Genomic DNA, 144,179 nt, shown 5'->3' with positions numbered 1-144,179 from the left:
CATTAAACATCACCGTTCTATTTGCCAACTTCAAACCCAAGACAGCCTAAACAACTATCAATCGGAAACAACTCCAGTAATGATATGTTTTTCTTTTCTGCTACCCATCTGGCTGGCCATTGCTCTGGGCACCGTTTTCCTTACCAAAAAGGCCGAAACCATTAGCACCAGAAACATCGGAGAATAACTACATCTGCAAAGCAAAGTCCTCATTCAACGACCAGATTGTGACACTCTTAAAATCTTTCAAGAACCATAACCACACCTCAAAATTGGCCCGCCTGCTGGCAGTTATCCTGATTCTATGATGTGGTAATTTAATACCTGACATGGAAAAAACCCAGACGCCTACAAAAAAGGTTCTGCCTGCCCGTGTGACTCTGCAGGCAAAGTTCAAATGGCCTAGTAAAACATTGAACTTCAGGCCATGTCAATTTGTCCGCTTGTCTTGCATATTCTAAGAAAACTGGTCGGTTCAATTATTTTATTCTCAGGGAGCCTGGCTTCCATTCTACGCGTATCTATTTTAATGCCGAGATGATACACAGCAACTAGGGCCTTCTGTTGTGTCTTCCGCTAGAGAAAAACCCCCAAGTCTTGCGCAAACACTTTAAAATCTCTCAATGCCTTTCCACACTGCTGGGAACCCGCACCTCCCATGAATAAAATTTTACAAAATAGTGCATCATAACACTGTGTCCTGTTCGAAAAGATAAACTGCACTGTAAAAATCTGAACGCTGACTTGATGCCGCATCTCGCTAATTCAGAGTCCTCCCCTATGATTCTTATCGTTTCTAATTGCATATCTACAGAAGCGAATTTGACCATGGAGACTTCCTGTGCTATAAAGTCGTTCGTAGAGGAACCTTGAGGCCATGACAGATGTTGGATCTTCCTGAATTCCCCTTTTGTTTTCTTAGGTACCACGCCTAGTAGAGAAACTATGATTGTCCAAACGCCATGAATCGAAAAGGACCTGCCATCCTCCCTTCTCTCCCTCTGTCAACAACTTCTTTCTTCTGATATGTGGAAAGTCATCAGCAGACCCTAAATTTCTTGCAATCTGTGACATCTAGGCCCCTGTTATCCCAGTTTTAAAAACCCTTCCCTGAAAACCCATTCCAGTAATGTTGCTTCATGTGTGTCAGGATAAACTTTGAACCATCTAAATAAATTGTCAGCCTTAACTGGAGTAGAAAAGTTTTGTTTCCAGATTGAAAGGACAAAAACCCCTTCCCCTGTTTGGGACCCCTCCTCCCCAATTGGATTGCTCTCCAAAACCTTGCATAATGGCGTGGTTACCACCACACCTTGAGCACTCGTGCTTATATTTACAAGAGGATTTTTGATTTATTTTTTGCGCCGAATCCCTTATTGAAAAATCCAGCAGGTGCCAGATACGAAGGTTTGTGGTCAATTCCAACTACCGCCCCCCCCCCAGGGTGGGTCTGCTCTGAAAAGGCCGATTAGGAACCACTAAGCCACTTGCCGTATGCATAGATGGAGGAGGCAGTTAAGGGTACGTCCATTGAAAACCAGAGTTCATTATCTACTTCCCCCCATGGCTTATCTGGGATTAAAAAATAGTCTGGCGCGGAACTCCTCGTCGTAGTGCAACCAGGCATACCCCCAAAATTCTGTGGAAACTTTCTTTATTGTGTCTGAGTATGTAAAATTGGCAACTGACCTATCGGTGCACTTCCGCAGTATATGCTCGCGAAAATAAGGATAGCTGATGTCCATGTATCTATATTGGTTGGCCCCCTTGGTCTTTTCGCCAAATCCCACGCTTGCTCCCATGAACTTCTTTTGCTTGTATTTCCCTATGCAGAAGTTTAAAAACACATCAATAAAATCCCCCTTCCAGATCTTTTCCTTTGTAGCCTTAGTTAAATGAGCACCCAGTAGCATCGACAAACCCATATAAGGTAAGCGCCTCAAATTTCCTGTGTTTAATACCTCACCTTCAGCTTTGTTACTCTTATCCGAGCTTACCGTAACTTACACCGTGTCATCTGACATCTCACCATCTTTAACAACTGGTCAAACCGTATTTTGTAATGTGACTTTATTATGTTCACTGTCCAATCCTACACTCTTATCTGCACGTCACAGTTTGTGAGAAAATTGTGTGTGCGCCTCACCTGGGTTTGTAGATGTATTTTCTTCCATCAAAGGTCTTTTCTTCATCCCCTTATTCGATGTCCTGTACTGATTCTGCTCTGAGCACCTTCGCTTTCTTTGTCCTGTGAAAATGAGTTCTAGAGACATGTTTAGCAAACCCCCCCTCTTTGGTAAAGATTCCTGAAAGGCTTGTAATAGCACGCCTTCTTCAATAATTTCTTCCTCTTCCAAAGATTCATTATCGTCGTCCACTATAAAAACTACCTACCACCCCAATACTCCCTACTCTACTCTACTCTAAAACTACCACCCCTCCTACTGGATGCTCCCCGTCTCCCACACCCCCATTATACACTTTCCAAGTAATAGCCTGTGCGTAGTGAGCCACGTTCCGTGCATCCAACGGCGTGGGAAATTTCGCTTGAAAATTCCCTTCATCTCCGCTTCTTACGTTGCAGGACGCTAGACGCCTGACCGAGCTGTCCCTACTGCCCCTTCTTGCGCTTGGCAGTATCTCGTCCTCGTTGGCTGCAAAAACGCTTGACTCTGCAGCAGCCGAATATCTGTTTTCCTTTAATTTTAATAATTTATTTAATCTATTTTATAATCTAGCTTCATATGAATCTCTTCCGGTATCCACACGCCTTGTCCATCCTGTGCTGATTTTATTGAGCGATTCTTTTGACTGACCTCTGTCCTGCTGTGTATGTCAAGGGGAAGATCTTATCGCTATCTGCAACTGCGTGCTTGAATATGTATCTGCGTCATTCATAAACTGCTTAGACAATGTACTTTTATATCTAAAACCATTGGTTTAGTTTTAGACGTTACGATAAAAAACACACCCCTCATTAGATCTTATGGGAGACAAACATCTAACCGTGGACAGCCCGACTATCAACTACTTATTTTTAAAATGTTGTTTGCCAAATATAAATATATCCTATTTTCTCTCCACACCCTTTCTGTTTTGAAAGGTAGGGCTATGCAGTTGCTCTGAATATCCACTAGATGGAGTATTCAACATTTATTTATTTTTTGGTTGCATGTTTATATAGCGCGAACTCGACCCGAAGGTATTGGAGCGCTTTACATAGCACCGTATTTACATTACACGTTTCAGCACATGGAAATTATCAAAATTTTCGTACCCTACCTTACCGCCGTCATAAACAAGTGCGCAATGGGGATTTCGCGCTCTTGGTGCTCGCGCTACTAGCGCCAGCCAATTGCAATTTGCCTCCTGTCCTGGGCCATACTAAATGCCCGAAGCTGCCCGGGGGTGGACAATCTGCGAATGCCACCCCCGGGAGCCCTCATTTGTAAAGTTGGGGGGGGGGGGGGCACCAAAAATGCAGAGTATCCAGTGGGAGTGGATATGCCTAACTGTACCTAAAAAGCTAGCTCTATTCTGGGGAAGGGCGGTCAGTATGTTCTTGAGGAGACGTTTTCAACACAAGATACGCATGTGTTTCTGGGAGAGGGTCACAGACGCCTCTTTAGACAATTATGACCCTCCGTTTAGAGGGGATGAGTGAATCTCTGCGGCGAAGGGTGCTTTTTGTCTTTACTTCCTCTACAAAGGCTACTAATGGAGAGGACGAGGCTTTCTCACAAACAACCAGCTGTAATCTATCCCACACGAGGGAAGATCTGTGGCAGTGCTGTAAAAAAAAAAAGCCTATTTCTCAAGCCAGCAGGCCTCGGCGAAGCACCGGTCTCGAGTAGCGCTCTTACCCATGACCTGCACCTGGCAGATGGCGCAGGTGTCGCACTCCACGTCCCAGCTCCACATAGCCACTGCATTCCATTTATTCAGTGAGAACATCTTGTCAGTGGTGCCAGCGCTGGAGCTGAAGAACGCGGGATATGGAGGGGGGGGTCGTCTGTCATCCATGCTGCCATGGCGTCGGGAGGGAAGCAGGGGCGGGGGGGGGGAGAACCTTAGGGTGGAAGGCCGCAACTGCAAGTGGTGAGGATGTGGAGGTGGCCCTGAGCCCAGATTTAGAGCTGCGGTGCCAACAGCTGGCCATCACCCCAAAAACAAACCCAGCAAGAGAGGGCCGGTTCCCACCCCCGCGAGGAGTACAAGGACGGCATGAAAGTGGAGTCCCCAACCATGCATTCACTGTTTAAGACACCCCCCCCCCTGCAATCTGTGCTCTTACGAGAATATAGCAGTAGCGCCGAGTCTGACGTCATGCAGCATCTCATTGGATTGTATTTTATCTATCGCTTACTACCCTTCTCTCTCCTGGTATTTACAGAGTTACTGTGCAGCCTCACTGCGCACGACAGTGGAAGTGTAGAGCTATAAGACTATCGACTGCATAGCCTGGTCTTCCTGGATCTGAATGTTTGACCTGCATATCTTGGCAGGTGTCAGCTGGGAGTGTTCAACTCCCTCAACCATCTCGCCAGCGAATGTTATTCTTTAATTCTACACCCAGCACTGGGAGTGGGTGCCTTTCCACTGGCTGAGTGGAAACGAGACTAGGAAATCACCCCATATCAGAGTGGCTTTCTGTAACCAGTGATCCGGGTTGTTCTAAATCTGGGATGACCATTGGCCTCAACGTCACCAGGACTCAAACCCCCGCCCTCCGGAAGTGAATAATGTGATTTCTGTGTTCCTGTCCTTTGGTGATGCGTGGTTTCCTTCAACACTACAATCAAGTCAGCCTAGAGTTAATTGCATTGCACTGTCAGTATGGCCCACATAGATCTGAGCAGTCCACTCCGGAGCTAATAGAGGGGGATGGATAACCCATCCACAGTCGGGTCCGAGCCCAGCACAGCCAGGAGACAGGGACTATTTTAAATCACAGGTATGTCACTCCCAACGTCATGCTTTAAACCAGCCCACACATGCACAGCTCCAGTGACCTGCAAGAGGCAAACACGGCAGGCTAAAAAATAAAAAACTTTAAAAAAAAACAAAACAGTGGTGTGCGCGCACCACAGAGGAGCGGGGCGAGAGAGCCTGTTCTCTGCGGGGCTAATGCGCGTGCTAGACACCAACGGGAATGGGCGGATCAAAGGCAGGACATGCGCCCGCCTTTGCCCAATTGCGTGCTGCCTTTTTATATATAAAAAAAATTACAAAAAAAAACGCGCACAAACGCAAAAGCCAATCACAGCTGACGAAAGCCTGCGAGCGTGGTCAGCTTCCAAAACCCTCTACATGAGGTCTCGCACTGCAACGCTAGGCACGAGACCTAAAAAAAAAAAAATTAAGAAACAAGCATACGTAATGCAATCCGTCTCGCCATTTGGACCTTATATGTGTATTTAGCTATGCAGCACATCACCTCTACTGGTCATTTCCTATCAAGGCATTTTAAAATCGAGGCAGTTTAACAGAAAATGTCCCTAAGCGGAAGCAGACAAGTCCTAGGGCTGATCTCCAGAGCCCACAAAGTACATGCACAAGTAAGTATATACAAGAGGTCTCCAATGCTAGACCCAAAAAGTAAAATTGCACGTTGGAGAAAATGATCTTAAACATTAAATAAGTCAGTGGCTACAGTGTCACCCTGGACATTAGAAAAGCAACGGTAAAGAAAAGATTGAATATGAAAAAAAATTAAAAAAAATCGCCCTAATAGGTCCATGCCTACAGTGTCAAAGTGTCTCAATCGCAGCACGAGCAGCGGATGGACACTAATAAAGACATTAATCCGTATTTGTTCCATGCTTTATGGAAGAGAAACACACGAAGACAGACGTGAAACTGGCATGCGCTGACCAATGAGAAGTGAGGAAATGAGGGTGACAACGAAGTCAACCAACGGTAAGTAATGGGCGGGCTCTAAGCCCCCTCTATGTTAAAGAGAACAAAAGATCTCTCGAGGGACAGGAAACACCTATAAAGGGAACAAGGAAATCAGAAAAAGGGCCAATTACGGAGAGACCTTTTCTCTGGAAATTGGGTAGGTAGTGGTCATTTACCATAGGAGTCCCCAGGCTTCAGATACTATGTTATTCCAACTGAATATCCAAGTCACCACCTGTTTTAACTGAACTCTCAAAGAATAATAGGTTTATGCAGTCAACGTTTACTCCAGCAGGCTGTAGTAGGTTTAATACTAATTTACGGTTTGGCATAGTACCCACACTTGAACTCAATCCCCCCTCCCCTGTCAGAGCTAAACCTCTTAAAAAGGATGTATGACGTTACAACGCATGCTATTACAACGCCTACCATTACAACGCATTTTTTACAACGCAAACACTACTACAACGCACTACTTTACAACGAATACTTTTACAACGCAATACCTATTAAAATACTTAAAAGTGCAGTTACAACGAAAACCATTACAACGCATACCATTACAACGCATAAATTTTTTTTTTTTAATAAAAAGTACAATAAAATCTGGCACGGGATGCAGGGAAAATAGGGGTTTTAGGGTGGGGAAGTGTATTAAAATGTGGAGAACAACTGTACGTAAATTTACTGAAATGCATGACAAAATCAATGCGCAAGTATTAAAATTAATACTCGAGTATTAAAATTAATACTCGGGTATTAAAATTAATACTCCCATTACCCCCAAAAATCCGTTTCCACACATTTCACAGTTTAAAACACATAACGAAAAATTAAACAACAGTTCATACACATTTTTATCATGAATATATCGCAAAATAAGCAAACAGAGTAAAACAGAAGACACAAACATAGGCGCCATTTTTTTATCCATCTCACTGGTAAATCTTGTCCTACAACACTTTCTATGAAAACAATAGTAAAAGACATGTTCCAAAATGGATGCCAAAACGGAGCAAATGAATAAAAACAATACATTTTTAAATGCTTTTTAAATTATCATTTTCCACAGAATATTAAAGTATACTAAAAACCACAACGAACGCAGTTTTTAAAAAAATTAATAGTGACACTGACTAAAACTTATAAATACCAGGAAGACACCATTTTGCAATCAGTTGATTATCAACTACCAGAGAGACCAGACGTTAAATCCTGACCCTCTGAGACCTCCACTGCGACCTCCAACGTCAGAGCACTGAAATCGTTTGGAAAAGCATTGATAGTTTGCAACTACTAGTAAGTCACTAATATATTTAAACACCTTGCTTTAGCGTAATTCATGTTTTCTTTCCATACAAACAATGTTTTAATAAATTTTATATTAACTTATAAAATCAACTATTTCTAATTTTTTAATCACTAAAAATATATCACAACTTAAATCATCTACTTTCTTTTCCAAAAACAGAAACTTGATATTTTTCCAAATTCAAGAACTCTTCTACCTAATTGTCCATCACCTCAACCTAATCGACTCACCTTTTATATTGAGAAGGTAAATGTTGTTAAATTGCAATTGTTTTTTTATTAAAATAAATTTTATCCATTAGCAAAAATGTTGTATGGTAAAGGAGATTATATTAATTATTCACACATTCACACTGCATCGTAAACGAAATTATGATGTAGGGGTATCCCTTATTACTCTTATTTAATAATGCCTTGAAAGTGTATTATGTTTAGCATTACCAATTGTTATTCATACTCATTTGTTATGCAGCACCATCAAAAGTATGTTATATGATATAGAGTAAAATAAAGTATAAGAATTACAACCCATTTTTTTTTTTTTTTTTTAAGCAACGTAGCCCAAGTAATTTTTTTTTTTTTAATTTATATTTCCACAGTAATACCGTTGCATCTTTTTGCATTAAATCCATAAAAAAATAACTTAATCCAGCAGCCAGCAGTACCAAGAACCAAGAAAACAATCCGCCACAGAAAAAAGGTATTTTAAATTTTCAATGTAATAAATTCCACAATGGAATAGTCATTCCTTTTGTTATTGTTACTCCAGGAAGGTGCAGCAGTAGGGAAAGTGTTGGATAGTGTAGGGGTACAATTTACTATTCTAACTCCAGTAAGGTGCTGCAGTAGGCAAAGTGTTGGATGGTGTAGGGGTCCAATTTAGTAGTCAAACTCCATGCAGGTGCAGCATTAGGGAAAGTGTTATGTACTACTAATTATATTCAATGTCTTAATTTTCAAAAGTTAATCAAACTTTGCATTTATCAACAACGTTCAGTTATTTCATTTTCAGTCTCTGTATTTTTCCAGACAATTATTTGTTACTTTGTTCAACGATTCTGTCCATCACATAAGTGACAACTCCAGCCAGCAGGCCAATTCCACTTTAGAAGCCTCCACAAGGAAACCAATTTCCAAAAAACAAGGTATTTTTAAGCAGCATTGTTTTTAAACCATCAATAAGTTAAACAAACCATTTTCTTCTTTTTGTTAATATAACACCAAAAGATATAAAATTAGAGTTGCAGTTAGACGAAGTTTTTTTTCTTACTACAGGAAGCTGCAGCTATATGGAAAGTGTTGGATGGTCTAGGGGTGCAATTTACTATTCTAACTCCAGGAAGGTGCTGCAGTAGGGAAAGTGTTGGATGGTGTAGGGGTACAATTTACTATTCTTACTCCAGGAAGGTGCAGCAGTAGGGAAAGTGTTGGATGGTGTAGGGGTGCAATTTACTATTCTAACTCCAGGAAGGTGCTGCAGTAGGGAAAGTATTGGATGGTGTAGGGGTGCAATTTACTATTCTAACTCCAGGAAGGTGCTGCAGTAGGGAAAGTGTTAAGTACTAGTAGTTATATTCAATGTCATAATTTTCATAAGTCAATCAAAATTTGCATCTGTCAACAACGTTCAGTTATTTCATTTTCTGTCTTTTTATTTTTCCAGACAATTATTTGTTACTCTGTACAACGATTCTGTCCATCACATAAGTGACAACTCCAGCCACCAGGCCAAATCCACTTTAGAAGCCTCCACAAGGAAACCAATTTCCAAAAAACAAGGTATTTTTAACCAGCATTGTATTTAAACCATCAATATGTTACACAAACCATTTTCTTCTTTTTGTTAATATAACACCAAAAGATATAAAATAAGAGTTGCAGCAGGAAGAAGTTTTTTTTCTTACTCCAGGAAGCTGCAGCAATATGGAAAGTGTTGGATAGTGTAGGGGTGCAATTTACTATTCTAACTCCAGGAAAGTGCTGCAGTAGGGAAATTGTTGGATAGTGTAGGGGTGCAATTTACTATTCCAACTCCAGGAAGGTGCAGCAGTAGGGAAAGTGTTGGATGGTGTAGGGGTGCAATTTACTATTCTAACTCCAGGAAGGTGCTGCAGTAGGGAAAGTGTTGGATGGATTAGGGGTGCAATTTACTATTCCAACTCCAGGAAGGTGCTGCAGTAGGGAAAGTGTTGGATGGATTAGGGGTGCAATTTACTATTCCAACTCCAGGAAGGTGCTGCAGTTGGGAAAGTGTTGGATGGTGTAGGGGTGCAATTTACTATTCCAACTCCAGGAAGGTGCTGCAGTAGGGAAAGTGTTGGATGGTCTAGGGGTGCAATTTAATATTCCAACTCCAGGAAGGTGCTGCAGTAGGGAAAGTGTTGGATGGTCTAGGGGTGCAATTTACTATTCTAACTCCAGGAAGGTGCTGCAGTAGGGAAAGTGTTGGATGGTGTAGGGGTACAATTTACTATTCTAACTCCAGGAAGGTGCAGCAGTAGGGAAAGTGTTGGATGGTGTAGGGGTGCAATTTACTATTCTAACTCCAGGAAGGTGCTGCAGTAGGGAAAGTGTTGGATGGTCTAGGGGTGCAATTTATTATTCCAACTCCAGGAAGGTGCTGCAGTAGGGAAAGTGTTGGATGGTGTAGGGGTGCAATTTACTATTCTTACTCCAGGAAGGTGCAGCAGTAGGGAAAGTATTGGATGGTGTAGGGGTGCCATTTACTATTCCAACTCCAGGAAGGTGCTGCAGTAGAGAAAGTGTTGGATGGTGTAGGGGTGCAATTTACTATTCCAACTTCAGGAAGGTGCTGCAGTAGGGAAAGTGTTGGATGGTCTAGGGGTGCAATTTACTATTCCAACTCCAGGAAGGTGCTGCAGTAGGGAAAGTATTGGATGGTGTAGGGGTGCAATTTACTATTCTTACTCCAGGAAGGTGCAGAAGTAGGGAAAGTATTGGATGGTGTAGGGGTGCAATTTACTATTCTTACTCCAGGAAGGTGCTGCAGTAGGGAAAGTTTTGGATGGTGTAGGGGTGCAATTTACTATTCCAACTCCAGGAAGGTGCTGCAGTAGGGAAAGTGTTGGACGGTGTAGGGGTGCAATTTACTATTCCAACTTCAGGAAGGTGCTGCAGTAGGGAAAGTGTTGGATGGTCTAGGGGTGCAATTTACTATTCCAACTCCAGGAAGGTGCAGAAGTAGGGAAAGTATTGGATGGTGTAGGGGTGCAATTTACTATTCTAACTCCAGGAAGGTGCTGCAGTAGGGAAAGTTTTGGATGGTGTAGGGGTGCAATTTACTATTCCAACTCCAGGAAGGTGCAGCAGTAGGGAAAGTGTTTGAAGGTGTAAGTGAACATTAGAGGTATAGCACTTACTTTTTCATCCTAATTTGTTTTTCTTCTTTTTTCTTTTCAGATAATGTCTAGTCTTGAGACTGCGAAGTACATTAAGTCCAGAAAGGGAAAAAATGTATTAAACCATGGAGGATACATATATAGTAAGGAAAGAGTAAGTTTTCCAAGAAATCATTGGAGGTGTGTGCAATACTACACTACCCATTGCAGTGGCAGAGCGGTTACTCTTGATAATTTAGTTGTTAAAACAACTGAGCATAACCACTCTGCCTCTGCAATGGAGGTAGAAATTAGAGAAACTGTAAACGAAATGAAAGCTATTGCAAGCACCTCCAATGATTCCACAGGATCTATTTTAAGAGAGGTTGCACAGCATGTCCCCAGTCATGTTGCTAGTAACATGCCTATAATTCCTAATCTGAGAAGAATTATTCAAAGACAAAAGCAGGCAAGTAACATTCAATTAACTACACCACATTCTTTCTCAGACATTAGAATTCCACATGACCTTGCTATTTCTTTTTCTGATGAACCTTTCCTTCTGCATGACAACGAAAACCCTCAGAAACGAATTCTAATTTTTAGTACCCCACGTAACCTTGCAAAGTTAGAAAATAGTGAAATTTGGATGATGGATGGGACGTTTAAAAGTACACCCCATCCTTTCACTCAAATTTACACTATACATGCCAAAATTAACAATAGTGTAATCCCCTTAGTATATAGTTTGCTACCGGATAAGACTTCTGCAACATACACTGAACTTTTATCAGTTATTAAAAGTAAAACATCTTCAAGTCCTAGGAAAATAATTATTGATTTTGAATTGAGCATGATCAATGTGATCAATAAAACGTACACGGATACCCAAATTCAGGGATGTTTTTTCCATTTTTCCCAGGCATTTTGGCGTAAATTACAGAAAACATCCCTAGTTGCAGAATATTCTTGTGATAGCAAACTACAATTTGAACTAAAAAAATTAACAGCACTTTGTTTTGTTGCTCCCGATAGTGTGGACGAGTACTACACTGCAATTATAGAATCTGCTTATTATACTAGTAACGAAGAGAAATTGGCACCCATTCTAAATTATTTTGAAGACACATGGATTGGGCACCTAAGCAGATCGGGTCGCAGGAGGAAGCCACGATTCCATGTGGAGTGGTGGAACTGCTACACGAGTTGTTTAGAGGGAGAAGCAAAAACAAACAATGCCATTGAGGGATGGCATAACTCCTTCAACCACACAATTGGCAAACCTCATCCAAACTTCTACTCTTTCTTGGAAACTTTGAAGAAGGAGCAAAGTTTTCAAGAAATGAGAATAGCCCAAACACTTGCAGATAGACTAAACCCACGAGTAACTGTCAAAACTAAGGAGATGTCTGAGAGACTATTGGCTATTGTACAACAATTTTCGTTGTGTGTGGCTATAGACTACCCGGAAAATCTTTCTAACATTCTTTCTTTCTAAAATTTGTTTTGTACTTACTTTCTTGCTTTGCTTCAAATTAAAATATTTTTCAATTACAATTGGCATACAATGTTTTTCCAATTTTTTTTCCAAAATTACAAGTCGGGTCATTTATTTATTTTTTCTTCAAATCTTCATTTAAAGCAAAACTACCAATGTGAAAAAATCTACTATTCCATAGTATTGGACTAAACTTTCAACAACCAAACGCCAGTTGATTAATTTAAGAAAACTTCTTTATTAATTACCGACCTAAAAATTCACCAAAATTCAAAATACTCCTCTTTGTAAAAGTTAAGCCACTATCCAAAATGCACATTGCTGCATAAACACCAATTTGTAAACATTCCTTTTTTTTCAAAATTTAACGCAAACGCAATTAATTTTCACATTGAAATGAAGATCTAAATCATTTTTTTTTGTTCCGAAGTTAAGAAATAAACTTTGTGAGCAGTAACTTTAAATATTTTTACAGTTACATACATTTTTTTAATGAACCAATTTCTTTGCGCGACCCGACATAGGCATACATTAATAACATAAATGTGGACATGACTTAAAACAGTTACAACATCAATTAGTTTTTCCGCAACCTCTTCTTACTCCTTTCTTACTATATATGTATCACTTTTAAAGGTTTAATCTATAGTTTAAAGTGAAAACTGGTTCCTACCTGGGCGCAGATCAGCTTCCTGCTGCTTCCTCCAGCGATGGTCTTCAAAATGGCGAATTACGTCGACGCTCACGTCATGACGTCATCGTGCGCATTGATGTTTATCGCGGACTACTTTATGTATATAATGTATTAATAAATGTTTATAAATATAAATAAATTATTTCTAAGTTTTCTAAATATTTTGCATTATTTTCAAAAATCAATAAAAATTAATTTATATTTTTAAAGTTTGTTGCAATAAAAAATAAATCTTTAAAAATTATTTGTTCACTGTTATTATTTTTTAAAAATGTAATTTTATCATGAAAAAAGTTTATTTCTAAATGTAAATTTACTAAATATGTTCCTTACCTCGACTCTATATTCTTTTTCCATGCAAACTTGCGCTTTCTTCTCTTTCTGCTCCTTCTTTTCATGTTCCGCGGGTTGTATATTCTGAAGCTGCCAACATAAATGAAGGACAAATATGCTCATAGACTTCAATGCAAAAGCGTGGGATTTTTTTTAAAAGTAAGTTTTATTTTCTTTGCACTATTTTTTTTTGGTGTATTTTTTTTTTCAAAAAACTTTTTTAATTACTCTATTAATGTAATAAATATATTTTAGTTTTTATCTTAAGTTTTTTTTTTAAATTTCTCTTTTTTTAAATTATATATTATTATTATATATATTATAATACTCCAAAAGTTCTCTAACTTTATTATTATTTTTTTTTTCATTCTTTACACTTAAAAAAATAAGATTAAAAATTATTCTAGTATTAATCATTTTAAGAAATAATTCTTATATAAATTTTTAAATTACATTACACTTTACATAAGAAGTTTAAAAAGTACTCAAGTATTAATCTTTCTTAATACTAATTTATAAATTAATTTTTTTTTAAAGTATCTACTATTATATGCTCTATAATTATTAAATTATAATAATTTAAATTTTTATATTTTTAACATATAGAAATTAAATTAAAAATACTCAAGTATTAATTTCTCATAATACAAATCATTTTTTTTAAAATTAATATTTATTTAATTTAAAGAAAAAAATACTCTTTCATATCTTAAAAATACTCAAGTATTAATTTCTCACAATACACTTCATTTTTTAATAATTTAATTTATTTTTAAATTAAATCAAAAAATACTCTTTGATATCTTAAAAATACTCAAGTATTAATTTCTCATAATACAATTAATTTATTTTTAAATTAATTTTTATTTTAAATAAAATAAAAAAATACTGTTTGATTTCTTAAAAATACTCAAGTATTAATATTTTGTCAAACTGTTCACATTTTTTAAATATTCTTAATTAATAAATAATTTATACACATTAATTACTCTTTCATATGATCAAATATAGTATTTTTTTAAATTAATACCATATTAATTAATTTTTTAAAGAAACAAAATTTTCTTTTTTTTAAAAAATGCGTTGTAATAGTATATGCGTTGTAAAAGTACTTACCATATAACAGCATGCGTTGTAAATGCATGCGTTGTAAAAGCTTTTGCATAGTATACGTTGTAATGTTATATGCGTTGTAAAAGTACTTACCATATAACAGCATGCGTTGTAAATGCATGCGTTGTAAAAGCTTTTGCGTTGTAAAAAATGCGTTGTAATAGCATAGCGTTGTAAAAGTTGCGTTGTAAAGGTTGTTTCCCCTTAAAAACAATGGTTATTTATTTTACAGGCAGGTAAAGTGGATCAGTTAAAATACTGAACAGCACAAAACAGAGCATTCTAGTATATTCTGGGCCAGATAACTAACCCCAGGTTTAAGGCACATAATTGATAAGGCACAATAAAAGAACAAGGGAGTCCGTCAAACAATGGCACCCTCAAAGGTTCCATAGAATGTGAAGAAGATGCGAAACAGGACACAACAGAGGTGCCGATCACGATCCGGTAAAAAATATCCCCGTGCGACTCGTATCCGGTCTTTTTACCGTACGAATCGTACAAGTGCCGTACGAACTGGCAATCACGATTCGCATGGTAAAAAGTCCATACGAACCGCATTGGGAATCATTCCCCACACGTCCTTGGGTCGGAAAATGTGTCCGACACGTCCTCGTACGATTCACCGTACAAACGTGAAAGGTGAAGTCCGACCGAGGAATCATGATCCATCCCGGGCGTCCGAATGTACAACCGTATGGTGAAAAGACCGTCTGCACCGAACTCCCATAACAACCATGGAGACGTCCAAACAGGTGCCCGGTACGTGCCGTACCCCCCCCAGCCCCCGTAGGTACGCGCCGACCCCCCCCCAGCCCCCGTAGGTACGCGCCGACCCACCCCCCAGCCCCCGTAGGTACGCGCCGACCCCCCCCCGCCCCCGTAGGTACGCGCCGACCCCCCCTGTGTGTACACCCGTGTACGTGTCGAACCCCCCGTGTACGTTCGAGTCGAACCCCCCCGTGTACGTTCGAGTCGAACCCCCCCGTGTACGTTCGAGTCGAACCCCCCCGTGTACGTTCGAGTCGAACCCCCCCATGTACATTCGAGTCGAACCCCCCGTGTACGTTCGAGTCGAACCCCCCCGTGTACGTTCGAGTCGTACCCCCACCCGTGTATGTGCGGTGCGTACCCCCGTGTACGTTCGAGTCGAACCCCCCGTGTACGTTCGAGTCGAACCCCCCGTGTACGTTCGAGTCGAACCCCCCGTGTACGTTCGAGTCGTACCCCCACCCGTGTATGTACGGTGCGTACCCCCCGTGTACGTTCGAGTCGAACCCCCCGTGTACGTTCGAGTCGAACCCCCCGTGTATGTTCGAGTCGAACCCCCCCGTGTACGTTCGAGTCGAACCCCCCGTGTACGTTCGACTGGGGGTACGCACCGTACATACACGGGTGGGGGTACGACTCGAACGTACACGTGGGGGTTCGACTCGAACGTACACAGGGGGTTCGACTCGAACGTACACGGGGGGGTTCGACTCGAACGTACACGGGGGGGTTCGACTCGAATGTACACGGGGGGGTACGCACCGTACATACACGGGTGGGGGTACGACTCGAACGTACACGGGGGGGTTCGACTCGAACGTACACGGGGGGTTCGACTCGAACGTAGACGGGGGTTCGACTCGAACGTACAGGGGGGGTTCGACACGTACACGGGTGTACACACAGGGGGGGTCGGCGCGTACCTACGGGGGCTGGGGGGGGTCGGCGCGTACCTACGGGGGCTGGGGGGGGGTCGGTGCGTACCTACGGGGGCTGGGGGGGTACGGTGCGTACCTACGGGGGCTGGGGGGGGGGTCGGCGCGTACCTACGGGGGCTGGGGGGGTACGGTGCGTACCGGGCCACCTACTCTGGTCGATTCGCGCCGTACTTCGCTTTTGCGGCACTTTTTGGGTGCTGTGAAAATATTGCCGTCCGGACTGCTGTCGGTTAGAATCGTAATTCCTGGGTCGTGAAACGCTGCCTGAAAGCGTCCCGACGTCACGTCGCAGCATTCCCGGATCACATTCGTATGTATATTTTCGTCGGTCGGTGTTTTTTACGATTCGTACGGAAATGGTGTTTCCGTGCGAATCGTAATTCCATGTTTGTAAAGTTTTACGACCGGGTACGAGTCGGACGGGGAATTCGCTCCGACCGACGGTTCGTACACGGTTTTTACCAGATCGTAATCGGCACCAGAATGTTACACATGTACTAAATGTTTTATGATCTATTTGCCCACGATCCTAGTTTCTCAACAGTCCTGTGATCAATGGAGATGTAGTGAGTTTGCACCAATGCAGTCGAGCTGAAAATCTGCCAAAAACGTTTTAAACACACAACCCACAAATGTAGATATGGTAAGGTGGTAAGTTATCTCTAGGTGGATCAGGGAACAAAGTTGAACATACAGCTGAATCAGTTTAGCCGGATCTTTGTTCTTTCTATGGCACAATTCAGCCGGAGTGAGCCTATAAGGAAAAAATAAATCCTTGCTTCAAGGCAAATGGCCCCAGTTACAAGTTTGTCATAATTATACTGTTATTTATTCCAGGCAATAAATAATACCATGGGGCTTGTGATTTATCAGAGGCAATAAATAGGGATTATGGTTTGGGAAATGGGGCATAACAAAGAGTATTCTAGTGCTTGGTTTGACCTAGCACAATTTACTGCATGAAAAAAAAAAACTTTAATCCTCAATTCCAACACTGTTGCAAACAGTGGTTTTGTTGGAACATTACAAGGCACGCATAACTTGGCCCTAGAGGGTTTGAACTAAACATTCAGAAAAGAAAAATGGCAGTGAAACACCACCTTGAGATGCAATACTTCAAGAAGACACCAACTTCTCAGCACATGCAACCACATGGTACAAACACCACATCCTCTCCTACAACTAGGATGAAAAGTGGGCGATTAAAGGCCCTTAAATTTGGTCCTGCACAGGGCTCGGAGCAAAGGCTGGTCCGGAGTGTATATTTGTTCATGTGAAAAACTGCTGAGGGATTGCAAATTTACTTTGCTTTTTTCCCCCCACCCTAGACAACGTTTTACTCATGTACTTGGCAGCAGTAAATTTACTATATTTTCCACTGTAGGAAGAGACTGGAGAGGAGCTAGCTAATACCCTCAAACAAGTTGGTTTGTGGGTGGCTCATAGGGCATGTCAAACCTGGAACTACCCCTTTTTGCTACTTCACGCCCTTGTGGCTGTATTTTATTTGTGAAAAGGTGGCAAAACCGTGCTAGCAATCAAAGCCAGATATAATATAAACCATAACATAATCTGAGAGACTATCACCAAAGTACTGCCATAATAAGAATAATGCCATAACTAGGCATATCACTGCATGTCACCAAAACAAATAAATGGATTATTTTTATATGACAAGTAGACTTCTGCAGCACCCCTCCCTATGACAAGTAGATATTTTATAAAATTCCACGGAATTGATAATACAGGTGTGACTCTAGCAAGAGTATCTCAGGCTTCAATCACTCCGAAGTCAGTAACCTGAATACCTATAACTTGCGAAATATTAACATGTTATTTTACGGAGCTTACTAAATTGCAAACATGCAGAAGCGCAATAAAAAACAAGTTATCATTAGAATCACAAACAGCGAAGGTAATTGGATAAACAAACATGTATGAGTGCTTTCATAAACTGGCTTATCTCCAGAATTCGGCCTCGCGTTCAGATTTGGATACCAGGCTTCGCTTTTAAAATCGAATCAAAGGGATCAGCCTAGAATTGTGCTGAGCGCGAGACGAATAACGAAGACTTCCTCTGGTATTGTATGGGAAAACAGATCAGCGTTTTCTGGTGTATATGGAACTCCTAAGGCGTACTACACCAGAGGAATAAAAAAAAAAAAAATAAGTGCACCTAATTTTAAGAATGAGGGCTCCTGGGGGTGCCACTCGCAGAGTGTGCACCCCCGGGTAGCTTCGGGCATATGGTATGGCCCTGCGGACGGTTAGGCAATCTCGATTGGTCCGTTTTTCCCGGCGCGAGCCGCGCGTCGCGAACGTTCTACGTGGTGCGCCTAGCTGGTATCGTGAGGAAGGACGGCAAATTTTGTGGTCTCGCTGGGTCGTGTGAGGCGCTTGTGAGTTAACTAACTTTAAGCGTTTGACAATGGAGTCCGCTGCTTCCGTTAAGGAGGCACTGCGGGTATTATATGAGGCGGGCAGGGAGGATTTACTAATTCCCGGTGTGCTCAGTGAGCCGTGGGTCGGGCTAGAGCAGCGGGGGCGGCAGGCTTCAAAAGGCGTTTCCGCCGCTGTCGCCGCATGCATTTCGAGTGATGGTTCTCCCGAGCTGGTGGGCAGCGCTATGAGCGCGTTGAAGGAGAACTCACCCCTGCTTTTTCAGCCGCCTCCCAGGTCATCGTCTGCTCCTGCCACCGCCGTGGGATTGAGGAAGGGGAGGGGCCGCGCGCGCACACGCGCTCTGTCTTCACAGGCTACTGTGGGAAGAAGTATTGTAAAAAGACGAGCCGGAGTAAGAGCGAAGGGCTCGCTGGTCGCAGAGAGTGTTACAAGGGCTCCACCAAGTGGCCAAAATGAGAATAGGCCCGTTTTAAGGGAGTCCATTAATAAACAAATAAAGGCATTGATATAGTTGCAAAAAATACCAGGCAGCAAGATAAAATGTCAGAATTGAGCTTGCAGGACAGGGATTTATTGCCAGTTATTGCCAGTAATCAAGGTGACACCATCCCGGGAGGGCGCAAGTCTCCTATAGAGCAAGTTTTTTGTCCTCCAGATTTTCACGGAGTGAGCGATACCACACGATTTGCGAACGCTCCACAGTCTGAACAACTGGGGCAATGGGTATGGATTCCTCAAGAAATAAAGGATAAAGATAGGTTGTTGAAACTCAGTCACAGGGGATCCTCACTAACTGCGAGTTCAAGCGGCTCGCAGTCCAACGTGGGCAAATCTCGGCCAGGTGCAAGAAAGGGCAGTAGAAACGCTACTATCAGGCTTCCAACGTCCTGCAACGTCAGAAATATGGAGGAGGGAGATTTTTCAACGAAATTTCCCACGCCGCTGGATGACACAAGAGCTGCATATTTTAAAAAAGCTGTAAATTGGAGGGAGTTTGATGGGGGTATAGGCGATGGGGCGCAGCCGAGTTGCAGTGGTAGGGGCGGAAATATAAGTGGAAAAGGGGTGGTAGTTTCTGAACAAATTATGGATGACAACGATTCTTTGGAGGAAGGGGAAATATTGGAAGGGGAAAATTTACGGGAAGGTCATAAATATGTCTGGAAAAAAACAGGGGGGGGTTGTACTAAAGATTTGTCCAGATTTTATTTTTCGCAGAATACACTAAATGAGGGCACCCTTGGGTGCCGATCACGATCCGGTAAAAAATATCCCCGTGCGACTCGTATCCGGTCTTTTTACCGTACAAATCGTACAAGTGCCGTACGAACTGGCAATCACGATTCGCATGGTAAAAAGTCCATACGAACCGCATTGGGAATATTCCCCACACGTCCTCGGGTCGGAAAATGTGTCCGACACGTCCTCGTACGATTCACCGTACAAACGTGAAAGGTGAAGTCCGACCGGGGAATCACGATCCATCCCGGGCGTCCGAATGTACAACCGTATGGTGAAAAGACCGTCCGCACCGAACTCCCATAACAACCATGGAGTCGTCCAAACAGGTGCCCGGTACGTGCCGTACCCCCCCAGCCCCCGTAGGTACGCGCCGACCCCCCCCCCCCAGCCCCCGTAGGTACGCGCCGACCCCCCCCCAGCCCCCGTAGGTACGCGCCTACCCCCCCAGCCCCCGTAGGTACGCGCCGACCCCCCCCCAGCCCCCGTAGGTACGCGCTGACCCCCCCCAGCCCCCATAGGTACGCGCTGACCCCCCCCAGCCCCCGTAGGTACGCGCCGACCCCCCCCCAGCCCCCGTAGGTACGCGCCGACCCCCCCCAGCCCCCGTAGGTACGCGCCGACCCCCCCTGTGTGTACACCCGTGTACGTGTCGAACCCCCCCGTGTACGTTCGAGTCGTACCCCCCCCGTGTACGTTCGAGTCGTACCCCCCCGTGTACGTTCGAGTCGTACCCCCCCGTGTACGTTCGAGTCGTACCCCCCCCGTGTACGTTGGAGTCGAACCCCCCCGTGTACGTTCGAGTCGTACCCCCCCGTGTACGTTCGAGTCGAACCCCCCCGTGTACGTTCGAGTCGTACCCCCCCCCCGTGTACGGAGAACACGCAAATTGGGGAAATAGTTTTCAAAACAGGGGCAGAGGCTTCACGTTTCAGTCTGGAAACAAGGGCTTCTACGCCAATCAAAGTGGACATCCTATGTAAATGGTTACGTTTTTACCCCAATTCTCAAGAGGGGGCTCTGTTAACATGGGGCTTTAAGGAGGGCTTCAAATTAGGTTATCAGTGCCCACGCTGTCGCCGATTTACTCTGAATTTAAAATCTGTCAATGCTTTCCCACAGGTAGTAAGGGAGAAACTGATGATTGAAGTCCGGGAAGGAAGGATGGCAGGGCCTTTCGACTCATGGCCCTTGGATAATCTCATTGTGTCACCTCTGGGCGTGGTTCCAAAAAAGGCCGCTGGAGAGTTCAGAATGATTCAGCATCTTTCGTGGCCTTTAGGTGGCTCTATTAATGATTTTATATCCAGGGATGATGCTATGGTGCAATTTTCAACAATGGATGCAGCTTTCAGGATGATCAGGAAGTCAGGGGAGTATTCTGAGTTAGCAAAATGCAACATCAAATCGGCTTTTAGATTACTGCCAGTACATCCCTCTGATTTTTCCTGGCTGGGAATCTTTTTTGAAGGAAGGTTCTTTGTTGATAAATCCCTTCCTATGGGTTGTGCCATATCATGCAGATTATTTGAAGCTTTTAGCTCTTTTCTTCAGTGGTGTTTTTCATTTACCACAGGACATACCGGGGTAACACATTACCTAGACGATTTTTTGTTCATAGGCTCAGCCAATTCTCAGCAGTGCAAAAAAGCTATACAGGATTTTGAAGGGCTGGCTCAAGATTTGGGGGTACCTCTAGCGGAGGATAAGACAGAAGGTCCCGCTTGTTGCCTTACGTACTTAGGCATTGAAATTGATACTTCTAAAATGCAGGCCAGATTACCACAGAAAAAGATTCATGAAATAACTAAACTTTTGGAGCACGCTCGCTCGGCAGTGAAGCTAACATTGTTGGAAGCCCAATGCTTATTAGGCCATCTAAATTTTGCATGCAAGGTCATTCGTGCAGGTAGATCTTTTTGCAGGCGTTTGGGTTTCTCCATGTCAGGTCTAAAGCTTCCTCACCACAGAGTTAGAATAATGGCTCAGATGCGAGCAGATTCCGAGGTTTGGTCGACTTTCTTGTCAGAATTCAATGGCATAACACTCTGGTCTCTAGATGAAGATTTTACCTGGGAAATGCAACTCTTTTCCGATGCTTCTGGGGCCAATGGTTTTGGCCTTTTCTGGGAAGGGAAGTGGTGTGCGGAACGATGGCCGGCCAGTTGGGCCGCAGAAAAGAAAAGCATAGCTTTCCTGGAATTCTTTCCTTTAATAGTGGCTCTAGCTGTTTGGGGAACGAAGTTGGCCAACAGGACAGTCTTATTCAACGTAGACAACAAAACAGTGGTTGATTTGATCAACGGTCAAAAGCCTAAAGATTAGCAGTTGTTGAAATTGTTACAGATTTTCATGTTAGGCTGTCTTAAACTTAACATTATTTTCAAGGTAAGGCACATTTCTGGTATTTCAAATAACATCGCGGATGCCTTATCTCGATTTCAGTGGGAGAGATTCCGTGGCTTGGCGCCAGGAGCAGACATGCGGAAGACTCCGATACCCAGCGAGATATGGAATCTGGTGATGTGAATATGTACCATCTCATCGAGCTCTCTTTAGCAAAGAGTACAAAGCTGGCTTACAGGAGAGCTTGGCTGGAGTTTCTAGACTCAGGTGCTGCATTTAGAAGTTTCAATGGGGTGGGTTTAGAACAACGACAAAGGGATGTGGCGCAGTTCATTATGCTTAACATCAATAAAGGCATTTCTTCCACCACTATAGCCGGTAAGTTAGCCGGTATATCATTCTATGGAAAAAATTTCTGGGGCTACGAACCGTCCGCAGGCGAGATGGGAAGAAGAATTCTTCAGGGATGGGCTAAGACAAAAAAGAGAGGCTCATACAAGAGAGATCCTATATCCCTACAATTGTTACATAGAATAGTCACCGTACTGCAAGAAGTTTGTTTTTCTGTATTTGATTTTCGATTATTTAAATTGTGCATGGTTTGGCTCTTCTTCGGGGCTTTTAGAGTCTCTGAGTTGTTGGGAAACGTAGCGAACAGTGACATACCAAAAGAAAACATATCCTTGATACATTCTAGCATAGAGATTTTTCTTCAGCACTCCAAAACAGATCAAATAGGTAAAGGTGCTAAAATAATATTACAGGCTGTTGGTGGCTTATTATGCCCCGTCCAAGCATGGCTAGAATTTTTGTCAGTCGGTGGGGCAATTTCAAAATTTATTTTTAGACATCAGAATGGGTCACAGCTAACTGCCTTTCAGTTGTTGTCTGTTTTACGAAAAGCCTTATTGAGATTGGGTAAGGATCCAACTAGGTTTGGTACCCATTCCTTTCGTATTGGGGCAGCATCGGAAGCAGTTCGATGGGGATTTGCTATTAATGATGTTAAAAAATTGGGACGTTGGTCATCGGATTGTTGCCTACGGTATATTAGACAGTTGGATCAGGACAGTTAATGTCGCGGAATATTAATTGTCTTTTCTTTTAGGTTGGGCAACAAACTCGGAAAAACGTCATCAAAGAGTCTGGATGGTCGGTCATTCGTTCATCAAATGGGCAGCTAAACAAGCAGAAAACGGCATTTTGGGAAGAATTTAGGTTTTTCTTCCGAAGAAGTGCTTTTGTCCTGGTGGGGAAAAAGTGGCATGAGATGGGGGCAGTTTTTACCTTTGATGAGCGAGTTATCTGCAAACAACAAACCAGATGTGGTCATTTTGCACCTAGGGAAAAACGATTTGGTACAGTTGTCAGGTTTGGGACTTTTAATTGAAATGAAAACTGACTTGGAACTCTTTTTGAACACCTGGCCTAATGCACAGTTTGTGTTAACTGCCTTAATGCCTCGCAGAATATGGAGAGGGGCGGACAGATTTACTGCCATGGAACGAGCAAGGAAGAAAGTCAACCGCGACATGCAGCGTTTCTGTACCCTTAATAGTATACATTGGCTTGTACATAATGAAATAACCAAAGATGACTATCAATTTTTCAGGCATGATGGTACATCTATCTTTTATCGGCAATGAGATTTATATTTTAAATATACGAGAAATGATTTTGAAGATTTTGAATATACAAACATGGTGTTGATTCATGCTGTTGAAGCGACAGTGTCTGTTTTTCAGTTTATGCAATACATAACTGGTTCAATTTTCTGGTTCCAATATAGTCGCTTAGCGTTCCTCCCTTTTTTCTTCTCGCCCCTACCCCCCCCACCCCCTTTCCCCTCCCATTCTCATTTTGTTTCACGAATTTTCGTAATTATTGCATGTTTTCTTTGCATTTACGCTGCCCGGCTTTAGTGGACGGTGGTAGTTTTCTTGTTAGGTAATGTTACTATTGTCATTCACTGTTTGGCGACAGTATACTTTTCTGTGTTCTCAGGTACTACTGGTTTTTTATATTTTTTTCGTAATAAATATTTTCCCAGCTACAGCGGCTGTGGTGCTCAGGAATCCTTTGGACTGTTTTTAAATCCGGTTGCCAATTCAAATTACGTCAAAGTGAAAAAGTTTTGGGGGGGACAGGAAAAACGCCTGAGTAAGGGCTTTTCCTGGTGGCAGAGTTGGCGGAGATCAAGCCAGGCAGGAAAGTTTGGGGGGGCATTAGGAATAGCTTCGGACAGAGGAAAGCAAGGGAGAGAAATTGGAGGCAAGAGTTAGGCAGGAGATGGAGTTAGGGGTTTGGGGAGGGGGATTAGGCCGAACAAGGTGGGGTGGTAGTTGTACGGGGATATTGCTTAGGGGTGGGGGGTGTTAGTTCGGAATATGTTTGATTATGAGCTGATGCAATTGGATATCGTTTTTGCCTACCTGTCCAATAAAGCGGCCTTTTACCCCAATTGTGAGTCTTGGACATGATTATTGCCCGAGGATTAAACATACTTGACAGTGGGGGTCCTCACTTAATTAAAAAAATAACCATTTGGTCTTTAAAATAACTTGGAGCTCGACTAACCTGGTAAATAAGATTATAGAAGGAGAAGGTTTGGCTTATTGAAAACATCACTTGCTGAATTCAAAAACACAAGCCACCCTGACTGGGCCATGTAAAGTTACCCGAGCACTTGCATGTGGTTCAGCTGTCAGCATATGATGGGACATAGTCCGGGATCGGTGGCGAGGGAAGGAAAGCACAAACACCACATATCTAACCCCAGCGGGTTAATAGGGGAATGGTCCATGTTGAGTGTAAGGGAAGGCAGATATACAAAGACATGAATAACTTGGGGGACTGGGGCTATACACCTTTGTGAGTCATGCCCCCCCCCCATTCCGTGTCGGTGGGGAGAAGTAAAGGCACAAATGATCACGCTTAGTGCCTCGGTGATACCCGCTGTAGCGTCCCTTAAGTGCCCTTACAAATATATGCATTCTCGCGGAACAGGAAAGAGCCAGCAGAGACCTGGCCTCTGTGTACTCAAAGGCGCTCTGCCCGCACATCCCAGTGACCGCTGGACTCTCCGAAAGAGAGTATGAATATTCCCGGCACACCCCTCCATCCCAAGAGTGATTGAATACTCCCGGCACACCCCTCCATCCCAAGAGGGATTGAATACTCCAGGCACACCCCTCCATCCCAAGAGTGATTGAATACTCCCGGCACACCCCTCCATCCCAAGAGTGATTGAATACTCCAGGCACACCCCTCCGTTCCAGGCACACCCCTCCATCCCTAGAGTGAATGAATACTCCAGGCACACCCCTCCATCCCAAGAGTGATTGAATACTCCAGGCACACCCCTCCGTTCCAGGCACACCCCTCCATCCCAAGACTGATTGAATACTCCAGGCACACCCCTCTGTTCCAGGCACACCCCTCCATCCCAAGAGTGATTGAATAGTCCCGGCGCACCCCTCCATCCCAAGAGGGATTGAATACTCCAGGCACACCCCTCCATTCCAGGCACACCCCTCCGTTTCAAGAGGAAATGAATACTCCCGGCACACCCCTCCGTCCCAAGAGTGATTGAATACTCCAGGCACACCCCTCCGTTCCAGGCGCACCCCTCCGTTCCAAGAGGAAATGAATACTTCCGGCACACCCCTCTGTTCCAAGAGTGATTGGATACTCCAGGCACACCCCTCCACCAGCCCGGAAGAGCGGCTTGATGCACTTCTGGTGCAGAAAGAAATGAAAGTAACTAACAATAGAGGATCTTCTTCTAAAGTCAGAGTTCGAAATTCATTATTTAAAACGTCACCAGGACGTTCATGGCAACATTGGGGGAAGCACAGTGTAATGAAGTGTCTGCGTCTGTACCAGCTGCAAGAACCACGCTGACGCTGTATTAGTGGTGCACTGCGTTTATTATATGCATGCGGCAGCGCCGGAGCGGAGCTCTCTCTGCCTTGAATTCGGCGCTTCTAATGCGCCGGGAAATGGCCGCCGCCGGATGTCCGGTGACGTCACGCGGCGCGCGTTGCGAACGCTAGACCGCTACACCACATCTCCCCTTCTTATAACAACACAAAACCTAACAACCCCTTGGAACATATACAGTCTTACTTGTTGTCCATGCTGAATTCCCCGAACCTCCGGTGCAGTATGATTCTTCTTCCTCGCCGTGTCCACTTACTGCCTTCCCCAACTTTCGGAGTGGTGACAACACCTCCTGGGCTGGGTGCCCCTTCACTGCTCTCCAGTCCTGCTTCTTCCCACTCATCTCTCTCAGTCCCCTCTTGGGTGTCTGCCTCCTGACCACTCCTTTCCTCACAGATTCCGTGTCCTGTTCCCACCTGGGGACTTCTTTCTTCTCCTCCATGGGGGCTCTCCCGATCTGCCACGGGCTCCTCCTCACGTTGGGTGTCCCTGTGTGGTTCGACACTTCCTGTGTCTTCCTCCCATCCGTGGGCATGCATCTCGCCATGCGATCTTGCGACAATATCTTCCCATCGCTGAGAAGGGCTGATCTTGAATACGGTTCCAACACTTGGAAAGGGGGGGTGAACTTGCTGTCTCCTTTCTTCCTCTGGATAGGTAGCTTGACTCTTACCCATTCCCCCTTCTCCAGTGCGACTTCTTTAGTGTTGTGCTTCATATCATAGTGTTCCGTGTATACTGACTGTGCTTTCTCCAGGTTCTTGCGCACTACGGCTGGGGACCAATGGCTTTGGACTGTGAGGCGTTTCCAGGCCACGTTATCCTTCGTGAAGGGCTCTCTTCCTCTCAGTACTCGGAACGGACTGTACCCCGTTGTAGTGGGCGTTATCCGATAGGCCCACATCAGCCGCTTCAACTCCTTTTCCCAATTGCTTCCTTGGCTGATCGCTGCTTGCACCGACCCCATAATCACTCGGTTAAATCTTTCCGCCGCACCATTCCCGGCGGGGTGGTATATTGGGGTGTGCCGAACTGTGATGCCATTCCTGTCCATGAAGGTTTCCCACTTGCTAGATGTAAATTGCGGGCCATTGTCACTCAGGATCCCTTTGGGAATTCCTTCTCTTATGAAGACTTCCGTCAGGAATTCTAGGATTGTCTCTGTTTCCGCGTTATCCGCTACGTGGACTTCCGGCCACTTGGAGTAGCGATCTACCGCTACTGTGATATATTTCTGGATGTCATTTGTGTCCGTTATGGGTCCCAGGACGTCAATGGAAATCTCTTCCCATGGGTTTTCCGAACATTCATATCGGCCCAGGGGTGGCCTCAACACTTTCTGAGTCTTGTCCGCGTTGCTACATTGCTCGCATTCTCTTACGTGGCGTTCTACTGCCATGTCCATCCCCGGCCACCAGTAGTCCTCCTTAGCCCTCCATTTGGTCTTCACTATACCCAGATGACCCTCATGTGTGATGGCTACAATGCGTTGTCTCAACGAGGACGGTGGGACCACTTTGTTGCCGCGTAGCAGGAACCATGGCTTGTCTCCTACGGACAGTTCTTCCCTTACTTCCCAATACTGTTTCAACTCTTCTTCCAGCAATCTCTTTTCCGGCCAGCCGTTCGTTACGTACGCTTTTATGGCACTCAACTTCTCGTCCTTTCCGTATTCCATCTCCCATTCTTGGGCGCTTATTGCTCTTTCATGATCACCGGTGAATGCTACCGCATAGTCTTACCATCCGCCTTCGTCCTGAACTTCCGAGACTTCCTTGGATGCTGCTCTACTCAGGAAGTCCGCCACTTTATTCCTATGCCCTGGTAGGTACTCTACGTCGTAAACGTAGTCCAGAAGCCTGAGCGTCATCTTCGCAATTCGTGGAGTGGCATGCTCATGCCCGCATGACGTGAGGACCTTCACCAACGGCTTGTGGTCTGTGCGTAGCAGGAACCGTCCGCCCCATAGGAATTGCCGGAATCTCTCCATCGCCCACACTGCCGCCAGCATTTCCTTTTCAATGACACTAAACTTACTCTCGTTCGGGGCTAGCGCTCGGGACGCAAAACTAATCGTGGCTATCGCCCCATCTGAGGTCCTTTGCGTTAACACCGCCCCTAGTCCTCGGTCGCTGGCGTCCGTGGTTAACATGGTTGGAGCGTTTGGGTCGAATCCGTGAATGGGCACTGCCTCGCTGATGTTTCTTTTCACCTCCTCGAATTCTCGTTGGTGCTCCCCCGTCCATAGGAACGTGGATTTGTCTTTGAGGAGCAATCTCAATTGATGGGTCTTGGAAGCGAAGTGTGGTACAAACTTGCTATAAAACTCCGCCATCCCCAGGAAGGTTCAGACATCTTCTTTGTTCGATGGGGTGGGGGCTTCCTTAATTGCTGCGACGTTGGACGCTTTGGGTTCTATGCCGTGCCGACTTATCTCGTGCCCTAGGTACGTGACTGTGTTCATACCGAACTTGCATTTGTCCCATTGGGCCGTGAGCCCTTTCTGCTTCAGCACAGTCAAGACTTCCACTAGTTTCCTGTTATGATCCGCTCTGGAGGTTCCCATCACCAAGATGTCGTCCTGGAAGTACTGGATGCCTGTTTTCTTATGGAACAACCTGTGCATCAACTTCTGAAAGACTGCTGCCGCCGAGGCAAGTCAGAACGGCATCCTTAGGAACTTGTAGCACCCGAACGGCGTAATGAACGACGTCAGGTGGTTGCACGATCGGTGTAGGGCGATCTGGTGATAGGCGGACGTCAAGTCTATAGTGGAGAACCACTGCGCCCCTTGGGTTGTTGCTAACATTTCGTTGATCCTGGGAAGTGGGAACTTGTCCACCACGATGTTCTTGTTCAGTTCCCTTAGATCGACACATAGCCTCACCTTCCCGTTGGGTTTCTGCGCTACCACTAAGGGGGCCAACCATTCCGTGTTGTCGATCGCTTCTATCACGCCATTGTCTTCCAACCTCTGTAGCTCTTCTTGCACTGCAGCCCTTGTTCGGAACGGAATGTTGCGCACTTTGTGGGACACCGGTTGAGCTCCCACTCTGAGCTGTATCTTATGCGTAAACTTCGCCATGCGGCCAATGGAGTCTTTGAACACCTCCGGGAATTCTTCCTTCCATCGCTGGGCGTCATGATCGGGTCCGTCTTCGGTCATGAGGACTTGCATGTGCCCTCCTGGGTTAAGCTTCATTCCCAAAGCTCCCTGGTCTCTCCAGCCCAATACCGATGGTCCCTTCTCTGCCACATACAGTTTTCCCTCACATGTTCGACCTCTGAACTCGAAGGACAGCGGACAATATCCCACCATGGGTATAGGCTCACCCGTGAACGTTACCGGATGAATGTCAGTGGGTCTCAAGTGATACGCCGTGCTTGCTGCGAAATCTTCCTCCCATATCTTCCGTTGTATGATTGTGTAGGGTGATCCAAAGTCCGCTACCATGGTGACTCTTATGCCGCCTATCGTCATTTTGCACTTTGGCTTCTTGTCCGCTGAGCTCTCTATACCCAGTACTTGTTCCTCTACTATCAGGATCTCGTCGTCCTCTTCTTTGTCCTCTTCTTCGTCTTCTTCGCGTGCCCCTTGCGCTACGTACTTCACCTCTTGCCTCGGGGTCTTCCTTCTGCACACCTTTTTGTAGTGGCCTATGAGTCCACAATAAGAGCATTTGGCGCCAAATGCCGGGCATCCCTTGTCGCTGGCAGCGTGGGTGCCGCTGCCGCACCTGTAGCAGGCCATCCTGCTCCACTGCCTTTGCCCTTGTGGTCTTGTTGTCCTGGCATTGAACTTTTTATAGGTCCGTGTGCCCTGCTGCCATGCCGGTTGTTTGCTGTCTGGTGTTTTCCGGTCTTCCACCTTACATACCGCTTGCTCCGGGTGGCTTTCGCGTTTGGCCGCTTCTGCGCACCTCCTGGTCAGTTCTGCTTTCTTTACTAAGGCCACGGCGGTCTTCAGCGGTGCGTCGCCGTTCGTCCACAGCTTTTCTTGGATTGCGGTATTCACCGTGTGCATGATGATCTGATCCCTTATTAGGTCTTCTTGTAGGGTACCAAACTTACACGTTAGGGCCAGTTTCTGTAAGGCCGCCACGTATTTTTCGACGGATTCCCCTTTATTTTGTTTCCTATGGTAGAAGTTATACTGATCTATTGCTGTGCATACCACCGGGCGGTAATGGGCGTCCAGGTCTTCTATCGCATGTTGAAACACGTCATCGCCTGCTGCTGTTCTATCTTCCTTGACCAGGTCTTGGTACACTCTTTGCCCTGCTGGGCCCAGATGATGGAGGAGAATTTTCTTCCGCCGCGAGCTCATGAACGGGGCTTCGCCCTCTTCTTCCAGGGCTGCGAGGTGGTTTAAGAAATACCTTTTCCAGTCCTCCCACGACATCTCAGGCTCCCCTGTTTTAGCCAAGAAGGGCACTGGATTTGTTAAAGAGAATGTCTGAGAGGTCATTTTCTCCCTACCGCCGGCGCGCCTTCCTCTCGGTGTGGAATTGTCCGGCGTCCCCTCTTCTTGGACGTCTCTGCCCCTCTCGTCCACCTCCTGGCTGGATTCTCCACTCGCCGTGGGACTGCCGCTGACTTTCTCCAGAGTGCTGGCCACTTCCCTGCCTGGTGATCACCCCGTACCTTCTTCCCCCCTCCTGGGGTGTGGTAACTGTTGCTACGGGCCCTCCCCGCCTGTTGCAGGAGCCTGGTGCACCTGGCACGCAAAATTTCTCGCCCGTGGCAGTTGGCGCCTTCTCCGCGTCTCTGCCGCGCTCCCGCGTCGTGCACGTGGTGATCTCTGCTGGGTTATCCCGCTTCTACCGTGGCTCGGGTCCAAAGTGCATGTGTGGCACCCCTTCACCACCTCGTCGCCATTGTAATGAAGTGTCTGCGTCTGTACCAGCTGCAAGAACCACGCTGACGCTGTATTAGTGGTGCACTGCGTTTATTATATGCATGCGGGAGCGCCGGAGCGGAGCTCTCTCTGCCTTGAATTCGGCACTTCTAATGCGCCGGGAAATGGCCGCCGCCGGACGTCCGGTGACGTCACGCGGCGCGCGTTGCGAACGCTAGACCGCTACACCACACACAGAATGGAAATTAATGAAAGCGATCATTTCATTTATAACGGGGAAGTTTTACATAGCTGCCAAGGTTTGATTGATTATGTGTAACATTTTCATAATTTCAGTCAAATTAAGAGAGACTGACATTCAATGACTGAGTGAAACTTTCTCGAAAGCAAAATCCAGCAATGAAGACGAGGAAGACAAATATCAGAAATTACGACCATCTGAGCAACGAGAAACTCCAAGGAGATCTTGCTGCATGGCTCCAGAAATACAAGGGCACTCACTAACCTAGTAAAAAGCAGTACTCACAGCTAATCCTAATAAAATACTGTTTTGCGAATATGCGCACTTCATGTTCTCTTGTGAAAACTGCCACAATACAAAACACTGATCTTGCTGCAGCACTCCAACATTCACCAGAATTATCTTGACATTTTCACCCAACTGCTGGCACTATTCACAAGTGCTTTGGGAGTGTATTGCCAGGTCAGCGCTTCAACGCCTTGCTTTGTCTTGATTTGCGTGGTCTCTGGCAAGGCTGGCATGGGCTGTAACAGCAGCGGGCTGCAGGTCAAGGGCATGCCAGAGAGGATGGACAGTCAGAGGGCTGCACCTCCTCTCCGTCTCATTCTGGCTGACTGCACGGAAGCTTAGGCACTTTTATTATTGTGTGCACAACTGAAGAGCATTATACAAGTGATGCAGCAGTTGGTGACTTCGAGCTGAGGAAGGGCAGAAACGTGCCTTTGTCACTGGCTCAAACTGCCTGCTATGGGAGCAAGCAGTTATGGCATTAGGAAATCTTAGACAAAAGGAAGGGCTAGCAGCCAACCTGCCTGCTAGACTCCGGTGCGCACAACTATAATTGATATACAATCTCTTGCATTTTAAAACCGCATCCAAAAATGTTCTAACAAGCAAAATGTAATCTTGTTGTATGCAACTTTACACCATGGAGTATTAACCATGTGAAAACTCAATCATAGAAAATACAAACAAATGAAAATTTCTCTTGTTACAAAAACAAATGGAATTAACATTGCTACAACAATCTCATAGCATCAAAGCATTTTGCAAAAACAGATGACATAAGCCCAATGCATTTCGGGACCAAATGGTCCCTTCTTCAGGGGCATCTCTGCAAAACAAAAGGGTTAACAATGTATCATAGTAAATGTACATAAATACAGATCAGTACCCAACAGTACTCATACACAGTATGTGACCCTTTTCCAAAACATATCACTCACTACTGCATTACCACAAAACACCTCCTACGGTTAAACTGCAGTGTACAGAATAAAAAAAGCTGACCTAAAGAGGGAAACTACCCTTAAGAAAACAGTGAAAAGATAAAGCAAGAGAAACAAACAAACAAAGTAAAACACAGGAAAATCCTTACTCTCAGGAGGGCCAGAGAATCGTATTAGAATTATACTCACTTAATAAAATTCAAAGAATCCAGATTAGCCCATTAGACTAGTTCGCGCTGTAAAGTAATCAAAAAAACTTTTGAAAACTATTGGCACAAAGCAAGGAAAATATGCCATATCATAAAAATGACCAAAGACCCATACCGCTAAAGATGAAGCGATTAATGACAACAAAAAAAAGTCATTTGCTCAACGCACGCTGATATTCTGTAAAACAAGAGACCGAGAAATAATGAACAACGAGATCTTTCTAGATGTAACATTGCCGATATGCAATGAAACACCCAAGCGTACACATGACTGCCAGGAGAACCTTACCCTCAGTCGTCTTCTACTCCAAAGATTGTGTCCCTAAATCAAAGGAAGCCACAATCAACAACTTTCAGAGCATATATGTGGACTCTCATAGATTTGTTTGAGTCGCCGATATGTTAACATGCTGGCTGCTTCGACGTACACTCCGACACGTGACAAGGTCTATTTCCATATTAGAGGTAGGACGGCGCTCTTGTTTTGAACGCGTCATCCTTTGGAGGTCTCCGGTTCACCATACATAGGTATGCTTCGGTTGATGGGGGGTATTTTGTTAAGTGAGGGCAATCCGTCTTGTGATGCTACTAGTGATGTGTTCCAACGTTCTACCGTAGTGGAGTCTCATCAGTTCTTCTCAGTCAGTGGTGATATGTACCCCCAAGTATTTAACGTCAGTGGCGCACCATTCTATGGGAAAGTTCGTACTAAATTTCATCACTCAGGTAGTGAGTGGGAATAGATGGGATTTTGCCCAGTTAATGAGGATACCTGGGAGGTCTCCGAATCAGACGAACTCGCGGTGCAACGGATTGAGATGTGGGTCTCGGACATAGAGGGTGACATCATCTGCATAGAGGGAGAGGAGTATGGGGCAGAGGAAGCAGCAAAAGGACTGGTCTTGGTGGGGATGCCTGATTTTGGCTGCCAGGGGTTCTATTGCTAGTGCAAAAAGAAGTGGAGGGAGAGGGTAGCCCTGTCGGGTGCCCCGGGTGATAGGAAAGGAAGAGGATGTATGCCCATTGATCAGGACCTTAGTTTCTGGAGCAATATATAGGAGACGGATCCATGCTAAAAAACCTTTGGGCAGCCCCATACATTGGAGGACAACAAACGGGTAGTCCCATTCCACTGAAACAAAAGCTTTTGTGGCATCTAGAAAGACTGCCACTAGTGGCAGTTGCGGATCTACCGTTTGTAGAATGGAAAAGAGGGTGCAGAGGTTTTAGGGATTAAACCAGCCTGATCTGGCAGAACTAGTTTCTCCATCAGGAGACTGAGGCGGTTAGCAAGTATTTTAGCGAGAATTTTAGCATCATTATTCATGAGAGAAAGGGGCCGGTAGGAGTCGTGGAGGTTTGTGGGTTTACCAGGTTTCATAAGGGAGGTAATAAGCGCCTCCCTCAAGCCTAGAAGAATCCCCAATTCCCGAGCCTCCATGTAGACCTGCTTGAGCACGGGAAGCAAGTGATCCAAGTAGACTTTGTAGAAGTCGATGGGGAGCCCATCCGAGCCCGGGGCCTTCCCTGATTTCATTTGCATAACTACAGCATGCATCTCATAGTCCTCGAAGGGCGCCGCCAGAAACTGAGTACCACCAAGCCATCCTAGCGCTACATCTTTCAAGTAAGGTCTGGGGGCACGAGCCTGCAAGTGCTATATAAGTCGGCGTAAACTCAGCGAACGTTTGTAAGATTTCTAGACTATCTCTGGCACACACCAGCACTATCAGCTATTTCTCGGATGTAATTGGAGAAGCAGGGCAGTCTAATTACATCGCAAGTGCCATGCCTGGTCTCTCCTCCTCCCCATATTTACGCGCTATAAAATATTTTCCTCGAAAGATAGTCTCCCGTTCAGCAGTGTCCTTGTATTCAGAAAGTTGGTTTATAAATGTAACCTTCTGAGGCCCCGAAGAATCCGGCCAGATATCTTTTTCAAATTGTTTCAGTTCCCCTTCGAGTTGTTGCAAGCTGCATCGGATGTCTGAGGACTCCAAAGCTTTTAGCTATGCAGGAACCCCTCATTGTCTCTTTAAAAGCCTCCCAGACTGTACTCATGTGTGTAACAGAGCCTGCATTGCGCTGAAGAAAAAAATATGCAATTTCGCCCGAGCTCTGCCCTGAATGCGGTGTCCAGCAGTGCCTCTGGGAGGAGACTCCAACACCTTGGAGAAGCAATCGAATTAGGGGGTAAGATCGTCATCCGTACTGGGGCATGATCGGAATATACTCTGGCTAAATGGTCAACATTAAGGATCCAAGGAACAACACCTCGGGGAAACAACCCAGTAATCGAGCCTTGACCAGGAAGAATGTGCTGCAGTAAAGTAGGTGCCTTCTCTCCTATCCGGGTATACACGTCTCCATGAGCCCATGATCAGTGAACAGGTCCGCTAGTGCGCCCTGTGTTTTGTTGTAGTGATGCGGGAGCGGGTTAGACTTATCAGCTACAGGGCAAAGAGCAGTGTTGAAGTCCACCCCCGAAGTGTGGACCCTACTTTCAGGATTTGTCCCCAGAGGGTGGTGTTCCAAGTGAGGAGGTTGACCTTTAACATTTCAGTTTGCGGTATCATGACAGTACGGCATGATTATAACCGGATACATTCCAGACTTAAAACTGTAAGTGTCTCTTAATGTGCGCACACATGTCTACCAGCTGGTGAATAGAAGGGTGAAAGGGGGAGAAGGGAGGGTGCTTGGCATAGTCCAGAGTACTATCCCAAACTTACAGTAAGCCCACCGCCCATCCGTGTGCATTATAGTTAACACTTATCTGTCTGACAGAAGACCAAATTAGCCAGATCTAGGAGGCATGAAGTGTTTCTCTTGACTGGTGTAAGCCAGGGACCTCCTGCCCTAGTCAGGTCTCATTCAGTTCGAGATAATGCAAAGACAGACAAGCTGTAGGGGATTACCTCTGGAGCTGTAGCTATCTTCCTTCAGAATCAATCAGCTGTAGGGGAAGGAGATCTGCAGAGGCGGTCGCTGGAAGTGTGCTATGGCAAATTCTTGATGGTTTTGAGAAGGTCCTCCACCTGCTGTGGATTCCTGAAGGACTGCCTACCCAAATATGTAACCCGCAAGCGTGCCGGCACATTAGGGCGTAGATTTCATTTGCACTTTCGGGAGTTTGTTTAACTAGCAGAAATGTGTCTCACCTCCTGCACCGCAACTGTGAGGTCCAGCTAGATGGTGAATTCATTGCCCTCATATTGCAGTGGTTTTTGCTCCCGGCCAGCTTAGGCGTCATGTCGCTGTCCCGGTAGTTGAGGAGGCGAGCCACTATGGGGCGTGGAGCACTCCCTGGATGAGGTCTAGGGCCTAATGAGCGGCGTGCCCTTTCCACGATAAGTTGAGGGGAGCAGGCCTCCGTGCCGAAGGTGTTCCGCAGCAGGAGTTCGATGAAATCCTCTATACGCCCCGTATTTGTGCTCTCCGGGATTCCAATGACACGGATGTTGCGGCGGCTGCGTGCCTCGAGATACTAGTTGTTGGCAGCAATGATTGAGGAGCTTGTCCATTTGTGTCATGGGATGTTGTATCTGGGAGGTGGTGCCTTCATTATCGGAGATTCGTCGTTCCGCTTCTTTTATCTGCTCGTCATGTTTGTCAACCTCCTGGTCTATGAAATCCATGTGACTATTCGTGGAGTCCATTTTACTGGAGATATCAGTGATGCTATGTTGCATGGCCACTAGCAGATTGACTTTTTCTTCCGGGGCTGGCGATTGGGACTGTTCTACAGTGGGTAGGCTCGTGTTGTCTGAGCTGAAGCGTGTGGAAGTTGTTTTCGTATCAGAGGAGCTTGGGCTGTCGGCCGTCTGCCTTCTCCATTACCACAGGAGAGTAATGCGCTGTAGATACAGCAACCTGCAAGACTGCCGCTGACCGCGGCCCCCGCAGGGGGCCACTCGGCGGTCGGCGCCTTAGTGGCCCCGGGGCCCCGGTCACCCCTCCCCACTCCCTCCTTCGGGGGGGGGGCGGGGGCAGGGATCCTGATTGTTGCCCCCCTTCGTGTCGGGGGCCGGAAGTGACGCGCAATGCGCGTCACTTCCGGGCCCAGGTGTGAGGGGAAGGCTATTTAGCCTTCCCCCACCCTCACTGGCGACCTCTTTGTCGCCCACCTCGCCTTGTCTCGCCTCGTCTCACGTAGCAGCTTGATCGTCGACCGTCCAGCTGCCCGGAATATTCGGCGGTGAGTTTGCCGGTTTGACCCCCTCGCCCCGGCCCTGTCCCTGGGCAGTACCAGGAGACGGGGCCCTGTGGTCGGAGTACCACGGGCGGTGGGGGGGACCGTGCTCGAAGCTGGGATCGAGGTGTTGGCCTTGCGGTTGCGTGGGTTGTGGGGGGCGCAAGGTTTCAATCTTGGGGACCCGCTCTTGCTTGCCCTACTGGGTATGCTGGGCGCCACCCTGTCCCCCTCCCTCCCCCGGCAGCGGGTACATCCGCTGAATAGGATGCGTTCTCGGGTTCGTGTCCCGGCCCAACCACAAACCCCCCGTGATGCTGGTGACTTCATCAGGTGGGGGGGCAGGACAGCGCCCCCCCTTGCGTTCTAGGCGCCAGCCACGGCATTACGGCTACACTGGGTAGGGGGGGGCTAGGTGCTTCACAGAGGCCCGCGCCACGCGGGGTGTTGTCGGGCAGTTAGCCTCCCCTCGCTGCGGTTTAATTAACATATGAAAAGACATGGCCTAGCTGTGAGATGGCAATTTACAAGGCACTATCGTATTCAGGGTATAGACAAATGAAGTGTTCATAAAACATTCTTCAATTTTGTCCGAAGTAGAGGTGTCTGGTTCCCCCTGGCGCAGCTGGAGTGCGTGCAGTTACAGCGCACTTCCTTCTGACTTGCAGTGATCCCTGTGTAATATTTTAGTGATAACATGCGGAGTCATTTCTCGTTTATGCCATAAAGTAGTGGTGGCATGGTTCCCTGGACTCGGGGTGTCTTGTTCACTCCTCGGCGAAGCACGAGAAGGCTGACGCACTTGTGCTAGGGACCCTTCGCTGTGCGCTAGCGGCCGTGGAGCAGATACAATGCTGCGCAGGTCACGGAAGAACATCAAACTTAGGCTGTCGAGCAGCGCCTCCTTGTCACGCAGCGCTGCAGAACAGAATCCTGTCGGGCCGTGAACAGAAAGCGAGCGACTCGCAGCACAGAAAACAAAATATACTCTGACCATGGACATACGGTCTGGATCCGAATAAAACACTTCCTTTGACTCTGCTATTTGAGCTGTAGCTCCGTAGACCCACCCTATGCCGGACTCTGGGGACTCAAGCCTGCCACCGGAATGTGTTGTAGCGTCCCAGGCCTTCCTGTACACCGCACCGCGTGTTCCCATGCATGCCCCCTACTACCTGCTGTTATGTGGACTCGGAAAGAGCCCTGAACGGTAAGCCTCTGTGACATTTATGTCCTCCGGCTTCTAGGCGCCTTTTCCTGCCCCCGGGCCTAAAGGCGCTCTTGCTCTGATTTCAGACGCCGCTCTTGCTCTCTTCGCAAACCTGAAGGCGCTCTCGCCCGTCTCTCAGCCTCCAAGCGCTCTTGTGCGAGCCTTTTCATTAAAGCGTGTTTCACGCAGGTGTCGTGTCAGGTGCAAGTAACTGATCTATTGATATTAGGGTCATCGGGGAATGATGTTACAACAGATCTTAAAATCCAAGTGGATGACAACCAAGAAACGAACATTCTAGAATGCCGTGCCCCAGGGTCGCCGATATCATGTAGTCCCCCCCGCCCGATTGGGTATGTACACTGGTGCTCATGTACTGCGCTCCTGGGCCTCGGGTCGCGCTGCGCGGCGACTGCGGGCGGGTCGCTCGATCCACCCCCCGCGCCCGTTTGGGGTGTAATCTGATAACATTGGTCACTGAGCAACTCCAATCGTGTAACTTCAGTCTACCGACTACCTATGTGTATATGGGAGCGGCCGGCCAATAAGCCGCACTCCCGGCGCAAGGTTACGATCGATTTCATGCAACGTCACGCAGCGGGTCAGCTTCCCCCTGTATGAATATCATAGCACTCCTCTTCAGAACTGCAATTCTTAAGCTGTTTCGGTAGACAGCTCGAGGTGCTTCTCTGGAGCTGACCAGACGGGCACCTGTTCGCAATGAGGGGAGAGGTGGTGTTCCGTCGGCTGCGCTGCCGCCTCGGTTGCCGGCAACCAGGGTTTGAGTCTTGAGGTTGCGTACACATTACGTGATTCTGGGCTAATTACTTAATCTCCCCGTGCCTGAATGTGATGCAAATACGGTGCTAGGTAGAGCGCTACAATACCTTCGGGTCGATTTCGCGCTATATAAACACGTGCAATAAGAACCCTTCTGTTATCTTGTCAAAGAAAAGGGCAGGATTTGAACTATGTGTCTTCGTGGGTTTGGTGCTAGGCGTGAACCCTAGGCGCGCTCTCCCTAATTTGCCTGTGCTATACATGTGTTCGCAATGAAGGGAGAGGATGTGGTCCGTCGGCTGCGCTGCCGCCTCCGATGCAGGAAACCAGGGTTCGAGTCTCGAGGTCGCGTCCACAGTATGTGATTCTGGGCAAATTACTTAACCTCCCGGTGCTTCAATCTAAATGCAAATACGGTACTATGAAAGGGGTTTTAGAACTAACTTTCAGCCGTGCAAACACTTTCCTGCGACATAAAACAACATGTCACAGGATGCAAGGTGTTCGCGGCTTTAAAAGAATGACGCGCATAGTGCATAGCGACGGCAACCGGCCACTCGGCGGGGTGAAACATGTGACGGGGTGAATCGGTGTAGTTGGCCTACGGGCTCAGGCGGTCTTTATAGAATGGGGGGACCCGGTTGCAAGCCTCGGCAATGGCGCTGTACAACCCAGTGATCATGGGCAAATCACTTAATCTCCCTGTGCCGGATATAAAAGGAATGGTGTCCGCAACTGTGCTCCGCCTCGCTATGATACCCGATGTTCCTCCAAGCGCCTGAGCCCACCCCCACTCACTGCCTTATAAGATCTCATCTCACGTGGCGATAAAAGATGTAGTTAATAAATAGTGATTATTTGGCATATATCCTTTGTAAAGACCTAACTAAAACGTCAAACCTGGTAGCTAGAGGGCGTAGTGTTCAAACACTAGTACCATCAAACATATAAGGCGCTGAAAGGGCTGTGCAAAGGGGGTGACCAAGGATTGCCTGCATAGAAGGTGACATCGCTGTAATCTTTCTTGTCAACTCGGAACCCAATACACTTTAAATTGCATCTGCACATGCATAATATTCAACTTTTTACGATGTGATGGTTGGACGCTAAGATGTACAATTTTGGGTCGTGGGTGAAATCAACAGTCTCCACTTTGTGATTTAATGCAGACTGTTGACGAGTCAGCCTGCAAAGGGACTAGTAGAAGTAGTAGGTATCGTTTATTCGATCATTTTTTTTGACCATTCCATAAAAGAAAATGAATCAGGGTGGTCCGCATGGGGGCCATGCCCATCCTTTTATGCCCATCTGCATTCGTGGTGCGCCCCATCCTTGGTGATTTCGGCCAGTATGACACCCCCTGCTCCGGAATGGGCGGTGCTAGTGCCCGGCGTTTTAGGGTTTTCGCGCACAGTACAGGTTTGAAGGAATTTCGGTATTCCACGCGGCTGGGGCGAGCGGGGGCAAGGGGTAGGCGCTGTAACCTGTGAGTTGGCTGTTGGTTTAGGGTAACCAGCCCGGCCCGCGGGGTTGCGTCCGCATTCGGCCATTACTATACCCCCCCGCACCTCACTGGATAATCGGGTGCGGTGCTCGTGTTATCTGTTACACTCGATCACGTAATATTGTATTTTGAATTAAGCGCCCAGTGCCTGGATGTGTAACGTAAATAGGGCACTCATGTAAAGCGCTCCAATACCTTCAGGTCGATCTCGCGCTATATAAATATGCAACATGTAATTGCGGGCTGCCTATATAGGCAGATCCATGATACCAGTACATGCATGGCTCGCAAGATTTTGCTCCATATACTCGAGCACGTAGGAGACTAGCGTGGTTTCACGGCCCCAAAACACCAGCACTGCACGGCTGGGAGCTGCCTGGGTCCCCGCTGATCGCGGGAGGTGCAACACATGTGGCGCTCCTGGTTAAGGTTATCGCCCCCCCTCCCGTCGGCTACGCTGCCGTTGAGGGTGGGGGGGCATGCAGTGGGCTGCGTGCGGCAGGCGCAATGGACCTGGCACGGGGATCGTTTAGTATGATACGAATCTTGTAAGCTCCCCGTGCTTGAATGTGTAATGTAAATAGGGTGCTCAGGTAAGGCGCTCCAACACCTTCAGCTTGCGCTATATAATTATGCAACATGTATTGCTGGCTTCCTATAAGGCAGATAAATAATACAAGTGCATGCAATTTTCACATACGCGATTACTGGCATTAATAAACCCCCCCGCACCTCAATGGAGAATCTGGTGCGGGACTCGCGCGGTTCGGTCGGGGAGCGGGTAATATGGTATGAATGTCGTAAACACCCCCTGCCTGAAGAGGTAATATAAATACGGTGCTCATGTTAAAGTGCTCCAATGCCTTCCGGTCGAGTTCGCGCGATATAACTATTCATCATGTAATTGCAGGCTTCCTATAAGGCGGACACATGATACCAAGACATGCACTGTCCACATCACGCGATTACGGGTATTACTAATCCCCCCCGCTCCTCAAGGGTTAATCTGGTGCGGTGCTCGTGTGGCCGGGCACGGCGATCGTGTTATATGGTACGAATCCCCTATTCTCCCCGTGTCGGCTTGTGTAAGTACGGTGCTCATATACAGCGCTTAATGCCTTTGGCGTCGATTTTGCGCGACACAAATATGCAACATGTATGTGCTGGCTTCCTATAAGGCAGATACTTGATACAAGTGCAGGCATTGTTCACAAAATTTGCACCAATACCTTTCGGTCGAGCGCGCGCTAGATAAATAGGCAACATGTGGTGGCTGGCTTCCTATGATGCAGACACATGATACAGGTACATGTATTACTCACAAGAAGTTGCTCGTGCCCACATTCGCGCGCATTAGGCGATCCCGGGCATTACGACTCCTCCTGCACCGGAACGGGTTATTTGGTCGGTGCTTGTGTCCGGCGCTCTAATTATTTGGTGCGCAGTACGGTTTGAGCTAATCACTAATCGACCGTGCCCGAATAAGGTATGTAAATACGGGGCTCATGTTCTGCACTCCCAACACCTTCGGGCGGGTCACGCGGTGACTCTGGCCAGATAATTATTATCCACGTGCCTGATGATGTATGTATATACGGTGCTCATGAACGGCGCGCCATTACCTTCGGGTCGAGTTCGCGCGACATATAAGGGCTAATTACAGTAAGGGTCGCGCAGTCCGATCCTGACCACACGTGACCACGTGTCGCTCGTCTCCAACCTTTTGCTGAAAGGGGGCTTGGGTCGCTTGTCATTGTTGTTGTCTCGTTACCCACCCCCATTGCTTACGGCCTCGCCCTCCCAGGTGCATCAGTCCTTGGGCAGGGCGGACCAGTGTGGGGATAGTCCTAACGTAGAACTGTCATTGCCATGTTAGTAACAGTTAAACACGGGTCGCTGCCGACAGTCTAAAAGAGGTATGCTTAAGCCCGCAACTTGGCCCCGCCAACATGCTTATGTGGGCCGCCTTCAACGGTCACTGACATGGGGAACTCACACATATCTAACTGTAAACTTGACACCCGGGTGGGTGCCTAGTCGGGCAGGGCAACGCAACCGAGATAGAATGGTAGTTATTATCTAATGCTAAAGGAAGTCTGGATTGAGCCACTAGATGGGTTAGATATGGGTGCAGCGCAGCGCCCCAATCGCATTGAATTCGGGGACGCACTGACATAGCGGCAAAAGAATAAGTGGTCACCACATAGCGCATCACTAGGGCCTAAATCACGGCACAAGGTTACCGGCGTGATTGTCCAAGTGGTTGCGGGTGCGCCGCTCGCGAGCGGTTTGCAACCCGTGGTTTACCTCTGTCTCAAATCGACCGATAGTTCATGGTTAAGCCGATTGGCCTGCAGAACACTGAGCTGGGCACCATAACCAAGAGTTAGGCCTGCAGGAGGAGTAGCTGAAGGAACCATATAGGAATAGGTCCAGATGTACTTTGGGGGGCATTCCCCTGCAACCAAAGACAGATTTCGGGTTGCTTCAATGAAGACCTTCCACCCGGCTGGTGGGTGGTATGGTTGTTTTATAGCAAGTGTGCGGTCGTTCAAAGCTTGGTAAAGACCACGTAGAGCCCCAGGGCATCAGGGCAGTATTGACCGTGCAGCACTCGCTACGCTCAGAATAGGGCCGGTATTTGCACCAAAGTTTCCGGTTGGTTCCCACAGACTTGTCTGCTCCCAAGGTTATCGTCTAGGGGTAGAACTTGAGACTAAGGGGGCATGGCCTGCTTCGGCGGCACAAATAAGCGATAGCTACGCCGGGATGGAGTTACCATGCAGGTCCTGCCACCACTGGGTTCCCCCCAGGTGATGGGATCAAGTTAGGTGGGACCGCGAAGTCTACGGTTCTTGGGAAACTCCCTGCAGCAGGGCATTTAGCAACAGATAAGGTATCAGCGTGTGAGTACCAGATATCTGCTTTCCAGCAGCACCGTGCCCTGGGAGCACACGCGTTGCCCTAATTCTGTGGCCCTCCCACAAGGGAGCCGGGTAGCAAAACAAGTGAATAGGCTCCTTAGGCGGGCCTCTGACCTTCAGCTGGGTGTAATCACCATCAATTGGAGAGAGGCCCAGGTAAAAATGGGCTTTCCGTAATGCTTGGAGGACCATTGCGGTTGGTGGCACTCCCCACCGGAATCACTGGTCGCGTACGGCAGCTGCAGGAGACTGGTGCTGCTGTCCCAATATCTGGGGTGTCAGCGGGGCAAACACAAGGGGACATTATGACCGCGCGCAACGCTTAAGCCAAACAGATTCCCGTAGCTGGTATGCCTAAGGGATCATCACTGAGGGATCCGTAGTGGCATAATTCCTATAAGGTATAAGGGATGGTGGGCAGGGGCAAGAGTCGCCCCTTGCCCATGGTCACGCGCTGGCAGTGAGGTGCACTCCCGTGCCCCAGGTTAACTATCTGAGGGGACTGTACAAATGTTAAGTAACCCGTCTCGTCATAATAGTCAAAGCGGGCAGGCCCAGGATTGTGAATAGGTGTAACCTTCCCGCTGGGGGGCGAATAGTTATCGCACATCTTCACAGGCCCCTCTATTTCAACAGACCCTATCCGATTGGGATGGCGTCTAGGGATTGGGGACATAGATGGGGCCATCTACAATCCAGGAGCTATAGCTCACTGGTATGTGGGCCTGTGGTTATAAGGGATCTCACAGGGTTTGAGTCCCGCGAGCACTGTCAAACTGTCTTGAGGTGGCAGAATGTCAAACCCTTCTGTCTGCAGGGATGGTTCCCTTCCAGCTAGTTGCAGGAAGCCCCTGATAGGAGAGGTGCTGGTAAGACTATAGCGGGTTGGTGGGGGGCCCTGGCTGCGACGGTTAGCCGCCTCCAGGGCTGTGGCGGAGTTACAGGGCGATCTGGAAGCAGGCCGGTACAAAGGGTACCTCTGCGCGGCACCACGTGGTGCCTGAGCCAAAACGAGGAGCCTCCAGAGAGGTCCCGGAAGCCGGTCGGCGCCCCGCTAGGCCTGCGGGCGGTTGTGGGCCTGAACAACCGGGGGCTTGCTATGCGACGCTCCGCCCCGAGAGGGGGGGTGTGAGTAGAATCTCAACGGCACGTGATCGAAAAAGAATCACTTGGGGGGCAGCACTTGCGGGTCGTTCCCGTGCTGCCCGGCTCATCAGGCGGGGCAGGTGAAGTAGATGGCCGCCTGCCCTTGGATCGCCCGTAAGATAACCCACCTATTACATATCCTGGAATTATGTAATAAAACCTGCAGCATTTGTTACCCACTTACAACTGTTTCTTGTGTCTTCTTTGGGTAACCTAATTTGGGGGAGGGGGGAAAGCGGGGTGCCCCTGGGGGTACTATGCCGCTGACCGCGGCCCCCGCAGGGGGCCACTCGGCGGTCGGCGCCTTAGTGGCCCCGGGGCCCCGGTCACCCCTCCCCACTCCCTCCTTCGGGGGGGGGCGGGGGCAGGGATCCTGATTGTTGCCCCCCTTCGTGTCGGGGGCCGGAAGTGACGCGCAATGCGCGTCACTTCCGGGCCCAGGTGTGAGGGGAAGGCTATTTAGCCTTCCCCCACCCTCACTGGCGACCTCTTTGTCGCCCACCTCGCCTTTTACCCTCCCTACCGCTTACCCGGCGTGGTGTGGTGGGGTGGGGTTTTTTGCTGAACGTTTTAATGTTTTCCTTTTCGTTGCAGGCGGAGTTACAGGGCGATCTGGAAGCAGGCCGGTACAAAGGGTACCTCTGCGCAGCACCACGTGGTGCCTGAGCCAAAACGAGGAGCCTCCAGAGAGGTCCCGGAAGCCGGTCGGCGCCCCGCTAGGCCTGCGGGCGGTTGTGGGCCTGAACAACCGGGGGCTTGCTATGCGACGCTCCGCCCCGAGAGGGGGGGTGTGAGTAGAATCTCAACGGCACGTGATCGAAAAAGAATCACTTGGGGGGCAGCACTTGCGGGTCGTTCCCGTGCTGCCCGGCTCATCAGGCGGGGCAGGTGAAGTAGATGGCCGCCTGCCCTTGGATCGCCCGTAAGATAACCCACCTATTACATATCCTGGAATTATGTAATAAAACCTGCAGCATTTGTTACCCACTTACAACTGTTTCTTGTGTCTTCTTTGGGTAACCTAATTTGGGGGAGGGGGGAAAGCGGGGTGCCCCTGGGGGTACTATGGGGAGCCCACCGGTGATGTCCTTGCCTCTGAAGTGTGTAGTAGCGTCCGACTGCCAGTAGCGATAGTGTCTTTCACACAAGGGGCTGTTAAGGAGTACTGAGTTTGGCATGTTGCAGCACAAGGAACAGCGGGGCCCTCCCGCCATACAACATCAGATTGAGGGCTGATTACGCAGTGGCAAGGTGCGCTTCTCACTGTCCGTTTCAAGCCAGCGGCGTAACCACCTCAAACAACTGCCCCAGCGAACGTAGAATCACCCGGTACATGCGTATTGAAGAGAGCACTCTTGTCCGGTTCAGTGGGACCAGGGGCGTCATGGTCGCATTAAGGTCTGCATTGCACGATGAGTCAGCAGCAGTCTGAATCGCGGTAGGTGCAGCGCCCAGAAGCAAGGAGCGAAGCAGACAGCTAGGCTATGTCTGGACCACAATAAGCTGAGAGAGCGTCGTGCTGAGGGTAAAGTTGTGTGATGCCCAGGTGACTCTCGTATCTTGCTGTGGGAGCCAGAGAGGTTACAGAGAGCACCAGGACAGTGTTGACGTGGTCGTGCCGTAATGCCTTGGGAAATAAAATATATATTTCGCTTATTGCCGTTTACCGCTAGGTGAGGTATTAAGGGCCAATGAGAAGCAACCGTGGGGCAGCGGCAGAGTCACTCCGAGGCCGTTAAGGTCCGCCCGCAGCAGGAGGCGGTCTTGAGCACGAGTCTACCTGGGCCCATCACCATGTGGGATCCCCGGGACTCAAGCAGCGGAGCTGGCCAAGCAAGTCAGCAGACGAGCATCTACTCTCACCTCCAGCTCTGATGAGCGCTGCCTGGGATCCTCTGCAGCGTCCGCGGGTGTAGACGTGGCAAAACCAGAGCCAGGAATTTTCCGCCGGAATCTGCAGAACGAGTCCGCCGCACAAAGGGAAGCCAATATGAACGGGCAAGGTGAGTGGGTCTGCTGCGCAAATCCATCAGGGCTTCCAACTACGTGCGACCTTGTGGGCTCGCGTAGCGCAACCAGCCGGGCAGGTCCCCAGGCAAGCTCCAACGCTCAAAGCGTGCCCAGGGTAACCCGGTCCCAGGGAACTCTGGCAATGTCAGCAGGCGTAGATTCTGGCTCCGGAGTAAGAAAGGATGAGCAGGCACGAGCAGCAGGCATAGTACCCCCAGGGGCACCCCGCTTACCCCCCTCCCCCAAATTAGGTTACCCAAAGAAGACACAAGAAACAGTTGTAGATGGGTAACAAATGCTGCAGGATTTATTACATAATTCCAGGATATGTAATAGGTGGGTTATCTTACGGGCGATCCAAGGGCAGGCGGCCATCTACTTCACCTGCCCCGCCTGATGAGCCGGGCAGCACGGGAACGACCCGCAAGTGCTGCCCCCCAAGTGATTCTTTTTTCGATCACGTGCCGTTGACATTCTACTCACGCCCCCCCTCTCGGGGCGGAGCGTCGCATAGCAAGCCCCCGGTTGTTCAGGCCCACAACCGCCCGCAGGCCTAGCGGGGCGCCGACCGGCTTCCGGGACCTCTCTGCAGGGCCGTTTCTAGGTGTTTTGCCGCTCTAGGCGAGTATTGAAAAATGCCGCCTCCTCCCTTTTTCTCCTAATTTGCTAAATTGTTTCTCCGTTTGATTTCAAATTTTAAAAAATCCCCCCTTTTGCCGCCCTAGGCGGCCGCCTAGTCTTGCCTAATGGTAGAAACGGCCCTGCCTCTCTGGAGGCTCCTCGTTTGGCTCAGGCACCACGTGGTGCCGCGCAGAGGTACCCTTTGTACCGGCCTGCTTCCAGATCGCCCTGTAACTCCGCCTGCAACGAAAAGAAAACATTAAAACGTTCAGCCAAAAACCCCACCCCACCACACCACGCCGGGTAAGCGGTAGGGAGGGAAAAGGCGAGGTGAGCGACAAAGAGGTCGCCAGAGAGGGTGGGGGAAGGCTAAATAGCCTTCCCCTCACACCTGGGCCCGGAAGTGACGCGCCTTTCGCGTCACTTCCGGCCCCCGACACGGAGGGGGGCACAATCAGGATTCCTGCCCCCGCCCCCCCCCCCGAAGTAGGGAGTGGGGAGGGGTGACCGGGGCCCCGGGGCCACTAAGGCGCCGACCGCCGAGTGGCCCCCTGCGGGGGCCGCGGTCAGCGGCATAGTACCCCCAGGGGCACCCCGCTTACCCCCCTCCCCCAAATTAGGTTACCCAAAGAAGACACAAGAAACAGTTGTAGATGGGTAACAAATGCTGCAGGATTTATTACATAATTCCAGGATATGTAATAGGTGGGTTATCTTACGGGCGATCCAAGGGCAGGCGGCCATCTACTTCACCTGCCCCGCCTGATGAGCCGGGCAGCACGGGAACGACCCGCAAGTGCTGCCCCCCAAGTGATTCTTTTTTCGATCACGTGCCGTTGACATTCTACTCACGCCCCCCCTCTCGGGGCGGAGCGTCGCATAGCAAGCCCCCGGTTGTTCAGGCCCACAACCGCCCGCAGGCCTAGCGGGGCGCCGACCGGCTTCCGGGACCTCTCTGGAGGCTCCTCGTTTGGCTCAGGCACCACGTGGTGCCGCGCAGAGGTACCCTTTGTACCGGCCTGCTTCCAGATCGCCCTGTAACTCCGCCACAGCCCTGGAGGCGGCTAACCGTCGCAACCAGGGCCCCCCACCAACCTAGCTCTTTACCTGCACCCGCTATTCACCAATGCTTCGCTTAAATCCAATAAAAACAGGTCCATGCCTATTTGGGAGAGGTGTACTCCATCCAAGTCGAAGTACCCCTTTACATTCCCCCGAATCATTTCATGGCGAATAAAGCCCAAACCCCTTTGGGCTGTGAACTTACGCATTGCTCCATTAATGCGCCTCCTGGAGTGCTCTACCGCTTCTAAGGATTTAGCTCCCCGCCAGGACCTGCGGGGGATGATCTCTGACCACACGATCTCACACTCGCCCAGACGTTTGCAGATTTCCCCTAAGTCTCTTTTCATGGCTAATAACAGCAATCGTCTCCCCAGGGTAACAAGGTCGTTACCGCCCAGGTGTATCACCAACAGGTGGGGCAAGGTGGACCCGTGTGCTCTTAGTCTCTGCTCGATCTTATTCCTGAGTTCGAACCATCTCATCCCCGGCACCCCCATCCATTCCACTTTGGTCTGAGGGAAGTGTCGCATCCACTTTCGGTGCAATGCCCATTGGGCCGCCCGGGCGACAAATGAATGCCCGATCACCCACACCACTCGTCCTAATAAAAGAGGAGACATGGTGTACACACAAGTTATTTAATCAGAAAGGGTGATTTCCACGATACACACCATAAATCACAAACACTTTACTCAAAGCTGCCTCACGGGCGAACATATACCTTATAGCAATCAGATTCCCAACGCCCCAGTTTCTTCACCTGAGCGGCCTCTAATCCTGCCAGGTGAGCGGCGGTGGCAGCGCCAATGCGGAAGGAGTGGCTGGAATACCTTCTGTCCGGCCGTGCGAGCCCCGCCCTGGCTAAACTAGCCCTGATTACCTGCTCGAACTGGTATCTAGTTACAGGGGTACCATTTGAATGCAACAGGAGATAACCCGGGCCAGGCGGTCTGTGCTCCAAAAATGCCTTTACCCATTGTACTGGGCAGAACCTGGGGTCACCTAGAGGCTGGAGAACCACCCTGATCCCCCGCCCCGCCTGATCAGTCTTGGACTTGCGTAAAAGAATGGTCAGTGACCCGGAGATAGACACATCTGAAATTCCCAGCGCATCCCCTGAACAGTCGGCCTTGGACCTAGCCACTAACTCACTGACTCGGAAAGCCCCGAAGAACGCTAAGCAGAATGTGGCTGAAAACAGCGTGGCTTCGTAATGAGAGTAGGTGACTAACTCGAGAGCCCCTAGCATGCCTTTCAGGATTTCAAAATCAATGGGCGCTCGATTATCAGGGACCCTGGGCTCCTCCCTAGCCCAACCCTTCAAGGCGGCCCGGATGGGATAGGAGTTAGTGGGATCCGCCCCGCCAGACAACCTAGTGTCGTGGCTTACGGCTGCCAAGTGACTGCCCACCCATGAACGGCTCTTCCCTTGTCCCCTAGCCCACACCAGAAATGCTCGGACCTGGGACACCATCGCAGCCCCTGAAGTACCCAGTGCTACAGAAGTTGCTCTGAATGTTGCCATGTGGGCGCTGTAACGCCTCCTGGTACCTGGGGCCAGAGCTCTTTCTCCCATCGCTTTCAGGCTCAGTCCCACTGCAGGATCCTCCATAGATGGTCCGGGAATGGGGTCATCTGCGCTCTCGCCCGCGGCCAGGCCTCCCTGAATCGGAGCCACTGAAAACGAGAAAGAGCGTCAGCTGCCACATTTTGAATCCCCTCAATGTGCCTGGCTTTAAACTCCACATTGATGCGCAGGCAAGCCCGGACCAACTCCCTTAGTAAGCACAGCACCAGCCGGCACCTGGCGGACTGGTTGTTAATTGCCTGAACGACCGCCATGTTGTCAGACCAGAACACCACCTTTCTGTCTGACAATGCCGCCGGCCAGAGGTGTAATGCAACAACAATCGGGAAAAGCTCCAACACAGTAATATTTTTGGTGATCCTACGCCTGCGCCAAACATTGGGCCATCCCTGCGCGCACCACTCTTCGCCCAGGATAGCCCCAAAACCTTCCCTGCCTGAGGCATCTGTGAAAAGACAAAGTTCCTGACTATCAATCCAGGGCTGCTTCCAAATAACCGTCCCGTTAAAGCAGGCGAGGAATTCGCTCCATACCACCAGATCCTGCTTCAGCCCTGTCCCCAGCTTGACCCAGTGATGTTTCTTTTTTACACCAGCAGTCGCCCTAGCTAGCCTGCGTGCAAAGACCCTCCCCATGGGTATGACCTTTAGCGCAAAATTCAGGGTCCCTAGCAGGCATTGGATTTCACCTAGAGTAGCCTTGTCCCTACCCAGTAGATCGCAGATCTCCTGACGCAGGGCCTGTACCTTATCCGCAGGGAGTCGGGACACGCCATTTACCGTGTCCAACTCGATGCCCAAGAATACCAAAACCTGCGCCGGACCCTCGGTCCTACCAGGAGCTAAAGGTACGCCCAAGTGTCCTGCCAATTCCTTGAAACATTGCAGCGCCCGTGCACAATCTTGCGAGTCAGCTCCCCCGATGAACAGGAAATCATCCAGGTAGTGGGTCACTCCCTCAATGCCATACCTGTTTGTTAAGGCCCACTGTAGGAAGGAGCTGAACGCCTCAAAGTACGCACAAGACACCGAGCATCCCATGGGCATACACCTATCATAAAAGACCTGGTCCCCCCACCTGAAGCCCAGAAGGTGTTGGCTGTCCGGGTGTACTGGCAGGAGCCTGAAGGCTGATTCGATATCAGACTTAGCCAACCAGGCTCCCTTCCCTGCCCTCCTGATCATGTCGACTGCCAGGTCTAGGGAGCAGTAAGACACTGAGCATTTACCTTCGTCCAACCAGGAATTCACGGAGTCCCCTTCTGGGTGTGATAGGTTGTGGATAAGTCGGAAAGCCCCCGGCTCCTTTTTTGGTACCACCCCCAGGGGAGAAATCACAAAGTGGGGCATAGGGGGTGAGGAAAATGGGCCCGCCACCCTGCCCAAAGACACCTCCTTTGCTATTTTATCCCGCACTACCTCCGGGTGTTCCCTAGCTGATTTCTGATTTTCCGCATCCCTGCTCACTAAGGGGCCTTGATAAGGAATGCGGAAACCGTCTAAGAAACCCTCAGAAATGAGGGACCCTTCCTTGCTAGTGTAACCGCGGAGTGCGCTGAGGAGGTTCTTTACGCAGATGGGAGAGGGCCCTTTCACATGATCGTGAGGGGCTAGGTCATGCGCGCTGGCAGCTGTGTACGCAGGGGGCCAAAGCGCAGGAGGGGGGGAACCCCCCGGGCTACTTGCTCGATGAAGGCTTGTCGGGGGTGTCGCGCTTGGAGCATGCGGTAGCGGCATGGGGTGCCCCGCACACGCTGCAGTTGTGGGCGAAACGGCATGATTTGTCCCAGGAGCAGAACCCTGCATTGAAGAGCCTGCAAGTTCCAGAAGACCGTGCCCGAAAGCCAGGCCTGCGACCCCCCCCCCACGCCCGCCCCGAAAGGACTTCCTGCTCTCCCATTTCTTCTCCTTTTTATCCTCTTTCTCTTTGCTCTTTACACCGCTCTCTGTACCTGACTTCGTCGTAGACCCCTCAGTATGCTTGCCCATGTGTTTTACCCATAAACGGACCTCCAACTGGTCCCATTCAAGATCTGGGCAGATTGCTCTCTGTCTGCGGAAGTCACAATCGTAGTGGTACCATCCCATGCCCCCACCCTTAGCAGCCTCTTCAGTAATCACGCTTGCATAGTGGAAGAGGCCAGGCCCTTCATCTGGGAATTTCTCCACTATCACTGCTGCAAAAATGGCAAAGGCCTGACCCCAAGTCACAATATTTTTGGTGGGGTATACATGGTACCGCACCCGCTTGTCCTCTTCCTTGTTGCCCATCCTCCTGGTATCTACCCCCTCCGCCCCATGCATCAGAAGGGTGAAGATATCAATAAATTCCCTGCGCCAAATCCCTTCTTTGGCCACAAGAGGGACCATCCAAGCGAGAGAACAGCGGCCCGATACTAGCGGGGCCGTGGTAACTAGAGGCTTAGGTGCTACTGCTAGCGTTGGTGCCGGCGTCGGTACCACTGGGGGAACCACTACTGCAGTATCGACCGCACTTGCCGCGCTCTCGGCCACAGCAGCAGCTGGGGGTGTGGGCCGCGGAGGAGGTTCCAACGCAGCCTGCGGCTGAGACCACACCTGCGTGAAGCCGCCCGGCGCCGGGAGGACAGTCGGCGGCGGTGGGGCGGGCGGACCAACCCCTAGGGGTGACCTGGCAAGCAGCAGACCGGATCTGACCTCAGCCATGAAGTCTTTTAGAGTGTCTGAAAGCTTACCCAAATCCTCTGCCGAGGCAAATGTCGCCTGGGGCGGGCCAGGCAGTCCGTTGTGCGCCCCCGTCCCCAAGCCAGCCGCCGCCTGGGAGGGGGCTGAGGCCCTGTGAGGAGGGGCCGCTCTATTCCGAGCCGGTGGTTGTTCAACCGGAAAATCTTTGCTCGTGGGGCGGCGGATTCTTTTTGACCGTGACGGGCCCGCAACCTCCCCTACATCCTTATCCGTAGCCGGACCGTCCATCGCTATCCCAGAATCTGGGGGGGTACTGGCTTTCAATAGTTCCGTCGCCCAAGCTAAACCCTTGGACCTCGTCAGCTCCAAGAAAGCGGCAATCCGAGATTCCTCCGAAGTGTCCGGCACGGACTCCTCAACCTGTGTCCCTGGTGTGAAAAGGGGGGGGGATAATCCTTGGCTGTCCATCACTTAGCAGTTGTTCTCTCTTATCTGCAATTGGGAAAGAGAGAAAGTTAACCGCCTATTCACCCCCTTTGAGGTTAGTTCTTCGCTCCTGAGTGGCACATGCTACTCCGAGAGGTACCCCCATCCCCCAACAGCCCGTACTTACTCCCGTCTGAGCACCGAATGCGGATGGTGTTTGTCTCGCGTCTCTCTGTCGCCAATTAACAAGCCTCCGGTCAGTGAAAGCAGACGAATGTACTGCAAGAGAAACCAGCATAAGCGCAAGAAAAGCATATACGAAAAAGGCGTGGCTGTACCGCCAGAAAAAAGGGGGGGGGGGAGAGGGGGGGGGGGGGTGGAGAGGACACAGGTGCTCATACACATCACGTTTAACCATGTACAACCTGTTCGCGTCTGCCCTCATCCCCACCTTGAACCTGGCAAGCATCCCACCCCCATACTCCCTTCCTTGGGGCCATTTCCCCCAAAATCACAGTCTCACATGAACGAACACAACCAACTCTCCGTTCATTTGCCTTTATTGTAGCGTGCTCGCCAAATTATTGGCACACTTTACATTACATATTCAGGCACGGGCCAACTCACTGTCCTCACGCTAAAAATGTACAGTACCCGCGCTGCCCAAAAAGGGGGGGACGCGACCACAAAGCGCCGGCCGCGATCCCCCTTCGCTGCTCAAGGCCACTCTCGGACGCCATGCATTGGCCCCCTGGATCTGCCCCTTGCTACTAACTACCCGCTCACTCGCGGGCAAAGCGGAAGGAGGGCGGCTCCCCGCTCCCTGCTGGGACACCCGAACCGGCCTACTGTGGGACCGGGCCTTCGCTATGCTTGCTGGGTGCCGTCCCCCCACCGCGACCCCACCAAACAAACCAAACAGGGCAGAGCCAGGCCACAAAGGAATACATTGCCCATTTTATGTGGCGCGAATTCGCCCGTGTATATTCCGCGCTTACATGTGGGCACCGTATTTACATTGCACAGTCAGGCACGGGGGTAGTAGCTGATTAGACAGGAAACCCGGGAGCACATGCCACGCCCTGCACAGTTAGGCCCGGGGAGATAATTGATTCAGCCCGACACCCCCGGAGCGGGCGCCACACCTTGTACGTTCTGGCCCCGCTAGATAAACCTCGTTTAGCCCCAAAATCACCGGGGCCGGCGCGACCCCTCGCACAATCAAACCCGGGGAGATAAAACGTTTGCCCAGAGTCGCCGGTGCAGACGCGACCCAGAGGATCACAGGTAATGATGTCCTGCCCCTAGACGGCAAACCTGCCTGCACAAAAACCCCCACCTCTCCCCTGACTCACCGCGTTACGACGCCCGCTGCTCCGCGATCGGAGCGGCGACAGAGACACAGAAGTACAGTCGGAATGGCGCCCCCACGCCCCCGGGCCGGGGGTCATGAAGGCTTCTACTCATGAAACCATGGACGGATCTCAAGCCCGGCCCCCCCTGCCTAAACCCGGGGAGGACCGCAAGCCCCTGTGGCACAGTGACACTCTGCAAGGCTAGGCTCAATAACGGCTTACACATATTCACTGCGGATTTCTCTAGCGAAGGTATTAGAGCGCTTTAAATTCATACCGGTGACATGTGTTACATATTTATAAGGCGCGAAATCGACCCGAAGGTATAGGCGCGCGTAGCACCGCATTTACCTACATACATCATCCCGGGGAGATTAAGTGATTTACCCCGAATGATTAAGTGCTATACCCCGCGACACAAAAGCGACCGCGGCCCCGAGACTCGCTGACGGACCACCCAGGAGACACCCAAACCCTTTGGGGGTGAGGACCTGAGACTCGATCCAATATACTTTGCTCTTACGCATAATCAAAAACGCTTCATTTCGAACTCGATCCGAAGGTAATGGAGGCTTTACATGACGCACCAGTTACATTACATTAGGACACATTCATGTTTATTTAGCACGGGGAGTCAGATTAAATAATTGCCCAGAATCACAGTATGCTGAGACCGTGCCCAGATTCAAACCCGGTCCCCCTGCACTAAAGTCAGCAGCTCTGGACTTGTACTACCGAGAGACCTTTCTCTAGCGCGAGACTCGACCCGAAAGTATCGGATTGCATCACAACGTATTCATAAACCTATAAGCACGGGGAGATTCAGTGAACAGGACGGGACCGGACAGGGGCTCTCACTGACCCCTGCGCCGAAGGAGAAACGCTAAGCCCCACACCCAAGATGGTGGCCAGTATGACCGATGGACGCCGGGTAGCTGGCGCGGTTGCGTCCCCACCTGCACTAGCAAACAGTGGCAGCGGGTAACGCGCCAAATACAGCATTTCCTCAACGATCGCACGCTCATAAAACGAAATCAACACGAGCCTTGCTCTGTGCACGGTCCCCCCCCGCCCGTGGCGCTCCGACCACAGGGGCCCCGTCTCCTGGTACTGCCCAGGGACAGGGCCGGGGCGAGGGGGCCATCCGGCAACTCACCCAAGTATTCAGGAGTTCCACAGCAAGGCGAGCGGCGACGACGACCCCCGCGAAACGACCCGGTAAAAGGCGAGGTGAGCGACAAAGAGGTCGCCAGAGAGGGTGGGGGAAGGCTAAATAGCCTTCCCCTCACACCTGGGCCCGGAAGTGACGCGCCTTTCGCGTCACTTCCGGCCCCCGACACGGAGGGGGGCACAATCAGGATTCCTGCCCCCGCCCCCCCCCCGAAGTAGGGAGTGGGGAGGGGTGACCGAGGCCCCGGGGCCACTAAGGCGCCGACCGCCGAGTGGCCCCCTGCGGGGGCCGCGGTCAGCGGCATTTGTTTCAGCGTCTGCTAGGGAAATATCAGGATCATTGTAAGATAATGCCACCAAGCTTCCAGAGCCTCACAGGCGTGCGGCCATCTTGGTCGTGTGCCACCTAGCGCCCCCATCAATTGTTTTTGCACCTTCCATATCCAGCAGCACCGCCTCCCTCGGGCCCCTGCCTCATTCTCCCACGGGCCCCAGTGTCCCCTGCACCCCGGGAGCTGCTGCTGGGGTGCTTGTTGCACCCCTCACTGCACATGGACAGAGACGGTTTTATAGGGACAGGAGCAGATGCACCAGGGAGCTCCTAAGACCCGAGCAGGCAGAGAAATCATTTCAATACACACAATTGGGCTTCAAATGCATTGTGGTTTACATTTCTATAGTTCACCTCAGTGGAGTAAAAGACTACCAATTTGAATGTGTGTTTTCATTTTGTTAATGCATTTAATTTTGGTAACTGAGTTTTAACTAGTCAAAATGCATCAAAAAAGTATGGGAACTCCGATCCGCGTGCAATGACGTGGTCAGTCAATCAATCAATCAAAGCATTTATATAGCGCACTACTCACCCAGAGGGTCTCAAGGCGCTAGGGGGGGGCATCCGCTACTGCTCGAACAGCCAGGTCTTGAGTTGCTTCCTGAAGGCGAGGTGGTCCTCGGTCAGGCGGAGTCGGGAGGGAGTTCCAAGTCTTGGCGGCGAGGTAGGAGAAGGACTGTCCCCCTGTGGTGGCTCTTCGGATGCGGGGGACGGCGGCGAGGGCGTGGCCGGTCGATCGAAGCTAGCGTTTGGGAGCGTAGAAGTTGAGGCGGCTGTTGAGGTATCCTGGGCCTTGGTTGTGTAGGGCTTTGTGTGCGTGGGTGAGGAGACGGAAGGTGATTCTCTTGTTGACCGGGAGCCAGTGCAGGTCTCTCAGGTGTCCGGAGATGTGGCTGCGACGGGGGATGTCCAGGATGAGTCGTGCTGAGGCGTTCTTGATCCGCTGGAGTCTCTTCTGGAGTTTGGCGGAGGTTCCGGCATAGAGGGAGTTGCTGTAGTCCAGACGGCTGGTGACGAGGGCCTGGGTGACCGTCTTCCTGGTCTCGGTGGGGATCCACCGGAAGATCTTACGTAGCATGCGCAGGATGTTGAAGCACGACGAGGAGACGGCGTTGACTTGTCTGGTCATGGAGAGGGAGGAGTCCAGGATGAAGCCCAGGTTGCGTGCGTGGTCTGTTGGTTTAGGTGCGCTGCCTAGGGCGGGGGGCCACCAGGAGTCGTCCCAGGCGGAGGGTGAAGATCCCAGGATGAGGACTTCCGTCTTGTCCGAGTTCAGTTTCAGGGGGCTGTTCTTCATCCATTCGGCTACCTCTTTCATCCCTTCGTGAAGGTTGGCTCTGGCGGTGGCGGGGTCGTTGGTGAGGGAGAGGATCAGCTGGGTGTCGTCGGCATAGGAGATGATATTGAGGTTGTGCTGGCGTGCGATGTCTGTGAGGGGGCTCATGTAGACGTTGAAGAGGGTTGGACTAAGCGAGGAGCCTTGAGGGACGCCGCAGATGACTTCGGTGGCTTCTGATCTGAACGGGGGGAGACGGACTCTCTGTGTCCTTCCGGCGAGAAAGGAGATGATCCACTCCAGTGCCTTCTCCTGGATTCCGAAGTTGCTGAGGCGCTGCACTAGTGTACGGTGGCAGACAGTGTCGAAGGCCGCGGAGAGGTCTAGGAGGATGAGGGCTGCTGTTTCTCCGTTGTCAAGCAGGGCTCGGATGTCATCGGTGGCTGCGATCAGGGCGGTCTCGGTGCTGTGGTTGGCCCGGAAGCCAGACTGCGAGAGGTCGAGGGATCCGTTCGTCTCGAGGAAGGCGGCCAGCTGCTTGTTGACGGTCTTCTCGATGACTTTGGCAGGGAACGGGAGCAGCGAGATGGGGCGGTAGTTCTTGAGGTCGGTGGGGTCGGCTGATGGCTTCTTTAGTAGAGCACTGAGTTTGGCGTACTTCCAGCTCTCCGGGAAGGTAGCGGTGTCGAAGGAGGCGTTGATGATGTCCAGCAGGTGGGGTTCGATGACAGCATCGGCCTTGTTGAAGACGTGGTGAGGGCAGGGGTCGGTCGGAGATCCGGAGTGGATGGAGTTCATCGTGCGGACGGTCTCTTCGGTGCCGATCGGGGTCCAGGCGCGGAGGGTGGTGGTGGGGGGCGGTGGTTCGGTCGTGGCGTGCGTCGGTTGAGTGCCGAAGCTGTTGTGTATGTCCGCGATCTTGCTGTGGAAGTAGGAGGCGAGGGAGTTGCAGAGGTCTTGCGAAGGGGTGATGTCATTGTTTCCGGCGTTGGGGTTGGAGAGCTCTTTAACGATGTTGAATTGTTCCTTGCTGTTGTGTGCGTTGTTGTCCAGTCGTTCCTTGAATGCAGTTTTCTTGGTGGCGTGGATCCGTTGGTGGTGTTTTCGGGTGGCGAGCTTGAGGGCAGTCATGTTGTCCGGTGTTGGGTCTCTGCGCCAGGCTCTCTCGAGGGCTCGGCAGTTCTTCTTGGAGCTCTTGAGTTCGTCGGTGAACCATGGGGCTTTCTTGCTGCCGGGTCTGCTAGGCGGGGTCCTCAAGGGGGCGAGGTCGTCTGCGCAGTCGCTGATCCACTTCGTGAGGTTGGTGGCCGCTTGGCTGGGGTTCGTTGTGCTGGTGGGGGGGTTCTTGCTCAGGGAAGTCGCGAGCTGGTCGGCTGTGATCTTGTTCCAGCTTCTGCGTGCAGCCTGTTGCTGGTGGTGGTGGATCGTGGTCCTTCTGAAGCTGAAGTGGACGCAGCTGTGGTCAGTCCAGTGGAGTCCGGTGGCGTGGCTGAAGGTGATGTCTTTGCTGGATGAGAAGACGGGGTCGAGTGTGTGTCCGGCGTAGTGGGTGGGGGTGGTCACCAGCTGCTTGAGTCCGAGGTTTGCGAGGTTGTCCAGCAGGGTGGTGGTGTTGCGGTCGTTGTTGTTCTCCGGGTGGAAGTTGAGGTCCCCGAGGAGGATGTAGTCAGCGGAGGGGAGGGCGTGCGGGCTGACGAAGTCGGCAATGTCCTCGCTGAATTGTGTGCGTGGTCCCGGGGGTCTGTAGATGAGAGTGCCTCTGAGGGTGGTCTTGGGGTTGATGTGGACCTGGAAGTGCAGGTGCTCGGCGGGTGCGAGGGTGTCGTCGGTGTTGGTCATGATGCGGATGGTGTTCTTGTGGATGATGGCGATGCCTCCTCCAGTCTGGTTGATGCGGTCCCTCCGGATGATCTTGTAGCCGTCTGGGATGGCGATGGCGATGTCGGGCGCTGAGGAGGCGTTCATCCAGGTTTCCGTGAGGAAGGCGACGTCTGGGGCTGTGGTGTCGAGCAGGTTCCAGAGCTCGACGGCGTGTCTGTGGATGGAGCGGGTGTTGAGCAGGATGCATTTCAGGTGGTTGCTGCTGTTGCTTGTCTTGGTCGGTGCTGGAGTAGTGCAGGTCCGGATGCAGGTGAACTTGCAGGTGTGGCAGCAGAAGGGTCCATGGGTGCGTCTCGGGGTGGCTTGGTAGCAGCCCGGGAATCGTCCGGCGTTGAGTTCAGTAGCGTCGTAGGTCCGGCGGGGGGGCTGGTGTCTGCGGGGGCCAGGGGTCCTGGCACTGGGCGCGGTCCAGGCGCGGGCGGGCGCAGACGGGCTTACCTTTGGTGCACCTTCGGCGCGCGTAGGGCGCGCCCGCTGCGCGTGGCCGCTGCGCGTTATCCACTCTGCCATAAGTGGAGAGGGGGGGGCGGAGCGAGGGAGGGGCAGCTGGGAGGCGGGAGCGGGGAGGGCACAGAAAGGAAGAGGGCGTGGCCGCGAGAACGGCGGCGGGAAGCGGGGAGCGGGGCGGGGAGGGCACAGGGGGTACAGGCACGAGAAAAACAATAAACTACAACAGTAAAGTACAGCAGTCACAAAACAAAACAACAGTGCAAAATACGAAACCGGGCAACAGAGTGCTACCTGGTCCGGCGGAGCCGAGACAGGGGGGAGAGCGCTCACAGTGTGCGAGCGTTGCCTAGCAGCAGATCAGGCCGCAGAGGAAGGCGGGCCTGCGGGGCAGAGGGCTGAGCGAGGCTGCGAGCAGCAGCGAGGGGAGAGGGCACCGGCACAGCTGGTGGCCGTGCGGCGCTGGAGTGTCCTTCGAGCAGGTCAGTGAGCATGAGGGTGAGATCAAAGGCGTGGCTAAAAAAAATCAAATATTCTGAAACTATTTTGTTGGTGTTCACCATCAGGGCAGTGCATATAAAATAACATCTTAAATGAAAAATAAATGCATGCCAAGTAATCAGTGAGAGATGCACTCTTGTTAATGCGATCTCTGCAGATATCTGTGTGTGCACACAGAGAGCCACATAACTGAATTCTGGGTGGTGAAGTGGGGCGTAGTGATGTGTGTTTATATCTTACGAGCTCCCAGCCAGTAAAAGAAAGCATTATGACTATCACGTTGTTATAGGTTGCTACAAAGTTATCAAAAAATATTAAGTTTTAAGATATAGTGCTTCCAAAATACCGATCAGATTTACATGCAGACTGTACCCAGTGCAAACATTTTTTTTTAAAATAACAGTCTACTAAAAGCACAGACTTCACAGCTCATCAGGTCACCTTACACTACTATCAAAAAGAAAGCTATAAGTAACCCCATCAATTAAAACAAATACAGGCTTCTAAGCAGCCTTTACATTACCCTAATGCGCACATTTACATTTCTTTCAGGCAGCAGACACCCTGGCAAGAATGCTGGTTTCTTGTCCACCTGCCTGTCCATCCCTAGGCTTCATGGCACAGGAGACTCTCCCCATCCACTTCAGCCATCCCAAGTCGGTTGCCTTTTAATATAAAGTAGGAGAACTGCTTTTGCAAATTATTAAATTATGGGCACATTGTGCTCATCAGATCCTGAAATGGTTACTTCCAGTTTACTGTGATGCCCTTTGGACTAAAGAATGCCCCTGCCACCTTCCAACTGTTGGTGAACAAATTCCTTGCTGGGCTGAAATCCTTTAGTGGAGCTTGTCTTGATATTGAAGTCTACAGCTCCACCTGGCAGGATCACCTGCTCCACCTTGGCAAGGTCCTTGAGGCTCTGAGAAGTGCAGGCCACACTATCAAGGCAAGTAAGTGCCAGATAGGACAGGGAAAGGTTGTGTACTTTGGTCACCTGGCAGGTGAAGGCCAAGTTCAGCCACTCCAAACCAAGATCCAGAAAATTCCGGAATTGGCAACTCCAACAACCCAGACCCAAGTCAGGGCATTCCTTGGCGTGACTGGGTACTATAGGAGATTTGTGAAGCACTATGGGTCCATAGTGACTCCCCTCACAGAACGTACCTCTACAAGAAAGTAAATTGGACAGTGAGCTGTCAAAAGGCTTTTGACACCCTGAAGGATGCAATGTGCTCTGCCCCAGTCCTCAAAGCTCATGACTATATTAAGCAGTTCATTGTGCAGACAGATGCCTCTGAGCATGGAATGAGTGCAGTCCTACCCCAAACAAATGAGGGACATGACCAACCGGTTGCTTTTATAAGTGGAAGACTACTCCCTAGAGAACAGTGTCTGGGCCCTGAAAAAGTTGAGGCTATACCCAATTGGCACTCACTTCTTAGTTCAGACAGACCACAGCCTCTCTGTGGTTACAACTAACCCTGGGCAGACAACTACGCTACGCTCACGAAGCGTGCGTAGTTTGTGCTACGTAGCACAGTGCAAAATCGCATAGCGTAGTTGGCATTTTTTGCTTGCGGTCCTCAACGTCAAGTTGGCGACCGCTAGCGAGCAAAATGACATCCCGGCGAGACTTTTTCCTCGTTCGTGATCAGCAACATCAAGTTACCGATCACGAGCGTGGAAAATAAACCTCCCGGTGAGATTCTCAACGCGGGGAGGTCAGGTTTCTCATTGCGAGTGGTCGCGTATGCTCGTGCAGTCCGCTTTGAGAAATCTGCTGCACGAGTAAAAATCTACTTGAGCGGCAGAAAACGATAGCTCACACTGTGCAAGATGCCGTTTTCAACGATTGCACAGTGCGGACAAGCATCCGGCAATGTGCAATTGTCGCAAAGAGCGCACTACGCAGTTCGCGTAGTGCTACGCGTATTTTGTGTAGTCTGAAGTGCACTTCGCGTAGCGCTACTACGCGAACTACGCCCAGGGTTAGTTACAACAGATGAAAGGTGAGAATACCAAACTGCTAAAGTGGTTCATATCCCTACAGGGAATGGACTGCACAGTGGAACGCATACCTTGGACTGCCCATGCCAATGCAGCTGGCTTTTCCACTTAGAAGATGAAGACTCCAGGGGAAGGTTAGTTCATCCTCCTTTCATTTGGGGGAGGGAGGGTCATGTGAGATAGTGCTGCCTTTGCATGGTTAGCCCCAAAACATTTTGCCTGGTTTTGATGTGGTTTCAAATATAGTGCACAGGGTCCCTGCCAACTAGGCCCCCTGTGCCAGTGCTCCTTCCCTAAAAAAAATTACCGATTTGCATTTCTGCCCTCTGTAAGTCCCTAGTAAATGGTACTCTGAGTACCTAGGGCCTGGGAGCTGAAGAGGGTCCCCTGAGACCCCCCCTTTCTGGGACCATATCACTGCCTTTACAACTTGTATGCCCTTGTGAGGGTGAAAATGACAAAGCCAACATGGCACCCTGCCTGTGTGCCATGCCAACTAGCACTTCCTGAAGATATAGGCATGTCACCCCTATAGCAGGCCTCACAGCCCTAAAGCAGGGTGCACTGTACCACAGATGGGGGCATATCTGCCTGAGCAGATATGACCCTACAATATTGGTGTCCATTTTCCTAATATTGTAAGCACCAGTGAAGCCATAGAGTACATGGACTGGAAACTCGACAACTTGAGTTCAACAGCACTATGATGGCTTCACTGAACACAGGAGTGCTTGTATCCAAACTACTGCTTTCCATAAATCTACACTGATACCAGTGTGGGATTTGTTTTACCATATACCCAGAGGGGTCCCCTGAAAACCTGCCAAGCCTGGTGTGGTCTCCAACTGGCTATAGGCAGCCAGCCACCTCCAGACATGTTTCTGGACCCCTGGGTATAGAGCCCCTGCTCTCTGGAAATCAGAAACAATGCACATCCTGGGCAGAGGCGTCATGCCTCCTCCCCCAGGATGGGCCATTGCTCAAAGCAGGGAACTTCAAAAAGGCCCGACGCCTTTGTAATGAGTCCTCCAGCCACGAATGCTAGCAGCAGATGGCAGCCCCTGGTTTACACCCACACTTTGGGTGGAAAAAGCAGCAGGAAATATTCAGAAGAATAGGACGTGTGCCCACCTCTGCCAACCTAGGTCTTAGTCCCCCTCCCACAGGAGGGTGACTTAATCGATTTTATCCACACTCAGTGTGGGAGGGTATGCTCAGACGTGAGTCCCTTGCTCATTGCACCATCAGGATTCAGGCAAGCCGGGCCGACGAAGGCTGTGATGCCAGAAACCGGTCCCCGGAAGCTTGTTTCCTTCCCAGTATAAGAATTGGCTTGGTAGTTTGGTTTGCCCTGTTCCCATCATGCACTGGGACAGGTACAGACTAATTTGCATGTAGCCAGGTTCTGAGCTGGGATGGTGCAGTGAGCTAAAAAACGGTGATGGATTAAAACCATGATCTCTTGACTTGGTAAGAGTATTCTGCATCATTCAGAAACTCTGTCCATCACCACCCCCTTTTTCCCAAATCGATTTTATCCACACTCAGTGTGGGAGGGTATGCTCAGACGTGAGTCCCTTGCTCATTGCACCATCAGGATTCAGGCAAGCCGGGCCGACGAACGCTGTGATGCCAGAAACCGGTCCCCGGAAGCTTGTTTCCTTCCCAGTATAAGAATTGGCTTGGTAGTTTGGTTTGCCCTGTTCCCATCATGCACTGGGACAGGTACAGACTAATTTGCATGTAGCCAGGTTCTGAGCTGGGATGGTGCAGTGAGCTAAAAAACGGTGATGGATTAAAACCATGATCTCTTGACTTGGTAAGAGTATTCTGCATCATTCAGAAACTCTGTCCATCACCACCCCCTTTTTCCCAAATTAATAGAGGGTATAGTCACCCATTTAAGGTGCCCATTGGCCCTACCTGCTAATCCCCCAAAACACCTCCTTAATTTAGTATTAAGTGGCTGCCCCAGACCTAGAACTCAGATCTGCGATGACCTAAGAAAGAAGATGTATGGAGGGTTTGGAACTCCTGACAACGACAGTCCACACACACGTCAGATGCACACCATACACATGTGTGAACTGTCATGATCTTTATGCAACCTCCAGACGTTCTCCTAGTTTCACACATTCAGATACTCCATTGTGGAATTTCCAAACATGCGCCATTACTGCATCAGATTGGAGACCACCTCACACCACCATCAAATGTGGCAGCTTAATGCCTGGTATCTCCAGGATAAGACATACGTTCAGGCCGTAGGTAGGGAAATCCGGCAATATTTTCAGCTCCTTGCCAGGCCGGTACAGTCACCAGGTATTCTTTTGGGGGGGCATGCAAAGTCACCGTCCGGGGTCATGCTAGGAAAATCCTTATACAAGCCGAACGACAGCGCCCCCTTCAGGTGACCTGACTTGAGACAGAGGCGCTACACCTCGAAGAGTGACTGGCCAGAGGTCCTGACGACAATACCGGTAGACAGCTGGCACGGATTTGTGAGGAGATCCAACTCCTATCTATAAGCAGGCATCCACAGCGTGGGTCTATGGGTGGGGAGACAAAAATGGAAATCTACTTCACTGGCTGGAGTCACAGCCCTTAGCAAGCAGGGTTATCCTAGCAAGCAGGGTGATCCCAGAAATTTTAGATGGTGCGGGCTGTGCCCATCGTACCTCCTCCCAGCATTATGCAAGCATTTGCAAATTACTATTCATCCCACTATGCAGCTACCCCGCACTTGGCAGATGAAATGGAGGTGCCTCTCCTTGATTCTGTGCCGCTGCTCCATCTATTACAGGCTGAGCATTGTGCACTGGACGAGCCCATCACACTGATAGAGGTGGGGAAGCTATACATCTTCTATGGTGGGGCAAAACACCCGGGACAGATGGGTACCCAACAACGTTTTATGCTAAATATTGAGATGTCCTTGTCCCCAACCTCCTGGACATGTGTATGAAGGCCATGGAAATCAGTTACTTCCCCAAGGAGTTTGACCGGGCTATGATTGTGGTCAAACCCAAGTCACACCCTACCTCGATCTCGTGCCGATTACCACCTATCTCCCTAAATTAATGGGGAAGTGAAAATCTTTGTCACGATTCTTACTGGGCACCTCCTACTAGTCCACTGGTGCCTTATTCACTCTGATCAGTGTGGCTTAATGTAGCAGTTGCGCACCGCCACCTCCTGCGGCATCCCCTAGCTCTGCACTTAATTGACTTAGAAAAAGTGTTCAATACTGTCGATTGGGGGTACTTGGCAAAAATGCTTGATAAAGCAGGTTTTGGACCCTGGTTCCACAATTTAGTAAAGATGCTTTATTCGGATCCCACTGCAAGATTTCAGGCCAATGGTGCTGTCTCCGAAGAGTTCCCCACACGACGTGGAACCTAACAGTCGGCCGTTGTCCCCCCACCTCTTTGCACTAGCACTTGAACCTCTGGCAAGGCTTATACAGTGTGATGCTCAGATATGAGGGAGGGAATGGAGCCAAAGGCTCTAAGACCACATTGCCCTACGTGGACGATGTTCTGCTATACTTGGCTGACCCAGCGTCAAGTGCCCCTCAATCCTGCAACTTTTTGCAGAAGCATCGGGAATAACTGTCAACCCAGCCAAATCGGTGCTGTGTGGACTGGCAGACGGCCATTCCTATTAAACGCCTCAGCTTTAAGTACCTGGTCGTCATGGTGGCTCTGAATTCCCAATTAATGTGGTCACTTAATATTATTCCTCTTGTTTGTGCAAAAGCAGAGAAGATCTTAAGCGATGCCTGTGGCTCCCACTGAATGTAATGGGGAGGATAGCGTTATATGAAATGATTATACTGCCATACTTCCTTTACCTCCTATCAAATTTTCCACACGCCATTACCCGTTGCTGGTTTTTAGGTCTCGCCTGACCCAGCGCATGCGCTGGTCTGGCGAGACTTATTGAGAGGGCTCCAAAAAGTGCTACCAGGCCAGCATAGAGCTACAGTGCATGTGCGCGGGCGCGCGCGCCGTGCTTTGCCGCGATTACTTTCACTTTCGCGGCCCTACGGCCGCTTTGATGTTTGATGTGATCGCGATCACTTTCATTTTCACTTTCGGGGCCACACAGCCGCTTTGCATAGCCAATAGGTCTCGCTTTTGGGACCTTATAAGTATTTAGTTATGCAACTGTTGCATAGCTAAACACTTATAAGGTCCCAAAGGCGAGACCTATTGGCTATGCCAATGCTTGTTCTAGATGGACTCAGTAACAACAACATTTGTATGGCACAATTCACGACCTCGATTGGCGTCTAAGACCAGTCAATGCACCCCCTACGATGGTGGTCTAGGAGCATCCAATCTTTATTATTATTATTATTATTATTAGTGTGTTTTATAAAGCGCGCAGCGGCCCCAACGGGGTATCCCGGCGCTGAAGACTCTGACAGCCGGCTGAACAGGGTCGGGAAAGCAGTCTTAGGAAGAAAAGAGGTGGGTTTTCAGAGATTTGCGAAAAGCAGGTTCTGCTTGGCAGTTGCGTAGGGCTAAGGGGAGCTTGTTCCATTGTTGGGTGGCACAGACCTCAAAGGTTTTACCACCTGCCCGGGCTCGCTTAAATCGGGGAGTTTCTAGGAGAAGTAGGGAGTTGGAGCGTAGAGTCCTGGTTTTAACGTAAGGACGTAAGGTGTTTTTCAGGTGGGCTGATCCGCTGCCTTTGGAAGCACGGAAGGCCAGCGTCATTGCTTTGAAAACGCATCTCTTTACGATGGGCAGCCAGTGCAGTTTACGGAGGTGAGGAGAGATGTGATGTCTGGCAGGGATTCTCTCCACCAGCCGTGCGGCGGTGTTTTGGACTGTCTGTAGTTTGTGACACAGGCCGGCCGTAATGCCAAGGTAGAGGGCATTGGCATAATCAAGATGGGATATGATTAATGCCTGGATCACAGTCTTACGGCAGTCCACCGGCAGGTAGTTAATGAGCCGTTTGATTGTTCTAATTTTGGCGAAGCAGGAGGCTGCAACTGTTTGTACCTGGGTGCTGAAACTGAGATGGTTGTCCCAGCGAACTCCGAGGTTTCTCACCGAGTCTTTCGGTGTGGGGGCTTGGCATAGTTCATCTGGCCACCAAAGGCTGGAGTCCAGGGGAGAGGGTGAGTTAAAAAACAGGATCTCCGTTTTACCTGCATTAAGACGGAGGGAGTTGGCATCCATCCAATGAGAAATAGCTCTGAGGCAGGATTTCAGCGGTTCGAAAGCAGAGACGGAGGGGGTGTCGAACGTGAAAAGTAGCTGAATGTCATCAGCGTAGGATGTGGATTTAATTCCTGTCTGAGCAATCAGCTTGGCCAGGGGGGTGAAATAGACATTAAACAAAAGCGGGCTTAGAGAGGAGCCCTGTGGGACTCCCCATTTGAGGGGTCTGGCTGAGGAAGTGAAGGGAGGGGTGAAAACTTGTTGTGTACGGTTGGACAGATAGGATGACAGCCATTTCAACACAGAACCGCCCAGCCCTAAGTCCTCCAGCCTTCCCAGCAGGATCTTATGAGAGACGGTGTCGAATGCTGCTGAAAGATCCAGCAGCACTAACACCGCCCTCGACCCTCGGTCGAGCGTCCACCTCACAGAGTCGGCCATTTCAATAAGGGCCGACTCCGTGCTGTGGCCCGACCTAAAGCCATGCTGGGAGTCGTGGAGAAGCCCTTTGGACTCGATAAAGTTCGCCAGTTGGGAGTGGACAAGCCTTTCCAAGATCTTAGCTGGGGCGGGCAGGAGGGAGATGGGCCTGTAGTTACTGGGAAGGTCAGGGTCCAAATTGGGCTTCTTCAAGATGGGGACTAAGGAGGCTTGTTTCCATTTAGTAGGGAAGCTTCCTGTTCGGAGGGAGTCATTCCAGATGTGATTTAGGTAAGGGTTAAGTAGGGGTGCCAGTTTTTTGTATTCCTTGGCTGGCCAAGGATCGTTTGGCGAACCTGATTTACATTTGAGTAATTCTGTCATAGATTCAGCTTCCGATATCACTGCAAATTCAGACATAAGGTGCGACGGCGGCGGCTGTGTCAGGGAAGTGGATCGCTCGTCATCTCCTTCACTAATGGAGGGGGGAAAAGATGAACAAATGATCTCAATCTTGTCCTCAAAAAATTGAGAAAGTTTATTGCAAAGCGCCTGTGAGGCGGGCTGAGATCGGGTCAGTGCAGTAGGGTCTGTGAAAGATCTAACAATATTGAAGATCTCTCTGGCGCCGTTGCTAGCAAGTTTAATTCGGGAGGCCAGAAAATCCCGTTTATGGTCCTCTATCATTCTCCGGTATTGTTTGAGGGCAGTTTTGTAGAGAGTTTTACTGTCTGGAGAGTAATTCCGTCTCCAGTGGCGTTCAAGGGATTTGCAGAAAGCCTTTTTCTGCCGAAGTTCATCGGAGTACCAGGGGGCTGATGGTGCCGTCCTGTAGGTTTTAATCGGTTTAATGGGGGCCAGGGCATCCAAGGCCTGTCCAATCCATGTGTCCAGGTGGTTAATAGCTAGGTCAGGGTTAGGTGCCGGACATGGTAGGGAGTTGTGGAGGTGTTTCTGGAGCGCTTCCAGGGTGACGCGGCTCCAGTTTCTGCCTAAGGTTTTAGGAATGATAGAGGGTCTGGTGGGACGGAGAGAGTCAATCTCAAAGGAGATGAAGAAGTGGTCCGACCAAGTGACCGGGATGGGAGGGTCCACCCGGATGGAGGGGAGATTGGAACAAATTAGATCCAGTGTGTGACCCGCTTTATGCGTGGGTAGGGTTATGATTTGAACTAAGTTGCAGGCCGCAAGCGTGGAGATAAAGTGACTGCTGTGCGGGCAGGATTCATTGTTAACGTGGAGATTAAAATCTCCTAAAGCGGTAAAATTGGCATAGCGAGTACTGAGCTGAATGATATAGTCCGTCAAAGCCGGTAAGTGCGATAGATTGGAGTGAGGGGGACGATAAATGAGTATTCCCGAACAGGAGGAGGATGGGGAAGTTTGGATGCTGAAAGGCAAGCCTTCTATACAGTCAATGTGGTTGAATGGGGGAAAAGTAGCCGTCCATATAGATTTATGGATTAGGGCAACACCGCCTCCCGATTTGCCATTAGGTCTATTGGCGCAGCTAATACTGTAGCCCTCCGGTAGGGCAAGGGAGATGGCGGGGTTCGTGGTGTCATTCAGCCATGTTTCCGTTAGGAAAAGCAAATCCCAGTTGTTGTCTCGGAGGGACTGCCAGATGTCGATGGCATGTTTAGTCAGTGATCTGCAGTTGATAAGAGCAGATCTAAGGGTCAGGGGGGGGTGGACACCCGAAGTAGTGGCCGAAGTTGGGCCGAGAATTGGACGGGTTGTGAGACCTGAGGATAAGAGGGTGAAGTGACAGAGCGAGCAGACATAGTTCCGACACTGAGCGTCTGAGAGAGAACATGGATGGGTTGTACAGAGGGGAGGTCTTATGGACAGCAAATCTGTTCAAGTGTAAGACGCGGTATTGTGGCTGGAGGATTGGGCAGGGGGACCGGCCCCGGTCGCGGCCAGATCGCGGACGAGCGCAGACGAGCTTGCCTTATGCGCGCCTTTGGCGCGCAATCGTCGCGCCCGCTGCGCTCGTCCGCTGCGCTTCCGATTACTGCACATTTGTATCGTGGGAGGACGATGGGGGGGCGTGGCCACGAAGTGGGCGTGTCCCCGTCAGGGCGTGGAGAATGGCGGTGTCAAGCTCGGCGATTTCGCCCTTGCTAACGCTCGTTTTTGGTCAAAAATGAATGCCTTCACACAGTAGTAAGGAGACCAAGTAAGTGAGGGTTGGATTAAAAATGCAAAGTTTCCAAGTTTTACAACACACAAAATACGATTTATCACGCTGCTCCCGGCTATGCCTCAGGAGTTGTTTAGAGTCTGTCCTTTACCTCTATCACCTGGCATTGCCCTTCTTGGTGATCAATGAATGAATGGGTAGAGGGTGGTCTGACCCGGCCTACAAGCTAGAGCTGAATGAGATGAATTGCCCCAGGATTCTTGCAATGCTAAATGGGGACAGGGTTCCCTCTACGCTCCCTGAGATAACCCGGTTGGCATGTGAAGGATGGAAGGCAGTCCACAAACACACAGGGTGGTGGTCCAAGCTCACGCAACCAACTCTGTTGTAGCAGGGCAGGTGGCTGAGGGAGACGGCGTCTCTGGAGGGGTTAATCTGCTGGAATGCCATTGTCATATCACTTCTGGGGGACGAGTGGAAGGGCTCCCACATGGCCTCTTTTCAAGACCTTCAGCAAACCTAATCCCTATCTGGGACAGTTGCAAAAATACCAACAACTCTGGCATGCCTTTAGGGTACACGTGCCTCCAGACACAGATCCCAGAATTTAGCACAGTGGCGGCAAGACCATGTTGAGAGCACTGGGCAAGGGAGGGGTGAGTCCCTCCCATATGCTGCATACTTATCAATGCCCCAGACACCTCACCGATACGCAGAGCGCGTTGGGAGGGGTGACTTAGGCCGATGGAAGATGCAGACTGGTGGGACGCCTTGACAGCCCCTAGGGTGTTAACCATGACATCACATCTGCGCTTGGTGCAGACATTATCTACAATGTGCTTACATGTCCCCCGACAGGCTGTATTGGTTAAAATTGCTACCTAGCCCCTCATGCTTTCGCTGCTCCCATGCACTTGCTGATTTTTAGGTTGAACCTAGCGGCAGCGAGCTTGCGCTGTTCGCTCTGCGAGGCATGCAGTAGTGGAGTATGGATTTGAAGCCCCGCCAACTAACAGCCCATAATTTTGATTGGCTTTTGTCATGATCATCTGTAAACGCTAGCTTCCGATTCATTATGAGGCTTGTTAGTCCCTCCTTGGTACCGCATGGTCTCCATTTGTTACCGCCCATAAGGACTGGCCCATTTACCGGTGTCCTTACTGTAATGCTCACATAAACCCTTTGGGAGAACTCTTTGGTTAATCAATCTAAAGACCACTAGTGGGAGGCCAGCTTTAGCAAGGGAGGCCACTTCGTGCATTTACAAGAGTTTGAGCTATTACCATTATACATGACAATAGCTTAAACTCTCCTATAGCAGTGCAAATATTTGTCTTTGGATGCCAGAGCCGAATTTGAATCCCAATCCGAACCGGTCTTCAGCATGTTTGTTTTTATTTCTGCCCTCTTCACCATAGCGCATGGCGCTGCTTACACTTTTTTAGGTCAAGCATCAGCGCATGCGCTGTCTGCAATACCTGCTGTAATCACTCATATGGAGTGTAATCCCGCCTGCTGCTGCCATTGGTTCGCTCGCGGGTTACTTTTATTTTCTGCCTCCTAATTAGTGGACACTGCCTGTTACATCATTTCTGTTTTCAACTCAGGAGAACTGGTCAACTACAGTTACTTTTCGCTGTAGCTGCTAATATGTTCCTATGGGGACTACTTCTGATTTACAAACATAACGCTTGAAGATGCAAGCTGTGTGTCATTGTCTCGGTCTTTAATTGCGATAAACGCTTTCACTTTTAAAAACTGGAACCCTAACAAGGGTTCAAGTTGACACAATACCTACATCAAATTTTAATCAAAACAAGAAAAAAAAAATGCCTAAAGAAAAAAAGATACAGGATATAGAGAACATGAAAAATTGTACAATAAAGAAAACCAAAAAGAAAAAAGAAAGAAAACCCATGTGGAAGTATATACAATTCATAGAAAAATGTTTTATTACCAATGATAAACAATTCAATCTTCAATACAGTGTGTGAGTGTGTGAACAAACAAGTGGCTGAGGAAAAAGTTTACAACAATAATTAGTTCAGGACAAAACTGAAACACAAAGCAAACAATAGGTCCTTCAATTTCGGCCACATATGTACGTCTACAGTGTTTTGACCATAGTATAACTAAATGGTCATCATCAGGACAAACAATTATGTAAGCGGCCGAACCAGTTCGATACATCTAAAAGCAAGAATATATAAACATGGGTATCAAACACTCAAATGTTATATCACAGCAAAAAGTGCGAGTCAAAATCCTTTTTTTTTCTCACTGAAAAAGGAAGAAAAAAGAAAGCAGGACAATCACTACCGCCACCAAAAAGAAGGGAGGGGAAGACCCTCAAACCATCTTGAGAACAAATGTGTGTGAAAAGAATGAAAATTATAGAAATCGGTGTGCAAAAGTAGACCATAACTCAAAAAAATGTGATAATAAATTCACCTATTTTTAAAGTAGATCCAACCGAAGGTACATAGATCGTATGGAGTCCACCCGGATATTGGCTCCGTAAAACAATGTTATAAAACCAAAAAAGGAATGAACAACTATTAATGGCCCTATTCACCTATACAAAAGGACAGAGGCGGCAAGGATGTCACATGCCATACTCCCATCCAAAGGAGATAATGTAATATAATCGTGGGAGCTTGTGCATAAATCCAGTGGCTACAGAAATATGGGGAGTAAAGGAACTCTCTGTTCCATGAAATAATTTTAAAACTGAAAAAAGATGAGAAAAATTGAATAATTAGACGAAACACCTTGTGGATATAGAGGATACATTACAAGGATCCATATTAATGCTGCACATCTTATACTTACAGCCAAATGAATTGGCAGAAGGCTTAAGTATCCGAGCTTGTAAATCGCATAATTACAGGAGTTTATTCATGAAAAAAACTATTAGAAATGAAAGAAATAGAAGTTATAGTATATATTATTAAGAAGAAAAAAAACACCCCATCAGCATTCTAACCAATGTTTCTGGATGTGTTACCTGTCAGTCGCCTTTGATAAATTGGCACACACATGTGGGGGGCAGTACTCACTGGCTTATTCCAGTACAACTGGTTCAAAAAAAGCTAACTATATATAACATTCAAACTACAACATTAAACTAAATGAAATAAGAACTAAAAAAAATAATAATTGGCAATTTCCTAAAAATACTGCATATAGGCGGAGCAAGAATGATCCATAAGCATTGGCGTTGATCCAAGAAGGACCTTAATTAAAACAGGAGCCCAACAGTGGGCAAACATTACAGCCATCATCGAAAGAATGAAAAAAATGAACAATTAATTACAATAGTTGAAGATGGGCACGTTAATTGCTGACCCTATCGAGTAAAAATATAAAGGCAAAAGCTAGCACAAGATAGGCACACAAGGTCGATGTCACTCAGCTCTTGTAGCAAAAAGAAGGCTGTCGATTTATATTGCTCATGAACAAAAAGTCCATAAAAACAACAACAGTGCAAGCTTTATACACGGTGTATTGGCCTTTTCAGTATCAAGCAAGTATACTCAGTACCATCGTGTCGTACCGTGAAATTACATCAAATTATAAATACAAAACAAACATGCCCATTTAGATTTCACGGGCGATGTGTACTAACTTTACCAATATTAGAGAAATTAGGTATAGTGTCGCAATCCCTGCACTGAGGCCGGATCATATGTATTTCATCAAAGATGGAAAGAGCCTTTCAAGCGAAACAATCAATCAATCAATCAATCATAGCATTTGTATAGCGCGCTACTCACCCGGGAGGGTCTCAAGGCGCTTGGGGGAAAGGGTCCGCTACTGCTCGAACAGCCAGGTCTTGAGTTGTCTCCTGAAGGCGAGGTGGTCCTGGGTCAGCCGGAGGTGGATGGGGAGGGAGTTCCATGTCTTGGCCGCCAGGTAGGAGAGGTAGGAGAAGGATCTGCCTCCGGCGGTGGCTCTTCGGATGCGTGGTACGGTTGCGAGGGCGAGGCTGGTAGACCGTAGCTGGCGGGTGGGCGTGTAGAAGGTCAGGCGGTCGTTGAGGTACTTGGGGCCCAGGTCGTGGAGAGACTTGTGTGCGTGGGTGAGGAGCCTGAACGTGATCCTCTTGTCAACGGGGAGCCAGTGCAGGTCCCTCAGGTGGCCGGAGATGTGGCTGCGTCGGGGGATGTCCAGAATGAGTCGGGCGGAGGTGTTCTGGATGCGTTGGAGTCTCTTCTGTAGCTTGGCTGTGGTTCCGGCGTAGAGGGTGTTTCCGTAGTCCAGTCGGCTGGTGACGAGGGCCTGGGTGACCGTCTTCCTGGTTTCGGTCGGGATCCATCGGAAGATCTTGCGAAGCATGCGAAGGGTGTGAAAGCATGATAAGGATACGGCGTTGACTTGTCTGGTCATCGAGAGGGAGGAGTCCAGGATGAAGCCCAGGTTGCGTGCGTGGTCTGTTGGCTTGGGGGCGGTGCCCAGGGCTGGGGGCCACCAGGAGTCGTTCCAGGCGGAGGGTGATGGTCCCAAGATGAGGACTTCCGTCTTGTCTGAGTTCAGTGTCAGGCGGCTGTTCTTCATCCACTCGGCGACGTCTTTCATCCCTTCGTGTAGGCTGGTTCTGGTGGTGTCGGGGTCTCTGGTGAGGGAGAGGATCAGCTGGGTGTCGTCGGCGTAGGAGATGATGTTGAGGTTGTGTTGGCATGCGATGGCGGCTAGAGGTCTCATGTAGACGTTGAAGAGGGTGGGGCTGAGTGATGATCCTTGCGGGACTCCACAGATGACTTCGGTGGCCTCGGATCGAAACGGGGGGAGGCGGACTCTCTGTGTTCTTCCGGCGAGGAATGAGATGATCCACTTCAGTGCCTTCTCTTGGATGCCGGTGTTGTCGAGGCGTTGGACTAGGGTGCGGTGGCAGACAGTGTCGAATGCTGCGGAGAGGTCCAGGAGGATGAGTGCCGCTGTTTCCCCGTTGTCGAGCAGGGCTCGGATGTCGTCGGTGGCTGCGATGAGGGCGGTCTCGGTGCTGTGGTTGGCTCTGAAACCGGACTGCGAGGGGTCGAGGGATCCGTTCGTCTCGAGGAAGGTGGCAAGCTGTTTGTTGACGATCTTCTCGATGACTTTGGCGGGAAAAGGGAGGAGCGAGATGGGTCGGAAGTTTTTGAGGTCGGTGGGGTCCGCTGTTGGTTTCTTCAGTAGGGCGCTGAGCTCGGCATGCATCCAGCTCTCCGGGAAGGTGGCGGTGTTGAAGGAGGTGTTGATGATGTCCCGGAGTTGGGGTGCGATGGTGGAGTCGGCCTTGTTGAAGACGTGGTGGGGGCAGGGGTCGGTTGGAGAGCCGGAGTGGATGGTGTTCATCGTGCGGGCTGTGTCTTCGGTGGTCACCGTGGTCCAGGTGCGGAGGGTGGCGGTGGGGTTCGTTGGTTCGGTGGTTGGGTGCGTGGATGGTGCGCCGAAACTGTTGTGGATGTCGGCAATCTTGCGGTGGAAGAACGAGGCGAGGGAGTCGCAGAGATCTTGTGAAGGGGTGATGTCGTTGTTGTCGGTGCTGGGGTTGGAGAACTCCTTGACGATGCTGAAGAGTTCCTTGCTGTCGTGGGCGTTGTTGTCCAGTCGCTCCTTCAGTGATTTCTTTTTGGTGGTGCGGATGAGCTGGCGGTGCTTGCGGGTGGCGTGTTTGAGGGCGGTCATGTTGTCAGTAGTCCGGTCATGGAGCCAGGCTTTCTCGAGGGTGCGGCAGGTCTTCTTGGAGTCCTTGAGTTCGTCGGTGAACCAGGGGGCTTTCTTGCTTCTGGATCTGCTGGGAGGGTTCTTCAATGGTGCGAGGTCATCGGCGCAGGCGGTCAGCCACTGCGTGAAGTTGCGGGCTGCTTCGTTGGCGTCTGATGTGCTGGCAGGTGGGTTCTGGCTGAGGGAGGTGGTGAGCTGGTCGGCGGTGATCTTGCTCCAGCTCCTGTGAGGAACCTGTTGCGGGTGGTGGTGGGTTGTGGTTTTTCTGAATCTGAAGTGGACTCAGCTGTGGTCGGGTCAGTGGAGTTCGGTGGAGTGGCTGAAGCTGATGTGCTTGCTGGATGAGAAGACGGGATCAAGCGTGTGGCCGGCGTAGTGGGTGGGGGTGTTGACCAGTTGCTTGAGGCTTTGCCAGTTACAAATTGTAATTACCAAAGCTTGGGGCTATAACTTAGAAGGACCAGGAGGAGAAAAACGGCAAAACTCTTACCTCTATCTGGCTTTTCGCCCACATAAATCACTCCCGAGATGGTTATCGGGCCAAGAACCGAGCGGTTAAATAACGCGCCGAATGTGCGAGATCATTTCCTGTGAAACTATCACAAAAGTAAGGAAGGACTTGCACCACTCAAAAAAGTGGCGGCCATCTTAAGACAGTCAACTATACATAAGCATGAGCATAACTTGAATGGAAAAAAACTTGAAAAAAACTTACATGAAAAGGGGAAAAAACGCGCGAAGTGTCTCACTCCTAGCTTACCATCCGCACGAATCACTCCGGAAGGAATTATCAATCCAAAAATCAAACAATTAAATCACTTGCCAAACGCACAAAGTCATATCCTGTGAAAATATCACGAAGGTAAAGAAGGACTTACACCATTCGAACAAGAGTGGCGGACATCGTGAAAGTTGTACATGGGCGCGAGCACAACTCGCCGTTAGTAAGATATCAGTAACTGTTGCTGCCAAAAGTTGGGTTTGGTATTCAATCTACAATGAATGTATATTCATGTTAATGCATAAAATATGTACATCGCCAAAGAAGTGTAAAGAGAACCCGAAAGCCAATTCAAGTAGAATGTGGATGGGGAGAGGATGTGGTCCGTCGGCTAGACTGCCGACTTTGGTGCTGGAAACCAGGGTTCGAGCCTCGGGGTAGCGTCCACATCCTGTGATTTTGGGCAAATCACTTAATCTCCCCGTGCCTGGATATGTAATGTAAATAAAGTGCTCATGTACAGCGCTCCAATACATTCGGTGGAGTTCGCGCAAAATAAAAGATGCACAAAAAAAAGTAGCCATCTCTCCTGTAATTCCAAGTTGGAAACAGTCCTGCCAAGTATCATGCATCAGGCGTGACACTAGCGCATTTCAGTGTGGTACTCCGCATAACCGCACTGAAATGCATTGTCACGCATATGCAGGAAAACTGTTAAGTGTGGCAGTGCGCTGTCCGTGGTGCACTCGCTTTCCTGCAGCCAGCGTGGGGCACCAGAGTTAAGGCTGGCTGGTGCTCACTCTCTCCAACTGCTACAATGTAGCACAATACATTATTGCAATTCCCCGGGGCGCGGCTTTGTCAGCCTGACGTCATCGAGGTGGTGTGTCCAATTACTGTCTGTCACTGGAAACCCTCTCCCCTGGGACTCACAGGAGTCAAGATAGCCCCCGCCTGGGCAACTATCGGGGGGCCATGCGACAAACCCCAGAATTTCTGCGGCCGGTGGTGGCTCACGGCCTGCATCAGCCAGCCCTGCAGAGCAGAGACTGATTAAATGAACTCTCTACTCCGCTGCCCGATTTGTGAGTTCAGATCCCCCCACAGATAAGGAGCCTTCCACATGACGTGTCACAGTGTTCTGTTGTCAAACAAATTAATGCGATCCAGAAGACAGTGCGTGCCCGCAGCCCCTCATGATTCCGGCGCCCTGCCTGTTGTTTTTTTAGGTCTCGCTGAGCCAGCGCATGCGTTGCTCTGCGAGACATTTAGTGTACGGGTTTCCAAAGTGCTGCCACAGGCGTTTGGTGGCCTAAAGCTTGCGTGCACGTGAGCGTGTATGTGCGCAGCCGTCATCTGTCTTTCACAACACAACTCCCGCTTCTCTTGATCGCGATCTCTTTCACTTTTGCGGGCCGTGCGTCCGTGTCACTTTCACGGACGCGCGGCCAATGCTTGTTACACATTACTGCAGTGACCGACTCGTTATTCCGCTGTTGGTCCTTTCATATTTTATATACCTTTTATTTCGTTTTTCTCTTTTTCTTCTTTGTTTATTCTGTTGTGTAGTATTCAGGATGTGTGGGTAAAAAACCATTATCAAAAAAATGAAACGTGTAAGTTTTCCAAAATGTCTAGAATAATTTAGGTGTCTTGCCTGACCACTTGGCGCTATCTAGTGGGGTTGTATTGAATATGTTGTTGATTTATCAGAACATTTTGACAGAACTGAAGCATTGCAATTTTTAACACTAAAAATACTTCTTGCAACAACCTTTTTAATGACTTTGCCTAGTGTACTCTACATTAATTGGACATGGATCTATTCCCTTTATATTTGTCAACGGATGGCCTTAAATATTTGCAGTACCATAGGCTAAGTTGTTTCTGTAGTTAACTATACATGTTTTTTTGTACCCTCTATTCTCCATCAGCTGCTGCTCAGAGAGCTGTATCTGCTTTCTTCATGACAGATTTTTCTGTAATTCTTTACCAGTTATGTAGCAGCTTGTGATCCGGGTTCAACAGAACGATCACCGTAATCTGCAGAATGCACTTGGAATTAATTGATAATTGCATAATGTGTTTTCTCTTTTGGTCTTTATTACTCTGTACACTAGACTTAATTGTTTTTGATTCTTATTTGTTGACAAAGAGCAATATTTCTGGGTTTTAAACTTTTTACTCAGGACACCAGTTAGCCTGGCAATGATTATGTCAATGTTTGTATACAGAGCACAGTTTGTCAGTGTTTACAGGTAATCTGTTGAGAGGTGTGCTGCAGCGGCCAGGTCAGTTGACGTCGGAGCACAGGGCTCACGGTTCGATCCCTGGCTTCGGCGGCAGCTCAGCTCGGCACCATGTGACTCTGGGCAATAGCTTACTTAATTTCCACAACGGCCCCCAGCGCCTTGAGACCCGTAAGGGTGAGTAGTTAGCGCTTTACAAATACGGATTTACATTTACATTTTTTAATCTACAAAATGTAGACTTTTTTCTGTTAGCCGTCTCAAACTTGAACTGATTGTATAGCGCCAAGCATGATACTCTGCGTCAGCTGAGCCTAACAGACTGTGAGGGTTGTATTGTGTGTGCACAAGAGACAGATTCTGATAGTTCTTGAACTTTCAGTTAGCCTGTCAGAATGTGGAGAAGTGATTTTTTAAAGCTGCCACCCTCTTAATTGGCTCTGTCCTAGGTTTTAGTCTTTTATGAGAGATGGACAAAAGTCCTGGTTTTTGGCTGAAGCAGGTCTGAGTAGGCAATTCTAGTACTTGTAACACTCATCGGCAATATACAAAAGGTCCACCGCTAATAAAGGCACCCTTGGTGAACCTGTTTGTGTCAAATCTACCCCTGGTTTTCCGTCATTCTTTCTGATCTTGCGTTTTTGGTGAGCTCTGCAAAGTCCTCTGATACATTCATGTAGGATTCTTAGGGCCATTCTGGACACAGATATGACACGAGATTTTCGTCAAACACAAAGTGTAAAATGCATCGAGGAGACAGTGGATATGTCAATTGAACCTGGTAGTTCCAGAGACCTCTAGAACAGAGTGGCTCACATGTGGGCTGTTTTAATGTCTTTTTTTTATTTTATTTTTTAGATTGACGTACTTTCGATTTCACTCAACTTGTGTAGTGACTACACCAAGAAGCAAAAAAATTACCTATCCATTATCACTTGAGTAAGGCATATATGAGAACACAGTTAAAGCTGGAGGGAAAATACTTTGGTAACTCCAGGGCCCATATTACATAACAGGCGTGCCTGTTTGCACCAGGGTACACCTTTAAACCGGTGCACTGGGTGCAAACCGGAACAGGTCATCCGTTTAACAGTAATGTGCTGCTCTCAGGGCAAACAGGAACCTGCACTGCCCTGGGGACAGCACATTACTGAACACACTTCAGTCAGCAGATCCTTCTTCCTCTGTGAAGGTGACATCTGCTTGCACTTCAAAGAGGAGGCAGTGGTTCCCCTGAGGCGGGTGCAGTGAGTTACTTTACTTTTTCCTCCTTGTAGGGTAGCCCTCAGGGGTGCTCTATGTGCCACCTTTTTCAGGTACTTTGTGCGCCTGTAAACAGCTTATTTGTCACCACGCGATGGCAGCATGATCTGAGACTGCCAAAAACGGAGCAGGCAGGCTCCACCAGCAGCGCCGACTTTCTCTCCCCCCCGCGCAGCGTGTGTGCCGGGAGGCTGCTGCGGGCGGGGAGACCAAGCACGGGACGGCGAGCGGCCGGTGGCCATTCAAAGCAGCCGGCATATACTGAAGCCAGTCCCCCCAGCAAAGCAAACAGGCTGCCAGGAGCAACGCGTGTCCGTGTGCGGCCATGGAAGTGCGAGGGGCAAAGGGCACCAAGGAACAGTGTGCGCGCCGCCCAAAAGCGGAAGGTAATTGAGAAAACTCACCGGGGCATGCTGAGTGGCCGGGGAGCCTCCAGGACAGCTGGACTCAGGGAGCGACGACCCAGGACAGTCCAGGTGGGTCTGCGGGGGGGGGGGGGGGGGGGGGGGGGGAATCGGGTTAGGAAGGTGAAGGAAGCACCCACCACGAGTTGACTGCCCTCCCCCATCTGCTCCAACGACGCTCGTGCAAAGGCAGACTCAGGAAACCGAGCGAGGTTTCAGGAATAAGAACAAGCATTTACAATGCAATGGTCTCTGCATTGTTAAAGTTAGAGCTATTGGCATTGCTCCTGACATTATTTTTGTTTTTGTTTTTAAAACATCTCTCTCTCTCTCACACAAAAATAAGTCTTATTTTTGTGAGAGAGAGAGAGAGAGAGAGAGAGAGATGTTTTATAAACAAAAACAAAAATAATGTAATGAGCAATGCCAATAGCTCTAACTTTAACAATGCCGAGACCATTGCATTGTAAATGCTTGTTTATTTTGTTTTTAACTCGTATAAATGACGTGTTTTTCCACATATCGAAGGTCTAGCGTGGAACTGGCTGAAAGTGACCACATATTACAACGGACCCGTGGAACTTGTGCCTTGCATCCTCAAACTGCTCTTAGGGAATGAACACAATGGTCTGTGTGGGTTCGGTACACTTGTTGTCAAGGTTTGTTTGTTTGTGTCCTTTATCTACACAGCACCGTTTACTGACGGTTCAACAATAGAAGGGTTACTCGTGTCTGCTCTCTGCCCCTCAGCTAAGAGGCTCAAAGCTAGGCCACCCCCACAAATAAAGGGGTGCTGCCAGAGGGCTGGGTGCACTTATATCCCTAGGTCAGGTCACACAGCCATTGTTTACAGTACTAGTTGCGGGGACACAAGGTCACACCTCTCTGATTCGGCCTAAGTCCCCTTTCTAAAAACATTGGCGGGACTCGTACCATCCTCCGCGGCCCGGGTAAGAAAATGAACCCATAGTCTGTGGCCCACAGGGGTACCTACCGGAGGGCTGGAGCTGTAGAGGAGATGGGGTGAAGTGAGAGGTACTGAATCGATCAGCTGATCATTCGTGCCGCTCTGGGTAATGGGTTGCCGTGCATCCAGGCACTCTTGTGAGCGTCAGTGGGGCATTAAAGAAGGCGCATCGCAGCGCTGCTATTGGTCAAAAGCTGATCGGATTGAGGTGTTATAAGATCCTAGGCAGAGTGGGTTCAAAGGGCTCCGCCGAGACTTCCCGAGAGAAGGGGGAGGGGCAAGACCCCTCCTCCCCTCCCAAGCATCGTGAGAAAAGTGCATCGAATCGAGACAGGCACTGTCGAGCAGGGTAATGGGTTTTAAATACCTCTTTAACAAGGAAGGCCTGTCAGCGCCCCCTCCGGGCTCTTATTAATAATAACCCTGGTGATTATCGCAATAATAAGGGGATAATGAAAGTGGAGGCCGATGGCGGATGATAAGGGGCTGCGGCCCGAGGTTAGCTACAAGATAAGGCGCACGGGAGAGCGATGGCAGAAAAGTGAAAAATCAGGCTGGACGGTGGGGTGCTGAAGAGTCCAGAGAAACAGTAAGGACTACACTAACATTCAAACACACAAGCGGGCCCGACACCTGACCCTGCGTTACGTAGGGATTATGTAGTGAGTGGGGAGAAAACGCCACCGCCTTTCTCCGAGGTCAAGCAGAAATGCCTCGGAGAAACGCAGCGGCGGTTTCGGATTCGGGGGCGTGTTTTTCTTTTTCTCTCCTCTTGCCATTGGCTGGAGGAGAGAAAAACACGCCCAGCGAAAAGTATAGAAAAAAAACGTCCCCGAATCCGAAAAGGACGGGGCCTGTTTTGCGAGACGAACCTCTTCTCCAATGGCTGGCCAGCATTTAAGAGGCCAGCCAATGGAGAAGAGGAGAGAAGAGGGGCGGGTTCAAGCCCCTCTTCTCCAAGTCATTAAATCTCGGAGCGAGACTGCGCAAGCGCAGCCCTCGAGCCGAGACCTAAAAATGGCCGTGAACTGCCACAAGTTAATCCTGCACTGCCATCTAGTGGCGGATCCCAGGTACTGCCTCAGGGAGCAAAAGACAATACCAAGCATAGGCAGCTCTGCAGAGAGCAGACTGAGCGCTGCAGCTTGCCTGAGAAAAATGCCAGGACTGCATAAGTGAAGAACCAAGAGGACATGAGGGTGCAGCAGAAACTGAAAGGCACGGTTCGAGCAACACTGCCACCTAGCGGCCAACTCATGTAAATGCACCCGCTGATCGTGTAAATTGCAGTTGAACAAGGACAGTGACTGAAGAGAACTGAGAGCGCTCAGAGGCAGTTCCAGGCTGCTACAACTCTCGGTGAAAAGTCAGAGCATGGAAGGCTGACATGAGGAATAGGAGGTGCATTTGAATAAAATACACAAGTGCCAGAGGAGAGCCACAAGCGGCGACAGAGAAGAACGCGCTAAAGGCACGAGGGGAAAACAGCGCAAAAGATGGCAAGAGCCAGATAGCCCCACAACGTAGCTGGGCGATCGCGAGAGTGCAGGAAGCGAGTACCCCGCAGATAAGGTGACACAGTGAAGGAACCCCAAGAAGAAAAGAAGGGCGCAGTGACTAGCGCGCAAAGAGGAGTGACCAGGAGCAGGTCGACGGAGCGGTGGCGCAGACCACCTGAGAAGCACTGAATCAAGCTGGGACAGAGAGCACAGTGTTACCTAGTGGCCACAGGTTGTCGCTGCAGCAGTAAGAAGGAGAAGGAGCACCACCAGACGAACGAACGGGGATTCAAGTACTCAGCACCAGGCAAGTGCAAAGACGTGCAAGAACAGCAGACACTGCTCCAGGAACAAAGGAGGTAGAGGAACGTGCAGCGAGTCCACCCAGTGAGGTAACAGAAGAGCGCCATCAGAAGCGTGCCACAGCAACATGATTACTGAGAAGAAGAGGTGGTTGCGAGAGCCACCAGAAGCACGAAGACCCCGGGAAAGGGAGAAGAAGCCGACCAGCCAGATGGTCGCCAGAGAAGAGAAGAAGCCGACTAGCAAGGTGGTCGCCAGGGAGAAGAAGAAGCCGACCAACCAGATGGTCGTCAGGAAGAGAAGAAGCTGACCATCCAGATGGTCGCCAGTGAAAAGAAGAAGCGGACCAGCCAGATGGTCGCCAGCGAGAAGAAGAAACAGACCAGCCAGATGGTCGCCAAAGAAAAGAAGCGGACCAGCCAGATCGTCGCCAGAGAGGAGAGACCTGACAAGAGGTCTAATTAGAAGAATGGAGAAGTCCGTGAAGTGAAGAATGGAGAAGATGTCCGCAAAGAGGACGAGAAAGAGACGGACGAGAAGTTCAACATCAGCAACTAGAATTTGGAAGGAATCAAAGGAAGAAGGTCGCGACGACCGGTCCAGTCATAGAGTGAAAAGGAGACAGTGTCCTATTGCTGGGACAAGACCAGAGGGAAACGTGTAGAGTGCACGCTACACGGAGAAGCCTGTTTAGGATGAGAAAGAATGCGAGAGGACCAGACCGCGTCGCAAAGGAAGGAAAGAAAAGAAGGAGAGTGAGTGGCAAGACGCCATGAAGAAAGAAGAGGATGACAGGATGTCAGCCTACATAGGAGGAATGTAGAGTGGCACCGCGCCACGGGGCAGACGACCAGCACAGGCGTGCAAGGGACAATGAGGCGAAGTGACCGGGCAGAGTACTCGCATCATCACAGAAGAGAACACCCCGAGACATCGGACCGCCGCCTACTGCCCCATCAAAGAATAATGGTGAAGGCATCAACACCACCAAGGAGCAGCACAACATCTAAGGGAATCCACACACTCCAGGCAACCGGAGTACAAGAAGGCAGGCCGCCCAGGAACCGTCTGTGCACCCCTGTCAGCCTGCAGCATACGGAAGTAGACATTAGAAGATCCACCCCTTGGGATAAAGCAAGACTAGGCCGTGGCCCTGTTGGGAGTTCTGAAGCGACCCCTACGCGCAGCCTACACGAAGGCCCGCACAGCCCACACGGTCAAGTGGAAATCCAGGGGCAAGGGGCCTCAGCGGAATTCCAGTGAAATTGGAGTCCGAGTGGGAGAGATGTTCGGCAGCAGCTCCTCGACATGCGCAGGATGCACGGAGGCCACAGCCGGAGACTGGTTGCCCTGCGGCCCTGAGAGGAAGACACAGAACCGGATTCCTGATGGCGAAGACACCGAGATGGAAACATCACCCTTGGCGGGCACATGAGCAACTGGGCTGTGAGTTCCGTTGGCAGTTCGGAAGTGACACCTTAGGGCGGGCCACGCGGAGCCCGCACGGTCCACACGGTCCCATCACCGCCCAGCAGAAAAGCCCACCCGGAGGCGCCGGTGAGAGGTGCCCAAGCGAGAGAGGCCTGTCGGAAGCATCTTGGCCGTCAAGAAACTGGAACAACAGCTAGCACGTCACCTCCAGGCAGTAACCTCATGACAAGAAATATCACAGAGTGGATCTCATCACAGCTCCCCGTATCCTGATGAAGGACTCGTGTACATAGACATTGTTACTGATAGACCAGGTCGGTCTCAGGTAGTTTGCCAAGACGAACCCGAACGTCATGAACAATGGTGGTCCAAGAAATCCAACACCGCCGGATTGCGGCCTGAAGATAAGGCTACTTGTGATTTATTTTGGGGTGTCTGGTTTCTTTACAGGTTGGACTTCGTACATTTCCTTTTATCCAAAGTTGGGAGGGATGTAGTATCCGGCTGGACACAGTCTAGTGTTTCTGATGTTATAAACCCACACTAAACACCCACCCACCACAGGCGTCACCAGTCAGGTGACCCTGATAATAAAAGGGGCCGAGCGCACGTGCTCGTGGCCAGTTATCTACCCTTCATCTGGTGTCTGTGTAGTCCTTCATAAAGTATGTGGGCCTAGTGCCCCCACCACTTTACAGGCTAGTCACATTCAGCGTATCAGCATTACAGTCCACTCAGGCACACTTCAGGACTGTGACACTTGTTAGTCACTTTGGAGAGACAGACAACACTCTGGTCAGGAGCCTGCTGGTCAGTCTCCGGTGAGTCCCAAGCAGATGGACCCTCAGCTGCAGGGTCAGCTGTTTCTGTTTACCCTGACAGTCAGCTCCTCTTGCATGGTCGGCTCACCTCCCCCTTTCTTCTCACGCTGGTCAGTCTCGGATAAGTCTCAGGCAGATGGACCCTCAGCTCTAGGGTGAGTTGCTTCTGTTCACCCCGACAGTCAGCTCCTCTTGCATGGTCGGCTCACTCCTCACCCCTTCTTCTCACGCTGGTCAGTCTTGGATGAGTCTCAGGCAGATGGACCCTCAGCTCTAGGGTGAGTTGCTTCTGCACTCCCGGACAGTCAGCTCCTTCTGCACGGTTGGCTCACTCCTCACCCATTATTCTCATGCTGGCTAGTCTCGGACCCTCAGCTCCAGGGTCAGCTGCTTCTGTTCACCCCGACACTCAGCTCCTCTTGCATGGTCAGCTCACTCCTCACCCCTTATTTTCACGCCGGCCAGTCTCCGGTGAGTCCCAGGCAGATGGGCCCTCAGCTCCAGGGTCAGCTGCTTCTGTTCACCCCGACAGTCAGCTCCTCTTGCATGGTCGGCTCACTCCTCACCCCTTCTTCTCACGCCGGTCAGTCTTGGATGAGTCTCAGGCAGATGGACCCTCAGCTCTAGGGTGAGTTGCTTCTGCACTCCCTGACAGTCAGCTCCTTCTGCATGGTTGGCTCACTCCTCACCCATTATTCTCACGCTGGCTAGTCTCGGGCCCTCAGATCCAGGGTCAGCTGCTTCTGTTCACCCCGACAGTCAGCTCCTCTTGCATGGTCGGCTCACTCCCCCCTTCTTCTCGCGCCGGTCAGTCTCGGATGAGTCTCAGGCAGATGTACCCTCAGCTCCAGGGTCAGCTGCTTCTGTTCACCCCGACAGTCAGCTACTCTTGCAGCGTTACCTTCTGATAAGAAGCACCTTCTTCTCATGCAGGTCAGCTTCTAGGCATTTGAAGAAGGGGAGGCAGCTCTTCTTTCCAGGTCAGACTCCAGATGATGTCCTCTCACCTCAGGGATGCTGGTGTCCGCAGCACCAACTCTGTTTGCACAGCAGTCCTCTGGGTACTCTGGGGAGCATCCCTTGGAGAACTTGGATCTGGAACAAGTGGCTGAACATCTCTACTTTTATACAGGCACAGCAGACTGGGGATGTGTGTTCTCTGTTTACACTCTCATAATCAGTTTGGGTTGGTTCTGATTACATGTGTCCTTTCACAGCAGGGTCCTTTCACAGCACCCACAAGAGAGGCAAAGACATGTATGCTTCTGCGACTGGTTCTCAAGAGGCACACTTAACAGTGACCAGGAAGAGAGACACAAGCATGGCTTCTTCTAAAGGACCCCGTCACACTTTGGACAACAGAGACAGCCACCCCACCCTTCACCCCCGCTTTCTACCAAGTGACAGTGCCCAGGAAGACTAATCAGCAGCTCCTTGCAGAAAAGGATGAATTTGAATGTCGAGAGTGATCCGGTATCGTTTTTCCCTCTCTAGTGTCTCGGTCTCCTCCCTCCAGCTTCAGGAATGTAAGCAATAAACTTCCACTTTCTGGAAAAACAACCTCACCTCCATCTTGTGCACATTAGCAGAGTAGAATAGAAGAGTCCAAAATGGAACCCACATACCTCCATTACTCTGGTTCACGCATACATGATCCATACAGGCCTCACACACACATACTCGCAAGCGTACTCAGATGTTTGGGCTAGCACCTGGATTAGCATCTGGCAGTAAGACTTTACACACGTGTGCTGGCAGGCTTCCGATCCTGCAACACAAAAAAAACAAGCATTTGCAATGCAATCGGTCTCGCATTTGTTAAAGTTAGAGCTATTGGCATTGTAAATAATAATGGGTTTTTTGTTTGCAGTGGAGTAATTAAACAGGTAAAGCAGCTGATTTTGGAATTGGTGTACTAAGTTTAGAGAAAGGTAACCAAGATCTCTTGAAAAACACTGATCGCAGAATGTTTGTAAACCATATCCCACTGGTAGCATCCCCTTTGTTGGTGGGAATGTCCCAGGAGATATTATATTTTAATCTCTCATCTGAGGAACTGAGAACTTGACAAAATTAAGCCTTCTATAGCTTAATGAATTGCAAATGCGAAGCAGGATGAAGACCACCAGAAGGAAACAAAACCAAATTAACAGCACATTTGAATTAATCACTAAAAGCAGTTTTAACATGTCATTTTCAAGTTCCAAATGTCTGTTCAAAATATTTTAACATTAAGCCATTCTGGTGCTTTGTTACAAACTGATATAGGGAAAAACAAAAGTTGATGTATAAAAAGTAAAACCATAAATGTTATTTTCACATTCTTTTGTCATTACATGTAGTTTTTGTAAAATAGGCCCTTGGCCCTTTAATTTCACTTCTTGCGATGTCACTACGTGTGCTCTCGTCGTGATTAACATATAATATTAGTCCCAAACCTATTTTCATTACGACTTGTGCCCTGCACGTATCTTTAAGGAGAGTATTGCTTTCCGGAGCTCTGAGGACCAGATGTACGACCCTATTTTGCATGCGCAAACGGGTTAGCAACCTGTTTGAGCATGCAAAATACAAAAGGGCCATGTACTAACCCTATTTAGCGGGTCGCAATTCATTTGCTTCTCAGAAGGGTGGTAAAGTACTCGCAAAATGGAAGGGGTCCCCAGGGGATCCCTTCCCCTTTGTGAATGCAGGGGAAAATATTTTTTAGGGGCAGGCAGTGGTCTCAGGGACCACTACCTGCCCTTAAATAATAAAACAAAAACGTTTCATTATTCTTTTTTAAAATCCATCCTGTTTTCCTTTAAGGGAAACGGGCTGCATTAAAAAAAAAACTGCTTTATTTAAAAGCAGTCCCAGACATGGAGGTCTGCTGAGCCCAGCAGGCCACCATACCTGTGAGGGCCAGCCATTCCCAATGGGATCGCAAATTGCGAGTGTCTCATTCATATTCATGAGGCATGCAATTTGCAACCCCACTGGGAATCGCAAACAGTGTCTCAGACACTGTTGGACATTGTTATTTGCGACTCGCAAGTTGCGAATCGTAATTTGTCGCAATTTGCGAATCGCAAATCACAATGGTCATACATCTGGCCCTTAGTTTAAAAAAACGAATTGAAGTACACATAAGTTTCAATGTGAGACTCTAAAAGCCCTGGTCCCAGCGCAATATCATTTGTGGAACAGCAGCTCGACCATGCATATGTCAAAAGTGCAACAAGAAGGGGGGGTTGGGTTGCAAAGACCAGCTTTCGTCCCTATTTCCAAAGCACTGCCTTTTTTGGGTACCATGTTGTGTCTGCAGGAGGGAATAGCAGCTTGCAGAAGTGAATCAGTTTTCTTAGCCTTTCGGCATGAATGTGTCACGATGGACAAAGCAGACGATCGTGACGAAAAGACTTGGGCAGAGCAGAAAGCAAGCACCAATCCACTATGATCAGTGGTGCAATTAAGGGGTCTCCAGAAACTCGTGCATGTGGCAGTACAGGCCTTTCATTGGCCCAGCGACCTTCTGCCCACTGTACAAGTCGGGAGCAAATGACATGTGGGAAATGTCAGGTATAAAATGGATGGACTTGCAGGGCGATAGGCCCTGTGGCCGCTAGCGGAGATGTGATGCCGCTGTACTCTCTCACCGGTACAGGAGCGTTAGTACAAATGTCAGTAAGGAGAACACTTTAAAGATATGTTAACAGACTGGAGAAATTGGAGCTCCATGTTCACTGGTAGTGGAGACACCCTTCAGAGGGCTTATCCCAGAGGAACATGAAAACACAGGAGTCTCCAAAGGAGCGATCGTGGTCTATGGTGCATCAGCTACCTTGCAGTCAAGTCATCCATGGAGAGGAGGGCAAGTGCAAACTATAGATTGCAAAAGAGCAAATGAGTTTGCATGAAGCCAGCTCCCCCAGTCACCAACGCACGTCTTCTGAAGCTTCTGCTAGGAGAGTCATCTCACTTTTAAAGCCAAGTCTGCCGCCTGGACTCAGCTGGTAAACAGGGGTGAACTGACCAGCCCCAGCCCATTCCACACTTCATACTCAATAATTATAGTAGTACGAACTGTTCTGTCCCAGCTCACTGTTCTGCCGGGTTTGAAAAATATGAGCACAACCTCCCTTGAAACATGACCAAACAAGCATTGGCATAGCCAATAGGTCTCGCTTTTGGGACCTTATAAGTATTTTGTTATGCAGCACAATATCCTTGGTGCAAAAACAACTGTTGCATGGGAAAACACTTATAAGGTCCCAAAGGCGAGACCTATTGGCTATGCCAATGCTTGTTGCTGTTTTTGTGGTACTGCGATATATAGGGATGTTATTTGTCACAGTTTACAGTTTGGATTAGATCATTGATGACACTATTGTTCATAGGATCACGATGTCTCCAGTGACAACTTCTTGCTGCCCAGGTCGTGCCGAGGGGTTCCTTTTCCGGTGGTTCTGCTGTCTTGATCGAGCCGAAGGTCCTGCTGCAGTTGTCTCCTCCCTTTGTGTGTGTGGTTGTGGTTGTGTGTGTGGTTGCGGTTGTGTGTGTGGTTGTGTGTGTGTGGTTGTGTGTGGTTGTGGGTGTGGGTGTGGTTGTGTGTGTGGTTGTGGGTGTGGTTGTGTGTGTGATTGTGTGGTTGGTTGTGGTTGGTTGTGTGTGTGTGTGGTTGTGTGTGTGTGTGGTTGTGTGTGTGTGGTTGTGTGTGTATATGTTGTGTGTGTGTGGTTGTGTGTGTGTGTGGTTGTGTGTATGTGGTTGTGTGTGTGGTTGAGTGTGTGTGTGTGGTTGTGTGTGGTTGTGTGTGTTTATGTGTGTGTGGTTGTGTGTGTGTGTGTGGTTGTGTGTGTGTGTGATTGTGTGTGGTTGTGTGTGTGTAGTTGTGTGTGTGTGGTTGTGTGTGTGTAGCTGTGTGTGTGGTTGTGTGTGTGTGCTTGTGTGTGTGCTTGTGTGTGTGCTTGTGGTTGTGTGTGGTTGTGTGTGTGTGGTTGGGTGGTTGTGTGTGTGGTTGTGTGTGTTGTGTTTGTGGTTGTGTGTGTGGTTGTGTATGTATGTGTGGTTGTGGTTGTGTGTGTGTGTGGTTGTGTGTGGTTGTGATTGTGTGTGTGTGGTTGTGTATGGTTGTGTGTGGTTGTGTGTGTGTGGTTGTGTGTGTGTGTGTGTGGTTGTGTGTGTGTGGTTGGGTGTGGTTGTATGTGTGTGTGGTTGTATGTGTGGTTGTGTGTGTGGTTGTGGTTGCGTGTGTGGTTGTGTGTGTGTGGTTGTGTGTGTGGTTGTGTGTGTGGTTGTGGTTGTGTGTGTGACAGTAATACTAAAAGCATCTCAAAATAAAGGAACGCAAACATCGAGTTTGGAGAAAGAGAAAGCACGTTGTAAGTCAAACGGGCGCAGCAAAGCATTGACACAACAACAAAAACAAAACAAGATCACTTAGCAAAGACTGAGTGCTGATAATGGATACACACAGCCCATCATCTTAAGAGTTCGATTGCACCCAATGTGCACTCAAACCTGCCTCCTCCTTGTGAGTTGCACCCCATATTCCATGAGTTATAACTGCTGCACCCACCATAGCGGTTTGAGAACTAAAGCGCAACATAGGTCTAATCGACTAAGCAGTCGCCAACATGCTGTGCTTTTAAAGAGAATGTGCCAAAAGTTTCCAGCTTCCTCATCATGTCCTCATGAAAGCACCAACGAAAGGACTCCCTGAATGGTGCAACGGACATGAAGCAGCCGCTGCGGTCAGAAATAAACACTGTGAACGTTGTCCAGTTTCACAGTAACATTTCCTTAATGTTCCTTAAGTCACAAAACAGTAATACTGAAAGCATCTCAAAATAAAAGAACACAAACATCGAGTTTGTGGAAAGAGAAAGCACGTTGAGGCAGCGATGGAAGATACATTTAAGGTGGGCGTGCTAATGCCTGACCGACCTCCATAGCGCTTTGAGATCTAAAGCGCAACATAGATCTAATCGACTAAGCAGTCGCCAACATGCTGTGCTTTTAAAGAGAATGTGCCAAAAGTTTCCAGCTTCCTCATCATGTCCTCATGAAAGCGCCAACGAAAGGACTCCCTGAATGGTGCAACGGACATGAAGCAGCCGCTGCAACCAGAAATAAACACTGTGAACGTTGTCCAGTTTCACGGTAACATTTCCTTAATGTTCCTTAAGTCACAAAACTGTAATACTAAAAGCATCTCAAAATAAAGGAACACAAACATTGAGTTTGTGGAAAGAGAAAGCACGTTGAGGCAGCGATGGAAGATACATTTAAGGTGGGCGTGATATTGCCTGACGGAGATGCACCCACTGGGAGAATCCCGAACGCTTGTAAGCGCGAAGGCGGGGGAAGGGGCGGAGGCAGGGAGTAAGCAAGAGGAAAGACAGATGGCGCTGAAGGCTGGCGGTTCGCGCGTGCACGCTCGCGTGAACGCAAGCTTGTCACCAGCCAGCAGCACTTTGAAAACTCACCTACTAAAGTCTCTCCGGGCAGCGCTTGCGCGATGACTCAGCGAGACCTAAAAAACCTATGTGCCCTTTGGGATAGTGGCCTCTGACCTAAACAGAGATATCTCTGTAACCTAGGTCTTCGCTACAATAGTAGGTATGCACTCTGAAAGTAATCAGGTGGTTTCCCAAGAATTTTAAAAGGGGGACGCAAATGTAATTTTGTTTTTGGTATTTACTATTGTGCCACTTTTCGAAGCAATATTTTGTGCACACGATGGTTTAGCTGATGGTGGCAGATGGGTGTGCTAAAACGGTCAATAATCCTTTATCAGCTATAGGTCGAGGGGATTATTCCACTACCCTGTACACCAAAGCCCCATAGTAGCGAAGGATAAAGTGCACAGTAGATACCTCTAGTTTGGCGTCAGCCACATGAAGCTGGACCCCGGCCCACGGCATTACTGTCTTGCTATTTCTGGGTGCTCACATTGGGTGGGTCTGGGCTGGGACCTGGGTTGGGTGCAGAGCTGGATGCAAGGTCAGCAGGTGACTGATCACGGCTGGGTGTGCCTGTGGGGCTAAGGTTAGAGGTGCTGAGGATTGATTCAGTTGTTTCCTGAATGGGAGAAGATTGGTTGTGCTTCTGATTTGAGGAGGGGACGAGCAAGGAGTGACAGAGCTGCACGTATCTTCCAAAGGTGCCACAAATACGCAGTATCTGTGCTGGCAGCTTGGGGGTCGCAAGTACTGCATACAAAGTATGGTGACGAAGCAGCAATAAAGTCCTAAAATGGATGCCTTACTTACAAACACCAAGGAGGTGGTTGCGGGGAGTTGGGCTGGTCTTTGCAGCGTTAATGTTTTGTGTAAGTGCTGCACTGTCTTCTTTCTTGCGGGTAACTTTGTGAACACTGCAGATGTATGTGGGGCCGGGAGGGGGGGGGGGCTGATGGGCACCCAGTGGTGTTAATGTAGCACCTGTGTGGTGGTGTTTCTGTATTGAGCCATTCACTAGCCTGGCAGCTGCAGGGTGTCAAATTCTCACTCCCACTGGTCTAGAAAGAGTGACTTGGAGCAGTTGAGTAAACCAAGAACTAGGCCGTGGAAGTCTGGTTAGACGTCATTTAGAGAGGACAGATGCAAGTCGACAAGGGCCACAGAAGAGGAGATTTGGGCGTTAGAGGGAACTGTAAGGGGGTTTGCCCTGGGCTGGTGTCTGTGGTGTGCGAGAATGCAGCGCCGTTACACAGTATGTAGGAGCCTCGGTAGCAGTCCGGTACACCGCCGCTGGGCCCTTGATCTGGGGTGACATCCGGGTACTGGGCCACAGGGAGACGCCAGAGACAAGAAACAATTAAGTTTAGGGAATGTGCCAATTATAGCGCTCGAGGCATTCGGATTCTTTTCCGTGAGGGATGTGTGGTGTGCAGGCTGTGCTCGGCTAAAACGTCCCATTCATGAGGAATAGCCACATGAAAGGACTTTTAAGATTGCGCTGAGAAGACCAGGTCGTAGCTGATAAATGACTGGTGTTAGCATAATGTTAGTCAAGACTGTGCTAATTACAGGGGGCAGTGTGGACTTGTTCCAACATGCCGGAAGTTTACAGCGCATTTAACAATTGAGGGGCTTATTTACAAGCCCCTGGCACCGCCGGTAAGTCATTTTTCCCAACTTTAAGGCCCCCGGCGGACCAAGGAGGGGCTTGTAGATAAGCGCCTGAGTGTGTATGAAGAGAATTGTGTTTTTGGCATTCAAGATAAAAGATGTTGATATCATCCAAGTCAACCGTACATACAGAACTTTTCCTCCTCAGTAGTATGAACGGTAAAGTCGGCCCTTTTGGGCGCACATTCATGAGCTGCAGGTCGATGGACTGGGGCTGACCGCAAGGATCTACCAACCTACCACTGCCAGGAATCCCGAGGAAGCCTTGGACAAAAGGTATAACTAAACTGGGACAAGTCATGAGTGCGTGTACCGCGGTAACAGGGTACGTTTCTCAAACGATAGAGGTCTCAGTGATGCTGGTGGGGCACCTTAGAGAGCCGAGGGCCTGCAGCAGGGGTTTAGCCCAGATTTACTAACACTTTGCACATTCGCTCAAAGAGTGTTTTGGTCTGTACTTTCCAGTGTTGTAAAGTAGCCATAAGTTAATACAAAGTTACGCTGAGCGATACTTTGCGTTGAGGGAACAGACCCAATGGTTTTTTTTGCAAATACCTATCTACTGAAACGGTAGAATGTATGTAAAACAATTACAACCTCCAAAGCAGGCGTAAATTGTTAGAAACTTTTTATTTTTGTCAAAACTTTTGCATGTTATAATGGACAGCACAGGTAGAAAGATAGAACACTTTTGAAACATGTCTAAGTATAGTATTTTGTATGCATGGTTATCCTGCCAGTAGAAAAGCTACGCTAGACATCACACACGTGCCCTTGCACCAGGGTACAAAGATGTGTGCGTTGGCACGAAGCAGCCGAAAGTGCCCCAGCGCTAGGGGACACAGCGCCACGTATGGTATGGCACTGTTCTGTTCTCTCCTCTTCACGTAACCCTGGGCAGCAATATTGTTTGCGTCACGGCGCTGCATGAACCTTCGTAAACCTGCCCCAGAGTGTGTGGCTTAATGCACAGATCTCGGAATGGCCAATTCACATTGTCAAGCAAGAGGATAAGAAAATCATTTATTTTGAGCAGCAAGAGGTATGGCGCAAGGGCCAAACCTGCCGACCTTGGACTGGGGAACCAGGCTTTAGTCCCAGCGTTGACTCAGCATCCTGTGATTCTCTGCAAATCAATTCATCTCCTTGTGCCTAAAACAAAAACATGAATCTGTCCTTGTGTGATGTGATCTAGTGTTCACGAAAGGCTCTGATGTCCTTGGGCCACGGCGTTATATAAAATTGGGAAAAGGGATTGTTATGTTTGTTGTTTGACGGGTGTGTTTATACTGATAAATAAATGGTAGACTCCATGGGCCCGATTCACAGAACTAACTTAAGACAAAATCCTAAACTTACTACCATTTTCGTATTCACAGAAGGCACTTACTCATTTTGGTATTCACAGAAGACACTTACTCACTTCGGTATTCACAGAAGTTAGGAGTCCTAACTTTAGGACTCCTAAATGCCTTCTGTGAATACCGAAAGTCTTAAAATTAGGATTTTTCTCAGTTTAGGAGTCCTAAAGTTAGGACTCCTAACTTTACTACTACTGAACTGAGGAAAATCCTAATTTTAAGGCTTTCGGTATTCACAGAAGGCATTTAGGAGTCCTAAAGTTAGGAGTCCTAACTTTACTACTACTAAATTGAGAAAAATCCTAATTTTAAGACTTTTGGTATTCACAGAAGGCATTTAGGAGTCCTAAAGTTAGGAGTTCTAACTTTACTACTACTAAATTGAGAAAAATCCTAAATGTAAGACTTTCGGTAATCACAGAAGGCATTTAGGAGTCCTAAAGTTAGGAGTCCTAACTATACTACTACTAAACTGAGAAAAATCCTAAATGTAAGACTTTCGGTATTCACAGAAGGCATTTAGGAGTCCTAAAGTTAGGACTCCTAACTTCTGTGAATACCGAAATGAGTAAGTGCCTTCTGTGAATACCAAAATGGTAGTAAGTTTAGGACTTTGTCTTAAGTTAGTTCTGTGAATCGGGCCCCTAGTCTACCTGCTCAGGTCAAGGGTCCCGTAAAAGCCCTCTCCATCCTACACCCGTCTGTCACATTTTACAATTATTACCATCTCCTATCTCTGGCTCTGCCTCGAGGGACGCTCGAACACCACTGCTCTTGGGTTCTTATTGAAAGGGCGCAGGTTCCCTGGGGAAGTTTAGGGCTGGGACTGTCAATATTGGCGCACATCCTTCGTCTGAGAGCAGAAGGGGTAGATGCTCACAGCAGACAGTGGGGCTTATTTACAAGCCCCTTGCGCCGCCGGTACTTCACTTTTTCCCATATTAAAAGTGACGCCAGGAAGGAAGGAGGCTCGGCTGCTGCCAGGGCGTTGTTTGCACAGAGTGTGTGGGGCACAGGAAGGGGCATCCAACCCATGAACTGATTTTCAGGGCGTTGTAGTGAGTAAAGCAGGACCAGTGGCGTAACGAAACTTGAGAGGGCCCCCCTGCAAAGCACACTGAGGGGGGCCCCCCAGCGGCCCGGCCCATCACCTACCACTTTGAGAGGCTCAGAAGCGCATCATTTAATTTATGAGGCAGGCCGCTTGGCCACAGTACTGATATGAGGCAACTAGTGCACCCATGCTGCAGCTGCGCGCTACAACTACTGCGCTGATGGCCCAAACTCTACGCCACTCTACTCTATGCCACTGCACGTTTGGGTAGAGGTGCATCAGTGAGTGATGTGCCCCAGTACTGGGCTAGAAGGGCCAGCTGCATATCAGAAATGATTGGGCACATATGCAACTCTGAGTGGAACTCTGTACTGGAATTGCAGAAGGGGGCTGTCCTACAGGCCAGAAACATGCTGGCAGAGTGGCTAACTAGATGCTGAGCACAGGGGTCATCCCCAGAGTGCAAGTGTCACGGCCCAGGCAACTGCACAACGTTTTGACTTTGGCCCTCACAGTGCTGGATTGTGTGTGTGAGTTGACAATATATCAGTGGGCTTCAAGGACAGGTCCTCTTAACAGTAAACAACTGTTTTTTGTGTTTGAAAGTGCTGTTTTTCCCCCAAATGTTTTAGTCCACAAATATTCACTTTGGTCCTATGTATGACATTCGAGACTTCCCAAGTGGACTAGCAGTCTGGAACAGAAAATACACAATTGATAAAAGCCATAGCATGAAAGAGAGGAGTTAGAGGCAAAGGGACTGAGAGTGGTGAAGGGAACCCCTGGGTGCAGAGGGAGTGAAGTGTGGAATCACTTGGATGCTGTAAAGCCGTGGGATCCCAGGCTTGTCAAAAGATGCTGTCGGACCCGGGTTAAAAAAAGCTAAACATTGGACCCTCTTTCCTTCAGTTATGCCAGTTGGCACAGGAATCAGATTCAAAGTATTGAAAAAAAGGTGGTCGACGGAAATAGAACAGGTATTGCTGGTTATTATACATGACCTCATGTCATCTATTGCCAATTCGATGTAAGCTGCCTCATCATTAATATGAAAAGAAATGTCAGGCTTGCTTTTTAAATCTACAAATCGATTTAGAATCAGGAGAGTGCGTCCCTGCAAAAATGCAGGACCTGGAGCATAATGGGGCAGTGAAATGCGTGGCCCTCAAGAATATGAAAGTGTGGGGTCCCTGTGGGGAGGGAGACCATGAATGTTGTGATAGCTGCATGATGGGGCAGAAGAGTGTGAAATCATAGAAGAATGGGGGTGCTGTGGCGTCTGGGCTCACTGAAGGGGGCAGTACATTTAAGGAGCCTGGTGGGATAGATGGTACAGTTGAGCACTGGGTGCCGTTGGGGCGAAATCCCTACGGCCAGTGGTGCATAGAACGCTAGATCTCCATGCATAGGGCTGCGAAACATATAGGATTCAATATGACGCGATAACTTGTCTACAGTCCTAAGCATTTATTGACTGCATTAGTGGTTACTGGGAATTGCAGTCATGAAGACAGTGGGTTTTTAAGGGGACGCTCACACTGGAAAAGAGGTTTTCTCGTGACATTGGGTCACATAACAGAACCTGGAGGATGAGCAGTGGCATTTGGTATCCCTGGGGTAGAGGAGCGATCAGTGGAGTTGAGGCCACTGGAGTCAGGGGGAGCAACTGGTGAGTAGATTACAAAGTGAATGTATGATCCCTGCAGGGCGGATCCAGTGGGGGGGTGGAAATGATTTCCGTGGGTGTTGGGGGTAGAGAGTGCGGGTGGAGAGTGTGGGATGCCACGGGTGGGATGACAGAAGAGCAGGTCAGTGTGGGACGCATGGAGTCTGAGAATCTGTGGGGGTGGGGTCCTTGGAGTGAATGATGCTCTCTGTGAGGGCAGTGGATTTTTTTGGACTGCCTGGGGTGCTGTGGGATGCAAAGAGTATACAAGGCAACGCCCTCACTCGCCATGAATGATTTGATTGGATCCCTTCCCGCACTTAATTAACACAGGTCCATCCCCGGCTCCTGAGACAAGTGGAACGCACAAAGAGTCCATCACTCAGCGTCATTCATCCATCTTAATGTATTGCAATGGCACCTGGGCGGCGGAGGAGCAGAGGAACTGCGTTACATGTCTGACATGTCGAGTGCTATGCAGAGTTCAGTGGGTGGAGGGGTGAATGAGCGCAAAGGAGATGAAATGTGCTTGGCATGCACGCCGTAAATCACTTAGCTCACAGCACAAAAGAGGCGCCCTGCAACAAACGCTCCTTCACTTCTCTTTCACGAAATTAACACTTCTTTTTCTCCCTGTCACACTGTCTTTCAATCTTTCTCTCTCCCTTCCATCCCTCCCTGCCTACAACCGCTCTTTCTGCAACTCCCACCTCTAGTGACCACACCGTCATCCGCCTCAGTCGACACGCATACACAGACATCACCCAAAGATTACACTGACACTTTATTTGTGGGTGAAGAACTGCTGCAGGTTTATTTCATACAACACAGTATGATAATAAAATTGGGTTATCTTACGGGCGATCCAGGGCAGGCAGCCCCTTGCTGCCCGCCCGCCTGGTGAGCCAGCACACACGGTGGGTCGATGCCCGGCAGTGTGGCACCTAACTATCTGCAGATCATCCACTGGGTCACGTGATCTGCCTCCTACTCCCGCCCCTTCCGACAGGGGCGGAGCGTGTTGTGGCCACCCCCGGTTGGTCAGGCCCCCCAACCGCCCGAAGGACTAACGGGGCGCCGTCGCGGTCTTCCCAGAACCCCCTTCGGCTCCTGGACCTTGGCTCGGGCACCCTTACTGTGCCGGACAGGGGTACCCTTACTGTACCGCCTGTCGCAGAGGTACCCTTACTGTACCAGTCTGCATCCAGATCGCCCTGTAACTCCGCCTGCAACGCAAAAAAGAAAAATTAAAACATTCCAATAACGCGCTGAGCCTGACATGCGGGGTAAGAGGAAAGGGTGGGAGAACACGTGTCCAGGCTGGGTGCGGCGCGCAGGAGACAGAGGACGAACTGGGCGAGAGAGCCCACTAAGTAGAGAGTAAGCCGCGCCCCCCGCCCCCCCAGCCCGCCCCCAGCTCCACGCGATAGGGGTTTTCCCAAGTGGGCGTAGGCCTCGCGCGCGAGGCAGCAAGGGGGGGAAGGCTCCGACGGGCGGCCACTAGAATGCTGCCCTGCTGATGTCCCACTGCTTGGGACGCGGGCAGCGGCATAGTGACCACACCGTCATCCGCCTCAGTCGACACGCATACACAGACATCACCCAAAGATTACACTGACACTTTATTTGTGGGTGAAGAACTGCTGCAGGTTTATTTCATACAACACAGTATGATAATAAAATTGGGTTATCTTACGGGCGATCCAGGGCAGGCAGCCCCTTGCTGCCCGCCCGCCTGGTGAGCCAGCACACACGGTGGGTCGATGCCCGGCAGTGTGGCACCTAACTATCTGCAGATCATCCACTGGGTCACGTGATCTGCCTCCTACTCCCGCCCCTTCCGACAGGGGCGGAGCGTGTTGTGGCCACCCCCGGTTGGTCAGGCCCCCCAACCGCCCGAAGGACTAACGGGGCGCCGTCGCGGTCTTCCCAGAACCCCCTTCGGCTCCTGGACCTTGGCTCGGGCACCCTTACTGTGCCGGACAGGGGTACCCTTACTGTACCGCCTGTCGCAGAGGTACCCTTACTGTACCAGTCTGCATCCAGATCGCCCTGTAACTCCGCCACAGCTCTGGGGAGGCTACCGTCGCTGCCAGAGCCCCCCTCTCCTACCAAGTGCTAATAATGTCCCTTGCCAGCCAATGCCTCTAGTACGTCCAGGAGGAACATGTCCATGCCTACCCTAGACAGGTGCACCCCGTCAGCCTCATAATACCCCTCAACCCTTTCTTGGATCAAAGCATGTCTGATGAAGCCCATGCCCCTGCGCTCCAAGAATTTCTGCATGGACCTATTAAGCCTCCTACGGGACCGCTCTACCGCAGCCGGGGACCTGGCCCCTCTCCAAACCCTGCGGGGGACGATTTCCGACCACCAAACCTCACATGACCCCACGGCTTGGCTGATGGCCTGTAAGTCAGATTGCATTGACAGTAGCAGGGCCCTCCTCCCCCTGGCCACCAGATCATTACCCCCCAAGTGCAAGATGATAACATTGGGCTGGACCCCTGCAACTGCCAGGCGCTGCTCAATCATGCCGCGAGCTTCACTCCATTTCATGCCCGGGGAACCCAACCACTCAAGCTGTGTATTGGCAAAGTTCTGCGACCAGTTCCTGTGGGCTGCCCAGCGTTCCATCCTCGAGATGTAGGAATGGCCTACCAACCATACCCGGGAACCTGCCAATAAAGCGATGAAACGGCCTTTAGGTAAGCTTATCTTTATTACACACACAAAACGATGCTTCATGACAATGGACAGAACAAAATGTTTTGAGCGGGAACAACGCTCCGGGTTGTGCCACAGCATTACGGACGGACATACTTCTTGAAACAGTCCGATTCCCAGCGGCCTACCCCTTGTACTCCCGCAGGGCCCAAGCCGGCCTTGGCCGCGGAAGTAGCAGCACCAATCCTAAAGGAGTGCGAGGAAAACCTGCGCCCGCACCCCGCCAGACCGGCTCTTGCCAGTGAAGCTCCCAGCAGACGCTCAAACTGAAATTTTGTGAGGGGGGACCCGTCCGCGTGAATCAAGAAGGGGCCCGGGGATTCTGGACGCAAGGCAAGGTATTCCCTGACCCAGTGAACTGGGCAATACCTGTTATCCCCCAAGGTCTGCAACACCACTGTCTTCCCCCTCCCCAACTGGTCTGTTTTGGATCTGCGGATACGTAGCTCCAGTGCTGTGTTGAGGGTCACATCCGCAATCCCCAGGGCGCAATTGGACCGGTCTTCCTTAGATTTGGCCACCAGCTCGCTGACCCTGAAAGCGCCAAAGAATGCCAAGCAAAAGGCTGTGGAAAACAAGCTGGCCTCAAACGGTGAGAAAGTCACCAGGGGCAACACATCTAAGAGGAGTTGGAGGTCGCTGTATTCAATGGGTGCCCTAGTGTCTGGTTGTCTGACCTCCTCCCTGGCCCAGCCCTTCAAGGCCGCCCTGATCTTGGATGATCCCGCGGGGTCGCCCCTACCATCTAGCTTAGCTTCGTGGCGCACCGCCGCCAAGTGACCGCTGACCCACGAATGCGATCTGCCGGTCTCCCTGGCCCATACCACAAAGGCCTCCACCTGATCTTCCGCCCCTAAGGCTGAGGCACCCAGCTCCTCTCTCACAGCTCTGAAAGTTGCTAGCTGCGCGTCGTATTTCCGCCGCGTCGCCGGCGCCAGGGACCTCTCCCCCATCTTCCTCAGTCTTTCTCCCACTGAAGCAAGCGCCAGAGGTGGTCCGGGAATGGCGTCATCTCCGCCCTCGCCCGCGGCCAGGCCTCCCGGAACCGGAGCCACTGAAAGCGAGAAAGAGCATCAGCTGCCACATTCCGCACCCCCGCGATGTGCCGTGCCCTACACTCGACATTGCTGCGCAGGCCCTCCCTGACTAATTCCCTCAGTAGGCTCAGGACCAGTGGGCAAGAGGCAGTCGAGCCGTTGATGGCGTGGACAACCGCCATGTTGTCCGACCAGAAGATAACCTTCCTATTGCTCAGCGCCGCCCGCCAGAGGTGCAGTGCTACCACAATTGGGAAGAGCTCCAACACTGCCACATTCTGCGTCACCTTCTTCTTACGCCAAGCATTGGGCCATCGCATCGCGCACCATTCGTCCCCCAGAATCACACCAAAACCTTCCCTTCCAGACGCATCCGAAAACAAGCAGAGCTCCTGACTGGCTATCCAAGGGGCCCTCCAGATCACCGTCCCGTTAAAGTCCCTAAGAAATTCCGCCCACATGGCGAGATCAGCCTTCACACCTGCGGTCAATCTTACAAAGTGGTGCTTCCTGGTCACCTTAGCCGTGGCCCCTGCCAGTCTCCTTGAAAACACTCTGCCAGCTGGAATCACTCTCGCTGCAAAATTCAGCTTGCCGATCAAGCTCTGAACAGCCCCAAGGGTCGCTTTGTCCTTGCCCTGCAGCGCCTGGATGTCCTGTAACAAGCCCAGTACCTTCTCAGCGGGGAGCCTCGATTCGCCCTTTACCGTATCCAGCTCCACTCCGAGGAAGGTCAGTACCTGCGCAGGGCCCTCGGTCTTACCTGGGGCAAGGGGAACACCCAGGAAATCTGCCAGCTCCTCAAACCGACTCAGACCCACTGCACACTCATCCGACCCACTCGCGCCAAAAAATAGGAAGTCATCCAGATAGTGGGTCACCTGCGTGATCCCGTGTAGTTCCCCCAAGGCCCACTGAAGGAACGAGCTGAAGGCTTCGAAGTAGGCGCAGGATACGGCACAGCCCATCGGCATGCAGCGGTCATAAAAGAACTGCCCTGCCCACTTGAAGCCTAGCAGATGTTGACTAGCTGGATGAACCGGCAGCAAGCGGAATGCGGATTCAATGTCCGCCTTCGCCAGCCACGCCCCCTGCCCCACTCTCCTGACCATGTCAATGGCCATGTCCAGGGAGCAGTACACTACAGAACAAAGACCCTCGTCCAGCCAGTGGTTCACCGAATTTCCTTCAGGGTAGGACAAGTGGTGGATCAAACGGTATGTGCCCGGTTGTTTTTTCGGCACCACCCCCAGGGGGGACACTAAAAAGTTGTCGAGGGGCGGGCTGCTGAAAGGACCCGCTATCCTACCCGCCAGCAACTCCTTCCCCACCTTTTGGTCCACCACTCCGGGCAAATCCCTAGCTGATTTAAGATTCCTAGCATCCCTAGACTCCATCGGCCCCTTGTAGGGAATCCTGAAACCATCGATAAACCCCCCCGCCAGGAGCGGTCTGTCCCTGAGCAGTGGATACCTCCTAATGAGTGGAAGGATATTTTCCAGGATGATGGGTGAAGGACCTTTGACAGGGGCCATGTCGCTCTGTGGTGAGCCTTGGAAAGCGGGGTGCATGACTGGTGTGGGAGGGCGGGGTGCTATCGGGGAGGGGGAGGGCCCGGGTGTGGTCTCAGATGCGGGCGTCATTCCTGGGTGCTGCTGTGGGCTGTGGGGCGCTCTGGCTGGAGGAGCAGGAAGAAGCGGGGTGCTGCGCGCCGCACTTGCTGCAGCTGTGTGTGAACTTACATGACCTGCCCCAGGTGCAATTTCCCCCATTGTAAAGGCGGCACATCCCAGAATTGAATCTCTTGCCCTGCCGCTGGCCCCGCCCCCTGCCACCCCGAAAAGGCTGCCTAAAGGAGCGCTTGGGGGAGTAGTCTTTCCTTTTGTCAGCTGCCTCACCCTGCCCTTTATATCCCTGGTCCTTCTTCTCCCTGGTGGGGCGGCACATGTGTTCTACCCAAAGCTGAATTTCTTTCTGGTCCCACCCCAAGTCAGGGCATAAGGCCATTCTTTTCCTGAAATCTTGGTCATAGTAGAACCACCCTAACCCCCCCGAGAGCCTCGCCTCCTCTTGTATGGTGCTGGCGTACTGCATTAGGGCCTCACTCTGCTCGGGGAATTTCTGTACTATAACCGCTGCCAATATATTGAATGCAGATGTCCAGTTTTCGATGGTCTTGTCCGGCCACCGCTGGTACCTGACCCTCTCCTCCTCCTTGCGGCCCATCTTCCTCGTGTCCGCCCCTGCTGACCCATGCATAATTAATGTTAGGATGTCTATATATTCCCTCCTCCAGATCCCTTCCTTTGCGGCCTGCGGCACCAACCACGCCAGGGAGCAACGGCCTGATGCCAGCGGTGCCTGTGTAACTAGGGGCTTCTGGACTTGGGTTACACCCTCCCCTCCGGAGGCCGCCACAACTGTAGGTGCAACGGGCACAGGCTCCGCGGCAGCGGGGGCGGGTGGTATGGTAACCGCCTGTGCGGGCGGGGGGGGGGGGGGTGCCGCAGCACCTGCCGGGGGGGTGCTTACCGCCGTGTTTGCGGAAGGGCCGGCCTCCCCTGGTGTTAACAACCCCAACGCTCCCCCCCGCTCACCAATGCCCCGTTCAGTGGTGGAGCTCTGGCCAGCCCAAACTTGTAGTACGGGCGCCTGAGCCGGTGAGAGGGCCGGTGCTGGTGGTGCGGCCAGTGCGTCGAGGCGGCTCTGAAAAACAGCCATGAGACCAAGCATCTGGTCCATGGCTTTACCCATCTGGGCCAAGTCAGTTAGTCCTGTGGCCGACTCGTGTAGCGGTGTTGGTGCGACCACCGGGGGGCCGGAGCGTGGTGCGGTCGCCTGCCGTTTCCTGGCCGGCTGGGCCTCCGGCATGTCCTTTGATGTGGGCTTGCGCACCCGGGTGGATCTCCAAGGCTCAGACCCGGATGGGCCTGGGGCGCCCTCGGGGGGGGTTACGACAACACCCGAATCCTCCGCCCTGCGACCCTCCAGAAAACCTTGGGCCCAAGCCGTGCCCTTCTCTCGGGCGAACGCCATAAAGTCCGCCCAAACCCCTTCCTGTGGTGCGCTCGACTGAGTCTCCTCGACCGACGTGTCCTGGGAGAACAGTGGACCCGGTGTCCCGATGTTCTCCATGGCGATGCTCCGACAGTACAGCTACGTGCGTCCTTTTAGCGCCTTTGCCTCGTTCCTAGCCCTACACGCGCGGGCGTTCCCTCACCGATCTGTAATTGGAAAAGGAACGGTGATTAGTACAATGGCCAGCATCAAGCGTACACACAGCAACGTAGCAGATACCAGCCCTGGAAGGAGGAGAAGTAGTCAAGCCTGGACCCCTTTTGCAAGCACCCAGTGCGCCGGCTTTGCCCTGGCGGGGGCAGCCCTAGCAATTGCGGCAGAGATGGGCAGAGGGCGACCGCCCGGCCAAGCGATGAGGCAGCCCTTCACTCGCGTGCGCCGCGTTACACCGGATGCAAGTAACAGGGGACACGAGGGCAACCCGGTTTATGAACATTGACCCGCTGCCAGGAAGTGCTGCTGGGTGGCTGGACGCGTAACCCGGCCCAGCACCAAGCTATATACTCGCAGCGCTTTAAACAGCACTAGTCGCGTTTTTTACGTGAGGACACGCTCGAGCGGATATGCTTCGGGGGGGGGGAGGGCGGATGGGGGGGTTGCGTGAATTGGCCAGGATCACAGGATGTTAAGCGTCATGGCCGCCTCAGCCGTTAGACCCACTGCTCTCGCCCGGAAACTGCAGCCCTGCTAAATGGGTTCCCCAGCCAGCGCCGGGGGTCGCCTCGAACCCTGCCCCCCCGTCCAAAAGCCGAATACAGCTGCAGTCAGGTTACGCTATCCACGCCGAGAAAGCGGCACAGGAGGGCTTCCGAATCGAACCCGTGCCCGCGTGCCCCACAAGGAACACTCTTACCCTCGCAGGCCGCAGCAAGGTCCTCGCTCCCTAGGCTCTCATCCTACACCCCACCGCGACGCTTGACCCCCAATACCGCCGCACCTACGCCGATGCGCCGCCCGCTCCCCACATTCACTCTGCTCGCAATGCTTCTACGTGAGGGGAACTACACTTTGGCAAAATTACGGAGTTTCATTTAACGCGAACATGACCCGGTGTGGGGTATCAGGGCACTATTAACATACCAGTAATGTTACATGAGGGCGCATTCCTCCTTTTTGTTGGGCACGGGATGATTACGTGATTTGCCAAAGAGCACAGGATGTTCAGTGCCATTGCCGAGGCTCGAACCCGGTCCCCCAGGTTCGAGCGCCCGCCCTAGCCGTTAGGCCACTCCTCTCCCCAGGTGTTCGTAAAACCCCGACTGCTTGCGCCTAGTAACCAAAAATTGGCCTGCACCGCAGCGGCACCTACTTAAAGCCCAGAGAGGAGCGAGGCAGCGCCCAGCGAACCCAGTGCCGCGCGGCCACCTGACACGGTGGTCCACACTACCGCGAACCAACGCATTCGAGGGGGCGGGGGGGGGGGGGCACCCGGAGGCCTCAATCACGAAAAAATCCAACTTTGCTCGCCTGCGTTCTGTGAGCGTTCCACGCGTAGAGGTACAGTCATGCGTTTCCCGCCAAGATATCCCGCGCATGCCACGGGGCGGGGAGAAGCGGCACCCTCACCATCGCCGGGCGGCGCGACGACACTGGAGCCACGTGTTCAGCCCCGGCGCAACACTCGCAACATTCCGCATGGCCCGGTCCCTGAGTGCCCCCCCACTAGCTCTGACACCCCGCCATCGCACCCTGACACCCAACTCATCCCCGTATTGCCCGCAGGGACACGGGCCACTGCTTGCGCCCCCCACACCCATGGCCATCCGGGCCACAGGGCCCCGTCAACCTGGTCATGCCCAGGGACAGGGCCGGGGTGGGAGAGGTTAGCAAGACTTACCGGCGTAAAGATCTCCCGGAAGGCACGACGACGCGAGGAGGTGGGGGGGGGGGCCGATCCGAGTACCGACGAGAACGCGTGTCCAGGCAGGAGGCAGAACGCGTGTCCAGGCTGGGTGCGGCGCGCAGGAGACAGAGGACGAACTGGGCGAGAGAGCCCACTAAGTAGAGAGTAAGCCGCGCCCCCCGCCCCCCCAGCCCGCCCCCAGCTCCACGCGATAGGGGTTTTCCCAAGTGGGCGTAGGCCTCGCGCGCGAGGCAGCAAGGGGGGGAAGGCTCCGACGGGCGGCCACTAGAATGCTGCCCTGCTGATGTCCCACTGCTTGGGACGCGGGCAGCGGCATACTCCTTGGTTTGCTGTCTTCTTTCTTCTCAAACATTTACCCTCTCCGCCATCTATTTCCTCATCTTTACTTCCCCTCGTCCCTCCTTTCAATTCTTCCGCCTCCCTTCCTTCCCCCATTACTCCCGTCCCTCTACTGTCCTTTCTATCACCTCCGTGCTTCTCCACCCTTGCCTATCTTACTATTTGGGGCCCGTCTTTCGACCTCGCTTCCTTCACGACCGAGTTCCCCCTTCCTAATCATCACTTTAGACCATCTCTCCTCCCCCCCACCCTTCTCATCCATCCCCCCTTCTTTCCGTATCTCTTCCCACCTTCTGTCCCAATGGCGACCACCTTTACATTTTACTCTCTCCTTTTACCTTCGCCTCAAGTGACGGTTTCTTCTTTTCTCACCAATTATTTCTCCTTCCTCATACCCTAACCATCCCGCCGACCCCGCTCCCGCATCGAGATTTACAACCCTCCTCATTGTCCTTGTCCACGTGCTACATTGCTTGCCTTTTCTTTTGCATCCTCGTGGACTTTTACCAAGAGTGGTCCCACTATTGCAGTCACAGTTGAGATGGCAATGTGTGTAGGTGCATGGACAGGCTCGACAGAGATGTAGGGCCAAGAAGAAATGCTGGGGATATGGGGTGATGACTGGGCTGTGGAGAGATGATGGGCTATGTAGAAATTCTGGGCTGTGGAGAAGAGGTAGGGTCAGGAAGAGATGCTGGGGATGTCCAGTGATTATGGGGTTGTGGAGAGATGCAGGGCTGTGGAGAGAAGGGAGGGCCAGGAGGAGATGCTTGGGTGTGGAGTGACGGTGGAGCGGTGTACAGATGTGGGGCTGAGGAGAGAATGTAGGGCCAAGAAGATATGCTGGGGATGTGGGGTGATGATGGGGCTGTGGAGAGATGATGGGGCTGTGGAGAGAAGGGAGGGCCAGGAGGTTATGCTTGGAAGTGGAGTGCCGGTGGGGCTGTGGGGAGATGCTGGTCTGTGGAGGGATGTAGGACTGTGGAGAGAATGTAGGTCCAAGAAGACATGCTGGGGATGTGGGGTGATGACTGGGCTGTGGAGAGATGATGGGCTATGTAGAAATTCTGGGCTGTGGAGAAGAGGTAGGGTCAGGAAGAGATGCTGGGGATGTCCAGTGATTATGGGGTTGTGGAGAGATGCAGGGCTGTGGAGAGAAGGGAGGGCCAGGAGGAGATGCTTGGATGTGGAGTGACGGTGGAGCGGTGTACAGATGTGGGGCTGAGGAGAGAATGTAGGGCCAAGAAGATATGCTGGGGATGTGGGGTGATGATGGGGCTGTGGAGAGATGATGGGGCTGTGGAGAGAAGGGAGGGCCAGGAGGTTATGCTTGGAAGTGGAGTGCCGGTGGGGCTGTGGGGAGATGCTGGTCTGTGGAGGGATGTAGGACTGTGGAGAGAATGTAGGTCCAAGAAGACATGCTGGGGATGTGGGGTGATGATGGGGCTGTGGAGAGATGATGGGGCTGTGGAGAGAAGGGAGGGCCAGGAGGTGATGCTTGGAAGTGGAGTGCCGGTGGGGCTGTGGGGAGATGCTGGTCTGTGGAGGGATGTAGGACTGTGGAGAGAATGTAGGGCCAAGAAGACATACTGGGGATGTGGGGTGATGATGGGGCTGTGGAGAGATGATGGGACTGTGGAGAGATGCTCGACTGTGGAGAGAAGGAAGGGTCAGGAAGAGATGCTTAGGATGTCCAGTGATTATGGGGCAGTGGAAAGTGGCTTAATAAAACTTGTGAGGAGGGGGCTGCAAAGAACATGATCCCCATGCTCCAGACCCAGTCAGGAGCTCTCAGGCCAGTGGCCTGGCACCCATGAACAGTGCCGGGGCAGGGGTTATGGTTACACTGCTTGCAGTGCAGAGACTGTAGGACCAGGAAGATATGCTGGCGATGTGGGTGGATGGTGGAACTGTGGAGAGATTCCGGGTTGTGGAGAGAAGTTAGGATCATGAAGATATGCTGGTGACGTGGGGTGATGGGGAGGCTGTGGAGAGATGCTGGGTTGTGGAGAAAATGTAGGACCAGGAAGAGATGCTGGGGATGCGAAGAGACGGGATGGTTGAGAAGAGATGATTTGGCCCTGGAAAGAAGGTCAGGGTATGAAGCGATACCTTGGATGTGGAGTGATGCTGAAGTTGTGGAGTGATGGTGGGGCTGTGGAGAGGAGGTAGGGCCAGGAAGAGATGCTGTGGAGGTGTAGTGATAGTAAGGTCAGAAGGAGATGCTTGGGATATGGAATATCCAGGAAGAGGTCCTGTGGCTGTGGTGTGGGGTGATACCACGGCTGTGGGAGAAGGTGGGGCTAGGCAGGAGTCATGTGGTTTTGGGATGATGCTGGGGATGTGGAGAGAAGGTAGGGTTTGGAAGAGATCCATGGAGAGGAGGTAGGAAGTGGTCCTGTGACTGTGGAGAGATGCTGCTACTATATAGGCAAATACACATAAGTAGGCGACGAAGAGCTGTTAGGCTGTGGAGAGCTGCCTGGACGGCAGGGATTAGACAGGACTATAAACGAAAGCAAAGGCTGTGGAAAGAAGGATGGAGCAGAGACCGTGGAAGCATAAGACAGTGGAGAAATGTAGCAGCTGTGGAAAGGTGTATGAGTCAGTAAGATCCATCCGTGAAGTCTGTGCATTTCACATCCTCGTGAACAAATTGTTTAAATCCAAGTTAAAAGTTAACGTTTCTGCACTTTCAGATCTCAGTAGAAATAAGAGAAACAAGAAAGGACAAGGTGTTGTCTAAAAATTATCTATTAAGTTGTTGCTGAGGGCAGTTACAATAATATGCAGCCCCATCGACAATTTTTGTCACTTGACCTACCACACGCCCCCGCGACCCCCAAGAGTGAACCCATCTTTGTAATACAAAACTTCTAGCAGGGAGGGGCCACCCCCACACCTGGGCTGACGCTATACGAGTGATCCCAGCTCAGAACGTTTATATCATAGTCTGCAGCCTCCAGCCCCCAGGCTCCCCTGTATTGACGCCTCCTTGACGCCCCCCTCCCTCACGATGCCCGCGTGCCTGCTGTTGCGTCGTTATACGCGCAGGCCTAGCAGCAGCGGCGCAGCGCAATAATCAGGCCACACGCAGTTATGGTGTCTAGGCGCGAATGCCCCCGCGAGGCACGCCCCCCTTTATTTAACTGGGCGCGTACGCCACCGTCGCGGCGTACGCATAACATTGTTTACATACGCGCTCTAGCGTCGGACGCTAGAGCGCTAACTGCAACATCCCTCTCCAACTTGGATGATGAAACTCAGACTCGAACTCCCCACTCAGTCACTTACTTGGCATGCAAAGTCTCTGAGGCGGCTGCTTGGTGGAGGATTCCCTCTCAGCCCATACCTGGTCGTCGCTTGGGTGTTGGCGTTTGGCGGGCAGTCGCGTTCCACCCTGTCGGCTTTGGAGCTGGGCCCGTCCGGGTCTGTTGTCGACTCGGGCTGGGTCAGAGATGATGAAAGTTCTCTTTCGGGAATCCCGGCGTCCTCCTCCTCCTCCTCCGCGGTCTCTGGCCGGTGTTCTGTAGCCTAAGGGATTCGTTTGAACCACGAGATGTTACGTGTGGCTGATTCAGCCCCTCTTCGGGCTGTGACCATTGTCCCTTGGCGGCGTTCCACTGTCCAGCTCCCGGGCTCGTACCGTGGCTTGAACTTCCCCCCGGGTCTCCGGTTCTTTATGAGGACATTGTCCCCCGGCCCCAGGGCGCGCTCCCGGCTTCCCCTGGCCCGGCTCGCTTGCTGGTTCCGCCGCTCTCGCCGTTGCAGTGCCTGCTCTGCTTCAAACGGTGGGGGGGCCCACCCGGGGACTGTGGGTAGACCATCACGGCGTGTCCCTTTCAGCATGAGGGCCCATGGGGCTTGTTTGGTGGAGCAGTGTGGTGTGCTGCGATACTCCCCTAGGAACCGTTGGATCTCTCGTTCCGGGTCCAGATGTTCGGCGCTGGCTATTCGCAGGACTTTATTTAGTGTCCGCATGAAGCGTTCGACCTCGCCGTTGGCTTGGGGCCACTGTGGAGTGATCCGTCTGTGGTGTATGCCTTGATGTGCGAGGAATTCTCGAAATTCATGGCCCTGGAACGGTGGCCCGTTGTCGCTCTTCAGTTCTGAGGGGCGCCCGAACATGTGGAATATCTTCTCTAGTGCTGGCCCTACAAACGTGAAGGCTGTGGATGGCAGCGCCTCCACCAGGGGGTATTTGGAGAAATTGTCCACGACTACCAGCGTTACTCTCCCGTCGGGGAGGGTCCCAAAGTCCACGCTGATTTTGTCCCAGGGGTGTCTCCCGGGCTCTTCAGTCACGATGGGGGCTGGAGGTTCAGGTCGGCTAGTCATCTGACACGCCGGGCAGTTTCTTACGATGTCTTCCACCAAGACGTCCATTCCTAGAAACCACACCTTTTATCTCATTCTGGCCTTCATCCTCTCCGTTCCTTGATGACCTCTGTGGGCCAGGAGGGTGGCTTGGTGGCGAAGCGCTGCTGGCATGACGATCCTAGCTCCTCTCAGGACTATTCCATCTCTGGTGGCGCTGAGCTCATTCCGTACGCGCCAGATCTGTTGCAGGTCGGCCCTCTCATCCTCTGTCCACGTGTTGGCAGACTGTAGGAAGTTGGTCCACGACCCCTGTTGGAGGGCTTCCCTGGTTCTGGTCATTACGGTGTTGCGCTCCGCAGCTTGTAAAATCTCTTGGAGTGTCAGTACCTGAGGGCAGGTTAGGGCCGCGATGAAGTCTAAGTGTGCTTCAGCCGCGTCTTCTTCGTCCTTCCCGGCCTGTGGGGGCTCTCTTGTGTCCGGATGCCTGGACAGGAAGTCGGCCGGGTTCTTGGCGCCAGACCGGTAGGTTATGTCCATATGGTACGGTTGGAGTCCAATGGCCCATCGTTCTATTTGCGGCGGGGGGTGTGGTGCTGTCCCTTTAAAAAGGGGTACCAGTGGCTGGTGGTCTGTCACGACCGTGAACGGATGTCCACAGACGTATAGGTGGAAGTGTCGACAGCCCCATCTTATGGCCAGCGCCTCCCGCTCGATCTGGGAATACCTTTGTTCGGTTGCTGTGAGTGCTTTGCTCGCGTAAGCCAGTGTGGCACACCGCCCTGGCTCTTGTTCCTGTGTGAGGACTGCCCCGAGTCCTACCGGGCTGGCGTCGACTAGTAGCTCCGTCCTTCGTGTGGGGTCGAAGTAGACCAGAGTGGCTTGGTCGAGGAGCGCTGTCTTGATGGCTTGGAACGCGGTGTCTTCCTGGGGCCCCCACTGCCACGGTGCGTCCTTCTTCGTCAGTTGTCTGAGAGGCTCGGCAATCGTCGCTAGGTTCGGAATGAACCGGCCGCAGTACGTGGCCATTCCCAGAAAGCTGCGCACCTCCGAGGCAGATGTGGGCGCTGGGGCGTCTTTGATGGCTTGGGATTTCCGGGGGTCCACCTGAATGCCGTTGTTGGTGAACTTGTACCCGAAGAATTCAATCTGCTGCTGGAATAGCTGGCACTTGTCCTTGTGGAGTGTGACTCCATAGTCCTTGAGGCGTGTCAGTGTGGCTATGACTCTCCGATAGTGCTCATCTATGGTAGTGGAGTGGATCAGTATGTCATCACTCACATTCATAACTCCCGGCAGGCCTTGTAATATGGCCCTGATCGTGTTCTGGAAAATCTCCGCCGCGGATGATATCCTGAAATTGAGCCGCCGGTATCTTCTCAGCCCAAGGTGTGTACTGAAGGTGGTGATGTACCTACTCTCTCTGGCTAGTGTTAGCTGGTGGTAGCCGGCGTTTAAGTCCAACTTGGAAAACCACCGTGCCCCGTTGAGGTCTGCAATGATGTCGTCCATGGTGGGTGTGATGTGTCTCTCCCTCTTGATGGCTTTATTGGGGAGCCGCATATCAATGCACACCCGGATCTTGCCTGGTTGGCGGGGCTTTTCCGTGATCACCATTGGGGACACCCATGGGGTGGGGCCAGTGACTGTTTCTATGACCCCTTGTTCTTCCAGTTTCTTGAGTTCTTCTTCCACCAAAGGGCGTAGATGAAAGGGGATCCGTCTGTGCTTCAGTGCCGTGGGTGTGATAGAGTGGTCGATGTGGAGTTTGACCGGCGGGCGCTTGATTTTCCCTAGGCCCGTGAATAGTTCCGGGAACTGGTCCAGCAGGTTGGCCGTTTGATTATCTTGAACTTTCCGGATGAACACTAGGAGTCCTAGGTCCTCGGCGGCGTGTCCACTTAGGAGCGTGTCTACCTCTTGGTTGATGATGTGTACATCAATGGTGATCTCGGCGTCCTCTGTTCCCACCGGTACTGTCATTTTTCCCAGAAGGGGTAGTGGGACATCGCTGCCATATGCATATATGCGGGCCTTCGATGCCTTGAGTTCTGGCTTCGGTCGAAGTCGGTTGTATTGCTGCACCCCCATGACGGTGACTGATGCCCCCGTGTCGATCACCGCGTTCACCTTTGAACCTACGACCCTGACGTCGCACCGGGGTTGTGGTCGTCTTGTGCTTTTTAGGGCTCTGGTGAACGAGATCACGTATGTCTCCTCTCCATCGTCAGACTCCGAGTCGTCCTCCTGCAGGGCTCGCGTGTGTCTGGGCTCAGCGTCAGTGCGTGAGGAGAGGGACAGCTGGGATAGTTGTCTCACCATGCCTTTCGCAGGCCTCTTGCCCCTGTGATCCTTCCGCGGGGCGCGCTTCCGGCAGACGGAGGCAAAGTGGTTCAGGGTGCCGCAGCTGGTGCACGTTTTACCTTTCGCAGGGCACGTCTTGCCTTGGTGTTCTTCGTACCTGCAGTAGTCACACTGCGCTGGGGGTGACCTCCTGGGTGCTGGTCGGCGCGTCTTCTCGCGCGTCCTCACTGCGTCTGCGCGCTCTGTCTTGACGGTCACTCCCGGCCCCGTGCTCCGTGTGAGCGCTTGTTCCATCTCTTCCGCACGTGCGTCGGACAGATCGTGGGACCGTGCCAGCACCAGAATGTCAGCCATCGGGATGTTTGGTTGGCGGAGGATGAGGCTCCGCAGCTTCTTGCTTCGGATGCCATAGATGGGCTGCGCCCTGATCTCTTCTTTTGCTCGGTCGCCAGCCAGGTGAGTGTCCGCGAGCACCCTCAGCCGTGCATGAAAGGCATCTACTGACTCCCCCTCTTTCTGCTTCGCCTGACGCATCTTGAAGTTCTCAAAGTCTGGGTTCATTTGGGGGTCAAAGTGAGTGTCGAGGGCCGTCACGGCTGCATCGTAGTCGTCTGCATTACCGGTGTTGGGAAGGTGCTTAAACAACAGGTAGACTTCCTCCCCCGCGTAGTGAAGAAGGAGCGATCGCTTCACTGCCCCGTCCGTCTCCCGAGAACCGATGAAGTAGTTGTTGAGCCTACCGATCCACGTCTGCCAGCGTGGGGCAGCCGTGGCGGGGTCAGCCGTCTCGCTGAAGGGTGGCAGGACACCGGTCGGTGGGTGAAACGGGTGGGCAGGTGCTTGGGCTCCGTCATCTCCCATGGTGCAGCTGTGAAGGCGTGGCGCTGGGATGCAGGGCAGCTGCTAGAGGACCAGCGTAGCGAAGGGCAGACGAGGGCCACGTGGGGGTTTGCCTAGGCGACTTCGGGGCCTCTGTAGGGCTGGCGCAGAGGATGTGGCACGAGGAACCAGGAGGGACGCAACGCTGAGGCGAGACCAGCGGGAATCTTCATCCACTGGTTGCAGGCATTGGTGGTTGGTGCACATACGCTCACCGTGTGGAGTGGGCTGCAGTAAAGTCCAGGCCCCGACAGCAGCAGCTGCAGATTCAGTCACGCGTTGACCCAGGCTCGAGCGAGCAGCGTGACATGTCGGAGGGGGCTCGGGCGAGGCCGGAGCAGAATCGCGGGACTGCCACGATCCGAGTAGCAGGAGGCAGCGCTGGTTGCGATACACGCGGCAGGTCCAGCCGCCTCGTCGCCAATGTTGCGTCGTTATACGCGCAGGCCTAGCAGCAGCGGCGCAGCGCAATAATCAGGCCACACGCAGTTATGGTGTCTAGGCGCGAATGCCCCCGCGAGGCACGCCCCCACCGTTGCGGCGTACGCATAACATTGTTTACATACGCTCTCTAGCGTCGGACGCTAGAGCGCTAACTGCAACACCTGCACTGCACGGCCTTCCCAGGGCCAAAAAAATGGGCTGAGGAGCAGGCCTATGCACAGGTCCCGCCCGGGGCCTCTCTGGGCCCAGAGAAGGGGGCGCAGGTGCCAGCAGGTAAGATGGCCTTTATTCCAATACTGCACTGGAAAGAGTTTATTGTGCACGAACTGAAAGGGTTGACGTGACCGCGTCCCCCTTAAGGGATCACACGCAGAGCACAGAACAGCTTTAGTTAAAGTGTGCCGCTCAGCCGGCCATTTTAGAAAGGTCCAAATGTTCATATCTTCCTACCTTCTCTCTGGGGCATGCGTTTTGGGGCTCCAACGGGTCCAAGAGTCAATATGTTTTTTTTAAATTCTTCAATGTGTCCTCCATGCCAAGTGGTTACAGATGTTATCTACACACCGAGAAACGATGCTCTTTGCATGTTAAGTTTATTTTCTCCATAGTATGCTCCACCCCAAGTGTGAAGACTGCGCAGACGCGGCCGTGCACCATGTAATTTATGATGAGGCAGCAGCGCTTGCACTACAGCGAGCGTAACGTACATTACGTAACTCCCAGCATCCGAGAAGGATCGGATGTTTGGAGTGCTGAGTGGTACTGGCCGCGCGGCCGCGGTGGGGGCCCCTGGAGCCCCTTGCACAGTGCAGGGACGGGTGGCCCCTATTACACAGTGCAGGGGCGGGTGGCCCCCTTTTATGCAGTGCAGGGGCGGGCGGCCCCTATTATACAGTGCAGGGACAGGTGGCCCATGTTACACAGTGCAGGACAGGTGGCCCCTTATTTCACAGTGCAGGGACGGGTGGCCCCCTATTACTTAGTGCAGGGACAGGTAGCCCCTATTACACAATACAGGGACAGGTGGCCCTTATTTCACAGTGCAGGGATGAAGTGCCCCCAATTACACAGTGCAGAGTCGGGTAGCCACTATTACATAGTGCAGGGACGGGTGGCCCCTATTACACACTGCAGGGGCGGGTGGCCCCCTATTACTGAGTGCAGGGGTGGGTGGCCCCTATTACAGAGTGCAGAGGCGGGTGCCCTCCTATTACACACAGTGCAGGGACGGATGGCCCCTATTACTCAGTGCAGGGACGGGTGGCCCGAGGGCTTTAAGTGGGCCGGAACTCACCAGGTCTGAGCACTGGCACTTTTTTAAAGGGGGCCTCGAAACGGGTCTCTATCGGGCTCTGTTTTGGGCCCCGGCACAAACGATCTGTTTTTTTTCTGGACTGCAGTGACAGAGGCACATCGATGTGTGTTGCTCACACTGCTCACTTCTCACTAGTGGAGAAGTTACGGCATGACGTCATGCCAGGTGAATGTAGTAGGGAAAGGGAAATCCTTTAAAGAGAGTAATTTTCTCTCTGGATTTCCCTTCTCTTCTTGAAACTCAGGAGCAGCAGCATTGTGGTGGTGTTACCTAGGCTTTAAGTGGAAGCTTTTTCAATATTCTATAGAACACGCCATAGTTGCTGATTATTAACAACCATTGTCCTGACTTGTTGTAGGTATGTTATTACTTGTTTGCAATGACAGAAACAGCAAAATAAGAGTCCAGTGGCACACTATGCTAAGCACAGATTTTTGGCTTAAGTGTTTATAAGCCATGCCCTAAATTACATTGGCCACGCCCCTTTCAGAGACCCTCCAGTTTTTTCATCCCACTTAAAGCCATGGGTGGCCCCAAATTACTCAGTGCAGGGACGGGTGGCCACTATTACACAGTGCAGGGACGGGTGTCCCCTATTACACAGTGCAGGGTCGGGTGGCCCCTATTACACAGTGCAGGGACCGGTTGCCCCTACTACATAGTGCGGGGATGGGTGGCCCCTATCCCACAGTGCAGGGACAGGTGACCCCTTATTACACTGTGCAGGGACAGGTGGCCCCCTATTTCACAGTGCAGGGATGGGTGGCCCCAATTACATAGTGCAGGGATGGGTGGCCCCTATTACACAGTGCAGGGACCCGTGGCCCCTATAAAAGGGACGGTGGCCCCTATCACACAGTTCAGGGGTGGGTGGCCCATATTACACAGTGCGGAGACGGGTGGGCCCCTATTACACAGTGCAGGGATGGGTGGCCCCCATAACAGTGCAGGGGCAGGTGGCTCCCTATTACACAGTGCAGGGGCGTGTGGCTCCCTATTACACAGTGCAGGGATGAGTTACCCCCCCAATTGCACACAGTGCAGGGTTGGGTGGCCCCCTACTACACAGTGCAGGGATGGGTGGCCCCCTATTACTCAGTGCAGGGACGGGTGGCCCCCTATTTCACAGTGCAGGGATGGGTGGCCCCAATTACACAGTGCAGGGATAGATGCCCCTATTACACAGGGCAGGAGCGAGTGGCCCCCTATTACAAAGTGCAGAGACTGGTGGACCCTATTACGCATTGCAGGGACTGGTGGCCCCCCATTAAACAGTGCAGGGGCAGGTGGCCCTCTATTACACAGTGCAGGGATGGGTGGCCCCCATAACAGTGCAGGGGCGGGTGGCTCCCTATTACACAGTGCAGGGGTGGGTGGCTCCCTATTACACAGTGCAGGGATGAGTTACCCCCCAATTGCACACAGTGCAGGGTTGGGTGGCCACCTATTACACAGTGCAGGGACAGGTGGTCCCCTATTTCACGCCAGTGCAGGGATGGGTGGGCCCCTAATACACAGTGCAGGGACGGGTGGCCTCCTATTACACAGAGCAGGGGCGGGGGTCCCCTATTACACAGTGCAGGGACAGGTGGTCCCTATTACACAGTGCAGGGATGAGGTACCCCCCTATTGCACACAGTGCAGGGTCGGGTGGCCACCTATTACACAGTGCAGGCATGGGTGGCCTCTTATTTCTCAGTGCAGGGATGGGTGGCCCCCTATTTCACAGAGCAGGAATGGGTGGCCCCTATAACATAGTGCAGGGGTGGGTGGCCCCTATTACACAGTGCAGGGATAGTTTCCCCTATTACACAGGGCAGGAGCGGGTGGCCCTCTATTACATAGTGCAGGGACTGGTGGACCCTATTACGCAGTGCAGGGACTGGTGGCCCCCAATTAAACAGTGCAGGGGCAGGTGGCCCCCTATTACACAATGCAGAGGCGGGAGGCCCCCTATTGCATAGTACAGGGACGGGTGGTCCACAATTACACAGTACAGTGACGGGTGACACAGTGCAGTGACGGGTGGCCCCTATTAAATAGTGCAGAGACGGGTGGCCCATATTACACAGTGCAGGGACAGGTGGTCTCCTATTACACGCAGTGCAGGGATGGGTGGCCTCCTATTACACAGTGCACGGATGGGTGGCACTCTATTTCACAGTTCAGGGATGGGGGGGCCTATTACAGAGTGCAGAGGTGGGTGGCCACTATTACAAAGTGCAGGGACAGGTGGCCCTTGTTACACGGTGCAAGGGCAGGTGGAACCCTATTAATCAGTGCAGGTATGGGTGGCCGCCTATTTCACAGTGCAGGGACGGATGGCTCCCTATTACTCAGTGCAGGGGGGGTGGCCCCTATTACACAGTGCAGGGGCGGGTGGCCCCTATTACACAGTGCAGGGGCGGGAGGCCCCCTATTACACAGTGCAGGGGCGGGTGGCCCCTATTACACAGTGCAGTGCAGGGACGGGAGGCCCACAATTACACAGTGCGGTGACGGGTGACGCAGTGACGGGTGGTCCCTATTAAATGGTGCAGAGATGGGTGGCCCATATTACACAGTGCAGGGACAGGTGTTCTCCTATTACACGCAGTGCAGGGATGGGTGGCCTCCTATGACACAGTGCACGGATGGGTGGCACCCTATTTCACAGTTCAGGGATGGGGGGGGCCTATTACAGAGTGCAGAGGTGGGTGGCCACTATTACAAAGTGCAGGGACAGGTGGCCCTTGTTACACAGTGCAAGGGCAGGTGGAACCCTATTACTCAGTGCAGGCATGGGTGGCCACCTATTTCACAGTGCAGGTATGGATGGCTCCCTATTACTCAGTGCAGGGACAGGTGTCCCCCCTATTACACAGTGCAGGGGCGGGTGGCCCCTATTACACAGTGCAGGGGCGGGTGGCCCCTATTACACAGTGCAGGGGTGGGTGGCCCCTAATACACTATGCAGGGACGGGTTGCCCCTATTACATAGTGCAGGGATGGTGGCCCCGATCACACAGTGCAGGGTCGGTTTCCCCTATTCAACAGTGCAGGGACGGGTGGCCCCCTATTGCACAGTGCAGGGACGGGTGGCCCCTAATACTTCAAATTAAAAATTCTTTATTTCGATTCATTTAGGACCATAAAAGATGCATATAAAATTACATTCCATAATTCAAATAAATTTGTTAAAATATAAATACTATACAATACATACATCGCAATAAGCGGCTTTGGGACGAATTTATGGAGTGCAACCTGCCCCTACTACAGCCAATAAAACTATATAATACAATAAATATCTAAAAGCAGGCATTTATAATCATAAAATCAGTTTAGGCCAATTCAGTAACATTTCTATATAGAATGTGCTTCCTCACAGGATCCCTTTGTAATTTCATAATACCACAGGTAACATCAATGTGGATCTCACTTCATAATTCCAATATTCCACCATTCTATCATGGATATAAATATTTCAACTTCCTAATACAACATAAAAAGGAACATAAAGTACTTTATGCAGGATTATAACATAGGCGCAGTTTTCCTCTGGTTCTTCTATTATTTACCAAAGTATCTATTTTTAAAGCTTTAATCCTACTTTGGCTCTTATGAGATTTACATTAAAAGAGTACCTACTTACGCCAAAGACAATTACTTGCAATGTGTCAGTTTTCAAAATTCTCTCTGCCTCTTTACAAACCCTAATATTCAAGTTTTTACAAATGGGTATAAACCATTTCTTCCTTGGTATGTTATACGATGGGCAGAAAAAAAGTACAAGCAGATCATTTTCTTTGGCTTCACTTTGACATAGTAGACACAGTTCACTACTTTCCCTTCCAGGATTGCTGCACCATCTGGATCTATTAACATTTGTTTGTAGCGCCCCGTACCTATATTTTGCATATTGGGTCTTAGCTAATTGTGGGCGTACCTCGTCCGTAAATGGCTCAAAGCATGGCACATCTTTAAAAAGAAGAAACTTATTTGTTAGTGACCCTTTATTGGAGCTGTGTAACATACTGTTTTTGATATGAGCCCAAAAGTTTATTTTTAGCAGTTTCTTTGATGATAATATCAGCTGGGTCGGATCTTCCCAAAAATAAGATATACCCAGCTTTGAGAACCAGAAGGAGATATGTTTGAACCAAGGAATATCCTTGCTCCTATCGTTCTTTAATATCTCCTCTAGACCTTCCCTATAGTGTTTCAGTTCCGGGGTTATCCAAAGTCGTACCCAGAATAGGAGCGGTCTTAGTTGGGCAGCAGAGTCAGTGCGTTTAACATTCAGGTCCATCGTGATAGGAATCAGGGGAGTTCTTATGGGAAGACTTAATATTTTCCTAAAGAATTTGTTTTCTCCCAGTTCAAAGTTCCTTTTACAGTAAGGCCCCCAGATTTCAGCCCCATAAAGGGAAGCTGATTGAGCTTTGTGTTTAAAAACCTCCAAAACTGGAGAAACTGCTTCCGAAGTGCTAGCCTGATGTTTTTTGGCTATCGGCACCGTATTTTGCAGAAGGATTATCTTGTTTTTTTCCAACTGGGGTTTCCAACACATTTTTGTATCTAGGGTTATACCCAAATAATTAAAACTTTGCACGTACTCTAATTTTTCGTTATTTAGTACTAGATTCTTATTAAATGATCTGTGCGGATTTATTGCCATATACTTAGTTTTTTTGGAGTTTATTTCAAGGCCTTTAGTTACGCAGTATGTGTAGAAATGATCTATTAAACACTGTAATCCTTTCGGGGTCTGTGATATTAGTATAGTGTCATCAGCAAATAGTAATGCTGGTACCAGATCCCTCCCCAAATTAGTTGCATCATTAGCGCAACCATACAGATACTCGGGAATATCATTCACATATAAAGAAAATAGAGTGGGTGCCAGTACGCACCCCTAGTGCACACCTCTTCTTACAGGGATTCGCTCTGTGAGTTCGCCCCGTGGTACCCATCTCACTTTAGCGAAGTTTTCCTCATGCAGTCTCATAATTTGTACTATCAATTCGCTAGGCACCCCTTGGCATTTTAGTGAATCCCATAATAAATTCCGTGGTATCGAGTCGAATGCAGCTTTCAGATCTACGAAAGCAATATACAAATGGCCCTTTCCTAGATTTATATACTTCCAACAAATACACATAAACCTAAATACTTGATCGATTGTGCTGGTTTTAATTCTGAATCCTGCCTGAAATTTTGAAAGCACATTTTCTTCTTCTATCCAGTCACTTAGGTTATTTAAAATATGCCTGGCATAAATCTTTTGTAAAATGTCAATTAAACTAATTGGGCGATAGTTTACGGGATCATAACGGTTGCCCTTCTTAAAAATCGTCACAATTTCTCCCCCTTTCCATGACTCGGGCAGTGGCTTTTCCGAGGCTATTGCGTTGCATAAACAATTAATATATGGTCCCCAAACGCTAACATCGTGCTTTAACAGACCACCTGGTATTTTATCCGATCCTGGGGCTTTCCTGAGCTTTACTGCATCAATGGCCAAAATGGTTTCCTCCAAACTAAAATGTAAATTCTCGATCCTTAAGTTTAACGCCAGGTCGACAGCAATATTAGGATGGTCAGTTTCAACTACTGCGTAAAGACCAGTAAAATGCTCAACCCAGGTATTAGCGTCAAGGAAAAGATCCTTAATGTCTCTACCTGACCTGTTCCCTTTTGCTATTAACCTCCAGAAACGTAGCTGGTCTTTTGTTTTCGCAGCTCTTATTAGTTCTGACCAGATGTTATCTTCCCAGATTTGTTTTGTTTTAATTAGGATTCTCTTGTAACTGGCCCTATTCTCCCTTATTAGGACTCCATTGTTGGTTTTGATTGCCACTATTAGTTCAGCCTTTGCTTCGCGACACTCCTTATTATACCAAGGATTCATCCCTGGTTTCTCATCTTGCTTGCCTCTACTACCTTCCTTCAGAGTGTTACTCACTAATGGATTTAATGCATCTACAAGGGCATTATGTAGCTCTAGCATTAAAATTGGATCAGGTAGTTTATCAATATAGGGCAAAATAACATCCACGAAGGTCTTATAAATGCATTCCAAAGAATGGGTGTTCCCTAGAATATATGGCCATTTAAGGGCTCAGCGGTTATTACTTACTAGGGTTTCATCTACAGGATTATTATTTCCTTCACTACACAAAAACGCAGGAAGAAATAGCTGCGCTGATAATGTCAGCTGAAGTGGTCTATGGTCACTCTCAATTCTAGGTTCTATTTTTAAATCAAGGACAGTTGGCTATAGCTCCATCGAAACCATTATGTAGTCTATATTACTCCGAGATTTGCCTCTACAGAAGTATACGCACTAGGTCTATCCGAGGGTAAACAGCCATTACAAGCTCTTAGTCCATTCCCTGTAGTCAATTTCATAATTTGCGCCACTGCCATGGTGCACGGCACTAGCTTGTCGCTTTCTATATTAGGGATATTATTTGCTGCATCTTCACCCTCAAAAAGATTTTCAAAACCCACCACTGGTTCAAAACAGCAGTTCAAGTCCCCCCCAACACTTACCTGTGCCTTCGGTTCCAATGTATTTAAAAAGGAATCAAGTTGGTCTATCATCGATGATTCCTTTACTGCTGGGCTCGGTCTATTGTAGATGTTAATTAAATAGATCTTTTTTCCATCCCTAGCAATTATTTTGATCCCAATTATATCATGTGATGGTAAAGATATTTGGGTTATATCAACTTCAAGGCTGATCCTCACCCAAATAGTTAGGCCCCCCGATGGCCTACCTCTAGCCGAATGATTAGCTTCCACATTAAATGTCTTGTATCCTACTCTGTGGGTGATTTCCAATGCCCAAGTCTCCTGCAAAAGGCAAATATCACTCAGCTCTATGTACTCGTGCCATTCCATATCTCTAAGATTCCTATTGAGGCCTGCTGTATTCCATGAAATAAGACGTATTTCCGACTGTGTGCCTCGTTCAGCATCTAGATGTAGATTATTATTCGTACTACAGTTAGATCTCTCAGTTATAATACTACTAATCATGTAGTCAGATGGAATCTCTAAGGGGCCGATTCACAGAACTAACTTAAGACAAAATCCTAAACTTACTACTTTTGGTATTCACATAAGTTAGGATTTTGTCTTAAGTTTGACTTAAGACAGACTTAAGACAGACTTAAGACAGACTTAAGACAGACTTAAGGCAGACTTAAGGCAGACTTAAGGCAGACTTAAGGCAGACTTAAGGCAGACTTAAGACAAACTTAAGACAAACTTAAGACAAACTTAAGACAAACTTAAGACAGATTTAAGACAAACTTAAGACAAAATCCTAACTTCTGTGAATACCAAAAGTAGTAAGTTTAGGATTTTGCCTTAAGTTAGTTCTGTGAATCGGGCCCTAAGAGATTACCTTGAGTAATACTTGTATTCTCCTCCACACGATACTGCCTTATTTCCTGTATCCTACCGGAATCTAAGACACAATGGGGCATTTCCACACTATGAGCATTTATTGAGCGAGTTTGAACCATTTCACAATTTTGCCCAATAATCCCAGGTTGGGTATCTCTCTGATGTAATATCTTTTGTTGTCAATCTAGTGCATCTAGATCAGATAACCCCTGGAACCTATTGGAGAGTACTACTTGTGTACCATCACTATTATGGGGATTTCCAAATCGGGTCTGTAGAAAAAGCCCAGTGGAAGGGCGGTAATGCAACTACCTTGGGGGGATATCTCCTCATGCATGTTTAGTATTCTGCTTATCAACTGTGGTCGCCGAAAATTTACTACTACGCAGTCGCCTACCATATTATAGGGATTTCCCTATCCACCCAACCCTACGGACCATAAAGATATCTTTCATGCTCGAGGGATGGAATTTTTTGTGTTTAGTGAGCCAATCAACCGTCTTATTTCACAAATTATGCCATGATTCTTTTGCTAGCTTTTAAGCGGTGGGACTCCAGCTAAAATTAGCGCATAAGGGCACGAGGCCGGTGGAAGACCTAAAACTTCATTATTGGGTATAAGGTCAGTCCCTTTGGGACTTTGTTTTTGTCTTAAACCAGTATGAGTCTCCAGTACATTAGGAGTTGTATGTTGGCTGTTACTGTTTTGAAGCCCTCCTGAATTATCTTGTGTATCCCGTGCTCTACCCAGTTGATCTATGTTCCTGTCAGTCAGCTTTGGCATATGGTTTGCTGATAATTGCTCTTCACCCACATTACTCATTTTAGTTTGCTGTGCTAACAACCCTTCTGCTTGTGATAGTGGATATGTTCCTGTAGCTTTTTCAATGTGGACGGTATTGCTGCTAATTTTTAATTGTTCTATTGCACTATTCAGTTGCTCCATCTTTATTCCTATTGGGCTAAGTTTCTTATCCATTTGATCACTAATATGTGTTAACATTATCCCAAGAGCAGTTTCTAGCATTGATGCTATAGAGCCCTCTAGTATTGTCCTAGTCTGCTCTAAAAAAGAGGGATATATACCGAGGTCTGTCTCTGTCTGCGTGCTAACTGTTCTGTTCTGGGTTTCAATCTCAGGGTGCTCATCGGCATTATGGTTTAAATTCACCATACACACCTGCCCTCCTGCTTTCTTTGTTTTGGCTTTCTTGTGCCTGTTTGTTTGTCTATGTTTTACCGATTGCCCCGTCTCATTTAAGTCTTCAGTTGACCTCGGAACACGCAACCTAGTTGTCATTCCTCTTTTGTTTGGGCCATCTTCAATAACTTCCACGTTGCCCAAATCAGTTAAGGGTGGTATCGGTGAAGTTAATGATCGTTGCTCATTATGGACAATCAGTGGTGGACTTAGCCTTGGTGACTGTAATGGAGCCTTAGTAGTTAATGGGCTTGTTTGTCTATATACAGCTAATTTAGAAGGGTCAAGCGAGAGGCGTCTCTCTGCTATCTGTATCTCATGGGTTAAAAGAGACTCTGCTCTAATAATAAAGGCATCCAGGGTGCCAGCAGCCCCCTTACGTCTGTTTAAGCTCATACTTCTTTAATTTACCAAAACCTGTTTATTTACCAAACAGAAGTTAACACGTAATAATTCTTAAGTCCCAACTAACTATTTCATTGACACGTTTTATATAGAAAGTCCTTACCACACCGTATAATGACAGTATAAATTGCAAAGGGGGTAACCCAGTCCAGTCTCCTCCAGCCGCTTATGTGCGCCTTTGGGCGCGGAGCGATGACGTTTGCGGCGTGCGCCGGTTGTGACGCAGGGAGTGGTAGTCCCTGGACTCCTCCGGTCGTCGGGACCACCACAACAATGACTCCGGTGGCGGCGAAAAAGTACACAGGTAGGCCTTCGTTGGTGTTATTGTTTATTATTGGGTCTGTTGGTACTGTGCCGAAACAAAGTGCTATGGCGGGTTTATCTAAACTGATGCCCCCAATGAGGGTCCTGCTAAGAGGCGCTTTTTGTGAAGCAGGTACACACGCTTCTTGTTGAAACAGCAGTTTATTAGTAGAATAGTACAGACCCCTGGGACACCTCTGCTTACAAGTCCAACTGCAACTCCTCTGCCACCGTTTACCAGCAGATGAAAGGATGTTGCTAGGGGACCACAGTATTCCAATTCATCATGACATCATGACAACCATGGTAACTAATACAAAGCAAGCTATGTAAAATACAACACATCTCCCCTCTTTATAATAAAATAAAAAAAAATAAAACTATGTACATACGTAATCTTTATACCTTGTAGGCATTGTACGTTGTCTTACATTTGTTCTGATAAAACTATGTACATACGTAATCTTTATACCTTGTAGGCATTGTACGTTGTCTTACATTCGTTCTGACCTTAGCAACAGGCAATCCAACAAGATCAGTATTAACTCTGCATGCAACAATATTTTGTTGAGTACTTGGAGGCATGACAATTTCAGTGTCAGAACATGGTGATACCTTCCTAGTGTTCCACCAATTTCCATCATCCAACTTAACACTGTTACCCTTAACAACAATAATCTTTTTGGGAGAAGACCATTTAGGCCGACCCTTTTTAGCCTTGTCTCCAACAAATACTCTCACAAACATTCCTTGCATGAAACAACGTTTTGGCTTCACAATGTTTTCATTAAAACGATCACAATAATTTTTCTGATATTTTTCCACTCTACTTCGCATTTCCTCTAAGTTTGCATTGTATATCCCCGCTCTATTCATCCAAGGTGGAACAGCCACAGAGCAAGGAATCCTTCCCTTAAGTAGAGAAAAAGGCGTTTCCCTAGTCACAGAATGCGGAGTAGTGCGGTACGACCACAACATGTCCTTTACACACTGCCTCCATAACTCATTGTTTTTGCATGCCAATTGAATACATTCAACCAGTACTCTGTTGAAACGCTCCACCAACCCGTTTCCCCTTGGATGATAGACTGGCGTGGTGGTGTGCCTGATTCCCCACTTCCTCAGAAAACTCTCAAATTCTTCCGATATGAATTGGGGTCCATTATCTGTAACTAGTTCAGTGGGGCAACCTTCCCTTCTAAAAATGTCTTCACAAAATGAAATAACACTTGCAGCCTTGACCTCTTTAACAAAGGCAACTTCTGGCCACTTTGAAAAATAATCTACCATAACTATGGCAAATCTCTCTGATGCATTTAAGATATCGAAAGGTCCACATATATCGATGGCTAATTTATCCCATGCACCTTTAGGCATGGGTGACGCACTTATAGAAGTTTCTTGAGAAGAATGAGTCTTGTCGCTACACGCACAAGCCATGCAATCTCGAACAAAACGCTCAATTTGCACATCCATACCAGGCCACCAAAAATCTACTCTAATCCTTCTCTTCATGGCTGACATACCCCCATGCCCTTCATGCATGATATTTAGTAATCTGTTTCTTAATCTCTCAGGGACCACTAATCTATTACCTCTCCTAAGTGTACCTTCTATCACATTCAACTCCGACCATATCAATTTGAAAGAATTAAGATCCTTATGTACCTTCCATCCTTGTTCACCACTTAAGGCTTTTATAACCATGCCCAGTACAACATCTTCCTCCATGGCCTTCTTCCACTCAACTTCACTGATGGCTGTACACACATCCTTAATTTCGGCAACCATCCATTCATCATCTTCCTCCTCATCTGTATTTTCTAACGGTAATCTAGATATGCAATCTGCATTTACATTCCTTGCACCCGGAATATATTTCACATCAAAAGCATATTCTTGCAAACGGTATAACCATTTGGCTATTCTGGGAGTGGCCTTGCTTTCACCTCTGGTGGAGAAAAGATCTATCAAAGGTTTGTGGTCAGTATGTAATTGGAACTTAGTTCCCCACACAAATGTCCTGAAATACTGTATGCCCCACCAACATGCTAAAGCTTCTTTCTCGATGGTTGAATAAGAGTGTTCTGCCCCTTTTAGTGTGCGGGACGCAAACGCCACTACCCTTTCTTGTCCCTTGTGCATCTGAATTAGTACCGCACCTAACCCATTATTACTGGCATCGGTAGTGATGATAGTTTGGTCATTAGGGTCAAATGGCCTTAATGACACAGCATTTATGATGCATTTCTTGATAGAAACAAAGTTTTGTTGACAAGCATCAGTCCACTCGAATTTGACACCCTTCTTCATCAAGTTCCTAAGCTCTTGTACCTTGTCAGAAAAATGGTGAACAAATTTCGAGTAGTACTCTGCTAACCCCAAGAATGACCTGAGTTGATCTCTATCTCTTGGGGCGGGAGCCTTTTCAATGGCTTCAATCAAACTACGTTTTGGTTTTACACCCTCACTGGACAAAGTATGACCAAGATACTCCACTTCCTTGACACCAAATTTACATTTTTCTAACGCAATAGTGAGACCAGCCTCAGAAAGTCTGATGAGAACCTCTTCCAAGATCAAATCATGATTGTTTACATCACTCCCCCATACCAACACATCATCTTGAAAAACCACTACATTTTTAAAACCAGTTAATATTGATTGCATAACCCTTTGGAAAACGGCTGAAGCGGACGCTAACCCAAATGGCATGCGCTTAAACTGAAAAGCTCCTTCTGGAGTAATGAAAGAAGTGATGTGCTTTGAATCTTCGTGTAATAGTATTTGGTGGTATGCATTAGACAGGTCTAAAGTGGTGAAATATGTTCCCCCCTTGATAGTAGCTAACATTTCATTTATTCGTGGGAGCGGATACCGATCTATCCATATGTTATCATTTACATCTCTCAAATCAATACACATCCTAATATTGCCATTAGGTTTCCGGGCCAAAACAATTGGACTTAGCCATTCGGACGCCTCAATACGTTCAATAATATCTTCATTGCACAATCTGACCAACTCATTTTTAAGTTTTTCTCTTAAAACCAAAGGTACATTTCTTACCTTATGTACTTTGGGGGTAGCATCTGCTTTCAAAATGATTTTGTGTTTGAACTTTTTCAAACATCCTAATTTTTCACTGAATAATTTTGGAAATTTATTAACCCATTTGGAAGTTGTACTTGGTGAGGTTAGCAAAACTTGTTGAGGATGGTTAGGGTTCAAAATTATATTGAGTGCTCTCTGTTCCTTCCACCCCAAAAGAGATCTTCCTTGTTTTACTACAAACAATTTTGCTGTAATCTTCCTGTCTAAGAAACGCATCTCAGTTTCTATACAACCTAACACAGGAAGCTTTTCACCACAATACCCCTCTGGAATAACATCAGTGGGCTGCAATTCATTCAAATTACCACCTAAACCTTCCCAAATAAACTTGTCTATGATAGTAAATGGGGAACAAGAATCTGCCCATACGTGTACATCCTTGTTCTTAATTTTGATGATGCATTTGGGAGGACGATAACTATCTTGTTTGTTAGTTTCACATTTGAGAACTTGACTTGACTCAATAACCATAACTTCAATATCCTCATTCTCACCCTCACTATCATAGAATAACTCCTCCTTATGAGGCATATCATCTTGAACTAATGCATTTACAGACTTAGATGTCTCAGAAGAACTAACACTTCTACACCATCTTGCAAAATGTCCTAACCTCTTGCATTTATGGCACCTTGTTTTAATTGCAGGACAATAGGTAGCATCTGCTGTGTGTTTCGGGCTTCCACACCTATAACAAACTTTAGGTTTAAATCTCACACCTTCTGGTCTGTTGGAAGATATAGGTTTGACTTCTACTTTTTTTGTATTCCTTTTTATGTTATGTATAGTATCATCTTCTTTTACTATTTTTGGGGAAGGTGTATTTAACTCTTTTACATATCTGGAAGTGTTTTCCATCCGTTTGGCTACCGACAATGTTTTATCTAAAGAGGGATCCTTTAAACCTAATAACTTTTCCTGTATTTTTAAATTAGACATTCTGTTAATAAGTTGGTCCCTAATTAGATCATCCCTCATATCATTAAATTTACACGTAACAGCCAGCATTCTCAAATTTGCTACATATTGTTCAATAGTTTCTCCTGCCGCCTGTACCCGTGAGAAAAACTTGTGTCTCTCCACCACTACACTGACTTTTTTTCCAAAGTTCTCCTCCAATGCTTTTAACGCAATTTCAAAAATGTCAATGTTACTGTCTCCAGAAGCTTCACTATCGGCGCTGGTTTCAGTCACAATGGCTTCCATTGCAGGTAATGTTTTCAAAACATTTCTTCCCTCCAAGCCTAAAAATTGTTTTAAAATTGCTAATTTTCTTTTTGAAACGTAATCGTCACCCCCAATAGCTTCTAAATAAGTTTCAAAAGTTTCCTTCCAGTGCTCCCATAACATGCATGGTTCACCAGGACTTGGTAGAAAATAAGGTGGTGCTGGAATCACTTGTGACGACATTGTTCACACCGTGTTGTGATGGATTTCCGATAAAATTTGAGTGATGCTAGGTTCCTTTTTTTTAAATAAATATATAATATATTTATAAAATTTTTGCTTGTTGGAATAAAAAAAAATTATGACATGTGCGTAAATAATAATTCCAAATGATGTGAAAATAAAATTTCTTTTAAATTCCTTTCCTTCCCTTTAAAACTGGATGCATAGCATTGGATCTTAGTCCTTTGTTAGTGTTCTTGCTCTAGAAACGAGAGAAATAACCATAGTCCCTCTTTTGTCTTTTTTTTTTTACACAGGATCCTTTGCGAAGCAGGACGAACACTCCAGTGGCTTCAAACGAAGAGAAACAAAAAGAATGTCGCTGCACGAACACTCCAGGTAAGTGCACGCTTGTTTCAATTCAAATAATGCTGATTGACCACTCGTGTGCGCACGTACGAAACAACATCTTTCGGTAGGATGAACTCCTCGATGTTACACAATGCCGCTTGTGGGACGCAACACCGCAAAAACCCTTGTTGCACTCTCACCAATCCTTCGACAGCACACCAGATACGGACATGCACGCCAGCGCGTCAGCGCAGCACAAATCAAGCGAAACGCCCGAATTCAATAGCGGTGCAGCGCTGCTTGGTTAAAAGGCATAACACGTAGCTCCTCACAGAGTAACAGCTTGGCAATGCGATGTAAACGCAGGAAAGGTCTGTTGCTAAGCGCGCAAAATCGCACCGTTATTTGTTAAAACATGCCACATGCAGGATATCCATTAGCAAATTGAAAATATAAGGCAACAGTCATAGATGCTAGCTCTATCAACGATAAAGAGCTCTTAGTGTCACTAGAAACCAAACAAATAATAATCCAGGGGTCACTCACGGTCCGAATAAATTTTTTTTAAAGCTGAATATAGACAATGCTTCCTTGTTGGGTTGCTTCCACGCTCGTCGCCAGTTTTGTGAAGCAGGTACACACGCTTCTTGTTGAAACAGCAGTTTATTAGTAGAATAGTACAGACCCCTGGGACACCTCTGCTTACAAGTCCAACTGCAACTCCTCTGCCACCGTTTACCAGCAGATGAAAGGATGTTGCTAGGGGACCACAGTATTCCAATTCATCATGACATCATGACAACCATGGTAACTAATACAAAGCAAGCTATGTAAAATACAACAGCGCTGCCAAGCCTGACCAGGAAAAACTGACTTGGGAATCAGGGGACAAATGGGCAGCAGACAGCGGACTGCTGACTGTGGCCAACTATGACACTGAGAGCACCTTTGGGAAATGTTTGGCGCGGTTGAGGGAGGTGAGCAGCCACCAGTCACCCTCGAGCGCTGCCCTCCTTGAAGCCCACCTTTCAGTCTGCCGTAATGCCTGTAGTGCGGAAACAAGAGGTCAGCCAAGGTTCGGACAACGTTCATGCGCCTGTGCGAGCGGGGCACACGGGGGCACCACAAGCCGCACCCGAGCTCGCACTTCGCAACCGCTCCTTTTGACAGCCGCGATCACTCCCCACTCACTGGTTGCCACTGCATCTGCTGGCTCCAGCTCGGGCTAGGGCTAGGGCTTGTGCTCCCACCTGGTTTTCGGTATTTTCAGTGATATCCCGCACTCCGCCGCACTGCTTCTCCGGGCTACCTGACTTCCGCTAATCCCGCTTGACTTCCAGGATTTCCGTGCGTGCAATAGTCCATTTTGGAAATGAGAGCTGCTGCTGTGCGTTCTAGTGGCTGGAGGGCACGCTTGGCTCAGGCAGAGTTTTCTTCGCAGAGGATGGTGGGAGAGAGCACGGCCGAGAAGAGTTTTACTCGCGCTGGATAAAGGTGAGGAGCCAGCCAGGGAACGTTGTGCTCAAGTGGATGGAGAACAGGTAGCGCTCACAACGGAACGGGTAGAATTTTTTTCTTCCAATAGAAGGTCCTCTATTACACAGTGCAGGGGTGGGTTTCCCCCTATTACACAGTGCAGGGACAGGTGGTCCCTATTACACAATGCAGGGATGGGTGGCCTCTTTTTTCTCAGTGCAGGGATGGGTGGCCCCCTATTTCACAGTGCAGGAATGGGTGGCCCCTATTACATAGTGCAGGGGTGGGTGGCCCCCTATTACACAGTGCAGGGACTGGTGGACCCTATTACGCAGTGCAGGGACTGGTGGCCCCCAATTAAACAGTCCTGGGGCAGGTGGCCCCCTATTACACAGTGCAGGGGCGGGAGGCCCCCTATTGCATAGTACAGGGACGGGAGGCCCACAATTACACAGTGCAGTGACGGGTGACACAGTGCAGGGACGGGTGGCCCCTATTAAATAGTGCAGGGACGTGTAGCCCCAATTAAACAGTGCAGAAACAGGTGGCCCCCTATAACACACAGTGCAGGGATGGGTGGCCCCCTATTTCACATTGCAGGGATGCGGGGCCCCTATTACAGAGAGCAGAGGTGGGTGGCCACTATTACAAAGAGCAGGGATGGGTGGCCCCTGTTACACAGTGCGGGGACCGGTGTCCTCCTATTACACAGTGCAGGGGCAGGTGACCCCTATTACACAGTGCAGGGGCAGGTGGCCCCTATTACACAATGCAGGTATGGGTGCCCCCTATTACAAAGTGGAGGGACGGGTGGCCCTTGTCACACAGTGCAGGGGCGGGTGGCACCCTATTACTCAGTGCAGGCATGGGTGGCCCCCTATTTCACAGTGCAGGGACGGATGGCCCCCAATTACTCAGTGCGGGGACAGGTCTCCCCCTATTACCCAGTGCAGGGGCGGGTGGCCCCTATTACACAGTGCAGGGGCGGGTGGTCCTTATTACACAATGCAGGTATGGGTGCCCCCTATTACAAAGTGCAGGGACGGGTGGCCCTTGTTACACAGTTCAGGGGTGGGTGGCACTCTATTAATCAGTGCAGGCATGGGTGGCCCCCTATTTCACAGTGCAGGGACGGATGGCCCCCTATAACTCAGTGAAGGGACAGGTGTCCCCCTATTACACAGTGCATGGGCGGGTGGCCCCTATTACACATTGCAGGGACGGGTTGCCCATATTACATAGTGCAGGGATGGTGGCCCCGATCACACAGTGCAGGGGTGGGTTCGGCTATTCAACAGTGCAGGGACGGGTGGCCCCTATTACACAATGCAGGGACGGGTGGCCCCTATTAAAGAAACAGGTGGCCCCTATTAGACAGTGCATGTACGGGTGGCCCCCTATTTCACAGGGATGGGTGGCCCCTATTACACAGTGCAGGGATAGGTACCCCTATTACATAGTGCAGGGGCGGATGGCCCCCTATTATACAGTGCAGGGGCAGGAGGCCCCCTATTGCATAGTGCAGGGACAGGTGGCCCCTATTAAATAGTCCAGGGACCTGTGGCCCCAATTACACAGTGCAGGGACAGGTGGCCCCCTATTACACACAGTGAAGGGATGGGTGGCCCCCTATTTCACAGTGCAGGAATGGGTGGCCCATATCACATAGTGCAGGGGCGGGTGACCCCTATTACACAGTGCAGGGATAGTTTCCTCTATTACACAGGGCAGGAGCGGGTGGCCCCCTATTACACAGTGCAGGGACTGGTGGACCCTATCACGCAGTGCAGGGACTGCTAGCCCCCAATTAAACAGTGCAGGGGCAGGTGGCCCCATATTACACAGTTCAGGGGTGGGAGGCCCCCTATTGCATAGTACAGGGACGGGAAGCCCACAATTACACTGTGCAGTGACGGGTGGCCCCTATTAAATAGTGCAGATACGGGTGGCCCATATTACACAGTGTAGGGACAGGTAGTCTCCTATTACACGCAGTGCAGGGATGGGTGGCCCCCTATTATACAGTACACGGATGGGTGAACCCCTATTTCAAAGTGCAGGGATGGGTGGCCCCTATTACATAGTGCAGAGGCGGGTGGCCCCTATTACACAGTGCAGGGATAGGTGCCCCTATTACACAGGGCAGGGACTGGAGGCCCCCAATTAAACAGTGCAGGGGCTGGTGGCCCCCTATTACATAGTGCAGGGGCGGATGGCCCCCTATTATACAGTGCAGGGGCGGGAGGCCCCCTATTGCATAGTACAGGGATGGGAGGCCCACAATTACACAGTGCAGTGGCGGGTGACACAGTGCAGGGACGGGTGGCCCTTATTGAAGGTTTATGTTGTTACAACGCATTCCGTTGCAACGCATGCCTTTACCACGCATGCGTTCCAACGCGAATGCCATTACCACGCATAACATTTACCTCGAAAATGCCTTTACCATGCATATCTTTTCAATGATTTGCATGTTAATGGCATTTTCTTGATAAAGGTTATTATAGTAGTGAACCCCCGCTCCCATTTCTTCTAATAAATTCCCCTGCCCTTAACATTAAAATCTTTGTCCTGCGCAATTCCCCCACCCACAAACCCTTTTTTTCAAATTCCCCTACCCTCAACCCTTTAAATTTTCCTCTTCGCTACACATCCCCCTCATTAATTTCTTATACTAAAATCCCCTCTTATCTCTCTTCGTCCTCTCTCCCTTGTAAGCTCTTCCGTCGCATGTCGTTTAGAGGAAGCAGAAGTGTCTTTCCGTTTCCTCTAATGACGCCGATTGCCTCCACATCGCATCTGAATCAGGTGTGGTTTTTTTTGGGGGGGAGACCCTGCCAACCCCCCTTTTATATTTGCACACTTTTTTGGGGGGGGGAGACACCCCAAGCCCCCGTTTTTTAATATTACCTTTACCACACATGCCTTTACTACGTTTCTCGTAGTAAAGGTATGCGTGGTAAAGGCTTTTTGTGGTAACCACGCATGCGTTTTAACGCATGCGTTCTTATTGTAATACGTGGAAACGGCCACGTTGTAGTGGCTGTTTCTCGTATTAAATAGTGCAGGGACGTATGGCCCCAATTACACATTGCAGGGACAGGTGGCCCCCTATTACACACAGTGCAGGAATGGGTGGCCCCCTATTTCACAGTGCAGGAATGGGTGGCCCCTATTACATGGTGCAGGGGCGGGTGGCCCCTATTACACAGTGCAGGGATAGTTTCCCCTATTACACAGGGCAGGAGCGGGTGGCCCCCTATTACACAGTGCAGGGACTGGTGGACCCTATTATGCAGTGCAGCGACTGGTGGCCCCCAATGAAACAGTGCTGGGGCAGGTGGCCCCGTATTGCATAGTACAGGGACGGGAGGCCCACAATTACACAGTGCAGTGACGGGTGACACAGTGCAGTGACGGGGGGCCCCTATTAAATAGTGCAGAGATGGGTGGCCCATATTACACAGTGCAGGGACTGGTGGTCTCCTATTACACGCAGTGCAGGGATGGGTGGCCCCCTATTACACAGTGCACGGATGGGTGGCACCCTATTTCAGAGTTCAGGGATGGGGGGTCCTATTACAGAGTGCAGAGGTGGGTGGCCACTAGTACAAAGTGCAGGGACGGGTGGCCCTTGTTATACAGTGAAGGGGCGGGTGGCATCCTATTACTCAGTGCAGGGACGGATGACCCCCCTATTACTCAGTGCAGGGACAGGTGTCCCCCTATTACACAGTGCAGGGGAGGGTGGCCCCTTTTACACAGTGAAGGGGCGGGTGGCCCCTATTACACAGTGCAGGGGCGGGTGGCCCCTATTACACAATGCAGGGACGGGTTGCCCCTATCACATAGTGCAGGGATGGTGGCCCCGATCACACAGTGCAGCAGCGGGTACCCCTATTCAACAGTGCAGGGACGGGTGGCCCCTATTACACCATGCAGGGACGGGTGGCCCCTTTTAAAGAGACGGGTGGCCCCTATTACACAGTGCAGGGACGGGTGGCCCCCTATTTCACAGTGCAGAGATGGGTGGCCCCCTATTTCACAGTGCAGGGATGGGTGGCTCCTATTACATAGTGCATGGGCGGGTGGCCCCTATTACACAGTGCAGGGATAGGTGCCCCTACTACATAGTGCAGGGGCCGATGGCCCCCTATTATACAGTGCAAGGGCAGGAGGCCACCTATTAAAAAAGTGGAGGGACGTGTGGCCCCATTTACACAGTGCATGGACAGGTGGCCCCTATTAAAAAAGTGGAGGGACGTGTGGCCCCAATTACACAGTGCAGGGACAGGTGGCCCTCTATTACACACAGTGCAGGGATGGGTGGCCCCCTATTTCACAGTGCAGGAATGGGTGGCCCCTATTACATAGTGCAGGGGCGGGTGGCCCCTATTACACAGTGCAGGGACTGGTGGACCCTATTACGCAGTGCAGGGACTGGTGGTCCCATATTACACAGTGCATGGCGGGAGGCCCCATATTGCATAGTACAGGGACGGGAGGCCCACAATTACACAGTGCAGTGACGGGTGCCCCCTATTACATAGTGCAGATACGGGTGGCCCATATTACACAGTGCAGGGACAGGTGGCCTCCTATTACACGCAGTGCAGGGATAGGTGGCAACCTATTACACAGTGCACGGATGGGTGGCACCCTATTTCACAGTTCAGGGATGGGGGGGCCTATTACAGAGTGCAGAGGTGGGTGGCCACTAGTACAAAGTTCAGGGACGGGTGGCCCTTGTTATACAGTGAAGGGGCGGGTGACACCCTATTACTCAGTGCAGGCATGGCTGGCCCCCTATTTCACAGTGCAGGGACGGATGACCCCCCTATTACTCAGTGCAGGGACAGGTGTCCCCCTATTACACAGTGCAGGGGACGGTGGCCCCTTTTACACAGTGCAGGGGCGGGTGGCCCCTATTACACAGTGCAGGGGCCGGTGGCCTCTATTACACAGTGCAGGGGCGGGTGGCCCCTATTACACAATGCAGGGATGGGTTGCCCCTATTATATAGTGCAGGGATGGAGGCCCCGATCCAACAGTGCAGCGGCGCGTTCCCCTATTCAACAGTGCAGGGACGGGTGGCCCCTATTACACAGTGCAGGGACGGGGGGGCCCCTATTTCACAGTGAAGGGATGGGTGGCCCCTATTACATAGTGCAGGGGCGGGTGGCCCCTATTACACAGTGCAGGGATAGGTGCCCCTATTATTACATAGTGCAGGGGCGGATGGCCCCCTATTATACAGTGCAGGGGCAGGAGGCCCCCTATTGCATAGTACAGGGACGGGAGGCCCAGAATTACACAGTGCAGTGACGGGTGACACAGTGCAGGGACGGGTGGCCCCTATTAAAAAAGCGCAGGGGCGTGTGGCCCCAATTACACAGTGCAGGGACAGGTGGCCCCCTATTACACACAGTACAGGGATGGGTGCCCCCCTATTTCACATTGCAGGAGCGGGTGGCCCCCTATTACACAGTGCAGGGACTGGTGGACCCTATTATGCAGTGCAGAGATGGGTGGCCCATAATACACAGTGCAGGGACAGGTGGTCTCCTATTACACGCAGTGCAGGGATGGGTGGCCCCCTATTACACAGTGCACGGATGGGTGGACCCCTATTTCACAGTGCAGGAATGGGTGGCCCCTATTACATAGTGCAGGGGCGGGTGGCCCCCAATTAAACAGTGCAGGGGCGGGTGGCCCCCTATTACATAGTGCAGTGGCGGATAGCCCCCTATTATGCAGTGCAGGGGCGGGAGGCCCCCTATTGCATAGTGCAGGGACGTGTGGCCCCAATTACACAGTGCAGGGGCAGGTGGCCCTCTATTACACACAGTGCAGGGATGGGTGGCCCCCTATTTCACAGTGCAGGAATGGGTGGCCCCTATTACATAGTGCAGGGGCGGGGAGCCCCTATTACATAGTGCAGGGATAGTTTCCCCTATTACACAGGGCAGGAGCGGGTGGCCCCCTATTACACAGTGCAGGGACTGGTGGACCCTATTACACAGTGCAGGGACTGGTGGCCCCCAATTAAACAGTGCAGGGGGAGGTGGCCCCCTATTACACAGTGGAGGGTCGGGAGTCCCCCTATTGCATAGTACAGGGACGGGAGGCCCACAATTACACAGTGCAGTGACGGGTGAAACAGTGCAGTGACGGGTGGCCCCTAATAAATAGTGCAGAGACGGGTGGCCCATATTACACAGTGCAGGGACAGGTGGTCTCCTATTACACGCAGTGCAGGGATGGGTCGCCTCCTATGACACGCAGTGCAGAGATGGGTGGCCCCCTATTACAGTGCACGGATGGGTGGCACCCTATGTCACAGTTCAGGGATGGGGGCCTATTACAGAGTGCAGAGGTGGGTGGCCACTATTACAATGTGCAGGGACGGGTGGCCCTTGTTACACAGTGCAGGGGTGGGTGGCACCCTATTACTCAGTGCAGGCATGGGTGGCCCCCTATTTCACAGTGCAGGGACGGATGGCTCCCTATTACTCAGTGCAGGGACAGGTGTCCCCCTATTACACATTGCAGGGACGGGTTGTCCCTATTACATAGTGCAGGGATGGTGGCCGCGATCACACAGTGCAGGGGCGGGATCCCCTATTCAACAGTGCAGGGACGGGTGGCCCCTATTACACAATGCAGGGACGGGGGCCCCTATTAAAGAAACAGGTGGCCCCTAGCAGACAGTGCAGGGACGGGTGGCCCCCTATTTCACAGGGATGGGTGGCCCCTATGACATAGTGCAGGGGCGGGTGGCCCCTATTACACAGTGCAGGGATAGGTGCCCCTATTACCCAGGGCAGGGACTGGTGGCCCCCAATTAAACAGTGCAGGGGGGGTGGCCCCCTATTACATAGTGCAGGGGCGGGAGGCCCCCTATTGCATAGTGCAGGGACGTGTGGCCCCAATTACACAGTGCAGGGGCAGGTGGCCCTCTATTACACACAGTGCAGGGATGGGTGGCTCCCTATTACACATTGCAGGGACGGGTTGTCCCTATTACATAGTGCAGGGATGGTGGCCGCGATCACACAGTGCAGGGGCGGGATCCCCTATTCAACAGTGCAGGGACGGGTGGCCCCTATTACACAATGCAGGGACGGGGGCCCCTATTAAAGAAACAGGTGGCCCCTAGCAGACAGTGCAGGGACGGGTGGCCCCCTATTTCACAGGGATGGGTGGCCCCTATGACATAGTGCAGGGGCGGGTGGCCCCTATTACACAGTGCAGGGATAGGTGCCCCTATTACCCAGGGCAGGGACTGGTGGCCCCCAATTAAACAGTGCAGGGGGGGTGGCCCCCTATTACATAGTGCAGGGGCGGGAGGCCCCCTATTGCATAGTGCAGGGACGTGTGGCCCCAATTACACAGTGCAGGGGCAGGTGGCCCTCTATTACACACAGTGCAGGGATGGGTGGCTCCCTATTTCACAGTGCAGGAATGGGTGGCCCCTATTACATAGTGCAGGGGCGGGTGGCCCCTATTACATAGTGCAGGGATAGTTTCCCCTATTACACAGGGCAGGAGCGGGTGGCCCCCTATTACACAGTGCAGGGACTGGTGGACCCTATTACGCAGGGCAGGGACTGGTGGCCCCCAATTAAACAGTGCAGGGGCAGGTGGCCCCCTATTACACAGTGGAGGGACAGGTGGTCTCCTATTACACAGTGCAGTGACGGGTGACACAGTGCAGGGACGGGTGGCCCCTATTAAATAGTGCAGGGACGTGTGGCCCCAATTACACAGTGCAGGGACAGGTGGCTGTCATGACGCTCTCTGCACCATCAAAATGACGCAGTAAAATGCTCCAAAAAGAGCTTGTCCCATCATGAATCCCACCCCTGTCCCTTGCCTCCTGCACACCAAGGTTGCTTAATGTAATGTCTGAATACAGTTCTAATTTGCGTTTCGAACTTTTGTAAATCGGCACTGTTCAATGTGTAGAGAAACGTTTATTTGATACTCACTCTATTGGAAAATGCGCATTGGGTTGGGGAATGCAGAAATGCAGAGTGTGGTGATTTGATGTCGAGTCGTGGGTTTGCAGTTTGAGTGCCAGCTGCGGGAGGGCCTCCTTTGGTTCAAAGCGATTGTAGGCATAATGAAAACACAGACGCGAGACGCACGTACTGAAAACGTGCGCGACGTGTCAGCGGCCGTTTGGGTGTGGCAAAGGTATAAATAGTCACACCCAACGATGCCAAATGCTTTGCCTTCCACCGGACACCCCTGAAGACTTACCTGAGTTCCTGTTGGAGAATCTGTTCTTTGTTTGGACGTCGCGGGAGCCTGCCGAAGCTGAAGAATTCTTCCTTCACGAAGCTGAAAGAAATAAAGAAGTTAAGTTAACGTTTTTTCTTGTACAATTTCAGGCGCCCACCCCAAGCAAGCTACCATCAAGGTTTAGAACACTTACCTAGCAAATCTTTTTGAAGGCAGTCACTTGGAACTGGGAACTGAATCTGAAAGACAAAAGACATTTAAAAGACTTAAGTGCATTGCGCATGCAAGATTATTGGCAGATAAGATTTCTTGCACGTTTTAGAAAGAACAATATTAGCATAACTTTAGTTGATATTCTTTGGTGTATGTTCTTATTTATTTCTTATAACAAAATACAGGTTGTGAAGATAAGAAAGCTGGAGATTTAAAGTAGTAAGTGAAACAGGAGTAAACAGGAATAAGTATTTTGGCGCTGAAACCACATAAGAAAAACCAGTAACTTATTCAAATGTTTAATTCCCCGCATAGGTGAACAAAGACTTCATCTACAAACTACTCTCCTCTGATTACAAGAGAAGACAATCCACACTTCACAACGACAACACGGACGCGACACCAGACTTTCCTAGATCGCAGGTAGGGTACATTGCGTGTGAATAATTAAGTAATAATTGTACAGAACTTAGTGTAAGAAACTAAATAGATAGGGAGATCGTTATTATAATCCTCTTTCCTTGTTGCCTCGCAGGTCGACAACCAGGAACAGGTAGCGTCCCCGATCCGGCCCTCCTCCCTAAATCCTACCTAATTACCTTAGTGTGTAAAATTCATCACAGGGTGTTAGTTAAGAGTAAAAGGAAGTCGGTCCATAACGTTTCTGCGAAATCCACCAACAAGCAACCAACAGGTAAGATTGCTTGTAATACTGACAGTGGCCCCCTATAACACACAGTGCAGGGATGGATGGCCCCCTATTTGACATTGCAGGGATGCGGGGGCCCCTATTACAGAGAGCAGAGGTGGGTGGCCACTATTACAAAGAGCAGGGATGGGTGGCCCCTATTACACAGTGCAGGGGCGGGTGACCCCTATTACCCAGTGCAGGGGCGGGGGGGCCCTATTACACAGTGCAGGGGCGGGTGGGCCCTATTACACAGTGCAGGGGCAGGTGGTCCTTATTACACAATGCAGGTTCGGATGGCCCCTATTACACAGTGCAGGGATGGGTTGCCCCTATTACATAGTGCAGGGACGGTGGCCCTGATCACACTGTGCAGGGGTGGGTTCCCCTATTCAACAGTGCAGGGACGGGTGGCCACCTATTACACTGTGCAGGGACAGGTGGCCCCTATTACACAGTGCAGGGACAGGTGGCCCCTATTACACAGTGCAGGGACGGGTAGCTCTTATTATAGTGAGGGGTGATCCCTATCACACAGTGCAGGGGCGGGTGGCCTCTATTACACAGTGCAGGGACAGGTGGCCCCCTATTACACTGTGCAGGGATGTGTAGCCCCTTTTTACACAGTGCAGGGGCAGGTGGTCCTTATTACACAATGCAGGTTCGGATGGCCCCTATTACACAGTGCAGGGATGGGTTGCCCCTATTACATAGTGCAGGGACGGTGGCCCTGATCACACTGTGCAGGGGCGGGTTCCCCTATTCAACAGTGCAGGGACGGGTGGCCACCTATTACACTGTGCAGGGACAGGTGGCCCCTATTACACAGTGCAGGGACAGGTGGCCCCTATTACACAGTGCAGGGGTGTGTGGCCCCTATAACACAGTAAATGGTTGGGTGGCCCCCTAGTACACAGAGCAGTGACAGGTGACACATTGCACTATTACACAGTGTAGAGTTGGGTGGCTTCTATTACACAATGCAGGGGCGGGTGGCATGAGCGTAGGAAGTGTGGGGGATGCGAGGATATATCAACCCAGATCTTGTAGTGGGGGTGACGCGGGGGACAAGGGGACTAAAGAATTTCCCCTCTCTCTTCTGTCTGTGGCAGGGCCATAGGTATGTCAAAGCGCTAGTGCTTTGACGTGCTAATGGCCCTGTACTTGACCTGAGACCTTCCCTTTTGTTGTGCTGCAAAAGCTACAGGAATGTTTCCACACTCCGCCATCTCGCCGCCACCACTGCCTGCAGTCTGCACTTCCAGAACAAAGGAAGAGAGGTAGTTTGTTGATTGCTGACTGTATGGCCGGCTTTAGAGTTGATGGCGCCCAGTGTGACCATCTTGGTGGGCGCCCCAACACACTTTTTTATTATGAGTTTATGCGGGAAAACAATGCTGGCGTAATGCTTGTTAAGGGACCCAGATGTACAGCACTCTAAGCACATGAGATGTAAAATGTGCTATTTACTGCATTCCTGAAAACATTAAAGGTATTTGGACTAGAGGCACACAAAGGAAAGGAATAGAAAGAGGTGCCCATAATGCAATAGGTGCAAAACTGCTACAAGGCATTGTGCGGCACACACAGTGACAGGTGCAAGGCTACTTGAAGCACAGCTAGTGCATGGTGCTTAAACCAATGAGACTTCTAGAAATGCAAAAAAAATGACATCTGATGCTCTATAAGACACGAAGACAAAGTATTAGCAGGGTAGGCCCTTTTATATCAGACCTTCACGAAGAAAAGGAGCACAGATGCCCAGAGGTGATATGAATAGAGAGTGGCTTCTTGAGTGGGAGGATATGTTCGGTTGCTATGATTACTTAGCAGTAACATTTTGCCTATTAGCCTAACAGTCTGCCTGCTTAGACGACGCCTGGGTGGAAGGCCTGGTACTGGTGGCTAGAAAGCCTAGATTATAAAACAGAGGTCCTGGCTTGCGAGGGAAAGTCTGGGCACTCAGGCATGTCCCAGGGTGTACATCCACCATTTTACCCACTTTTGTAGTTTTCATATTGAGCAAACTTGGCCAAAGGGGATCACAGTGCTTCGTGTGAACACTAGATTATAGTACACAACATCAGATTCATGTTTTTTCCAGGTATGGGGAAATTAAATGCTTTGCCCAGAGTCACAGCATAGTGAGCCAACGCCAGGACTTTAACCTGAGTGCCCAGTTGCAAAGTCAGAAGCTCTATGCGTTAGGCCACATCTGGTATCCTGCCACTTGAATTCGTCGGATGGTAGATGTTAGAAATGGGGTCTCTAGTTGGCAATGGCTGGCCACTGTCCAAGTAGGGACCCTTCTTTCTAAGTCAGAGTAAGGGGGCTACCCCCTTTGAGAACCCCTGCTCAACCCTGTGGTAACTTAGCAGACAGGCTTATCTCAGAGGCAGTGTGTTAAGCATTTATGACCATACACAGTAACACAGTGAAGAACACTACAAAGGGACACCACACAGGTAGTAATAAAAATAAGTATCTTTTATATAGATTTATCACAAGAACCAAAATGACAAAAAGTCACAATACAATAAAATAGAAATACTCTTGGAATGTTGCAAAAATAGTTCAAAATGTGCCAATAGTTCAGTTCAAAGCAGTGGTCTCTGCGACCCTTCTACTCACAAAGTACCTGGGTTGGTAGTGCAAAGAAGCAAAATGTCACAATGAAGCTGTAGCGTCGATTCTTTCCACGCGAGGCCGGTGGTACGTCGATTCCTTGCCGCGAGGGAGGAGGTGATGCGCCGGACTGCTGATGTGAGGGAAGGCGATGCGATTAACTTTTGCACGTGAGGCCGGTGATGTGATGACTCCTTGCCGCGAGGGAGGAGACGATGCAACGGCCTGTGGATGCGTGCTGCGAGCAGGTTGCGATGCGAAGAAATGGCGCTCCGCTCGGGAGTGACGACACTGGTGCGATGCGATGGAAATGGCGGCCGCGATGCGTCTGGGCTGTGATGTCGTGATGCGACGATCGCTGGGATGCAACACCCTTGATACAATGCGATGATCCTGATGTTGCGAGCACTCAGCAGCAGCAGCGCGATGTTTCTCGATGGCGCTCTCAGCTGCAGCAGCTCTCAAACGTGCGTTAGGGGTGATTTCAGCCCACATTCTCTGCAGTAGAACTAGAGGCCCTGGAATTCTCAACAGGAGCCTCACCTGCAAATGGAAGTCCTCGTTGGGAGGATTCAAAAGGCTGATGGTGAAGTCTAATGTGCCTGAGACTTCGACAGGAGGCAAGCTCAACTCAAGCCCTTGGGCGATTGCTTCAGCAAGATCTTTGAAAGTTCTCTCCAAGTCCTTTACCCTCTTCTTCCAAGTCCACTGGTAACCACTGCAGGCCAACCCCAGAAACAGCACACGGGCACAGGGGCAGTCCAACTCCTGCAGATTCCTTGGTTACACGGACAGAGGTTCGTCTTGTAGTCCAGAAGTAATTCAATTGGTAGGGGTTTCAGCGCAGATATTTATACCCCAAAAGTCTTTGTTCTAAACAGTCACACGTCCCTGAACCCAGCCACAACCAGTTCTGCTCAGTCTTGGAGCACTTTGTTTACAAGGCCGCATCCTTCCTTTCAGAAAGAGGAGGTCCGCTATCAGACGCCCAGTGGGGGGTGGAGCCAGCATTCACCTCGCCAGGCACAGCCCTGATCAGATCAAAGGGTCACCCCTCCCCAACTCCAAATGCAGATCTCTCTAATCAATCCAGGTCTGACTCAGCCTGCCCTGTCCCTCCAAAAACAGACAACCAATTCGTCGATCTCAAAGCAGCTTTTGACTTAGTCCCTCGGCAAACTTTGTGGGCGGTTCTGGCTGAGATGGGGATGCCTGCCTGCCTTTTGGGGATTATAAAACGGCTCCATAATGATAATTTTGCCCAAGTTAGGTGCGGTAAGTGGGGCAATCTGACCCCAAAGTTCCCTGTTAACAGTGGAGTTAGACAGGGATGTGTCCTGGCCCCAACCCTATTTTCTCTCTACACCAATGCATTAGTGTCCCACCTGAGGGGAGTCAAGGACATCGATGCCCCCAAACTTAACAACGAGCAGGTGGTCGCACTAATGTTTGCTGATGATACCCTTCTGGTGTCTAAATCCCCTATGGGGATTCAACGTGCCCTCGATAGTTTCTCTGAATTTTGTTCCCAGAGAGGCCTTGAGGTTAACTCCTCAAAAACAAAATTCATGATATGCAACCCGCCCAAAAAAAATGGTCCTAACCCTACTCTAAATGGTGTTACTCTGGATAGGGTTTCAGTCTTTGAATATCTCGGTGTCACCCTTTCGGATAGGATGGAATGGGGTCCCCA

General features: G+C 50.2%; 1 long non-coding RNA gene across 1 annotated transcript; it reads left to right on the top strand.

The window, feature by feature from the left end:
- Positions 1–79,457: 79,457 nt before the first annotated feature.
- Positions 79,458–139,597, top strand: LOC146830232 (uncharacterized). The gene is made up of 3 exons (XR_014961139.1): positions 79,458–79,625; positions 129,204–129,285; positions 139,489–139,597. It is a non-coding gene; the product is annotated as an uncharacterized LOC146830232 (long non-coding RNA).
- Positions 139,598–144,179: the final 4,582 nt, after the last annotated feature.

The sequence above is a fragment of the Triturus cristatus genome, chromosome 5_1 (assembly GCF_964204655.1).
Source record: "Triturus cristatus chromosome 5_1, aTriCri1.1, whole genome shotgun sequence".
In the NCBI taxonomy this organism is placed as follows: domain Eukaryota; kingdom Metazoa; phylum Chordata; class Amphibia; order Caudata; family Salamandridae; genus Triturus; species Triturus cristatus.
This window is presented reverse-complemented; position numbering and strand designations above follow the sequence as displayed.